The sequence below is a fragment of the Pinus tabuliformis genome, chromosome 6 (genome assembly GCF_031772625.1).
Source record: "Pinus tabuliformis cultivar Carrire ecotype Pingquan chromosome 6, CPIR1, whole genome shotgun sequence".
Taxonomy (NCBI): domain Eukaryota; kingdom Viridiplantae; phylum Streptophyta; class Pinopsida; order Pinales; family Pinaceae; genus Pinus; species Pinus tabuliformis.
Window position 1 is genome coordinate 550,576,085 of NC_142292.1, and position 144,179 is coordinate 550,720,263.

At 39.5% G+C, this 144,179-nt stretch overlaps 2 protein-coding genes across 4 annotated transcripts; both read left to right on the forward strand.

Moving 5' to 3' along the window:
- Positions 1-8,347: 8,347 nt before the first annotated feature.
- Positions 8,348-117,999, forward strand: AGB1 (GTP binding protein beta 1). 3 transcript variants are annotated; one of them, XM_089418985.1, is made up of 7 exons: positions 8,349-8,787; positions 8,925-9,019; positions 52,575-52,999; positions 53,569-53,926; positions 117,113-117,226; positions 117,505-117,543; positions 117,663-117,999. In XM_089418985.1, exons 1-6 carry the CDS (start codon positions 8,490-8,492, stop codon positions 117,538-117,540), a joined length of 1,326 nt encoding a protein of 441 aa, XP_089275111.1. In that variant the 5' UTR covers positions 8,349-8,489; the 3' UTR covers positions 117,541-117,543; positions 117,663-117,999. The 3 variants fall into 3 exon arrangements, with proteins under 3 accessions (XP_089275112.1, XP_089275111.1, XP_089275107.1); XM_089418986.1 differs by lacking the exon at positions 117,505-117,543 and having other exon boundaries at positions 8,348-8,787; XM_089418981.1 differs by having other exon boundaries at positions 117,505-117,999.
- Positions 106,692-108,791, forward strand: LOC149259702 (uncharacterized). The gene is made up of 2 exons (XM_089376816.1): positions 106,692-108,289; positions 108,411-108,791. Exons 1-2 carry the CDS (start codon positions 106,754-106,756, stop codon positions 108,612-108,614), a joined length of 1,740 nt encoding a protein of 579 aa, XP_089232942.1. The 5' UTR covers positions 106,692-106,753; the 3' UTR covers positions 108,615-108,791.
- Positions 118,000-144,179: the final 26,180 nt, after the last annotated feature.

Genomic DNA, 144,179 nt, shown 5'->3' on the forward strand with positions numbered 1-144,179 from the left:
CCCTTTTTTCGGATGAATGGAGAATGAGATTGAGGTCCCCGGCTATAATAATATTCTCCATGTTTGTCAAATCTGCTTGTTGTCTTATGGAGTCCCAACAGTTCTTTTTTTCCCCAACATTGACTGGAGAGTAAACATTAAAAAGACAAAAAATTTCCTTGGTGTCTAGGTTCTGCATTTTCAGCAGCAACCAGTGGGTATTTCTAGCCTCAAATAGGACTGCAAATTTGCTCATGTTCCATAAAGTGTCGATTCCTCCCGAGGCTCCCCGGGCAGAGATTGCTCTTGCTTCACTTTTGTACCAGAGTTTCTTGCTTGTTTGGAGGAAGACTATGTCTTCCAGCTTTGTCTCCTGGACGAGAAGTATGTCTGGGGTCTCTGTTCTGATTAAGTTTCTGATGGCTTCTTCCTTAGCTTTACTCCCCATACCTCTACAGTTCCAGGAGATGATCTTCATTATTTGTGTTTCTGGTGGGCTCCCTTGGAGCCTTGGATCTAGCTTTTCAACATCTTTGACTTTGCAGCTAGCAGTTTTTCCAATGTTGGTTGGCTGCCCTGGAGTTTTTCTTTGTAGGTCTCCTACTCTCTTTTTTCTCTGTCCGTTTTCCGGCCTCTTGTAGATCTTCTTACTGAGGTTTGGGACTCTCCTATTTCCCCTTCCTCTTCTGATTCTTCAGATTCCTGTTCTTCTTCCTCCTCTTCTAAAATCTTATCTTTGGGATCTTTAGTGTTGGCTCCTTTTGGGGAGGCCGAGGGGGTACCTTTTCCTGAAGGAGCTGTTTTATGGACCTCGGTCTCCTGAGTCATTTCTATCTCCTTTTGTAGCTCGATCTCCTGGGTGCCCTCTGTTTGCGAGCTCAGAGGGTCAAACTTGTTTTCTGGCGCAGTCTTGGTCGGGATCTGGTGAGCAGTAGTCTGGTGAGGCCCTTTGCCGGTAGGGCCTCCCGGTTTCTGATTCTTAGGATGAGATTTGGATCTCTTGACTTGGTTCCATCCGTCCTCCTTCCCTTGCGCAGGCTCATTGTTGGTCGGGCAATCTCTGGCGAAATGTCCATAAACATGACATTTCCGGCATTTGAAGGGCAGCTGTTCATAGTCAAGTTTCTGTAGATGCGTCCAACTTCCGACCTTTATTGTGATGGCCTCTGGTAATCCCACCTCCAGATCAACCTCTACGCAGATCCTGGCACAGTCATATTGATCTTTGTTATTTGCTCGGTCTATGAATTTCCCCAGGGCATTTCCAATATGTCTCAGTGAGTCCCAATTCCAACAGTGCACTGGAAGATTTGGAAGTTTGACCCATATCGGGACTGCTTTGGGAACATCAACTATCGGATCAAAGTCCGGGGTCCAGTTGTTTAGATATAAACCCTGAGGGCCCATGAAGTAGGGGCCGTTTTGGAAGATCAGGTCCTTGTCTTCCTTTGATGTGAATTCGAAGAGGAAGAATCCTCTCCCCAGAAAATATGAGGTGACATTTTCTTTGATTAGCGGCGCCCAGTTTCTGTTGACCCAGCTCTCGGTGGATTTTGGAGACGACCATAGTCCTGTGAACTGGCCGATGAGAGCCCGTTCAGCTAACGACAGAGCAACTTGGATCGGGGTTTCTGGAGGAAGAGAGATCACCGGAATATCATCTAGTTTTTTAACAAACTTCGTTGCTTCTGCTGTTTTCTTCTTTGGGAGACCAGCCAAGAGCTGGGAGAAGGCCTCAGCAGGCGATCTCGGCGGGGGAGGCGGGGGAACCGCCTGAGGAGAGCCCAACCCCTCCATAGATTCAATCCCCAGGAGCGGGAGGGTCAAAATCCGGCAGATCGGTCCATGAAGCGGCCCAACCACTGCATGCAGAAGACCGCAGGGTTCAGAAAGGCCGAGAGCGGGCAAGATCGCAGCTTGCAGGACGCGCTGCGTGTGGGCCTCAGGGTTCAGCTGCAGAACGCGCGCGCAGAGCTCAGTCTTCTATTATTATTGTTATTATTTTAAATATCCACCAAATATTATAATAAATTATTTTAAACCACTTTCAAAAATTAATATTTACGTCAGTGCAATAACATTTTATATATTTCAAAAATTAAAATTTGAACATTACTAAAATAACATTTTATATACAATATTTTATAAGTTTTACTTTATAAATTAATAAAATTTAAAAAATTAATAAAATTTAAAAAATTAATAAGATTTTTAATATTAAAGATAAATATGGATCTTTGAGATGGGATAGATATAGATTGTTAAGATTTAATAAGATTTTTAATACTAAAGACAAACATGAATTTTTAAAATTTACTTATATTGAAAGTTTGCTATACTGTTTTATATTTTATATTTAAATCGTAAGAAATAATTAAAACTAATAAATGGAGTTGTCTATAATGCGACTTTTTGAAGATTCGGTGACGGAATAATTGAGGCCAAATCTTGATTTCTTGCAGTTAAAATGGTTTTTTAACTGCATATTTGGATTCAGCACCCTTGAAAAACCCCTGGGATGCTTTCACTGTGCAAAAACTAGCTATCAAACTTGCGATTCCAATAATTCCTGCCGGATTTCGACCGGAAAAATCCGCCGGAAAGGCTTTCAAAAAGTCGCGTTATAGACAACTGCCTAATAAATTAGTTGATTAATTAAATAATTATTTTACTTTTGACAAAAACATCTATAAAAGCAATACCTCCTTATCTCTATGATAATTAAATCATTATCAAATTATATTAATAATTTAATCATTACAAAATTTATATACTACTTTGTTGGGATTCTTTTTCTTTTCTTAGATTACTGTAAATGGTAAATTTGTCTTTTTTTTTTAAACAACAATATGTAATGTTATATAACAATTTTCAAAAATAAAATCTCTTTTCACAATTTGTTACAATATTTTCTTCTCATTTTTTTGCACAATTTGTTACAATATTCTCTTCTAGTTTATCTTAAAAACATATTTTACATTTTCTTACAATATTCTCTTCTCATTTATCTTTAAAGTTTGCGACAATATTCTCTTTTCATTTATCTTCAAAGCTAGTAGCATATTTGGTAAAGGAAGAATTTCAAATTAATAAACATCTTTTTTTCACTACAAAAGGTTACTTTTTTGTTATTCCATACAAAAAATAAATAAATAAATAAAATAAAATAAAAAATATATTTCTTCCAGATCAATAAACAATTTTTTTCACTACAAAAGGTTACTTTTTTGTTATACCATACAATAAAAAAAATACATTTCCTTGCAGAGTGTAACTTTTCAGTGATCCACAAAAAGGTTGCAATTGTAAATATCACATAAACTAAGATTTCAAGACTATCTAAGTATAACTTTTCAACTATTCACAAAACAGTTGCAATTGTAAACATCACATAAATTAAATTTCAGCATTGTCTGAGTAATACATTAAATTACATCTACCCTTAGAAGCTAAATGATCAAAGTATATAATTTGTATGCACTGAAATGATGGCTAGATACATATAGTATGTTCCAAAACATATGTAATAGTTTGAAAACTTAGAGAAACTGGGACCTGTTACATTGAACATGTAGAGCTACTTTTTCTAAATTGTTGACAGGTATAACTGCCACAAAGATTGTTGGAAAGAAATTTAATTAATGTAGGCTATATGAATGGATTGAATATCTTGGACTTTGTTGTTGATGAGATCTTCATATAAAATGAAGCCAGGGTCCAAAGTCAATGCAATAGTTTGTATGTTGTACTCTCTATATATATGTTGGAATCTAATGTCCTAAAAGTGTAGTTTTGTTTCCTCAATTCTATGCTTCCATGCTGCTAGGTTCAGGACCTCTAAGTGAGCATAACTCGACAACTAATCAATGACACATTTAGAGTCACTAAGAATTAGAATGTTTTTTAAGTTTTTCAATTTAGCTAGTGTCATGAGGGCCTATACGACAATCAATTCAACTTTAGTGTTTGTCCCAGGACCAATTCCAATTTTGAAAAGGATTGATATGTTTCCAGGCATCTTTATCAGTCACCTTCCCCTACAAACATTCTCTTGGGCTGCTCCATCAAAGAAACCAACATGAAGCTTATGAGGGATAATAGGATATTGGACTCTTCTATGAATTTTTATCTCTGCAGAGGAGATATTCCTTGTAGAGGGACATGATATTTGTGGATTGGAGAAGGATACACTTCCTTTCATTTTTTAATATTACATTATTCCTTAGGAGCCATATGCCCTACTCCACAAAGATATGTAGGGCATAAATTTGTTTATATTTCTTCGCCCAGAAGTATAGCAATTCTTCAAACGAGTTCCGACCCAAGTCTTCTCTAATGCCTAAAATTTGTAGAAAAATAGACCAAATATTATAGATAGAAAGGGATTTTACTAATAGATGGTCGACAGATTCTTCACTCTGTCTACATAAACCACATCCACTTGGTCCCATAAAGCCTCTTTTCTGACTTTTTTGTTACTCCATACAATTAAAAAAACATACATTTCTTCCAAATTAATAAACCACTACAAAAGGTTACTTTTTTGTTATACCATACAATAAAAAAATACATTTCCTTGCAGAGTGTAACTTTTCAGTTATCCACAAAAATGTTGCAATTGTAAATATCACATAAACTAAGATTTCAAGACTATCTAAGTATAACTTTTCAACTATTCACAAAATAGTTGCAATTGTAAACATCACATAAATTAAATTTCAGGATTGTCTGAGTAATACATTAAACTACATCTACCCTTAGAAGCTAAATGATCAAAGCATATAATTTGTATGCACTAAAATGATGGCTAGATACATATAGTATGTTCCAAAACATATTTAATAGTTTGAAAACTTAGAGAAACTGGGACCTGTCACATTGAACATGTAGAACTGCTTTTTCTAAATTGTTGACAGGTATAACTGCCACAAAGATTGCTAGAAATAAATTTAATTAATGTAGGCTATATGGATGGATTGAATATCTTGGACTTTGTTGTTGATGAGATCTTCATATAAAATGAAGCCAGGGTCCAAAGTCAATGCAATAGTTTGTATGTTGTACTCTCTATATATGTGTTGGAATCTAATGTCCTAAAAGTGTAGTTTTGTTTCCTCAATTCTATGCTTCCATGCTGCCAGGTTCAGGACCTCTAAGTGAGCATAACTCGACAACTAATCAATGACACATTTAGAGTCACTGAGAATTAGAATGTTTTTTAAGTTTTTTAATTTAACTAGTGTCATGAGGGCCTATACGACAATCAATTCAACTTTAGTGTTTGTCTTGGGACCAATTCCAATTTTGAAAAGGATTGATATGTTTCCGGGCATCTTTATCAGTCACCCTCCCTCGCAAACATTCTCTTGGGCTGCTCCATCAAAGAAACCAACATGAAGCTTATGAGGGATAATAGGATATTGGACTCTTCTATGAATTTTTATCTCTGCAGAGGAGATATTCCTTGTAGAGGGAAATGATCTTTGTGGATTGGAGAAGGATACACTTCCTTTCATTTTTTAATATTACATTATTCCTTAGGAGCCATATGCCCTACTCCACAAAGATATGCAGGGCATAAATTTGTTTATTTTTCTTCGTCCAGAAGTATAGCAATTCTTCAAACGAGTTCCGACCCAAGTCTTCTCTAATGCCTAAAATTTGTAGAAAAATAGACCCAATATTATAGGTAGAAAGGGATTTTACTAATAGATGGTCAACAGATTCTTCACGCTGTCTATATAAACCACATCCACTTGGTCCCATAAAGCCTCTTTTTCTGAAGGTTATCCCACGTCAAAATTTCGTTGTGGAGGACCAACGAAGCGAAGCATTTTAACTTATCGGGAATGCACCATTTCCAGATAAGTTTATTCCACCATCTGTCATTTGTTACTACCTCAGTATGTGTTATCGCTTCATAGGCAAAGTGGGATTTAATCTTTCCAGATGAGAAGTCCCAACTCCAGACCAGAGTATCCCTGGAATTGATAAGTCTCACCCCATTGAGGTTTATCCCTTTAATGAATAAATTCCATTCCATGGCAAGTGAACCAGCCAGTCCTAACTCGATGGAGGTCAACTAATAGTTTAAGGAGGGTTAAGTACACCACCTTTTATTTATTTATTGTGTAGGTAATAAAGTCCCTTGGAATATAAGCATTGTCTTAATTTAGAGGACAACTTGGAGACACTGGCACCACCTATGAAGGGGTCCTTACCAAGGATGAATTGCTTTCCATCCCCAACTTTCTAGACTAACTAGTTGAAAAGGCAAAGGAAGGAGGCCATGAGCACTTTCCAGAATATGGAGCCTCTTTTGGTTTATTGACTTGTCCTCTAATCTAGTCTACCATTGTTAGTCTCCTTAAATATTTCTCCTTTATAATTTGGCTCCAAATGCCCTCACCAAATAGAATTTTGCACATGTTTTTCAACAACAAAGCTTTTGCAAACCAGGTCAGATTTTTAAATCCTCAACCTCCTAAACTTTTTGGGATAGATAGTGAGGACCAGTTGGAAAGATGTACACCTTCTTTACTATTTTTTCTAGCTCACAAAAAGTTGAATATCAACTGTCCGATGGAGTTGAGGATAACAATGGGAATTTTAGCCAATGACAACTAATAATTAGGGATGTTTTCCAAAACATATTTTGCCAAAATCATTCTACCCCCTTGTGACAACAAATTGTAACACTGCAAATTTATTTTTTGCTCTACCCTTCTGATCATTCACATCCAATCATCTTTATGATAGTCATTTGGTTTAAGAAAGAAACCTAGATACTTTATACCATTTTCCAATGAGACAGTTTGCAAAGGCATGGAAGACTGAATCTCTGGGAGTATGTCGATGCTGACAACAAATTGATGGAAGGAGGATTTGTTAAGATTTATCTCAATTCCAGTAGCATTGCAGAAAAGGTTTACGATTTTGTGGAAAGCCCACCATTCAACTACAATGCCTAAGCCCAGGGGCAAAACATCTTCCATAAATAACAAGTGGGTGATGCTTTGTTTTTTGGATATTTTTAATGCCTTTTATATTGCCTTCCTATTTTTCCTGCAGCAAGAGACGACTTAGTCCTTCCATCACTAGCAAAAACAAAAGAGGTGACATGGACATAGGTCACTAATGAGATCTAATGATAAGCATCGAGTAATTTTTATACACCTCCAATGTAACAATCAAGATATATGGAGGTAGGGTGAGTTAACATGCAATGACATTTTTATGCACTATTACAAATTTAAACTCAAAACCATTTAATCTTTCACAATAAAAATAAATAAATAAAATCAATAAAATGAAATAAATTTGAATAATTTTAAAGATTTTATTCATTTTTTATCATGGTGAATAGATAATTTTTTTGGGTAATTTGAAGGAGGCTCAAGATCAAATCTAGCGTTCCCACTATAACATCAAGAGTATATCTAACAACACATAAATCAAATATACCACTAATTTATGACTCAACACAAATATCACCCATGAAATTTGAAACCATATAGAAAAAATAACATCACATTATGCCAACTACTCAAGCATCCCACGAAAAAACCACAATCAAAATTTCATTACCATAAACTTTCTTTCCTACATTAATATAACCATTAAAAAAACCGTAAAATAAAGATTAAAACTTATGATACACATTCAATATCGGAGTTGTCTTTAATGCGACTTTTTGAAAGTTTTTTCGATGGGTTTTCCCGGTTTAATTTCTCTAAAATCCGGCAAGAATTTTTTGAAATCACAAGTTTGATGGGTAACTCTTGCACAATCCAAGTGCCCTAGGGGTTTTTCATGGTGCCGAATCCATATATACAGTAAAAAAACCAGTTTAAATAACACAAATCAAGATTTCACCTCAATTTTTTCCACCAAATTCCGACACCAAAAAGTCTAAAAAATCACACTAAAAACAACTCCTTCAATATCTACATACATAAATAATAAACATTGAAATCAAACCAACCCTCATTTCTTCATAAAGGCCCTCATACATTTTGCCTACGAGAACAATGTGTAACCAGATTTCTCTTATAATACCATTAAAAAAACCTTAAAATAAAGATTAAAACTTATGATACACATTCAATATCTTCCTGCATAAATTATGAACCTCGAAATCAAACCAACCCTCATTTTCTTCCTAAAGGCCCTCATACATTTTGTCTACAAGACTTGGAACAATGTGTAACCGGATTTCTCTTATAATGCACTGTTTTACCATGTGACATAATTCTAAACGTATGCCACACTCCAACAAAAAAACAATGAATTAATTATTAAAAGATGATGTTTGTTAATATATAGTTATTTATATAAATTCCGGGAAAAATGCAATATATAATATTTTTTCCTCGGCTGTCCTAATGACCGATACTGGTTTCTGGTTTACCGTCATGTTTCCCGGACCGAAGCCGCCGGTTTTCAGAACGGCTGATACTTTCTGAACCCACAACCGAGAGAGCGAGACCAGGGTCTTTGGATTTCGATCCATGGTCGAGTCCTTCCCTTATGCGAAGTTTATGTTCCCTAAATCTGCCAAAAAAATAATTATTTGGCATACGACGTGGAGCTCTTTACTGATTTGCATACCGAACATCTCTGGTTTTGCTTATTGTGCTGGTTCAAATCAGGGTTTCGATGCATTCTCCATTAACACTCCTGCTCCTGTAAATTATCGAGCTATGTCGGTGGCAGAGCTTAGGGAACGTCATGCAGCGGCAACGGCAAAGGTTAACGCTCTCAGAGAACGGATAAAGGCTAAGCGCCTCCAGCTGTTGGATACAGACGGTCTGTACTGCTGGGAATCGAATTTTCTTTTGCCTCTTTCGTATTGAATTAGGGCTGTTTTAGTGAGATTTGGCTTAATGCAACGAGCTGCGCGCACTGATCAATAGGCTTTTTATGTCTTTTTCCACATCTTGCAGTTGCAACGTATGCCAGCAGTAATGGAAGGACCCCAATCAGCTTCAGCTTCACGGATCTGGTTTGCTGTAGAACACTTCAAGGTCACACAGGAAAAGTAGGTGTGCAGAGACTTCTGAGAAGCCGTATTTCGCTATTCTTTATTTGTTTTCGATGTGCATTACTATTGCCGTTAACTTAAAATAAGTTCTTGCTCAACCCCGACATGTGTCAACATAAATTTAGGCTCTCAAAAAAAAAGGCAAATGTCATTTCTTGTTCCAGAGAAATATGGTCAGGATCGCTATAAATTAAACCTCGAGAAAATGAATTTTAACAAAATTTCAACTTCTGTAGGTCACACAAGAACTTAGTTTGTAATCGTTAAACATTGTGGAGGTCAATTTATGCCTCTGCTGGTCTGGTCGCTTTTAATTTGTTCAGTTTCATGTCAAAGTTTCAGTATTCTCATATTATATCCCCGAAGGACTTTGCGGTAGACATCTTATCTGAGTTTTTAGGTTATCGTATGTGATAGGGATGGTTATATTTAAATCATTGTAGGCTATATTTGGAAGAAGAGAATGCGCCACATTATCTTATGTATTATCAAGGATTTAAATAGGATTTCTATTTTATTTTTTAGCAATTTCAGAGATTGGCAAGAGGTCCTCTGAATCTGATGTTGAAGCAAGTGTCATCCTTATAGTGGTATTGGTCATGATATTTTGTTGATCACGAAATGTCAATGACAGTAAAGCTAGTAATCGACATCATAGTTTGAAGAAAGCTGAAATGTATTCAAATAAGAAGTTATTTTCTAAAAATGTGAGAGGAGCGAGGAAAAATAATATTTTTTTTGCCAATTTTTTCCAACTTTCTCAGTTTTTCGATTTTTTGAGTGTTACTTGGCGATTTTTCGCCGGTTTTATTTTTCTTCCTTTAATCCCTATTTTTGTTTGCCAGACATTGGTCGAGTTGTAGATGATTTTTCCAATATTTGATGGGTCACTCAATTTTACAGACATTGATCCTCACGTTAACTTAATATATCGACCTGTACAAAGAGTCCGGTCCTAAATGTGGTTTAGTGTTATTTTTTAGATAGACTATGCTGAGCTTTTGAGTCAGGGTTCTCCTAGGGTTTACTTAGATTTTGAGAAAAGAAGCTTAAGATTTGTAAATAAAACAAAATATTAAGTCTGTATCGGGTATTTGCTTCTAACATTCGATGTTATACAATTGCCTTTGTTTTCATTCACATATCTCAATGTGCATGTGAAGATTATGTTCTACAAGGTGTCTGTAGACCATTAAGTTGGGAGGATTCCATTAATTTGTTCGCGGGTCAAGGAAGCACTTTCTGCAGGTATGCTGCATTTTTTGTAGGTAAGAAATTAAATGCTTGGGGAGGAAATTCCTTCTGCATTCCTTCATTTCACTTACAATCTCATACAAAACCTGTTTCTGTTTAAAGCCAAAGGCCAGACCTTTCAAACTAGTCATGAAAATGTATAGAAAGTAACAGGAGCATTTATGACATTGCTAATATTATTTATGCTCTGAATGAGTTGCGTTAGTCTTGATCCCTGTGTTTCACATGATCCCTTATTAGATTACAATCTGTGGATGATCTCAAGTCAGTCCCAGTAGAGATTCAAGCCTTTGCTAACACATATGCAATGATGTCTACTGTAACTATGGACAAAGTATATTTCACAATTGCTTTGCAGTTTTGTATTAGATTACAATCTGTTAATGATCTCAAGTCAGGCCCAGTGGAGATTCAAGCCTTTTCTAGCGCATATGCAATGATGTCTATTGTAAGTATGTACAACGTATGTTTTGCAGTTGCTTTGTAGTATTGTACGTTCTAAGTCTAGGGAAATTCTCCTGTAAATAGTGCCTCTATTCAAAACGATGGAATTCCAGTGATGCAAGAAAAGAATAACTTACAATGACATTAGAATCAGTTCCCAATCTTGGTGATTACGGTTCTGATACAGCTTGGAATCAGAGAGAAGTGAGCACTGAGAACCGATGTATAGTGGAATTGCCATATGATGATTATTCCAGAATCCAGATTCCCGGAAATTCCTCTCTGACAGCAACTGCCTGGTCAGTGAAGCTAGTTGCATCAGACATGAATCACTTTGGAACCATTTCAAGTGACTTGAGGTGATCCCGTTTATAGGAGGGTTACTCCCCGTCAAAGTTATTGAAAAAAAACCTAGAATAAGAAAAGCCTGTAAAATAACACAAACAGTCGAAATAGTGAATTTGACTATATTGAACTGAATTTTATAGTCTTAATTAGCTCAGGCCAATCCTTGAGAAACATGATGCTTAGCATAGCCTACTATATTTTATCTTTGCAGATACTTAGTGCTTTTTGCAGACATATCAACAACTGTGAAGTGGCTTTTAGTCGAGTTAAATTGTGTAAACTGAAGGCCATGTTTTATTATTTAATTTTTAAATCAAATTTTTAGGGAAGACAAAATTAATGGACAAATTTGCTATATGGGATTGAGTTTTGGGAAAATTGAAATGAATTTCATGTTCATCCATTCTTGAAAGATAAAATACAAAAGGATCCTTTAAAAAAGTGCAAGGGCTTACTTCATATAATGTTCAGACCATGAAGAAAATATAAGCTATTATACATGGATATATCGACATTATTTCTCAATCTCATTACTGAAATCTAAGATTTTGTATTTTGCTGGAATTTATTAACTAAATCAAGGGAACTGAAATTCTTAATAAGGATGATAATTCAATATTTTGCAAATTTATGTATATACTCTTGATTCTTGAACACTGAACATGGAGCACTGATGCATGTATTTTGAACTAGGCTGAGCCTAGGCCGAGGCCAGCCCCAATGATCTGTCCACCAGTGGGATGCTATCACCAAGATTGTGTGAAGCTCAGTTGAGCTTGGATGCTCCTTAAGATAGTTTAATTCCCCCAAATGTGGTTCCCATCCTCAACCCTTTCCCATGAGATTTGAACCTATGACCTGGTGGGGACAAAACATTAACTATGTCTATATGGATAAAACTGAAAGAAATTATCTAGAAAATAGCCACACTTCAAAGGCATAAATTGACAAAAAGCATTTGAAATTGGCTTCTATTCATTTATGACTATAAAATTGCATTATGGGGCTACCCGGTTGAGATCAGGGTGTTCAGGCTGGTCTGGCTTGACAGAGTTGATGAATGTAGTTTTCTTCCCTGCATCATGAGTTTCTCCTTTCTTTGTCTTCATAATTGCCTGTAGCTGACCGTGTAGGCATTGAAGGTCAAGTTTGAAATGATATAGCTGCTTTTGTATGAAGAGAGAATGTCTATTAATGTGCTTGTATGGACTGTGAGCTTGTCCACCTTCTTGTTTGTCAAGGCAATCTCCAGTCTGTTTGCCTCCTGAATTCTTTGAGCCTTTGAAATTCCACACCGTTTCTTCCCTTTGTTACCCATTCCCCCCAGTGAACTAGAGCTTTCTACTCATTGGATTCGTCTGCTTTTTCGATAGGTGTATCGCAGGTCTTCGCCCACAAAAACATAGGCAAGTCTTGATCATAATTCATTGCCTTCGCTGCTCCCATTATGGTCTTTTTCTTCCTTTCGTTAACCCCATTCTGCTGAGGGTTGTAAGGTACTGTGAGTTCCTTCTTGATTCATGCCTCCCTGCAAAAATCCTGAAACTCATTAGAGGTACACTTGTCCCCACTATCATATCTTAGTACCTCCGAATCTGGTTCTCTACAAGAATTTCGAACTCTTGAAACCAACCGAAGACGTCACCCTTCGTCTAGGAAGTAGATTCAAGTCTTCCTGGAATAGTCATCTAATAATGTCGCAAAGTAGCTAGACCCTATGATTGATTCTGTTGACACCTAATCCTCTGCGGTTGGGTGAATCTGGAATGTGAACAGTGATCAGAAGATGAACTGAGCAGTCACATTCTTGTATATAACAATAGCTACCTAATGTAATAAATCGAATCATCTTTTCTGCCTAACGGAGTTACTGCCTGGTCTGACATGGTATTAGAGCCAGTTCTAAAAATAGTTGATAGTTGTAACTCCCTTCATTTTTGCTACTGTGGGCTGTACACAGGCCTGAGATTCTATTGACATAGGACCACATATATCTGAATGCACCAAGTCCAATATCTCTTAGACCTAGTCTCACTGTGAGAAAACACTACCCTGGCATGCTTGCCAAGGGAACACCCTTTGTACAATCCCTCTTGCTCCACCCTATTCTTTGGAAAACCTGTAACCATCCTCTGTAACATAGGAAGAGCCTTGTGGTGTAGGTGTCCCATCCTCCCATGCCAAAGCTCACTTTGGTTATCACTCTCATGTACAAGAGCCTTCACCGGCTTTCTTCTCAACAAATATAGGTTGTTCTCCCCGCTCCCAAGTACTCGCCTCTTGCTGGAATCGACTCCTTTCAGTGTAACAACTACTTCACCCCTCGTGAATATGAACTTTCGTCCTCTATCCTCCATGGCCGAACTAAAAGGAGATTCTTCTCCAATCCTGATACAAACATCATTTGGTTCACCTCCATGATACTCCTTGAGTCCATCTAAAACTCAATGTTGCCAATGCCCTCTACTGAATACTTGGTGTTGTCTCCAAGCTCAACATGTAGTGCTCTAGGCTCTTTCGTTATGTTGGTGAAAATATCTCGAAATATCGTCATGTGATGAGATGCTCCACTCTCCACATACCACACGCCTTGTAATAGTGCCAGAAAGTCATGAAACCAAGGCAAAGTTCGTCTCAAACTTCTTGGCCAACTCATCCATCTGTGCTTTGGCTGCGGCATATGTCTTTCCCTTGCCCTTCTTCCTATTTAGACATTGTCCGACAAAGTGACTGAACTTGCAACATGAAAAGAATTTTACTTTGCTCGTGTCCTCCTTTTTACTTTGTGAAGATCCTCCTCCACCTTGGTTCTGCTTGGCCTTCTGTTAAAATTGGCAACTAGGGCCAAACTCCATGTGGGTCTACTTATTCATGGCAGCTGATATTTTTCTTGGATTCCTCTCGTCGCGAGATGTAGGATTGATCTAAAGATCATTTGATTCTGACAAGTATTCATGGAGATATGAATTTATTTGTGTTATGTGACAATTCGTCAAGGTCGGCCAACAACCAAATTACCCCCACTTGTCCTCCACCTTTTAGTATAAATAGAGGTGCCTTGCAAGTCATTTTAGACTCACCTCTTGTGATCTCTTCTCTCCACTGTTTTGGGTTTTAGTGGAAGGGGAAGCCCCCAAGAGGATACGTTGTCCTAAGAAGAGATTTGCCATGCCCTAAACTGCAAATTTGAAAGGGACTAGGACGCAGTCAAACAAGGGACTAGGATGCAATCAAACGAGGGACTAGAATGCAATAAAACAAGGACTTATATGCTTGTTGTAATAGCCCTAAATGTGGAGGAAAAAGGGTCCTCTTAAAGATCCTACAACAAGCCCTAATCGCAGTCATGATGGAGAATCCTTAACGCTGTTATAAAGACTTTAGTGTAGTCTTGGAATCACAACTAGGAGAAGCTAAACGCAGAGCCTAAGACGTTGTCCTCAACAGGCCCTAACGCTGTCCTAGAAGAGACATTTAGATGCTGAGTTAGGAGGGTCATATTATGCCCTAGCCACAAAGAATAGGAGGGCTAATCACAGTATAAAGGAGGCCTAAAGACAGGCCCTAATGCTGTCATAGAAGAGAACTTAACGCTGTCTTAAAGAAGCTCTACGCTGCCCTAATGTGGAGAAGCTTAACGTTGTCCTAAAGAAGCTCTATGCTGCCCTAATGTGGAGAAGCCTAACACTATCATGGAGAAGCTCTACGCTGCCTAAATATGTAGAAGCCTAACGATGTCATAGGAGATGACCTTAAGCATAAAGAAGGTCCTCTAGTACCCTAAACAATGTGTCATGAAGCCCTGTTGAAGGAGACTGTAGCTATAGCCTAGCTGCTCTGCGAGGCTGCAAGCCATACCAGGCAGCTAAGGCTAGTATGCATTTGCAGCATAAGTATTACAACAACTTGGATGTATTATAACACAATGATGATGATGAGTGCAACATAGTGTAATGAAGTGCAACATGACAGTGGTGCAGCACAGTGATGATGATGAGTGCAACATAGTGTAATGAAGTGCAACATGCTGGGTGCAACACAGTGATGATTGTATGAAGTATGATGAGTGCAGCATAGTGTAATGAAGTGCAGCATGATGGGTGCAACACAATGATGATTGTATGCAGTATGATGAGTGCAGCATAGTGTAACGAAGTGCAGTACAGTGATGAGTGCAACATTGTGACAGGTGTAGCATGGTGATGGAATCACCTTGGAGAATCAGTTGAAGTAGTATGCCTTCAACTGAGTTCAGATCAACTACCTCATGTGTTATCTTCTTAGTGAAGATCTCTGCTCTTATATTGTCAAGTTAAAATGTTGACTTCTGATGTATATGTACTATTTCTCTGTGTGCTGAACTATTGAAGAACATAAGAAGAATTGATCAAGGGTTTCCCCACATTGGGGTTTGTCCCTGGGTGGCGCCACATCTTGTGTCCTCTTATCTTGGCTTGTTTTCTGCGATTTATGTTTATGTTCTATCTGCATTTTACCATCATGCTAAATGTGATTGCTAATCTGGAATTGATATTGAGCTAATATGGAAAATTGAAGTAAATTTGCTCTCAACATAGAACATACCTAAAATTAACACCTTCCCCTTGCAGAACATGAGGAAGTTCGTCATCCCCACCACCACTCTTATAATGTTCGCTAGTTGTTGAACTCTCCTAGCGTTCTTTTTGGATGAAGTCACCCCACAATTTGCTCCAATCAGGAAGACGTTGTCCATCTAGAATCCCCTCCATAAAGGTGGTCCATTGCTTAACGCATCCCTTTAGAGCTACCTTAGTTCCAAATCACTCACAACTTCTCCCACAACTGATAGCTCATGGTGAGAAATGAGGTTATGGTCTATGGTTTGTTCATCCAGATGCTGATCAACTTCTCTTGCAACACCATTATCCTATTCTCATTTTTACTCTGATAAAGACTGGTTAAGGTTGCCCACATCTTATGTGTTGTGTTGTTCCCTGTTATGTGAGGAATTATATGATCCCTCACACCATCGAAGATAATACCCATCGCTTTCACATCCTTCAAGTTGTGCTTGACCGCTTGGGCAGGGTTAAAAGGAACCTGGATCTTTGTTTTTGCAAATTCCCACAAACTATTCATTTTTAGAGCAATAATGATCCGCTCCTTCCATGGACCAAATTTAGCGGCCCCATCCAACTTGTCTTCGTATCTCAAGCTTATTGATGCCATTTCACAAATCCACCTTGGCCACAAAACCCAAGTTGCAAAATAAAAATTTTGCTGCCAAAAAAAAACTTGCTGCTGTAAAACCTTTGTGATATCTCTCCCTCAGAGTTTCTAGTGCTTTGATACCATGTTGAATTTCCAATACCATCCCAGATTTATTTATACCTCAATAATTTTTATTCCCATAAAATTCTAAATTGCTAGAAAATAAAATCATTGGTATTTAACTTATGAAAAAGTTAATTTGCATCAGAAAAATAAAAATCGAGAGATTAATCACATCACAACAATAAGTATACACCCATAACAATTTTCCTTCATTAAAATTCTAGGGAAAATATGGGCCTAGACCCACAGAGAAAATGCACTGTTGGAACTTGTAACTCGGCCCCTCTGGGAAATCAACCCACCAAAAAATCAACCTCTTGAAGAATTCGACCCTATAGAAACTTGGCCTTCGGCACTAGTAAATCGACCCTCTCTTTTCCTCCTCATATGACCCTTGTGCACTTAAGGAAATTGATCCACTTGATAAATCAACCTCCTTCGTGCTTCAACTACTCGGCCTCTTGGAAATGCTCTTGAAATTTTCGTGCACTCTTTCTCCCTTCTCTTCAGTTTAGCTGGGCCTCTTGCTCTGGAGAAAATTGTTAGTTTTTGTAGCATCAGACAGGTGTTCTAGCCTTGATTTGTGTCTAAGAGACTAAGGAACACAAGATCTCTAAAACCCATAAAAGGTTTCAGGAAAAAACACTTAGAGACAACTCAATTAAGTTAATTGATCAATAATTAAAAAATTCCCAAGTCTAGCTTAGCAAAATTGATTAATTAACAACAATTAATTGAGAAAGATCGAGAAAGATCTAGAGACTCACACAGATAGAGTCTAAGATGATCTTTAGCTGTTGATGACGATTTCATCATGGCCGTTTGTGCTCCAACGAGATATTTTAAGTGTAGGTCGATGGGGATGGAGATAGACACATCGAATGAGATGGAGAGCGAGTTCCTTGGGTCGATCGAGCTATCCAGTTGTAGAGATTCAAAGGAGAGAGTTTGAGCCAGAGCACAGTTGTTGAGGGAGCAACAACAGAAATTTCCGGTGGTGTTCTAGTGCTGGAAAGACAACAGAAGGGAGGTTGCATATTTCCACAGAGAGGCTACGTAGGGACTGCGTAGAACCTCCATTGAGGTAGTTCAATTCAGCCAAGTAGGAGGTCGATTTAGTCGCTGAGTGCTGGGAATTTCTTTTAGAGGGCCAGTAAATTCATCTTAGTGGCAGAGAGAGCGGGATTGAGGCACATCAAAGTAGTTTCAGGGAGTGTGAGTTACAGGCTGCACAAAGGTAGCGCAGAAGTTTGCACAGGGGTGTTTCAAGTGGCCAAGTAGAGGTTGGATTACTTATGGAGAAGGGAAATTTTCCCTCAGATTTGTACTCAAAGATTTTGCTGGAAGATTGCTAGTTTGGCATCCACATTATTGTACTTAGATTTTGCTGCTGCATATTAATAAAAATAAACCCTCATTTGTTGCACTGGTTTTTCCTCTCGGGTTTTTCTGGTGGCGTTAGTCCAAAAATATTGGTGCCATTTTTATTTTGTGTGCGCATCTATTTTCTTAGTTCTAGTTTATTTTTCGTTGCGTAATTTTATTGTGAAGAATTGTAGTGTGATTTATTTGTTATTTGCTGTAATAATTAAACTGCATAATTAATTAGTTAGAAGAATAAATTCTAGTTGCTGCATTTAAGGAAATTTTAACATGGTATCAGAGCCAGGTTTGAAGATAGATTAGAAGCTCTGTAGCGAAGGAGAATTTTGCAACTTTAGAGGGATTTTCTGGGCAAAATTTCTCTGACCTGCACAAAGGCTAGCCCGTAGTGCGAATTGTAGAGGTGGGGGTTTGATTTTCAATAACAGCTAGCAGAAAACTTTGATTAGCCTCAGAAGTAGAGATTTGTAGGCAATGGATTTGTCAGGAAGCAGTTCTAGTGAGCAGATAAATGAGTTCGTTGAGCAAATCTGGGCGTAATGATTTTGTAGGAGCAGATCAACGACAGGTGGACAAAAGCACATGAAATTATACTCAGGATGTCTTCAGTAGATTTCTCAGATTTCTCCAGTATGGCTGCAGACAGATTCAACATTTAGGAGGCTACAAGTTTGTCTTCCAGATTGGAGGACAGATTTGCTCAGTCGCTTGCCTATCTAGCTCAGCTTCACAGGGAGGTTGGTATATAGACAATGGAGCGTCAACCCACATGACAAGAGTTAGAGAATACTTCTCTAGCTAAATGAGGAGGAGATGGACTTCCAGGTTACAATGGGAAACATGACCAATTGTACTCCAGTATGGAGAGGTACCATTGGCATTCAGAGGGAGTCATGAGCAAGCACAGATGTATTGCATGTGTTGGGACTAGGTATGAACCTAATTTTAGTACCCAGTTACAGTATAAGGGATATGATGTCTACTTTGTAGGGAAAAAGATGTGCATCAAACACCAGAATTGGAAGAAGGTGAAACAAATTGGGGTATGAAGCAACAAATTGTATAGGTTGCAATTCGACTATCCAATGGCAACTAGTTAGCAGTAACAATAATGGTAATAGCAGTGTGAGAGACCTGAATGAGTGATGGCGTAGGAGGATGGGACATTTACACCATGGCGCACTTAAGATGCTTAAGCAGACAGTAACAGGTGTGCCAAAATTAAGCACGTAACACGATGATGTGTGCAGATGTTGCGTGCTTGGGAAATATGTTAAGGCAACATTCTCAAGATGTGGCAGTAGATTAGGTGGAGTGCTACAACTTATACAATCAGATATTTGTGGCCCTATGTCCACTAAATCTCTCAGGGGGCACAGGTATTTTGTCAACTTCATTGATGACTATTCCAGGAAAACCTAGATCTACTTCTTGAAGACCAAGAATGAGTCAAACACCAGAATTGGAAGAAGGTGAAACAAATTGGGGTATGAAGCAACAAATTGTATAGGTTGTAGTTCGACTCTCCCATGGCACTAGTTAGCAGTAACAATAATGGAAATAACAGTGCGAGAGACCTGAATGAGTTATGGCATAGGAGGATGGGACATTTACACCATGGAGCACTTAGGATGCTTAAGGAGACAGTAACAGGTGTGCCAGAATTGAGTACGTAACACGATGATGTGTGCAGATGGTGCGTGCTTGGGAAATATGCTAAGGCAAGATTCTCAAGATGTGACAATAGATCAGGTGGAGTGCTACAACTTATACACTCAGATATTTGTGGCCTTATGTCCATTAGATTTCTCAGGGGGCACGAGTATTTTGTCAACTTCATTGATGACTATTCCAGGAAAACCTAGATCTACTTCTTGAAGACCAAGAATGAGGTCTTCAGTCGCTTTAGGGAGTTTAAAGCTCTAGTAGAGAATGCAACAGGGAAGAAGATCAAGGTGCTTCGCTCGGATAACGGAGGAGAGTACACAGATAGTGACTTCACAAGTTTCTGTGCGAAGGAAGGAATCGGGAGGGAATGGACAACTTCATAAAATCCACGACAAAATGGGGTGGCAGAGTAGAAGAATAGGTCTATAGTTGGGGTTGCAAAGGTGATGTTATATGACTAGGATTTGCCCAAGTTTCTATGGGCAGAGGCATGTAACATGACTGTGTATATATAGAACAAAGTTCCTCATAGGGCATTGGAGAAGATGACCCCTGAAGAAGTCTTCTTAGGGAAGAAGTAGAAGTAAGTCACTTCAAGATCTTTGGCAACATAAACTATTGCCATGTTCCAAACAAGAAGCGCACTAAGTTGGATCATATTGCAGAAAGGGGTTCTTCATTGGGTATAATGAGACCTCAAAGGCATTTAGGATCTACATTCCTATCAGTAGGAAGATTATCGTGAGATGGGACGTAAAGTTCATGGAGGACATAGCCTTCAAGAAGTTTCGCGAGATGCTAGCAGGTGATCGGAGTGAGCCAACAAAAACTCCATTGGTTCAGCAATAGGGGCAACCACGGGGACAACAACATGGGCAGTCACAGGGATCTAGTATAGTCACCAGTACGAGCATGACCTCAAGTGCAGGAGACCTTGTGAGTTCGCTACAAACGGAGCAACAAAAGCAGGATGAGGAGTTGGTCGATCCTCCCACTACTAGTGGTCGAACCAACAGGGAATTTCGTTAGACATTGAGAGATGCAGAGGAGTTCGTAGGAGCTCCTAAGACGAACAAGAGAGAACATAGACAACTAGATAGGTACCAAGCATTGGTGGCACAGGTTGTTGAACTTTCCAACTATCAGGAGGTTGCACAACATTAGGTGTGGGTAGGATGCCATGGTAGAAGAGTATAGCTCAATCATGACGAACAATGTTTGAGAGGTAGTGCTGAGGCATGTGGATAGGTTATTGTGGGCTCTTAGTGGATCTATAAGATCAAACACGTTGCAGATGGCAATGTGGAGAAGTACAAGGCTAGGTTCGTGGCAAAGGGGTATGCGCATAAGGAAGGCATAGATTATGAGGAGACCTTTGCCCCAGTTGTTAGATACACTTCCATCCGGTTCGTTATATCCCTAACAACCCAAATGGGATGGGCGAATCACTTGATGGACGTCAACATTCTTGAATGGGGAGATAGAGGGGGAGGTATATATCGAACAACCAAAGGGCTTCGAGACACATGAGTGGGGCACACATGTGTGCAGGCTGAAGAGAGCTCTATACGTGCTCAAATAGGCTCCCAGGGCATCATATGGTCAGATTGATAGCTACTTGCAAAAGATAGGATTCGTTAAGAGTGATGCAAATCTCAACCTTTACTATATGATGGTAGAGAGTGAACCACTTATTTTAGTGTTGTATGTGGATGACCTCTTTCCAATAGGGTCATCAGGGCTCATAGAAGACTGCAAGTGAAACATGGCAACAAAGTTTGACATGAAGGACTTGGGATTGATGCATTACTTCATAGGCCTGGAAGTATGGCAGAAGGATGGGGAGATCTTCTTTGGTTAAGGGAGATACACTTCAAAAATTCTGAAGAGGTTCATAATGCAGCACTGTAAGCCTATGTCTACGCCTATGATTACAAACTGGAGGAAGATAGATGCATCAGAGGACGAGGACGTTGACCCAACCTTGTATAGACAACTCATCGGTTCCTCATGTATCTGGTCAACACTAGGCCAGATATCTACTTCACAATCAAACTCTTAGTTAGTTTATGGTGGGACCTAAGAGAGTGCATTGGACAACAACGAGGCACATTCTGAGGTATTTGCGTTGCATGGTCGAGTATGGATTGAGGTATACTCGAGGTGATGGCATCAGGTTATGTGGTTTCACAAATGTAGATTGGGCACTGTGGATCAGAAGAGCACATTTCCGTGTTGCTTCATCGTTGGATCAGGGGTCGTATCTTGGTGCAGTATGAAGCAGAAGTCCGTGGCATTGAGCTTTGTAGAAGCAGACTACATGGCTACTAGCATGGCCACATGTGAAGCAATATGGCTTTGGAAGCTGCTAGTAAGTTTGTTCAGTCAGAGGATGGAGGCGACTAGTATCTACTGTGATAATCAGAGTTGCTTCAAGCTCTCTGAAAATCCAGTTTTTCATGAGAGGTCGAAACATATAAACATATGATATCACTTCATCAGAGATTGTGTGCAGCGTGGAGCAGTCTAGCTACTGCATGTTCCCACAGATGAGCAGGTTGCAGATATACTCAGAAAACCTCTAGGGAAAGTTAAGTTCGTCCATTTCAGAGAACAAATGGTTATAGTGGAGAACCCATTTCAGTAGCAAATTCAACAGGCGCAGTCAAATTCAGATGGATAGTTGTAGAACTAGTAGCAGTCAGTTACTGAGGGGTGCAGAGACAGTTGGGCACAGATAGTTACGTAGTAGATAGAGCATAGCTAGTTGCAGCCAGAGACTCAGTGGACAGTTGTAAAGCCAATTGCTGGGATATGGTTCTCAGTTGCAGTAGTTGCAGCATCATGGATGTTGATGTGGCAATATGAACACCACCTTCTACGCAAATTGATGTAGCTACACCCACCAGTTGACGTTAGATGGATGACGTAGGACTTCTAATGGAAAACAAGGCATGGCCTTTTCCCATAAAAGGCGGAGAAGGATTTAATGTTAGATAGCTAGTTGATAGATTTGTCATTATAGATGACTCATGATGATAAGATACATTTGTATATTTGATGTAATTTTTTATTCATTGTGTGGGGGGCAGAGGAGGAGTTTGATCTCGTGGAGAGTGATATGGCAACATCAATACTACCTTCTACACAAATTGATATAGCTACACCCACCAATTGGTGATAGATAGATGATGTAGGACCCTCTATTGGCAAACAAGCTATAATCTTTTCCCATAAAAGGAGGAGAGGGATTTGATGCATGATAGTTAGCTAGATTTGTCATTGTAGATGACTCATGATGATAAAGCACATTTGTATATTTGATGTCATTTTGTATTGGTTGTCCACTTTTGAATCCTTGATGGGATAGGTATGAAAGTTTTGGATCCAATATCATGTTTGATGTATCATTTTTGATTTGGCATCCTCCACATCCTAAGTTATTGAAAATGGCCCTCCCAACCCCCCAAAACGCTGTTCAACATTTCAGAAATAGAAATGGGTATGAAGCGACACGGAAATGACACTGAAATGTTTCCGTTTTCTTGGAAACGCAGGATCCTATTTCCGAAACGTTTCGGTTTTTTTGGAAATGCAGGATCCTATTTCTGAAACATTTTAGGCATTTTTAAGGGTAATGGATATGTTGCTAGAGTTTCTAGACTTGAATATGATGTTGAATGCCATGTCTTATACGACTTTGTTTGATGAAGAGGCACAACCTTTAGGCTATCAGACGATCTTCTGGCTTCATGACACGACCTTGATATCTTCTCCCTTTGGGATGCTAAGGCACGGGATCATGGCCAACTTGGAAGGTGAGGCTCAAAGACAGAATTCAGCTTGCTGAAAAATGGCAAGGTTTCATGGGAAAGTTATGCTATAATCATATCAAATTGGTTGAAGAAGACAAGGACTCCTTATGCTGGTCAAAAAACTTTCGGAAAGGTGATTACACAGTCAAACTGGAATATAAAGCGCAAGCAAAGTTCAGTGGTACTACCACATGGCGGTGGGATCGTTTGTGGAAATTATTTGGAGCACTGTATAGGACGAAATTATTTCGTATCCATTCCCATATTTTTCCCATATTTATGTGCTAATGTGTTTGTTTGGTGTTGTTGGTTTATATGTTTAAAAATTTGGAAAAAACTGAATCTATTTTGTATTTTTAATGCTTGTTGCAGTTTGTTAATTTTTGTTGTTATTTTTCATGGATGTTGTTGAGAAGTTGTATTCTAGATGCTCAACGATTTTTTTCCAATGATGGTTTTCTCAACAATGGAACTTTTGATTTCATTGAAGAGCCTTCTGCCCCCTTTTGAAATTTTTGTTGGAACCATGATTGTCACTTAAGAGTCAATTGACATATTTTTGAGAGTTTTTGTAGTAGATTATTGTAGGACAATAAAAAAAAAGTAAATGCAGAGGCAACAATGGAGCATCCAAGCGTGCCTTTGTATCATTTATTAAAGACAAAGCGAGGTACATTCAAGAGGGAACTAATAGTGACAACAACATACCTTCTAGATTAGGTAAATCAGCTAAGGATGGGAAGTACTATCGCTGTGAAAAGTTGCCCATATTAGAAAAGATTGTAGGAAAACTTTGAGGGATGAGTAGTACAACCATGAGTAATGGGAATGAAGGAGGTGAATGTTGCAGAACATAAAGATGAATTATTTAATGCTTTTGGTAGAGTAGGTGGGAGGTAAGTCCACAACTTGGTTTTTTGATTTTAGGGCTTGAAAGCATATGGATAATAAGAGTAAATGGTATGTGGAAGACAAAAACCAAGTCAAAAATAATCATTATGGGTGATGGGACAGATCACATTATACAACGTTAGGGTAATGCCCAGGTGAAGATGAGAGGTAAGACCCTCATGTTTAAGATTGCAATTTTACAATCTTGGTTTGAGTAAATTTGTGTTCATTTAGTAAGATCACAAAGCATTATCCATATATTGATGTGATATTTTGGGAAGAAAGTCGTTGTACATTGATAAAGGGAGCAATAAGTGTTAGTTTTTGTAGCATCAGAGGTGTTCTAGTCCCAAAACTTTGTGGAGAGGCTAAAGCACATGAGTTCTCCAAAACTCAAAAATCTTTTTTTCGAAATTCCACCTAGAAGTGTCTCAGTTAGATCATTAACCAATTTTTAAATATTTCCCAAGTCTAAACTTAGGAAAACCGGTTAATTAATCCATATTAATTGAGAAAGGTGAGAATTCTCTAGAAACTCACATGGAACAACTAGGAAATAATCTCAGCCATTGATTAAGTTTTAATCTTGGCTGTTGGAGTCCCAAAGTGAGATTATGAGAAAAAGTTGATGGGTAGATGGAGGAACACACTTGAGATCGATTTCCTTGGGCATTTCGATTTTTCCAGAGAGCAACAGTAGTCGCTGGAAGAGTTCGAGCTAGTGAAGGGAAGCAGAGACATAAAGGGGCAGAGACAGTTAGTTCGGAGGAAGTTTTCCAGTTCCAGAGAGTTAGCTATAGGAGGGTTGAGTTTCCTTAGTGAGGTTGCGCAGTGTTGGCACGAAAGCTTCAGAGGTAAAGTTCGGTTTGGTCACACAGAGGGTCGATTCAGTTGCTAGAGGCTAGGATAATTTCCGGAAGGGGCCAACGAGTCATTCTTAGAGGCTGGATTGGGTAGATGACTTGATCAGTCGCAGTTTTAGGCCGAGTGTACAAGTGCCTGCATAGATTTGATGTAGAGGTTGACGTAGGGGTTTTGTAGAGCCCATTTGGAGCCAATTTTGGAGTTGAATCAATGCCGAGATAGACAAAATTTGTCTCACTAATTTTTTGTGGCCAGTTTCTTCTGTAGATGATTGCCAGTTTGGGCATCCAGTTGTACTCAATTTTCTCCATGCTGCTTAGTAATAAAACCCTCAATCGCTGCACCAGTTTTCCCGCATTGTGTTTTTCTTGGGACTTTTGTTAAAAAATAACGGTGTTAAATTTTTGTGTGTGCCAGTATTTTGTCAGTGTCTAGTTTATCTTCCTCAGTATTTTGTTTGTGAAGATTGCAGTGTGATTAATTCATTGCTGCTGTAGCAATAAGCAATAAATTAATTAACAGTTAGAGAATTAATTCCGGTTGCTACAATAGAATTTTGATGGTGAAAATTTCACATGGTATCAGAGCGATTTTGATTAGATATGGAAGCTTAGAAGCGGAATAAGAAGTTCATCGTTTAGAGGGAGTAGGACAAATTTTCAAGGGCTGCGCAATGCCTAAGCCAGGCAGTAAAAATTGCTAGGTAGTTCGATTTTTTCAGCGCAGGTTGCAGCACAATTTGGCTTGCCAGATTGAGTAATTCCAGCAGGCAGAGTGTTAATTTTAGGCAACAATGGTATGTTCTATGCTTTAGAGCAATTTTACTTCAATTTCTTTATTAGCCCAATGTCATTATTCAGATTAGCAATCACATCAACATGATAGTAAAATGCAGATAGAACATAAACATAAACAGTAGAAGACAAGCCAAGATAAGAGGACACAAGATTTGGCACCAGCGAGGGACAAACCCCAATGTGGGGAAACCTTTGATCAAATCTTCTTTTAGTCTTCAATAGTTCGACAAAGAGAGTACAATTTACAAATCTAATAATTTATAACAGCAACAAAAGAGCCCTAACCAAAAAAGTCAATGCTGGTCAACAGGGTAGATTTGACCCTCGACAAATCGGTCAACTTTAGTCAACTTCAACCTCCAAACAACAAGATAAAACAACCCTCAAAACAGTGAAATTCAACCTAGTCAAAGTTTGGTCAAACAACCCACTTGTGGTCAGCCCTAGCTGCAGTCAACGCTGGTCAACAATCAATGTTTAGCCTCGATTTCTGTGCCCAGAAATGCGGCCTGCCCAAATAGAGATAGTCCTCACAAAAAGCACAGTCAAAGGAGGTCAATGCATGTTGGTCAACGCTTGGTCAAACTATCCAGAAATTCGGTCTTCTGAAATTGCGGCCTCTTGAAATTTCGCGCTCTTAAAATTTCCGCCCCTTGAAATTTCGCTTTCCTGAAATTTCGGCCTCTTGAAATTTTGCTCTCCTGAAATTTCGGATGTGTGGAGAGAGAGAGGCCCAGAAATCCGTACCCAATCAATGAGGAGAGAGAGAGAGAAGTGTGAAGATGAGTGTGTCCAAATGAGGCTAAGTCACCTTCTATTTATATGCAACGTTGAGGATGAATAGACGTGACTGTTGGGCTTCTGAGCCTACATAAGTTTGTTGGCCGACCTTGACAATTTGACCATAATCAAAATAAATTCATAACTTCATTTGTACATGTCAGAATCGGATGATCTTTAGATCAATCCTACACCTCTCGGAGAGAGAAATCCAAGAAAAATATCAGTTGTCATAAATAAGATGACCCACGTGGATTTTGGCCCTAGTTGCCAATTTTAAAACGCCCTCTCAACTAGGGAGAACTCCATTTGCTAATCCATCTGCCAATTTGTACTATCTCTGCCATCAATGCACTGCTCTGCTTTGCTGAACTATGAAGAAGAAGAAGTGATTGAGAATGTATCATACCATTCTCTACTGACTCGAAGTCAGTCCCAATCAAAGGAGAGTGTGTTATACCACTCTTACTGACCCAAAGTCGGTCCCAATCAAAAGAGAGTGTCTCATACCAATCTTATTGACCTGAAGTCAATTCCAATTGATCCTAGATCAACATCGGTCATCCTAGCATAGGGAGTACAGTAGTACACGATGCGTCCATCGGTAGTACTATGGTCCCTATCCTCATTTCCCTACTCATTTTCCAGATGAGAGGTACTTCCCATGAGTTTTAGACTGCATGGGTAGGATGTCTTAGCAGGAGAAGGATGAACAACTCATCCTGACTACACGTCGCCAAGGGGTATCGCAGGGGAAGGCTGAACCACTCACCCTGTACACAACAAACCGCTAGGGGAAGGCTGAACCACTCACCCTATGGTTGCTCATCGCTCCAAGAAGTACCCCAAGCCCCTCTGAGCTCCCAAATCTCAATGTCCATCTCATACAAGACCCTCATAAGAGGGTCTCCTCACGACTCCAAGTCCTTCTCAGAAGGCCAAGAACTTGGCCTTCCCTAGGGGCTTTGTCAGAATATCAGCGACCTGCTTATCAGTCCCAATGTGATGGAGCCTTATTGCTCCTCGTTGTACCATATCTCGAATAAAGTGGTAGCTAATATCTATATGCTTGGAGCGATCATGAAGCACGAGATTCTCTGATAATCAGATCCCACTATGGTTGTCGCGGAGGATCACAGTGGTATCCAACACATATCCAAACAACTCACTGAAGAGCTTCCTCAACCAGACAACTTCACAGGAGGCCATACTAGCAGCTATGTATTCGGCCTCGATGGTGCTCAAGGCAACCGATTTCTGCTTCCTGCTCATCCAGGATATCGAAGCAGAACCTAAAGAAAAACAACATCCAGAAGTGCTCTTGCGATCCACCGCACTGCCAACTCAATCGACATCAGAATAACCATGCAACCTCACATTTTCGGCAGTGTATCTCAGTCCATGAGTGATTGTGCCCCAAAGATATCTCAGAAGATTCTTGGCACCAATCCAATGTATATGATGTGGCTCAATCATATATTGGCTCAATGTGTTAATTGCAAAACATATGTCCGAACGGGAGTTCACCAAGAACATCAATGCTCCTATGAGTTGATGATACTCAGAAGCATTTCCCAATTCAGGTCCAGTAGCACTACCACAAAACTTCTTAAAATGAAGTTCCATCGGAGTAGTCACAGGCTTGCAGTTCACCATCCCAAATCTTTCCAATATCTTCACAACATATTTTCCTTGAGAGAGGAAAATTTCACCTGGCTTTTGCCAGACCTCCAACCCTAGGAAATAGTGCATCGATCTTAGGTCCTTCATTTCAAATTCAGAAGCCAACTCCCTCTTACATTTGTGAAATGAGAGGGTCTGCACTTCCATTAGATCCATGCTTGATTTTGTAGAGCCACTTAGAGGTGACAACCGATTTGACCTTGGTTCTAGGGACCACATCCCATACATCATTCTTCATAATTAACTCGTATTCTTCATTCATAACATCCTTCCATACTTGATGCTTCACGGCTTCTTCAAATGATGAAGGCTCATTTTGAATGATAGTGCTCATGGCGGTCAAATATCCTTGATACTTGTTCGGCTTCTTGCTTTCACGGAAAGTCCCCCTTGGTGCAATGTGTCTCTCGGCATCTTCGAGAGTCTCCCTAAGCCATGAGGGTCTCCTTTTGGAGGAGGGCTCATGAGGAGGAGGATTAATAGGATCCATAGGTTTATCAACATCAGGCATGGTTTTGTCTTCTTTTGCACCCTGATTTTCGATGTCAGCTTCTTTGTCCTTAGGATAGGAAGGTTGTTGATCTTCCTGAGGGTCATATCTTCGTCGAAGGTGACATCATGACTTATCTCAACTTCCTTTTGACCAGCCACATAAATTCTATATCCCTTAAAATTTTCACTATAGCCCACAAAGATTCCTTTCTTCCTAGATGCATCCAATTTGCTTCTTTTCTCTTTTGGCACATGAAAATATCCGAGACTTCCAAAAATTCTAAAATGAGAGACATCGGGTTTTTTACTAGTGAACATTTCTTCGGGACTCTTGAAGTCCAATGCTTGATGAGGGCATCGGTTTTGAACATACGCGGTGGTATTTGCAGCTTCAGCCCATAGGATCTTCGGAAAGCCTTGATCATGAAGCATGGCACAAACTGCTTCTACAATAGAGAGATTCTTCCTTTCAGCCATACCATGTGGAAATTTCTAAATCTGACACATCAGAAATCCCTACTGCATTATCTGGTTTATTATCTCCTACTTGTTCTTTACATCAACAAGTTATTTATTAATATAAACATCGAAATAAACACAAATGCAACCTTCACACATATACAGATCAACAACTGAAATAACTAAGACAACACAAGGGACACCGTTATTTTTGGACAATTGTCCATGAAAAAACCCAATGTGGGAAAACCGGTGCAACAGATGAGTGTTTTATTATTATGCAGTTTTCTGAATATAACTAAGGCGCCAGAAATGGCTCACCCAACAGAGAATGCCCTCGGCAGTAGTACCTCTCTTCGGAGACAGATATTTTGGCTGATCAACAATCGGATGATGAGCCCCACAGTGACTTTGACTGTTCCTCAGCTGGACAACGAAAGCTGCTCCAAGCTCCTCTATGGGACTACATCACCCTCTATGGCTCTACATCTACCTCTCAGCTCTCAGTTTGCCCCACAGAAACACCACAAGGCAACTCCTTCTGCCCAGCGTCAGCTCTGCTAGCCTCTGCGTGAGCTTCTTGGCCTCTTGCGTCCTCAACGCTGGCCCTCCAAGCATCTGTGTTAGCTCTGGCTGCCTCTGCGTCATCCGAGGCTGCCTCTGCGTCATCCAAGGTTGCCTCTGTGTCATCCCAGGCTGCCTCTGCGCTGTCTCTCTAGCACTCTCTGCCTCTCTGCTATGTATTCTCGGCTTTCTGCTGAACTGCCCCTCCCTGCAACAGATCACTAACTCGATTTCTCAGCAAACCCCACCCCAGAAAATCGAATTGACTGATCAACTTGGTGTATCTCCAACTGACCCTCAAGCCTCCTCTTATACTTTTTTTGTTGACGATTCAACGGTTGAGATTAAGTCCCTAATCAACGACTAAGATTAGATTTGGCTTGATCCTCGTCTTTTAGAACTTTCTCACCCATTTTATATTAATACACATTAATATTTTAATTTTCGTAAGTTTAGACTTAGGAACCTGTTAATTTTAGGTATGTTCTATGCTTAGAGCAAATTTACTTCAATTTTCCATATAAGCTCAATATCAATTCCAAATTAGCAATCACATTTAGCATGATAGTAAAATGCAGATAGAACATAAACATAAATCGCAGAAAACAAGCCAAGACAAGAGGACACAAGATGTGGCGCCAGCTAGGGACAAACCCCAATGTGGGGAGACCCTTGATCAATTCTTCTTATATTCTTCAATAGTTCAGCAGAGAGAGAGATAGTACATATACATCAAAAGTCAACACTTTGACTTGACAAGAAAAGAGCAAAGATCTTCACCATGAAGATGACACAAAAGTTCTGATGACAAGGGTTGCAGCTTTGAACTCAGGTGAAGGCACACTTAGCAGATCTCGTTCTTCAACGGATTCTCCAAGGTGATTCCATCACCATGCTGCATCCATCATCACTATGCTGCACCCATCAACATTACGCTGCACTTCATCACTATGCTGCACTCATCATCACTATGCTGCACTTCATCACTATGCTGCACCCATCATCACTATGCTGCACTTATCATCACTATGCTGCATCTCATGATGCTGCATCCATCACCATGCTGCATCAATCCACCGATGACAAGTTGCTCCTGCAATTTCGATTAGGGCATAATATGCAACTCTAAACTCCCTTGCTATGTGATATGTAGCTGAACTGATGAGGGCACTGATCTCAATGGATCAGCTCTTAATAAACCCTTTGCTATGATGCTATATGGCCTATGGCCTAGCACATAACAATGCTAAAGTAAATAATCAAACACCAAGGTAGACTTCAACACTTTCCTTTATAGTAAAGTTGTGGCTTATCTAACAGTCCTTAGGGCATGATTATACCAACTCCCTTCATCACATAGTTACCTACAACAAACATTATTAATGCTGTGATAAGATATTTCCTTACAACCACCTTTGCTGTGAACATAGCTGTCAATGAGTTCTTCTTTAGGACTACTTCAAGCCGAGTATAAGGACCTCCATTAACAACATTTTAGGGCTTCGTCTGAACCATGTATAATAGTAGATTAGGATCCTTAATAAATGCGGATTAGTCTTCCTCCTAGATCTTGGTAGAGCTTCCTACATATAGCATAAGAAGCCTTACCTTTACTGTGGCTAGCTGTGAGTATAACCCTTACCTTGACTGCGGCTAGGGATCCTTGATAGCGAATGGAAGGTGATTGATAGACCTGCGTTTAGGGCTTCTTTGGAGCTTGACTTGACAATGGATGAAGGCTCCCATAGACTGCGGATTAGAGAACCCTTTTAGGCTGTGAATTGTAGCTCCCTTAGACTGCATTTAGGGCACATAAGAACCCTCCTTAAACTGCGGCCTAGTCTCTTTAAAGATTGCGGATAGAAGACCTCTCCTTGCGTAGATAAATCCTCCTTGACTGTGTAGAGGTGTCTCCTCATAGGGCCGCGTAAGTCCTTCTTGTGTGACAACATCTAGGGCTGGGGTAGCGTATCCTCTTTAGATCTCTCCCACCATCAAAACCCAAAGACAAGTAGGGAGAGATCACAAGAGATGATTTGTGAAATGACTTGAAGACCTCTTCTATTTATGGTGAAACATTGAGGACAAGTGGGGGTAGTTTGGCTGCTGGCCGACCTTGACGAATTGTCACATAACACAAATAAATTCATATCTCTATGAATTTATGTTGGAATCGGATGATCTTTAGATCAATCCTACACCTCTCGACAAGAGGAATCCAAGAAAAATATCAGCTGCCATAAATAACTAGATCCACATGGAGTTTTGACCTAGTTGCCAGTTTTAACACTCCCTCTCAACTAGGGAGAACTCCATCTGTTAATCCATCTACCAGTCCGTACTATCTCAGCTATCAGTGCCCTGCACTGCTCTGTTATGCTTGGCTCTACTAAACTATGAAGAAGAAGAAGTGATCGAGAATGTATCGTAGCATCCTCCAGTGACCCGAAGTCAGTGTCATATAAAAGAGAGTATCTCATACCACTCTTACTTATCCGAAATCAGTTCCAATAAAGAGAGTGTGTCATGCCACTCTTACTGATCCGAAATCAGTTCCAATAAAGAGAGTGTGTCATACCACTCTTACTGATCCGAAATTAGTTCCAAATAAAGGGAGTGTATCATACCACTCTTACTGATCTGAAATCAGTTCCAAATAAAGAGAGTGTATCATACCACTCTTACTGATCCGAAATCAGTTCCAAATAAAGAGAATGTGTCATACCACTCTTACTGATCCGAAATCAGTTCCAAAAGAGAGTGATTTATATCACTCTTATTGACCCGAAGTCGGTTCCAATTGATCCCAGATCAATATCATCCTAGCATATGGAGTACGGTAGATACACGATGCGTCCATCGGTACTACTATGGTTCCTATCCTCATTTCGCTACTCATTGGCCAGATGAGAGGTGCTTCCCATGAGTCTGAGACTCCATGGGTAGGATGTCTCAGTAGGAGAAAGATGAACCACTCATCCTGCCTACATGTCGCCAGGGGTATCCCAGGGGAAGGTTGAACCACTGACCCTATGGTTGCTCATTGCTCCAAGAAGTACCCCCAAGTCCCCCGGAGCTCCCATAGTTCAATGCCCATATTATATTGGACCTTCAGGAGAGGGTCTCTCCACGACTCCTAGTTGTTCTCAGAAAGTCAAGAATTTGACCTTTCCCAGGGGCTTCGTCAGAATATTGGCGACTTGCACATCAGTCCCAATGTGATGGAGCCTTCTTGCTCCTTGTACCATATCCCAGATAAAGTGGTACTTGATATCTAAATACTTAGAGTGATCATGGAACACAGGATTCCTCAATAATCGAATCCCACTCTGGTTGACACAGAGGATCACGGTGGTATCCAACACGCGTCTAAACAACTCACTAAAGAGCTTCCTTAACTAGACAGCTTCACATGAGGACATACTCACAGCTAGGTATCTGGCCTCATCGGTGCTGAAAACAACCGACTTCTGCTTCCTGCTTATCCAGGATATCGAAACAGAATCAACACCCATAAGTGCTCTTGTGATCCTCCACACTGCCTGCCCAGTCATCATCAAAATAATCACGCAGCTTAACATTTCCGGCAGTGTATCTCAATCCATGAGAGATTGTGCCTTGAAGATATCTCAAATGATTCTTGGCACCAATCCAGTGAGGCTCAACCATATATGAGCTCAACATGCTAACTGCGAAACATATATCCGGACGGGCGTTCACCAAGAACATCAATGCTAGTATGAGTTTATGAAATACAAAGGCATATTCCAAATCAGGTCCGGCATCGCTACCGCATAACTTCTTAAAGTTAGGCTTCATTGAGGTAGTCACGAGCTTGCAGTTCACCATTCCAAATCCGGAATCCAACTCCCTCTTACTTTTGCAAATGAGAGGGTTTGCACCTGCTAGAAAGAGGTCGTCCTTATAAGGTACCAGTGTGAGAGGTTTATCATCCACAACCTTAAAGCAATGGTTTGGATCGACTTCACTCCTAGTGAATCTCAGCTTCATCAGCGAGCTATCAATCCTCTCATACCAAGGTCGAGGTGCTTGCTTCAAACTATAGATATCTTTCTTCAACCCGCATACATGAGATTCCCGATTATGAGTCTCAAACCTCTTGGGTTGATCCACATCTGTGGTCTTGCTATTATATGAGGGGAATGGTCCCCTTGTAAGTTTTCCTTCGGTACATCTCGGACATGTACCTCCATGCTCTTCCTTGAATTTAGGCATCCCTGTCACCATCCGACTCCCATAGGGTAGGGCCTTATAATGAAGATGGGCAAACCTCCGGTGCTATAGAAGAGATGTGTCACATGACATGGTCCCTAATGGGCTTCCTGCAACTTGATACAAAATGGCAACCCTGAACCCATGAGTAAAAGCATCTTGAAAATTCCTTTTTCAAACACGTACCTTTCCATCGATGAATGCCACCTTGAAACCTTTGACTTCCATTGCCGAAATGGACACTAGGTTCTTTTTGAGATCAAGTACATAAAGAACTTCTTGTAAATGAATCGTGCTACCCTTATTCAATTGAAGGGTAGCATTCCCTACATCCTTTCCAGAGTAGGTGGCATCGTCTCCAAGAATAATCTCCACGATTGTTTCTTTCTCTATTAGATTAGAGAGTGCTTCCTTGTATTCGGTAAAGTGCCTTGAAGCACTAGTATCAATAAGCCAGATTCCCAAGGAGTTCAGAGGAGAAGTGGTGGAGAGGGCCAACATAAGTTAATGCTCCTTTTCATACCGGGAGTTCCTTGCTTTCTTGACGAGTCCGCTATTTCCTTGATGGCCTGTGTTCCTTTTTCTTTTGCCATTGAACCTGTCATTCCTCCGATCATTGAAGATGCCCCTGGAATGATTGTTATCATCATCAAGTGATATGTCCCTTCTATTTGAACACTCCTTCGCATAAAGGACAAACTCATTGCAAGCAAGGTATCTGCCTTTCCTTCCACCTTTTGATCTGGACTTCCCATTGAAGTGACCTTTAGGTAGGCCACTAGACGTTTCCGTCGCACCACTCTGATAGTCTTCTTTGCTTCGACTTCACTCTTGGTGAATATGAAGAGGGAAGAGGAACCCATTGAACCTTTTATCCTTTCCAACTGTCTTCGATGATTGCTCTTTCACTCTTGCTTGGGCTTTGTCTTCACCTCAGCTCTGATACCATGTTAATTTTAGGTATGTTCTATGCTTAGAGCTTAGCAATCACATTTAGCATGATAGTAAAATGCAGATAGAACATAAACATAAATTGCAGAAAACAAGCCAAGACAAGAGGACACAAGATGTGGCGCTAGCGAGGAACAAACCCCAATGTGGGGAAACCCTTGATCAATTCTTTTTATATTCTTCAATAGTTCAGTGGAGAGAGAGATAGTACATATACATTAGAAGTCAACACTTTGAATTGACAAGATGACACAATAGTTCTGATGACAAGGACTGCAGATCTGAACTCAGGTGAAGGCACACTTATCAGATCTCCTTCTCCAACGGATTCTCCAAGGTGATTCCATCACCATGCTGCATCCATCATCACTATGCTACACTTCATCACTATGTTGCACTCATCATCACTACGCTGCACTTCATCATTATGTTGCACTCCATCACTATGTTGCACTCATCATCACTATGCTGCACCCATCGTCACTATGCTGCATCCATCATGCTGCATCCAACACCATGCTACATCAATCCACTGATGACAAGCTGCTCCTGCAATTCCTATTAGGGCATAATATGCAACCCTAAACTCCCTTGCTATGTGATATGTAGCTGAACTGATGAGGGCACTGATCTCAATGGATCAACTCTTAATAAACCCTTGCTATGATTCTATGGCCTATGGCCTAGCACATAGCAATGCTAAAGTAAATAATCAAATAGTGCTTAGGGCATGATTATACTAGCTCCCTTCATCACATAGTTACCTACAACAAACATGTATTAATGCTATGATAAGATATTTCCTTACAGCCACCTTTACTGTGAACATAGCTATCAATGAGTGCTTCTTTAGGGCTACTTCAGGCTGAGTATAAGGACCTCCATTAACAACATTTTAGGGCTTCATTTGAACCATGTATAAAAGAAGATTAGGATCCTTAATAAATGCGGATTAGGGCTTCCTCCTAGATCTCAGTAGAGCCTCCTACATACAGCGTAAGAAGCCTTCCCTTTACTGTGCTTAGCTGTGAGCATAAGCCTTACCTTGACTGCGGCTAGGGCTCCTTGACAGTGGATGGAAGGTGATTGATAGACCTGCATGTAGGGCTTCTTTAGAGCTTGACTTGACAGCGGATGAAGGGTCCCATAGACTGCGGATTAGAGAACCCTAATAGGCTGTGAATTGTAGATCCCTTAGACTGTGTTTAGGGCACATAAGAACCCTCCTTAAACTGCGGCCTAGTCTCTTTAAAGATTGCGGATAGAAGACCTCTCCTTGCGTAGATAAATCCTCCTTGACTGTGTAGAGGTGTCTCCTCTTAGGGCTGCGTAAGGCCTTCTTTTGTGACAACATCTAGGGCTAGGGCAGCATATCCTCTTTAGATCTCTCCCACCACGAAAACCCAAAGACAAGTGGAGAGAGATCACAAGAGATGATGTGTGAAATGACTTGAAGACCTCTTCTATTTATAGTGAGACGTTGAGGACAAGTGGGGGTAGTTTGGATGCTAGCCGACCTTGACGAATTGTCACATAACACAAATAAATTCATATCTCTATGAATACATGTCGGAATTGGGTGATCTTTAGATCAATCTTATAACTCTTGACGAGAAGAATCCAAGAAAAATATAAGCTGCCATAAATAAGTAGACCCACATGGAGTTTGGCCCTAGTTGCTAATTTTAACAGAGCCCCATTAATATATTTTATTTTTTTATGTCTTCATCCGGGTGGAATTTCTCCAAACGATTTCTGGGCCTTGGAGATTTCTGCCAAACTGCCCCTCGCTGCAATAGATCACTAACTTGATTTCTCAGCAAACCCTGCCCCAATAAATCAAATTGACTGATCAACTTGGTGTATCTCGAAATGACCCTCAAGCCTCCTCTTATACTTTTCTTGTTGACAATTCAACGACTAAGATTAGATCTGGCTTGATCCTCGTCTCTTAGAACTTCCTCACCCATTTTATATTAATACACATTAATATTTTAATTTTCCCAAGTTTAGACTTAGGAAACCCATTAAAATATTAATTATTTTAATATCTCTTCATCCGGGTGGAATTTCTCCAAACGATTTTTGGGTCTTGGAGATCTCATGTGCCTTAGCCTCTCCACCAATTTTCATGGCTAGAGCACATCTGATGGTACCAAAAATCAACACTCCCTCGTAGTGAGGAATGTGCTTTAGTAATGCATCACCATAGAAGCATCACATTGATCCTCCGCATCAGTACCTGTGCTGATGCTTGGCCTGCTGCCTCACATCCCACTGCACTACTGCTTCTTGTACTGCTGCCCATGTCACTGCCACTACCATTGCTACATTTGTATTGCAGGGCCCTCTCAACAAGTTGCCCATGCTGCCCATAACATTGCCACTGCTAATTGCTGCACTGCAACTCTATTACCGAGAAGTAAGTAACTGATCTCACCCAAACTCTAACATCCTTGTCACTCTGGAAGCTTCGTGATGTTGAAGCTACCTCTACTGCTATCCTGTGCTCCCTTTGCTGCCACTGCGTTGCTGCAACCTTCTCTGTGCCTCTCGCACTGCTGCAACCTCCACTGTGCTGCTATAGACTTCTGCACTCAAGCACTGCCTTGTCGCTCCATCACACCTTGCTCCACCAACACTTGCCATCATGCTACAGTCCTTAAGGGCTCCCATAGCCGGATGTGATCCAAGAGTTTGGGCACCTCAAGGATCGTGCCCCTGCACTATAGTCCTCTCGACTACAGCTATATGTCACCCCACCTCTTCCCTAGAGGCGCATGAGCACTCATGGCACATTCGTCATCATCCTCGACAACCTGCTCCGCCTTTGTTGGAGCTACTTTCGAATCAAAAGCTTCTCCCTTGCCTTTCTTCCTGGGACATTGGGATGCATAATGACCCAACTCCCAACAATGGAAGCACTTGATCTTGGAGATATCCTTCTTCTTCCTCTTCTGTAGCCCTTGCTGTCCCGCAAATGCGAGCGTTGTATCCTCCTTCTCCTCCTTCTTGACTCTGACTCCCTTACCATTACTCCCTGCCTTGGTCAATCTCTTGAGCTCATCCTGTCGAAGAGCTGCCCACATTACCTTCCAATTGGGAAGAGTAGCCCTGCCCAAAATAATTTGGACAAATGTCTCCCACTCCTCCGAGACTGCATTCAGGGCGGTCTTGACCGTGAACTCCAGATCTGGTGTAGACCCCACAGAAGTAAGCTAGTCGCAAATCTCCTGCAACCTGAGAAGGAATGGATCTATCTGTGCTCCCTTATTCATTTGATATGCCCTCAGCTGGTTCTCTAATAGCATCTTCCTCTGCACGGAAGATCCTTGGTATAAGGAGGTCAGGGTGTCCCACATCTCCTTTGCTGTGTTCTTCTCAGCAATATGTGGTATGGCATGATCTTTGACCCCGTCTAGGATCATGCACTTCACCCTTGCCATTGCCTCCTCATACTTCTCATTCTCAGCTGGGTCAACTGGGATAGCCACTACTTTCAAGGCATAGTCCTTGATGCGATGTCGATCCAAGAATGCCAGGATCCTGGCCTTCCATATGACAAAGTTAGAAGTGCTGTCCAACCTGTCCTGATCCCTCAGTTTGTTCATTGCCATTTCAGCTCCTCTTCTGGACTCCCTCTGAATCTCGACTTCCCTCCTTGAAATCTCTCTCTGAGTCTTGATTTCCCTCTTGGAAATCCTCTAACCAACTATCGAATCACTCCTCTCTAATCCTCCTTTTCTTGCTGCAACTCGGATCTGGATTTCTTGGCTAGAAATCTGTCGAGGTAGTAATTCCCACTACCTTAGTTTCGTCTTCTTAGACACTGCTCTGCACCGACAAAAACAACGTCCCACCAACTCCTCAAATCACAATCTGCACACAGATCCCCAAGCCCCGACAACTGAAGAAATTGAGCCTTTCAGGCTCTGCGTAATCTTGACAAACGTTGAATCTGCTCCTTCGGCCAACTGCATCAGTCCTACTTGGATGAGCATGATGATGTGGCTCTTCGTGAGCCTCTTCTGCCTCTCTCTGCCTCTGCGCTGGCTCTTTCCTTAGCTTGATGTGATGACGCAGGTTCTGCATCACTTATTCTCTTGTTGCTTCTGCTCTGGAACAACGCTATCTCTCGGGACAACTGCTTCTGCTGCAAATTTTCAGATTTCTGCTGGTGTCTTCTGTCCTCGTGATCTGCAATCGTTCTGATACCATGTGGAAATTTCTAAATCTGACACATTAAAAATCCCTACTGCATTATCTAGTTTATTATCTCCTACTTGTTCTTTACATCAACAAGTTATTTATTAATATAAATATTTAAATAAACACAAATGCAACCTTCACACATATACAGATGAACAACTGAAAAAACTGAGACAACACAAGGGACACCGTAATTTTTGGACAATCTTCCCCGGAAAAACCCAATGCGGGAAAAACGGTGCAGCAGATGAGGATTTTATTATTATGCAGTTTTCTGAATACAATTAGGGTGCCAGAAATGGCTCACCCAACAGAGAATGCCCTCGGAAGTAGTATCTCTCTTTGGAGACAGATATTTTGGTTGATCAACAACCGGATGATGAGCCCCACAGTGACTTCGACTGTTTCTTAGCTGGAGAGCGAAAGCTGCTCCAAGCTTCTCTCTGGAACTATGTCACCCTCTATGGCTCTATGTCTACCTCTCAGCACTCAGTCTGCCCCACAAAAATACCATAGCACAGCTCCTTCTGCCCAGCGTTAGCTCTGCTAGCCGTTGCGTCTGCCTGCATTAGCTTCTCGGCATCGTACGTCCTCAGCGCTGGCCCTCCAAGCCTCTGCATCAGCTCTCGCTGCCTTTGTAGCAGACTAGGCTGCCTCTGCGTCGACCAGGCTTCCTCTGCGCCAGACCAGGCTACCTCTGCGCTGTCTCTCCAGCACTCCCTCTGCCTCTCTGCTATGTATTCTCGGCCTTCTGCTGAACTGCCCCTCGCTGCAACAGTTCACTAACTCGATTTCTCAGCAAACTCTGCCCCAGAAAATCGAATTGACTGATTAACTTGGTGTATCTCCAACTGATCCTCAAGCCTCCTCTTATACTTTTTCTGTTGACGATTCAATGACAAAAATTAAGTCCCTAATCAACGACTAAGATTAAATCTGGTTTGATCCTTGTCTCTTAGAACTTTCTCACCCATTTTATATTAATACACATTAATTTTTTAATTTTCTTAAGTTTAGACTTAGGAACCCCATTAAAATATTAATTATTTTAATATCTCTTTATCCGGGTGGAATTTCTCCAAACGATTTATGGGCCGTAGAGATCTCATGTGTATTAGCCTCTCTACCAATTTTCATGGCTAGAGTACATTCGATGCTACCAAAAATCAACATACTATTTTGCTCAGGAGTGTATGGTGTTGTAGTGTCCCTCTTAGTGCCAATTTCTCTGCAATAATATTGGAATTCATTGGATTCGTACTCGGTCCCATTATCAATCCTCAATATCTTGATTTCTTTTTGGATTGGTTTTCGATCAAGGCTTTAAAGTGTTGGAACCAGGTGAACACTTCATCATTCTTCTTCAAGAAGTAGATCTAGGTCTTGCGAGAATAATCATTTCTAAAGGTGAGATAATATAAGTATCCTCCCAAAAAGTTTACGGGCATCATACCAGATATGTTGGAGTGGATCAATTGCAATATATCTCTGGTCTTGCTATTATTTGAGGGGAATGGTCCCTTTGTAAGTTTTCCTTCAGCCCATCTCAGACATACACCTTCATGCTCTACTTTGAACTCGGGCATACCTGTCACCATCTATCTCACATCGGGTAGGGCCTTATAATGTAGATGGGCAAACCTCCAGTGCCATAGTTCAGATTGTAGAGATGTGTCCCAAGACATCGCTCCCAATGGACTTCCTCCGACTTGATACAAAGTGTCAAGCTTGAAACCAAGAGTAAAAGCATCTTTAAAATTTCTTTTCCAAACACGTACCTTTCCATCAATAAAAGCCACCTTGAATCCTTTGTCTTCCATTGTTGAAATGAACACCAGGTTCTTCTTGAGATCAGGTACATATAGTACTTTTTGCAAATGAATAATGTTACCTCGATTCAATTCAAGGGTAACATTCCCTACTCCCTTCACGAGATAGGTGGCATCGTCTCCAAGGATGATCTCCAAGTTTTTCTCTTTTTCTATCAGATTAGAGAGGGCTTCCTTGTATTCGGTTAAGTGCCTTGAGGCACCACTATCAATCAGCCAATTTCCCAAAGTGTTCGGACGAGAGGCAGTGGAGAGGGACGATATAAGATAGTACTCTTTTTGCTTATTGTTAACAACATTTGATTCTTCATACCCGGAGCTCCTTGATTTCTTGGAGGGTCGACCATTTCCTTGATGTCCCACATTCCTTTTTCCTTTGCCATTTGACCTGCCATTCCTTTGATTGTTGTTGTTGAAGTTGCCCCTGGAGTTGTTATGATAGTCATCATCTCGAGGTGTATCCCTTCTATTAGGACACTCCCTTGCATAGTGGCCAAACTTATTGCAAACAAAGCATCTTCCCTTCCTTCCATTTTTGAATCCCAGTCTTCCTTGACTTTGCTTCTTTGAACCTGCATTGTTCTTCCTCTTGGCATGAGCAGAGAATGCAGTGGGGTTGCTTCTATTAGAAGGCATTTCTTGCTCCACCATTCTTGTTTCTTCTTGAATGCATCTCGACATCAATTCTTCAAACCCTGGAATTCGATCATTGTTGAGGACAGTGGTTCTAAATACATACCACTCAGGTGGGAGTCCTCCAAGGGTGGTGAGAGTAAGTTCCCTGTCAGGAATGACTTCTCTAATCGAGAGTAGATCATTCTTGATCTCAGTAATCCTCAAGAAATAGGATTGAATATCCTCATCCTTGCCCTTGTTAATATCCTTCAACTAATTCATGAGAAATGGAATTTGATTAGCATTACTAACATTGAACATGTCGACCAACTTGTTGTAGATCTCCTTGGATGTCTTCAATTCAGAGATGTAGGCCACCAGATGCTTGTCAATGGAATCCCTGATAATCTTCTTTGCTTTGACTTCAGCCCTATTGTACTTGGTCTTCGCAGCAGCCGATGCATTTGAAGGAGGTTCAGGGATTTTACCTTGCACATAGTCCATCACTTCTTTTTCTTCCAAGGTCAAATCAAGAGACATCTTCCATCCATGATAGTCAGATTTGTCATGGAGCTTTTCTTCAGTCGGAATGTAGGATGAGGAACCCATTGAACCTTTTGTCCTTGTCCAACTGTCTTTGGTGATTGCTCTTTTACACTTGCTTGGGCTTTGTCTTCACTTCAGCTCTGATACCATGTTAATTTTAGGCAACAATGGTATGTTCTATGCTTTAGAGCAATCTTACTTCAATTTCTTTATTAGCCCAATATCAATATTCAGATTAGCAATCACATCAACATGATAGTAAAGTGCAGATAGAACATAAACATAAACAATAGAAGACAAGAGGACACAAGATGTGGCACCAGCCAGGGACAAACCCCAATGTGAGGAAACTCTTGATCAAATCTTCTTTTAGTCTTCAATAGTTCAACAGAGAGAGATAGTACAATTTACAAATATGATAATTTATAACAACAGCAAAAGAGCCCTAACCAGAAAAGTCAACGCTGGTCAACAGGGCAGATTTGATCCCTAACAAATCGATCAACTTTAGCCTCCAAACAACAAGATAAAACAACCCTCAAAATAGTGAAATTCAACCCAATCAAAGTCTGGTCAAATAACGCACCTGTGGTCAGCCTTAGCTATAGTTAATGCTGGTCAACAATCAATGTTTAGCCTCGATTTCTGTGCCCAGAAATGCGGCTTGCTCAAATAGAGATAGTCCTCACAAAAAACGCAGTCAAAGGAGGTCAACGCATGCTGGTCAATGCTTGGTCAAATTATCCAGAAATTTGGTCTTCTGAAATTTCGGCCTCTTAAAATTTCGCTCTATTGAAATTTCGGCCTCCTGAAATTTATCTCTTCTGAAATTTTGGCCTTCTGAAATTTCGCTCTCTTGAAATTTCGGACGTGTGGAGAGAGAGTGGCCCAGAAATCCGTACCCAATCAACGAGGAGAGAAAGAGAAGTGTGAAGATGAGTGTGTCCAAATGAGGCTAAGTCACCTTCTATCTATATGCAACGTTGAGGATGAATAGACGTGACTGTTGGGATTCTGAGCTTACGTAAGTTTGCTGGCCGACCTTGACAATTTGACCATAATCAAAATAAATTCATAACTTCATTTGTACATGTAAGAATCGGAGGATCTTTAGATCAATCCAACACCTCTCGGAGAGAGGAATCCGAGAAAAATATCAGCTGTCATAAATAAGATGACCAATGTGGAGTTTGGACCTAGTTGCCAATTTTAACACAGAGGGAGCACCAGTAGCTCATATTTTCGCTGAGAAGATTCTTTGTTTGAGCGCAAAAGGGTTTTGCAGCAGTTACTACAACAGAATCAACGTCGGGTGGAAGATAAAGTGCACTCAGAGGGGGAAGTTTCTCTCCGAGGGTTTCTAGCTAGAAATCCAAATTTCTAGCCGCAGTGGGCAGTTGCTGCAAGTAGATTTTCTCACTCCAGAAGGGAGTGCGAATAGCAGTTTCAACAACTAAGCAGGTGAAAGGAGGAGATTTCTGGTTCATTTTCAGAGATGGCCATGTTTGCGCTTAGAGATCATGATAAGTTGGAGGGAGCCTCCAACTATGTCATTGGAAGGCCAAGATGTCCTTCTTGCTAGATGAATTTGGCCTGAAGACCTATGCAGAGAATTTGGCGGTATCCACTGATGCGAATCAGCGGAAGGAATACAGGAAAGAGATGGCAAAGGCAAAGCGGATGATCTTGGATGGAGTCCGGTACCATATAGTCTCAGATATATCAGCCAAGAATACGACCAAAGAGATGGGGGATACTCTCGTTCAACTATATTAGAATCCTTTCGAGCAACGAAAGATGTTACTGCAAGAGAAGCTGAGAAACATCAAGATGCAGAAGGGTGAAAGCATAGATCCCTTCCTCACCAAAATTCACGAAATTTGGGATGAACATTCAGCGGTTGGAAAGGCGCCTCAACCAACAGAGCTTGTTCGTTTGGCCCTGAACAATGTCTAAAAGGAATGGCAAGTCTTTGTCCAAAGCATCTTAGGAGGAGACACATTACCAGGATGAGACATGATGTGGTCTGACCTGTAGCAAGAGGAGATGAGGCAAGCTCTAGTAAAGAACTCCATTAGTGGAGGCAACAATAAGGGTTCAAAGGGTTCGAAGGAAGAGGAGAATGTGGCCCTTGCATCAAAGGGTCTCAATCAGGGACAAGGGGAGAAGAAGAAGGACCTATCTAAGGTCAAGTGCTTCAGGGGTGGCGAGTTTGGCCACTACAGTATTCAGTGTCCTCTCAAGAAGAAGGACAAGCATGAGAAGTTGGACCAGGCGACAGCGTCTGCAGAGATAGACAAATTGCCCTCCAGGTTGGAGGAAGACTTCGCCATGTTTGGAGCTATACCTCTAGGAGTGAGGTGGGGCGATATGGAGATATAGTCCCAGAGCAGTGCAAAGATTGGTCAGGGTCCATTGAGGTGTCTTTGTCGTGGATCATTAGCTTTGCCCACAGTATTCAGTAGTAGGATGGATTAGTGTTAGTTGATGCATTAGATTCCAGAGTGACAATTGCAGAGTAGTCACAGTGAACGGTTGAGGAGCGTATAGCAGTGTTGACAACAGAGAAGGAGGCTCAGTAGTAGAGTCAACAACAACGCAGATTGCTTAGTGGACAGTGTAGAGGCTAGTAGCAGTCAGATGCTTAGGAGATAGATACAACATAAAGACATAGTAGATTCAGTATTTCAGATGCTTCTCAATTGTAGTAGCAACAAGAACAATTGAGGAGTTGCAGTGCAAATGTAGAGTTGGCAGTAGTACAACAATGTCAGCAACAACATAGATGCAACATTAGAGTTGCGCAGTGGTTGATGGGTAGTGGCAGACAGTCACAGTGGCCAGACATCAACATCGTATAGAGGGTGATGCAGAGACATGGCATTGGAGCAATTCAACACTAGAACACCTTCCTTGCTAAGAGGGAGTGTTAATTTTTGTAGCAATAAAGGTGTTCTAGTCTCGAACCTTTGTGGAGAGGATAAAACACAGGGGTTCTCCAAAACCCATAAATCGTTTTTAGAAATTGCACCTAGAAGTGTCTCAATTAGATTATTAACCAATTTTTAAATATTTCCTTATCTAAACTTAGGAAAACTGGTTAATCAATCAATATTAATTGAGAAAGGTGAGAATTCTCTAGAAACTCAGATGGATCGACTAGGAAATAATCTCAACCATTGATTAAGTTTTAATCTTGGCCGTTGGAGTCCCATAGTAAGATTATAAGAAGTCGTCGATGGGTAGATGGAGGAACACACTTGAGATCGATTTCCTTGGGTAGTGTTATTTTTCCAAAGAGCGACAACAATTGCTAGAAGATTTTGAGCCAGAGAAGGGAAGCAAAGATGAAGAGGGGTAGAGACAGTGAGTCCGAAGCAAGTTTTCCAGTTTCGTAGAGTCAGCTACCGGAGGGCCGAGTTTCCTTAGAGAGGTTGCGCAAAAGCTTCAGAGGCAGAGTTCGATTTGGCTAGACAAAGGGTTGATTCAGTTGCTGGAGGCCTGGAGAATTTTCGGAAGGGGTAGCGAGTTATTCTCATAGGTTGGATTGGGTAGATGACTTGACCAATTGCAGTTCTAGGCAGAGCGTACGAATGCCTGCGCAAATTTGACGCATGGGTTTTGTGGAGCCCATTTGGAGCTGGATCAATGTCGGGTGAGGCAAAATTTGTCTTACTAATTTTTTGTGGCTAGTTTCTTCTGTAGAGGATTGCTAGTTTGGGCATCTAGTTGTACTTAGAATTTTCTGACTGCTACTTAATAATAAAAACCCTTAGTTGCTGCACCGATTTTCCAACATTGGGTTTTTTCTAGGGACTTTTGTCCAAAAATAACAGTGTTAAATTTTTGTGTGTGTGTGCCAGTATTTTCTCAGTTTCTAGTTTATCTTCCGCGGTATTTTTATTTGTGAAGATTGCAATGTGATTAATTTGTTGTTGCTGTAGCAATAAACAATAAATTAATTAACAGTCAGAAGAATTAATTCTAGTTGCTACAATAGAATTTCAGTAGTGAAAATTTCACATGGTATCAAAGCGATTTTGATCAGATAGGGAAGCTTAGAAGCGGGAGAAGAAGTTCGTTGTTTAGAGGGAGTAGGAGGACGAATTTCCAGGGCTGTGCAATGCTTAAGCCAGGCAGTATGAATTGCTGGGTAGTTCGACTTTTTCAGTGCAGGTTGCAGAAAAATTCGGCTTGCCAGATTGAATGATTCTAGCAGGCAGAGGCAGCACCAACAGTTGCTAGAGTAGGATCAACGCCGGGTGGAAGAGAAAGTGCACACACAGAGGGAAATTTCTCTTAGAGGGTTTCTAGCCTAGAAATCCAAATTTCCAGTTGGAAGTCGGCAGTTGCTACAAGTCGATTTTCTCATTCCAAAAGAGAGTGTGAATAGCAGGTTCAACAACCGAGCAGGTTAAAGAGGGAGATTTTCGGTTCAGTTTCAGAGATGGTCATGACTGGGATTAGAGATCAGGAATAGGATGGAGGGAGCCTCCAACTATGTCATTTGGAAGGCCAGGATGTCCTTCCTGTTAGATGAATTTGGCCTGAAGACCTATGCAAGGAATGTTGTGGCAGTTCCCATTGATGTGGATCAACTGAAGGAGTACAGGAAAGAGATGGCAAAGGTGAAGCAGATGATCTTGGATGGAGTCTGGGACCATATTGTCTCACATATATCAGCCAAGAATACGACCAAGGAGATGTGGGATGCTCTCGCTCAGCTATATCAGAATCCTTTCGAGCGACAAAAGATGTTCCTGCAAGAGAAGCTGAGAAACATCAGGATGCAGAAGGGTGAAGGCATAGATCCCTTCCTCACCAAAATTTAGGAAACCCGGGATCAACTTTTAGCAATGGGAGAGGAGCCTTAACCAATAGAGCTTGTTCGTTTGGCCCTAAATAACATCTCAAAGCAATGGCAAGTCTTTTTCCAAAGCATCTTGGGAGGAGACACATAACTAGGATGGAACAAGATGTGGTCAAACTTGCAACAAAAGGAGATGAGGCGAGCTCTAGTAAAGAGCTCCATGAGTGGAAGCAGTAGTAAGGGTTTGAAGGGTGAGAAGGAAGAGGAGAATGTGGCCCTTGCATCAAAGTGTCTCAGTCAAGGACAGAGGGAGAAGAAGAAGAAGAAGGACCTATCTAAGGTCAAGTGCTTTAGGTGTGGCGAGTTTGGCCACTACAGTACTTAGTGTCCTCTCAGGAAGAAGGACAAGCAGGAGAAGTAGGGCCAGGCGGCAACATCTGTAGAGATAGACAAATTGTCCTCCAGTCTAGAGGAAGACTTCGCCATGTTTGCAACTATATCTCCAGGAGTGAGGTGGGGTGATATGGAGTTATATTCCTAGAGCAGTGTAGAGATTGGGCAGGGTCCATTGAGGTGTCTAACTCATGGATCATTACCTTGCTACAGGGACCCATCATATTCAATAACAAGATGCATCAGTGTCACTCGATGTAGTCAGATTCCAGAGTGATAGTTGCAGAGTAGTCGCAGTCAGGTGTTGAGGAGCCCAGAGGAGTGTTGACAACAGAGCATAAGGCTCAGTGGCAGAGTCAACAACAACGCAAATTCCTTAGTGGATAGTGCAAAGGCTAGTAGAAGTAGATGCTCAAGAGACAGATGCAACACAGAGACAAAGTAGGTTCAGTATTTCAGATGCTTCTTAGTTGTTGTAGTTGCAGTAGTAGCAACAACAATTAAGAGGGAGTTGCGGTGCAGATGTAGAGTTGACAGCACTGAGCAGTACAACAGTGTCAACAGTGACACAGATGCAACATCAGAGTCGCGCAATGGTTGATGGGCAGTGATAGGCAGTCATAGTGGCCAAGCATCAACAACGTATAGAGGGGGATGCAAAGACAGGGTGTTGGAGTAGTTTAGCACTATAACACCTTACTTGCTATGAGAGTGTTAGTTTTTGAAGCATAGGAATTGTTCTAGTCTCGAAACTTTTTGTATTGGCTAAAACATAGGATTTCTCCAAAACCCAGAAATCGTTGCTGGAAATTCCACCTAGAAGGGTCTCAATTAGATTATTAACCAATTTTTAAATATTTTGCAAGTCGAAACCTAGGAAAACTAGTTAATTAAGCATTATTAATTGAGAAATGTGAGAATTCTCTAGAAACTCACATGGATCGACTAGGAAATAATGTCATCCATTGATTAAGTTTTAATCTTGGTCGTGGGAGTCCCATAGTGAGATTATAAGAAGTCATCGATGGGTAGATGGAGGAACACACTTGAGATCGATTCCCTTTGGCAGTTCAATTTTTCTAGAGAGTAGCAACAGTTGCCGGAAGAGTTCAATCCAGAGAAAGGAAGTAGAGACAGAGAGGGGCAAAGACAGTGAGTCCGGAGGAAGTTTTCCAGTTTCGGAAAGTCAGCTATAGGAGGGCCGTTGCGCAGAAGCTTCAGAGGCAGAGTTCGATTTGGCCAGACAGAGGGTTGATTTAGTTGCTGGAGGCCGGGAGAATTTCAGGAAGGGGCTAGCGAGTCACTCTCAGAGGCTGGATTGGGCAGACAACTTGATCAATTGTAGTTCCATGCTTAGCGTACAAGTGCCTACGCAGTTTGGACGTAGGAGTTTCATGAAGCCCATTTGGAGCTGGATTGATGTTGGGTGAGACAAAATTTGTCTTACTAATTTTTTGTGGCCAAGTTCTTCTTTAGAGGATTTCTAGGATGGGCATCCAACTATACTTGGAATTTTCTCAATGCTGCTTAATAATAAAAACCCCTCAGCTGCTGCACCGGTTTTCCTGCATTGGGTTTTTTGTCCAAAATAGCGGTGTTAAATTTTTGTGTGTGTGCCAGTATTTTCTCAGTTTCCAGTTTATCTTCTGTAGTATTTTTATTCGTGAAGATAGGAGTGTGATTAATTCGGTGTTGTCGTAGCGTTAAACTACTAAACTAATTAACAGTTAGAAGAATTAATTCCAGTTGTTGCAATAGAATTTTAGTAGTGAGAATTTCACAATAAGAAGACTGCATCACGGATAAAGGAGCAAGAATTGTAACAATATTGTGGATAATGATGTGGAATAATCACATGTCTTGGTTACCAAAAATGGAAATACTAGTAACAACAATACTAGTAATCAAAGCTATGGGTATTCGAGTTTTCATTATCTTTCACTGTTGATAAAGGGTAGAAATAAAATGAAATCTATATTAATGTCCACTAGGGACCAAATTTGATTGAAGGGACTAGTAATTACATCCATCATGAGATGCCCATACAAAAACAAGGGATTACAAGGCTACCTATAAGGTGAAAAATGAAATGAAATGAAAGGGAGTATACTGACAACAAAAAATAAAACAACATAACCTAGTCATACAAGTTGGATTCCTGAGAGGGAAATTCCTAGAAAGTTGATGTGAGTATGTGAAGAAAAAGGATTGGATAGAAATAGCTGTAACTAAGAGAAGAGGGAGCAAGCCCTACCCATCCCTTGAATTAGTAACATGGATGTCCATACCTAATGTCTAGCAGATAATGTCCTCAAGGGAGTGGCTCAAATTGAAAAGGCCCTTGGAAGTGATGCCAGGTGGCATGAGTGTACTACTACTCCCCTTTAGGATGGAAGTAGATGGAAAGCCTCCCCTAACAGCCAAGGCTAATGAACTGTCCATAGAAGAAAAGAAACTACTAATGTATTGTCGAGAAGATGGACAACTCTCGGTTCGCTTTGATCCTCATAAAATCCCTTGGATTAATAAAATGAAGAGATTGAGTGGTGTGGTCAAGAGAATGAAGTTGAGCTGTCCAACTAAGTGTCATTATGCTTTGTTCGCCATTTCCCAAGACTTGAGAAAAAAGGAAGTAATCTATGTAATTGTGGTGGATGAGCTGTAAAGTAAATGTTGCATGAGAGAACAAGCTGCCTTAAGTATAAGGCAAAGCACCATTGATCATAATATTTGAAGGTTGATATATGTGAGGAGGAAAAATCGTGTGAAGCGTGCCTGTTAGCAAAACAGGTTGGCCTTTAATAAAGAGAGAGTTTGGAGAGATAGGTTTTTGAAATCTTGCCCATGGTGATATTTGTGGTACTGTGAGGAGTAAATTGTGAATGAAATATTATTAAATATGGTAGTTGGGTTGTATCGGTAGCACAAATATGTAGCAAATGAAATAGAGAGAGTTTAACCCCTTTGTATCAATTTTCAAATGAGACCATTGTAATAAAAACATATATTTTACATGATTCCGTTTCTAATAATGTATGAATCTTTCTTGCGTGCTTAAAAGTTTAACATGAGTAACTAGTTTGCTATCGGGAATATTTTTCGCCTTTGACCTTTGATGGTAGAAGAGCAGGGCTCCCTTGGTTGTTCCATCCCCCATAGCTGGGTCCCCTCAATAATGGCCATTGCTTGAGGGATATCATTTGTCATTGCATTGGCCCCATACAATGATCAATTACTTTGATAGTGAGCCCGCATTGTAGCCCCCTCCCTCACCCTCGACCATCAAGACCAATAGGGTTTGACACCATTATCTCCCTCTCTCTCTCACACACATACAGCTAAGACACATACAGCTAAGAGATCCTCAATCATGGGGGCTTTGATTTTATCATGACATCTACATTATCATTATCATATCATTTTGTTGGATGACTCGTATATTGTTGAAGCTAGTGGTAGCTTCGAAAGGTCTTCTGCATAGGTGTGGTGTCTTGGCATGTAGGAGATGATTTATTGCCTCTCTAGGTATTTATGCCTTCTTTTCTAAGTCTAACATGGGAAAAGTACAATAATTAAAGTCAATTAATTATTGTGGACTATTAAGTCATTTTCTAAGGATAAATGACTTAGAAATAATCTCAACCATTGATCTCTTAGATCTTTTAGAAGAGAGATTAGGGATAGGGATAATGAAGATTATAAATGAAAGCCTTAAGGGAGAGGTGAAAACACAGACAGAAAATAGAGGCAGCTACAATGTTTTTGGGAAAGTGATTTTCTCGAGAAGGAGATTGTGAATTCTTTGGAGCGAGAGGTTCAGTTCGACTGAGGAGAAGGAAGGAGAATACTGGGATAATTTCGTGAGTGTTCCATGAGACTGATTTGTTGGAGATTGGAGATGTCGAATTGCTGAAGCGAGGAGGAGGCACAGTTGTTGGGGAGGCCGATTTACCAGGGCTGATTTGTGAGTGTGCAGATGCTGAGCGAGGGCAAGGCGCAGGGGCTGATTTTCTCCAGGTCAAATTTCTTCAGCAACTAGTTTCCAGTAGGCCGAATTTCCTTGGGTCGAATTATTCCAGTGGGGCCGAATTTCTTTGTAAATTCTTTGTGGGTTGAAACCCTGATTTTTCAGATTAATAGATGAAGGGGAATTGTTGTGGGTGTTTATCTGTTGTGTTTGTGGCAATTATTTTGAATCAATGCATAATTTCATCAACCCTTTTTCCAAAAGATGCATACACTATCCAAGTGGCACTGTTGTGTATTTCAGAGTGATTATGGTAGCAATTACAAATGTGCAGCAACTGAATTTGCTCAGCAAAAAATAATATTGTTTGCATGCTGATCAAAGCTTTTTGAGAACTGTACACAAAATGTTTTTCTGAGCTGCAAAATTGCACCATACATTGTCTTTTCTTTGAGCTCGTTATCTACTTTCTGAAATGGACAATTTAAAAGCTGGACAGATAGCAAGATATATATGATTGAATTTGATTCAACAGAAATGTGGAAATTCCTTAAAATCTCTGGCATAGGATAGGGAATCAGTGTTTCCAAAGGTATTTTTCCTGTCTCCCCTCCAATGTGCGTTGATGCTTAACCATGAATTATGGGGCATGTGGTATTTCGCTACTGTTTTGAACTTATTAGTTGAAATTACCAACTGTTAGGGTACATCTTTAGGATGTAATTACTTAACCTGATAATCTGTGGCAATTGAGTGTAAAGTTTAAACATGAAGAGATTTTTTTTTCCCTTGTACATCCAAAATAGTTCTCTCCTAATTAATGTCAGCACATCTTCATCTAATTGATGTAATGGACAAACTTGTAGCCTGTCAAACATAAACATTTCATCAGGTTGTTACTATTAGATACTTCTAGCAAGTGTTGAAAAGGGCCACAGTTGGACTTTGACTGGCTGTCAATTTAATATCGAATAGAATTTAATAAATCAACTCAAGGTATGAATCTTTATAAGGCAAGGAGAAATATAGAGTTCCTAGTCCTTACAAAATCATGCTGAAAAGGGAGAATGGATACTATTGTTGAATTTCTGAGATAGGTGAATGCATTTGTGTATTGCCATTGGAATTAAGTTTGAAATATCTCATGCTTTTTTCCTGAGAGAGGTGAAATTAAGCACTGTCCAATTGTTTATAAAACAATTCTCTGACCCTTTTTATTTGGATTTTATTCTCATTAACAGGTTTATTCATTGGACTGGACATCTGAGAAAAATCGCATTGTGAGTGCATCTCAAGATGGACGGTTGATAGTTTGGAATGCTTTGACAAGCCAGAAAACACATGCAATTAAACTTCCCTGTGCCTGGGTGATGACATGTGCATTTTCTCCTAGTGGGCAGGCAGTTGCATGTGGTGGGCTTGACAGTGTCTGCTCCATTTTCCAGCTTAACAACCAGTTAGACAGAGATGGACATCTACCTGTTTCTAGAATTCTTAGTGGTCATAGGAGCTATGTCTCTTCTTGTCAATATGTTCCAGATGGGGATACACATGTAATAACTGGCTCTGGTGATCGGACATGCATTCAGTGGGACGTAACAACAGGACAAAGGATTGCAATCTTTGGAGGTGAATTTCCATTGGGTCACACTGCTGATGTTATGAGGTAGGCCATCAATCAGCTGCAAATGGGATCCATCCATTGACCACAAGAGTAAATGTTTAGTGGGTTGGTAGTATATGTTTCATTACATTTTCTGTGTTGTGCTTTACGTGATCACTGTTTAAGCTTGTGTCCATATGTGATGTTGTCTTACGTTCAATGTTTGTGATTTGGTCACTAGTGTCACGTGTGCATATCAAGGTATCTTGGTCGATGCCAAATAGTGTAAACATGAATTAAATTAAATGTGAACGGAGAATTGGTTCATATTTAACTGTCAAAACAAGAATGGCAAAAATAGTATTTGAATGAAGAAAGCTTTTGAGCATCATGGGCTAGGAGAAAGATGAGTGGTTTCAACACTCCTAAAATCAATTTATATTCTAGTATTTGGATAAAAAAATAAATAATTTAGTCACAGCTTCAGAAGGGAAACAAATATATCCTTTATAGAATCCATCATCTTCGTGTGCACAATCCTTTTTTGGTTAGTTTAATTAGAAGTTTTTGTTTTTAAGTTTTGCTGGTGTTTCTGCCTTTGAAGTGTCATTTTAAATTTTAATTGTGTGCAGTGTATCCATCAGTGCAACAAACCCCAAGGAATTTGTTTCAGGCTCTTGTGATACAACAATCCGTTTATGGGATACGCGAATTGCTAGCAGGGCCATGCGAACATTTCATGGACATGAGGCAGATGTGAATACTGTGAAGTTTTTTCCTGATGGACTAAGATTTGGATCTGGCTCAGATGACGGTACCTGTAGGTTATTTGACATACGAACAGGGCACCAACTGCAAGTCTATCGTCAACCTCCCAGGGAAAATCAGTCTCCAACTGTGACTGCAATTGCATTCTCATTTTCTGGTAGGCTTCTATTTGCAGGATATTCCAATGGGGACTGCTTTGTGTGGGACACAATATTGGAAAAGGTATATATGCTTGCTGTTCTCAAAGGAACCTCTTTCTAGAATTTTATAAGTTATTTTTTGCCAATGCTAGGATGACGGACCTGGTTGAAATAATTTTCTCTTGGGAAGTATCTCTAATGATTTCATTATGTGCATTATCTGTCTTTTGTAAATATTGATAAAAGTTTTCCTAGGGATATATTGATCTTTCCCACTTAGGGTACATTTTCTTCGCTGTATTGTAGCCAGCCTCTGGTCGTCTTCATATTCTAATTAAATAAAGTGGTAATAGCTAAGAGACTTGATCAACAAGGGTACAAAAATAAATGCTTAGCACCGTTGTCTACTGAAAAGCATGCAGAATAATATATTTTGTGATTTAACGTGTCTGTTGAGTCTTGATACAGCTAGCTAACAGTCAACTGGTTTCTTCCGCTTGTGGTCAGATGCACTCCCTTCATATGAAAGTATGAGCTTGGAGGTGTAATACAACTGCCTCTATTATGGGGTGAATCGGTTAAGAAGAAAATTATCTTATAGCATGTACGATGCACAGTTTAAGCTGATTAGGGCTGCACTGTATTGTCATATGAGTAAACATTTGCATAGGCCTATAATGGACATATTACATGTACTATCTATAAGTACACCAATAAAAAGGTTCAAACTATGTAGCTACCCAAAGTGCTTGATTATTTTATTCAAATAGTAAATACTACGCACTTGTTTATGTCATATCACTATTAACAAAAGAAGAATAACTTATGTGTCGTGCTGATATTTAAAGCTATGAACTTTGAAGCTTGGAAGATGTGTTAACCCTTAGCTCATCTAATGCACTATTAGCTCTGTCGTTGCTAATGTTTCCTCTCTTTTCTTGTCAAATTTCATGTCATTTTTCAAGTTTCATTTTGTTGACTCATTTCCTATAGATGTCCAGACTCCATCTCATGTTATTAGTCGATATTGATGTTAAAATTGGCAATTAGGACCAAATTCCACTTTAGACAGCTCATTTGAATGAGCTGATGATTGCATTAAATTCCTATTTTTGAGAGGACCAAAATCGACCTAAAGATCATCAAATTTGGACAAGAAGAAACATGTTTTTGAATCTATGCCCACACGTGTAAATTGCTCAGGTTGTCGACATCATCACGTAGGCTCATGAAACCCAATAGTGTTAGCCTCACTCTCATATGTTAAAACAATTTTAAGTCCAAATAATTAAATTAATTAAAATCATGAAAGTTAGGATTTAATCCTACCTTTCTAGATTGAGTTTGTTCCTCATGGGTAGGAGTTAGTTTAGGCCTAGTTGGTTGAGAGATTCTCTCCAACTAGTTAGGCTCCTAGATGAGTGTGTTGTAGGCTCCTAGATGAGTGTGTTGTTGAGATATTTTTTCAACCATAGTGTCCAAGATAGACGTAATATCTTGAAACAAACTTCCTTATGTATTTATTTGTACTATTATCATTCTTTGTAGATTACATTGAGAGTGTGAGGAATATAATACAGTGAGGCTCTAGCCTTTTCCGCCATGTCTAGTTCGGGTATATTTTTGCGATTTATTTTATGAGTGTTTTATTAGTTGATTGAATCTCCTTCATGTGGTATCAGAGCGTTCAATTCTTTGGGCTTGGTAGCACCATGATAGTATTTTTGTCTAGGGAGTATTTGGGATTTGGGAGTAGCATGGATTTTATTTAGCAGAATCTTGGGGTCTTTCGCTCTCTTCTTCCCAAGAGTATTTTGCATCTGTGTTTGCTTTCCAGTTGCACATCTGTATGAATATAATGAGTGATGATTTCTGTATTGTTCCAAGCAGGAGTGACGGATAATCTTTGTGAATCTTGGTGTAACTGATGACGCAAAGTGTGTAATCGAGGAATCAAATGGTGAGCAGAATATAATACAAAATGAATCAAATTCCAAACTGATTGCATGGGCCTTTGTCTTCTGACTTGAGTTCCTTTCTCAATCTCATTCCTTAATCTTTGAGGCGAATGGAGTTCGACGTTTAGAGAAGTCCGTGCCACTGTTTGAAGGATGTCGAGAGAGTGCACCAATATTGTTGCGTGTGGAGAAGTCACCCAGTGCTGCATCTTGGTTCTGTGTATTTGTCATTGTTGAGAGAATCCGTCGTATGCTCTGTCCTGGATTAGAGCCGTGGACCGGAAAGCCCTGTTTTTGAATATTTGAGAGAGTTTGTCAAAACGACGGGCTTGATTCCTTCAGCCTTCACACCAGACATCAAGTTCGAACACGCAACCTACCAGAAGAGGTTCTTCGAACGCTGTTTTGAGGTGGGCATGGCGGAGCAGCATGCTATGACATTTGCAGCAGTGCTTGCCAATGACTGATAGTTGAAGGCATTGCTATTAAAGAATCTGATCCATAACATAGATGTGGCTATGAGCGTGTGGAACCAGCGACAACATCGCACGTTAACAAAATCTTACGGATCAACCAAATAGGCGTCCATTTTGTTGGACACGTTATTTGCTTTCTGCAGCTTTAGCTTCATTTTGTGGATGCTACTAGATTCGATCCCGAGACCATGAGACTGACTCTTAGTTTATAAGTTGACACCTTAGATGAAGATGAGAGGGAAATAATAATCACAGAAGAAGAAGACATGCTCAGATTCAAGTATAAGAGGATGGGTGGCAACACCCAATAGTTGTTGGGGCAGCGATGTTAATAACGGTAGTGAAGCAGCGCGATAATCAATTATCATCGTTCACTGGAGAGCTAGAGGATGCATCAAAGATACTCTTCAAAAGGCGTGGAGGAACCTACATAAAAAACTGTGCGGGAAATGTGTTAATCTCTCCAACGAAATTTTTAAGGTGTGCTTTAAGTCTGAAATGACAATTCCTTTTTTGAAATTGACTTTTCAACGCATCAAATTTAAAGTATATGGCGTAAAGCTTTTAACGTGGAGCCCAAGTTAAAGTATATGGTTTAAAGCTTTTAACGTGGAGCCTTTCTTTACATAGTATAAAACAAAACCATTACTTTAGGTTCACAAAAAGGGAGACATAAGTAAATTGAAAAGTTTCTTTTTAATTATGAGTGTTTTTGGGGAGAGATAAGGAGTGGATAAAATAATTTTTATTTGGGAGTCATAAGGATGAAGATTGAGATTAATTATGTAATAAGGTTGATGTTTTGTGGAATGATAAGGTGAAAGTATTTTGAAATTTGGAGCGATAAGGTGTGATTTATAAATCTTTGGAGTGATAAGGTTGTAACTCGTGGTTTGAAAAGTTCCTTTTAATTTTGAAGACAAGTTGCTTCAAGAATTTGTTAGCTTGGCATTCTCATTGTTTGAGAAATTTCAATCACAATGTTGTGAAGGTTGATGTACTTCAATACTTAATAAAGACATAATTTTTGTGTGGTGTTGAAGTGTCCTAGATCTGCCCGAAATTGAATAAGGGGATCTTAGGTACACTGTGAGAGTGTTTGTGATTGCACATGATTCTTGATATTGTTTTTGTTTTGTGTCTAGTTTTGACACTAACCTTCATGTGGTATCCTTCTAATATGGTACACATGTAGCACACAACAAATTAGCGAATTGCATGCACATAATCATTTTCATTCAAGCTTATGTAATCAAGTGAACTACAAACAATCAAGAAGCAACAATACATAATCAAGTTGTCAAAGACGATTCTACATCAACATCCAATCAAGTTAATGAAGTTGTCATCTACATCAACAACATTTGCATCAATTCAAAAGCAATTTTTTTGAAAATGAACTTGCACCATTTTTTTAATAAGCTCAATACAAAACTGTAATTTGCAAATCATAATTTGTAAGTTGGCTTGTAATCAAAGTCACATTGAGTTGAATTGTAAGGGTGCATTCTCGGTTGAAACCGACACCCAAGCTTTGAATTGATAGGGAGTCAAATAAGTCCAGTGAATCCATTGTTTTCAACTAAGTCAATTCTCCTCAACTGAGTCAATTAAGTGAGTCAATTCTCTTCAACTGAGTCAATATCATTTGAACTTGTCATTGTAAACATTGGGTGCATTTTCGGTGGTATTCGACACCCTCATCCTTGTACAAAATTCAAGCGAGTGTGAAGTTAATTAAAGCAAATCAAGTGAGCGTGAAATTGATTAAAGCAAGTTCAAGTGAGCATGTCAAAGATCAACATGGGTAAAGGAGGAAAACGTCTTCAAAGTGCAGAACTGGAGATTAAATATTTGAAAGATTGCAATCATGAGTTACAGAACACAGTTGAAATACTGGAATGGAAGTTGAAGCAGAATCAAACCTTAATCAATCAAATGACCAGTACATTAGAAGCAACAAAAGATTTTCAAATTGAGCTCGAAGTGAAAGAAAAACTCATTCATGCACTTCAAATTAAGTTAAGTGAAAAGCAAGATTTACTAGATGCACAATGTGTAGAGAAGACAGATGCAAGTTGTGACACAGAAGACCTCATCACAACAACACATGAAAGTTGTGATACAAGTGATCTTATTCAACATAATAATGAAGGTTGCAACACAGATGATCTAATCAATCAAGTTGATATAAGTTGTGACACAAATGAACTAATCAAACAAGCTGATGTCAGTTGCGACACAAGTGATCTTATCCAACCAGTTGTACTACTTAATGATGCAACAAGTAGTACCAAAGATCAAATTGATCAGTTTGATGCAGCATGTCAAACAGATGAACTGTTAATGCTTGATGCCCAATGTGACACAGAAGGTTTAATAAATCAAGGACAGGATGTTAGCAGCAACAACAAGTATGAAGAACAACAACAGGATATTCTTTCCAAGAAGGTGATCAGACCTTGGGAAGAAATCTCCTTCAACAAAGATCGACATGGCCTAGGATACAACAAAGAAAACACTTTGTTTGTTCCAGATTTCTCAAAGCCAGTTCAGTTTGTAAGTGTTGGTTTTCTAGACAGTGATCAGAATATGGTTAAGTGTAACCATTGTAAGCGAAATGGCCATATGGAGAGTAAATGCTTTGACCTCCATCCTTGTCACCATTGTGGCAAGAAAAATCATTCATCCGAAAGATGCTGCAAGCGAAATCAACCACCCAGAGTGAAGATCAATTACTCATGGATTGATCCTTGGAAGTGGTCATCTACATTCAAACAGTTGTCTATGTGTTACCGAAGGATTCAGTCTCACATGAAGACCAATTCTATAGTAAAATGAAGATGGTGAAACTCTCCTACACCTGAAGGGGGGGAGTTCAGAAATCAAGTGAAAATAATTGTCTCTCCTTTCAGCTGACAAAGGGGGGAAATGATAATGGAATTGAAGGTGGTTGTCAGACTGAAAGTCTCGAAAACATTAGAAAAAGCAGCCAGTGGAAAGTTTTCATCAAATAAGCCAGTGGGCATCCTCATCAGCCAGTGGGCATCGAAAAAGCATACAGTGGGCATCATCAACAAATTCGCCAGTGGGTGTTCAACAAAAAAAAGCAGCAGTGAGCAGTTTTCAACAAACAACATTGAGCAGTTTTGACATCAGCAAATTTGCCAATGGGCGTTCTCAATATTTTGTCAGTGGACAAAGCAAATTCGCCAGTGGGCGTCATCAACATTTTGTTAGTGGACAAAGGATGCTGATTGAAAACAAAGGACAGATGGATCATTTTGCAGCTTGGCACATGATGGAGTCATCAAGCAAGATTCGGAGATGAATCAGACTTGCAGCTGATTCATGTTCTCTTCAGATTGAAGGTTTTTTTGGCATCCATCTTTGGCGGTTTTTCAGGCAGTGTTTTTTGAGGATCAACACTTTTAGCATGAGGACTTGGAGATGGTACCAGGTTCTTATTTTGGACTTATCATTGAGGGGGGGAATGTTAGCTTCACTGTCATATGTTATAACAATTCTAAGTCCAAATAATTAAATTAATTAAAATCATGAAAGTTAGGATTTAATCTTGCCTTTCTAGATTGAGTTTGTTTCTCATGGGTAGGAGTCAGTTTAGGCTCCTAGATTAGTGTGTTGTTGAGATATCTTCTCAACCATAGTGTCCAAAATAGACATACTATCTTGAGACAAACTTCCTCATGTATTTATTTGTACTATTATCATTCTTTGTAGATTACATTGAGAGTGTGAGGAATATAATACAGTGAGGCTCTGGCCTTTTCAGCCATGTATCGTTTGGGTACTATTTATTTTATGAGTGTTTTATTAGTTGATTGAATCTCCTTCAAATAGACATGTCTCTTCACCCTCCACAACTTGCATAAATACAAGTGTCGTCACACCGTCACTCACACATTCTTCTCTCTCCTCTCATTGCTTCATACAACTATTGGGCATTCTCTTTCTCTCACACGTGTGGCAAGGAGGATGAATTTCAAGGCCGAAAATTTAAGAATTTTCTGCAGTTTGACCAGGGTTTTACTAGCGTTGACTTTGACTTTATGGGCATCCTTTGACTTTGATTTTCAGGGTGAATTTTTGTCTTAGCAGGCCGCATTTTTGGGCACAGGAACCAAGGAAAAAGGAGGACTTTGACCTGCATTGACTGCAAGCCTATTTGAGTGCAGGGTTGACTTCAGGTTGACTGAGTTTGACCACAGATTTTATGACTTTTTTGGGTTGAATTTGACCGTTGCTGAAGGCCATGTTTGACTGCCTTTGACCGAGCTGCAAAGGAGAAGTTTGACTGCTGCGTTGACCATCTTTGACTTTCTGGTTAGGGCTGAGTTTGACTGCAGATTTGACAGAGCTTTTTTTGACTTTGATTTGGCAAGTCAAATTTGACTTTTTGTACTCTTTTTTTATGTTGAACATTTGATATAATAATAAGAATTGATCAAAGGGTTTTCCCCACATTGGGGTTTTTCCCTTGCAACCGCCAAATCTGGTGTCCTCTTGTGTTGGCTTGTCTTCTGCATTTTATTTTATGTTTTATCTACAATTATTGTCAATGTGATTGCTATTGGAAACTAATTTGGAAATCATTGGGTTGTGTCATGCCCCTTCTCGAAAGCATTTGTAACAGGGCTTGTCTCTACACAATTTTGCCAAGGAAAAGGACCCAAGAAATTTCGACTTAGGGACTTAGGCGAAAATACAGGTAGATTAGTTTGCTAGTGGAAGGTGGGGGCCACCCACGTGGGAATGCATACTGGGCAATTTGAATTGCTTGGAGGGAAATCATATAGCTGTTGGAGGGGCCCACATGAGGCAAAGGGAGGCCCACAAAGTCATAAGGAGGGAGAGCCTCTCACTTGGTCATTCATTCACTCTTGCATATCGAAATTTACTTTACTGTTTTCTTGAGTTGCTTAGCCGAGTCAACTAGCTGTTCAGCCACGAAGCTCTCAAGCGGGAGATTCAACCTTACCTTCAGGGGACTACAAGTGCCACCCTAGGAAGGCAGTTCCATAGCATCTTGAGGAGCACCAGGGAGTATTCTCAGCACATCCATTCAACTATCACCAGGAAGTGCGTATTTCTTGGTCAACAGGTAGAGAACATGTAGTAGAGGGAGGAGCTTCATTGGGCCAGGGCATTAGCCAGGGAAACCATGGAATTCAAAGGACATCAATGGGTCAACACTCAGGAGGAGTTTGAGAGCTAGGGAGTGTAACAAACAAGCAGTTCGAATTCCAGTCTTAGAGGACAGCGTAGTGGGCCAGTCCAGGCAAACACATGGGTCTTGAGGGAAAGAGCTACAACTCGAAGCCTCAATTGGAAAGGAAGGGAATTCATAGGAGGGCTCATCTCAGTGATTTGGGGTAGTTTTTGGGAGGTTTTCCAGCTTCATCCCAGCAGGTCGAGTTTTGCAATTGTAGCTGAGGTTGGCTCCTTGGGGTTCGAATTTGAGAAGTCTGAACCAGGCCAAACCCTTCCTGGGTTTGGCTAAGGATTCGGGAGATGAAATCTCATAATTTTCTAAGCACGAGAAGTAGTGTTTCCATCCCTTTGATTCTAGTAGACAATGCAGTTTCTGGGCAGTGCATATCAGTTTTGGTGCAACAGTTGGGGCAGCCTTCATATCAACATTTGCTCCCCTAGGTTATGTCACGCTTGTCCTTAGAGACAAGCCCAAGCGCACCATTCTATTTTATCATTGTATTTTCCCTTGAAGATTTAATAAAATGGCTCAACAGTTCTCTATTTCTAGTGTTTTCATGGGTGCTTGATGTGTATTTCGTTTTTCTGATTGCTGGACTGTTTGCTTGCTTTGTTTATCACTTAATTTCCTATTTAGGAACATTACAGGTTGCTTAAAGTACATTGAAGTAATTTTGCTAAGCATAGAACATACCATTGTCAACTAAAATTAACATGGTATCAGAGCCCAGGTGAAGACAAAGCCCAAGCAAGAGAGAGAAAAGCAATCACCAAGAAAGATTTATTGGACAAGTTTCAATGGCTTCTTCATCTTACTTCAAGGCTGAGGATAAGCTCAATGGAAAATTTGACTATCATGCATGGAAGATGACTTTTGACCTGACTTTAGAGGAACATGAAGTATTGGACTATGTGCAGGGAAAAGTGGTGGAGCCTCCTTCAAATGCATTGGCTGTTGCTAAGACGAAGTATAGAAAAGGTGAGGTCAAAGCAAAGAAAATCTTGGTTGACTCTATTCAAAAACATTTGGTTGCCTATATTTCTAATTTGGGAACTTCTAGGGAGATACATGATACGTTGGTTGGGATGTTCAAAGTGAACAATGCAAAGCAAATCCTCTTTCTCAAAAACAAGTTGAAGGACATCAAGATGGATAAAGGGGCGTCTATCGAATCCTACTTCATGAGCATCACATAAATCAAGAATGGCCTTCTATCTTTTGGAGAAGTTATTGCTGTAAGGAAGCTCACTCCCATTGCACTTGGGGTCTTTCAAGAACATGGGATGTGTTTAACACCACCATTCTCAACAATGACAGGATTCCTAGTTTCAATGAACTATTGGCTAGATGCACTCACGAGGAGATGAGGATGATGGAGAGAGACAAGCCTTCAAATGGAAATGAACTTACTGCTTTCTCTGCTTATGCTAAGAGGAAAAATAAAGTTGGTCCAAGGAGACAAGGTCAAGGATTCAAGCAAGGATTCAAAGAACGAAGGAAAGGAAGGTGCTACAATTATAACAAGTTTGGCCACTATGTTAGAGAGTGTCATCACAAGAAGAATTCTCCAACAGATGACAACAACAACAACAACGATTTCAAAGGCAATAGCAATCAAAGGAACAACAGGTTCAACAATAAAGGAAAGAGGAATGCTCTCATTGCTCGATTGGGAAATGGTCGACTTCCCGAAAGGATGAGAAACTCCAGGTATGAGGAAAGTAATGTTGTAGAAAAACAAAAATAATTTTATCTTATTTACACTATCTACTGCCTCTCCTTCGGATACTTTGGATCATTGGTTGATTGATAGTGGAGCCTCAAGGCACTTCACTGGGTACAAAGAGGCTCTCTCAAATTTGATTGAAAAGAAGACTAATTTGGAGACCATACTTGGAGATAATGCCACCTAACCTGTGAAAGGGATAGGTATTGTCACCCTTCGCTTAAATCAAGGTCAAGTCATTCATCTACAAGGAGTATTATATGTGCTCGATTTGAAGAGGAACCTAGTGCCTATTTTTGCAATGGAAGATAAAGGCTTTAAGGTAACATTCATTGATGGAAAGGTACGTATTCGGCAAAGAAACCCTAAAGATGCATTCACAGTTGGATTTAGGGTTGATGGTCTCTATCAAGTTGGAGGAAGTCCTTTAGGAGCCTTGATTTGCGATGCCTCACGTCAATTTGAGCTATGGCACCGAAGGTTCGCCCACTTACATTACAAAGCCTTACTTGGGGAAAGGAAGATGGTCACAAATATGCTCGATTTCAACATGAATCATGAAAGAGTTTGTCAGGGTTGTGCAACTGGGAAACTTACAAGGGGACTATTCCCTTCAAGTGAAAACGAAACTACCAATATTCTTCAATTGGTCCATTTTGCCCTATCTAGTATGTTGCTCGTAACATCATTGGGAGGATACTTATACTATGCAATTTTTGTGGATGACTTCTCTCGCATAACATGGATCTATTTCTTGAAGAAGAAGGATGAAGTGTTCAAATGTTTCCGTTCTTTCAAAGCCTTGGTGGAAAATCAAACAGGGAAGAAGATCAAAATATTGAGGACCAACAATGGAACTGAATATGAATCAAATGAATTCAATGACTTTTGCAGAGAGGCTGGTATTAAGAGGGAGACAACCATTCCATACACTCTTGAGCAAAATGGAGTTGCTAAAAGGAACGTCAAACAATTATGGAAGCCACCCGTACCGTGCTCCATGATCAAGGTCTACCGAAGTTCTTATGGGGAGAAGTTGCCAACACTACAATGTATGTTCAAAATAGGAGCCTGCATCAAGCACTGGATTTCAGGACTCTCGAGGAGATCTTCTTTGGTAGGAAATTTGATGTTTCTCATTTTAGAATTTTTGGTTGTCCCATATATTTTCATGTGCCTAAAGAGAAAGGAAACAAGTTGAAAGCATTTGGAATCAGCCATAGTGAAAATTCAAAGGCATATAGAATCTATGTGCTTGGTCAAAGAGACGTGGAAATAAGGCATGATGTCACCTTCGATGAAGACACTGCCCTTGGGAAAGCTAAAGATCTCCCCATTCCAAGGAAGGATAATGATAACGCTGTAGAAAAACAGGATGAACCTCTGACAGATGAGCCTATGCCCGATGTTGAAGGCCCGATGGATCCCATTGATCCACCGCTTGGTGATCCCTCTACCTCAAGGAAAAGACCTTTGTTTCTCAAATATACTCTCGAAGATGCTAAAAGACATATTGCTCCAAGAGGGACATTCCGTGAAAGTACGAAGCCAAATAGGTATCAAGGGTACTTCATTGCTCTGAGTACTATTGTTCAAACTGAGCCATGTACGTTTGAAGAAGCCATAAAGCACCAAGTCTGGAAGGATGTGATGAATGAAGAATATGACTCTATCATGAAAAATGATGTCGGAATGTGGTGCCTAGACCAAAGGACAAGTCCGTAGTCATCTCAAAATGGCTATACAAAATCAAACATGGAGTAGATGGGAGTGCTGAGAAATACAAGGCTAGGTTCGTTGCTCAAGGATTCTCTCAAAAGGAAGGAGTGGACTATGGCGAGATATTTGCATCGAATGCTTGGTATACCACTATCTGATCTATTATTGCTCTTGTTGCTGCTCAATGATGGAGCCTACATCAAATGGATGTTAAGACTGCTTTCTTGCATGGCTCGCTTAAGGAGGAAGTCTACTTGGAACAACCTCAGGGGTTCGAAGTACAAGATCAAAGGACACATGTATGTAGGTTGAAGAAAGCCTTCTATTGGTTGAAGTAAGTCCCTAGGGCTTGGTATGAGAGGATTGATAGCTATCTTATGAAGCTGGGATTTACAAGGAGCGATGCTGATTCTAACCTATACTTCAAGGTTGAAAAGGACAAGCCTCTCATTTTGGTCCTTTATGTAGATGATCTCTTTTTGACAAGTGCAGGCCCTCTCATTTATCAATGCAAGTGGGAGTTGGCTTCCAAGTTCAAGATGAAGGACCTAGGATTGATGCACTACTTCCTAGGTCTAGAGGTCTGGCAAAAACCAGGTGAGATTTTCCTTTCTCAAGGAAAATACATTATGAAGCTGCTTGAGAGATGTGGGATGGTGGATTGCAAATTTGTATCTACTCCGATGCAACTGAACTTCAAGAAGCTATGTGGTAGTGCTGTTGGGCCCAAATTGGCAAACCCCTTTGAATATAGACAACTTGTGGGTGCCCTAATGTTCTTGGTAAACTCCGTCCGGACTTATGCTTTGCTGTGAATACGTTGAGTCAATTTATGGCCGAGCCTCATCACATACATTGGATTGCTGTGAAGAATTTGTTGAAATACCTCTGTGGCACAATCAACTATGAATTGAGATACACTGTTGGGAATTTGAGGCTACATGGATATACTGTAGCTGACTGGGCTGGCAGTGTGGTGGATCGAAAAAGCACGTTTGGATGTTGCTTCTCATTGGGGTCTGTTTCAATTTCTTAGATGAGCAAGAAGTAGAAATCGGTGCTCTAAGCACTGCGGAGGCTGAATACATTGTAGCTAGTATGGCTTGTTGTGAGCCTATTTGGTTAAGGATTCTCTTTTGTGAGCTATTTGAGCACAAGCTGGATACCATTGTGATCTTCTGCGATAATCAGAGTGGGATTTGTCTTTCAAAGAATCTCTTGTTCCATGACCACTCCAAGCACATTGATATCAGGTACCACTTTATCCAGGATATGGTAAAACGGGGAGCAATAAGGCTCCAACACATCAGGACTGATGAGCTGGTCGCAAACATCCTCACGAAGCCCTTAGGGAAGGTCAAATTCTTAGTCTTCCGAGAGAGACTTGGAGTCGTGGAAAGGCCCTCCTATGAGGGTCTCGCTTGAGTTGAATATTGAGCTCTGGGAGCTCCTGGGGGCTTGGGGTACTTCTTGGAGCTATGAGCGACCATAGGGTGAGTGGTTCACCTTCCCCTATTGGTGCGCTGTGTACAAGGTGAGTGGTTCACCTTCCCCTATTGGTGCATTGTGTACAGGGAGAGTGGTTCACCTTCCCTTGTGATACCCTTGATGGTTGACATGTGTGTAAGGTGAGTGGTTCACCTTCGCTTGTTATACCCTTTGATGGTTGACATGCGTGTAAGGTGAGTGGTTCACCTTTTCTTATGATTGGCATATGCATAGGATGAGTGGTTCACCTTCTCCTATGGCATATGAGTAGAATGAGTGGTTCACCTTCTCCTGTTGATGCCCTAGCATACATCCTACCCATGTAGTCCAAGACTCATGGGAAGTACCTCTCATTTGGCCAATGAATTGGGAAAAGTGGATAGGGACCATAGCACTATAGATGGATGCATCGTGTATTGTTGTATTCCCTGTGTCTAGGATGCATGGTGTTCAACAACTTGATCTGGGATCAAGTCTAATTGAGGTTCTACCTCTGGACTGAGTTTTGTCAGTGGAGAGTGGTAAGGTCTTGTGACTCACTCTCAATTGATTTTTCTTCATTATTCATATCAGTGTTCAGTAGAGATGAGATGAGATACAAAGATGGTACATGACAACAGGATGGCATGATGATCGATGATGATGGATAGATTGAACGGTGAAATTCTCCCTAGTTGAGAGGGAGTGTTAAAATTGGCAACTAGGGTCAAATTCCACTTTAGACAACTCATTTGATGGATATGATGATTGCATTAAATTCCTCTTTTTGAGATTACCAAATTCGACCTAAAGATCACTAAATTTGGACAAGCAGAAATGTGTTTTTGAATTTATGCCCACACGTGTAAATTGTTCAGGTCGGCCACATCATCATGTAAGTTCATGAAGCCCAATATACACATCTTCTCACTGTCAACGACTTGTATAAATATAAGTGTCCTCTCACCTCATTTGGCATCATCATCACTCACACATTCTTCTCTCTCCTCTCATTGGTTTGTACAACTATTGGGCATCCTCTTTCTCTCACATGTTGTGGCAAGGAGGACAAATTTCGGGGCTGAAAATTTCAGAGTTTTCTGCAGTTTGACCAGCGTTGACTTTAACTTTCTGGGCATCCTTTGCCTTTGATTTTCAGGGTGAATTTCTGTCTCACCAGGCTGTTTGGGCACAGGAACTGAGGTAAAAGGAGAACTTGGACTTGCATTGACCGAAGGGTTGACTTCAGGTTGACCACGTTTGACTGCAAATTTTATGACTGTTTTGGGCTGACTTTGACCGCTGCTGGAGGCCGAGTTTGACTGCCTTTGACTGAGCTTCAAAGGAGAAGTTTGACTGCTGCATTGACCATCTTTGACTTTCTGGTTAGGGCTGAGTTTGACTGCAGATTTGACAGGGCTGTTTTTGACTTTGATTTTGATTTGGCAAGTCAACTTTGACTTTTTGTAGTGTCTTTCTCTGCTGAACATTTGATATAATAATAGGAAGAATTGATCAAAGGGTTTTCCCCACATTGGGGTTTTGCCTTGGCATCCACCAAATCTGGTGTCCTCTTCTTTTGGCTTGTCTTCTGCATTTTATTTTATGTTCTTTCTACAGTTACTTTGAATGTGATTTATGGTTAATGTGATTGCTATTGGAAATTGATTTGGAAATTGTCATTGGTCTGCTTAAAGTACTTTGAAGTAATTGTGCTAAGCATAGAATATACCATTGTTGACTAAAATTAACAATTGAATTCCAGCAGTTGTCATTTCCGGGAGTCTGGTTCTTGCACTCCCGACTTCCTGTTTTCTGAATCTTAGTACACATTTCTTTCATTTTCTAACCCTCCACTGCATTTTTTTATCATCTTTGTTTCAATCCTTGTTGGAGCTTCTGCTGTATGTTTCCTTTATGTTTCCTTCTCTGCTTGCTTTTATCTTGATGCAGATCTTGCTGTCTAAGTACTATGGTTGTCAAGCTACCATTTTGATGGCTGGGTTCCTGTTTTTTCTTTGTCGGGGGGTGGCTGGCAGAAATGCATCACATATTACTTCATGGAGCTTCTAATTAACCAATATAACAAGAAGATTAGAAGGAAATTCCTATCCTATAAATGCCATAAATCCTCAACATTTGGGCCTGTGCCCCAATAGGTAGGTAGGTATTCAGCATTTGATGGAAAAGACTGAATTTGGCTTTTTCAAAAAAGAAAAAAGTTCTTGCTTCAGAAGCATCAATTCCCCTAAGCTAGGGTAGGATGGCTCCTCATGAAAATTAGCCTTCAACTGGATTGTAAGCAAAAGGTAGGCAAACATATGGGGATAGGCATTATATGTTTAAATAAGAGAGGTCTTTAAAATAATGGACCATATGATAGAGACTAGTTAAAAGCCTATTGAAGGGTCTAGATATTAAGGAGCAAGGTTTATGACATGATTAAGACAATTCCTCTAGAAATGACATATAACCATTGCACATGACAACTTATTCCTTTACTCTGAAATGTTTCAAAGATAATCTTGGAGGGTACTCCCTGGACCCTTATATATGATTTAGAGGTAAGGGAGGATTCGTATAAGATCTCCTATTAATGTGTTAGATATTGTAATGATGATTTCGTTAATGTATTAATTAATTATGTAAGAAAGTGAAAATAAGTGTTATGTGATAAATGACATCTACGTTAAATGTACTTATGAAATTCAGTGAGTGGTTCCTAATGGAAATAACAGAATGCACTAGATATATATATCAATGTTACACTTTGCAATAATATTGGAAGTATTGCAAAAACCACTTGGCTATAATATTGCTGGTATTTGTTGCAATAAATTCACTTTTTGAAATTATTGTGAATCTTTTGTATTTATCATGAGTCAAACAAGATTATCACCTTACTTCATTCTAGCCAATTGAAGTCGTAATTTTCAGTTTTAAAACCTCATTTTTGCAAAATTTGCGAAGGGGGATTGGGCTCTGAGGATATTCTAACATTTTCCCCCAAGCGAACAAGGGTAAATCTATAGTTTTCATTGTCATCAATTAAACATTTGTGGAGTGAGGATTTAATCTACTGTATCCATATTTCCTAGTATGTCAAAAGTATTTATGCCTTCATTTTCTTTGTTTTTCACGATTTGGTACAAGGTTATACCTCTTCTTGCCCTTTTCAAAAGGGGGATCTAACACTTGTGTAGCTATGATATTTTAATTGCAGCATTCTTCAATTTTTTTGTGCATTTCGATTCTAAATTTCCGCCATTGTTTTTGTGCCATAGGTTGACAAATTTAATCAGTGCTCTACTGCTACACATTTCAAAATGCTAAAGCCATTGGACCAAATGTGGGATTATGGTCTACCATATAATGGTCATAATAGAGTGAGGTTGAATTGCTAACTATGTGGTATGAAAATGTTTGGCAGAATTGGCTGCTTCAAATACCATCTTGCCAAAATCCCTGGGAATAAAGTGGGGATTTGCCTAGCATCTACCAAGAAATCGCCCATTTTGCAAATGAATCAATTTTTGATATGTATAGGAAGAGAGATTAGAGAGAAGAAATGAGGCTTCAACTTTGCAATCAAATGTGGGATTATGGTCTACCATATAATGGTCATAATAGAGTGAGGTTTAATTGCTAACTATGTGGTATGAAAATGTTTGGCAGAATTGGCTGCTTCAAATACCACCTTGCCAAAGTCCGTGGGAATAAAGTGGGGATTTGCCTAGCATCTACCAAGAAATTGCCCATTTTGCAAATGAATCAATTTTTGATATGTATAGGAAGAGAGATTAGAGAGAAGAAATTAGGCTTCAACTTGCAAATAAAATTGCAAAGCATCTCAAGGGTTGGGGACATCCAATCCGTGGGCACACATTTCACAATGCCTAGCTCCTCAACGTCCTCACCTTGTTTTGTGCTGAGTTTAGTGCCTAAGGGACAACCTTTTATTTGGTTGATAGTGAAACAAAGGAGGAGGCTGAGAAGATTGTGGCAAGGTGTTTCCTATGTAGTCACATACCATTCAACATTGCTAAGAACAACCTATTCTACCATTTCATGTTTGAAGTCACTGCTATTGTTGGTTTGGGGTACAAGGGCACCCTCCCTATCATTGCTCGAGAGGGCCTCTCCTTCAAGGTGAATAGGTTGATTGGACAATGAGATTGGGTGAGATTAGGTAATCATGGGAGATCATAAGATGCACTGTAATGTTAGATTGTTGGACAAATGGGAAGGGCAACTCCATTCTCAATTTCTTGGTTAATTGACCTAGGGGGACAATGTTTATCAAATATGTTGATGCCTCTGAATATGTTAAAGATGCACAATTACTATGTGAATTGTTGGATAGCGTCATCTAGGAGATAGGTCCATAGTATGTTGTCCAAGTCATTATGGACAATGTTGCTAATTATGTTGTTGTTGGCAAGTTGTTCATGGAGAGGTATTGAACCTTATATAGGTTTCCTTGTGCTTTCCATTGCTAGAGGACATGAGAAAAATTCCTTGGATTAAGGAAATTGTTGAGCTAGCCATGAGTGTTACAACACACACACAAACACAGGTATATGTGTGTGTGTGTTCTTACACTCATGAGATTGTTCACAAGGAACATAAAGTATGTCCATCCAACCATCATGTGCTTGGTCACTAGTTTCATTCCTCACAATTCTATATTGGAGTTGCAGAGGATGTTTATGCTTGATGAGTGGAATGGTTGTTTCTATAGAGCTAAAGTGGATGGGAAATCCATAACACAACTTGTGAGACACAATTGGAGTTTTTGGATGGGAGTGCAGGAGTTGTGTGCCATTAGTGAACCTTTGGTAAAGGTTCTTTGCTTGTAAGATCGTGAGAAGCCCACAACAGGCTACTTGTATGTGGCTATGGAGAGGGCCAAGGAAGCTTTCCATTGGTATTATGAGGACAAGGGGAGGAGGGATTCACTAGACAAGTCGAGATATGGAGTGTGATTGATGAGCGATGGAAGCTATCCATTGGTACTATGAGGACAAGGGGGAAGAGGGATTCTAGACAAGCTGAGATATGGAGTGTGATTGACAAGCAATGGAACAACATTGATTCAAGCAGTAGGGCTCTACCTCAACCTTGCATACTCTTGTGCATGTGGATTTAGGTTTGATGGGAAGTTCATGTATGGATTTTTTTGATGTGTTCCAAACAAATTAAGATATATAAGCTGAGTGGTAGGACATTTGGGTATGGTATGGCTATCCAGTTAGGACCGCTAGGATGCCAGGTAAGCTGCAACTAAAATTTGTTTCAAGCTTTCTAATTTCAATATCTTTCCTTTCTATCTATTTGTTACTCAATGAAAGTATAATTCGTTGTGCTTCCTTTCCATTTATTTGTTGTATATGCTAGATGGGCGAACTATGGCAATAGTCCTAGAGTTGCAAAAACTTGTCATTTGGGTGTTGAGTTAAACTTGTAGCTCTTTAGGGTGTGAGTGCCACTGGAGTGTCTTTCAAAAATACAATCCAAGAAGCACAACAAATTAGAAATGTTCATATTGAAATTTTAGTTTTTTACAATTTCATTAATTTTAATTTATGCTTATGTGACATCATCCTCTAATTACAAAATGGTCCTCATACAAGTTAGATGTCCACTGCCTCAATGACATGGTCTATGCCCACTACCATTTTACATTGTGGATGAGGTTGATAGATGAAGTACGCGACATGGATGCCATTTCATTGGATGTGCTTGACACCATGAATCTTGGAGAGTGGAGATCAAGATACTTGTCACAAAGGAGGCATTTGAGTGGTTGAAGCATGATGTTGATGAGTTGAAGCAGGACAAGGTATTAGAAGATGTTCCATTCCCAGGAGAGACAGATTTGGCACAAGAGGAGGACATTAAGAGTGTTGCAACAAGTGCCACCACCTTTGCAGAGGCTGATAGATGAAGTACGCGACATGGATGCCATTTCGTTGGATGTGCTTGACACCGTGAATCTTGGAGAGTGGAGATCAAGATACTTGTCACAAAGGAGCCATTTGAGTGGTTGGAGCATGATGTTGATGAGTTGAAGGAGGACAAGGTATTAGAAGATGTTTCACTCCTAGGAGAGACAAATTTGGCACAGGAGGAGGACAAGGTATTAGAAGATGTTTCACTCCTAGGAGAGACAAATTTGGCACAGGAGGAGGACATTAAGAGTGTTGCAACAAGTGCCACCACCTTTGCAGAGACATGCAACTAGGGTAAGAGGTGAAATATATCCCATTAAAGCTTCCACCTTATCCCCAAGAGTTGCACCTTCTACCTTAGGCTCAACCTCAACACGACCTCAACACATCCACTTATTGCTTCTAGAGGTAAAGCAATAAAGGTGCAGTAGAAGCCCCTGGCCCTGCACCTAATGTCAAACGATGACTGCTGGGTATGGAACTGTGCTCTCCCATATCTGTAGCAGATGATATTGATGCTTTCCACATTCTCCTCTTGCTCCCCCAAGTCTTCCTCTTGTTGCCCCTGTATTAATGGTTCCTCCTCTAACCATGTAGGTGACTCCTCCATGATGGGAACCTCAAACTCCACCCTCCACTTAGACAATACATCAATATTGTCTAAGGAAATGGCATCCACATCCAATGTTCTCTCTATTTGCTTCACCCGTAGTCGAAGATTGTAATGGACATACACCAAGTCATTGAGGCGTGAGAACTCCAACCTGTAAGAGTGTCATAAAAAATTTAATGAGTCTTGACACTTGAGGGTCAAGACTCATTACATTAAATATAATTACATTAAATATAAATTACATTAAATATAATTGCCCAATTAAAGATTGCAACTCAAAATTATAACTTGTTACAATTATTTGAGTGTTTTTCTCAAATACACTCCAATTGCGCTCCCACTCTGAAGCACTACAGGTCTGACTGAGGATTTTGATGCCCAATTTCTGCAAATTTGGTGCCCTTGCACCATAGCTTCACCACCAAACATCGACAAAAAAATAAAGAAAAGTTAAAAACTTAAAACATAATTAAACTTACAAATAAAACATAATTGAATTTCTAATGAGTCATACCTTGTCACTTACGTGGCATGAAGATGGTCCTTTAACAAATAACACCATCAAAGCCAAATAGTCCAACACCATCCTGATACCTCTGTATCTTGCGATTGTTTTTGTTGCGAAGCTCGAGATCAGGTACCGTCTTATGAATATAGGTATGGAGCCCTTCCATCACCTCGCCATCAAAATCAAAGTAACATTTGTAGGAAAATGTGGGTTTGAGGAAAAGTGCTATTGCATGAATGGGTCGATGAAGCATCCCTGTCCATTGACTATCAATCACATCCTATAACATCGTATGTCTATTAAACCCAATGTAATCCTTTTCTGCATAATAAGCATGAATGGTCTCTTTGGCCCTATCCACAACCTCATACAAATAAGCCATTGCGGGCTTATCCCCATCTACCAATCTTAGAACCTTTACTATAGGTTCACTAACTAAGCACACTTCTTCTACTCCTTGCCAAAAGGTATTTGTGTACACCATTTTTGCAATGGCTCCCCCATCTTGTCTCATGCTGTATCTACAATCACGCCACTTATCAGAAACAAACATTCACTTAAACTCAAACTGACATTGAAGCAAAGACTGAATAGTAATGAAATTGGTGGAAAAACATGTGATTGTAGGATGTCACAACTCCCTGTTTCTGGTGCATCTCCTCATGAGGCTAAGAACAAAAGCATGGTTATATATGAACTTGGGGATGCTCCTAGCCATATCAATCACCTCCTTGATAGAGAGTTTCCCCATATCCTCAAGCATCAAATCAATACAATGTGTTGTGCATGTAGTCTAGAACAATGAGTGGTGCCTGTCCATAAGCATCCTGCTAGTAGCCACATAATTAGCTGCATTATCTATTACGACTTGCACCACATTCTGCACACCAATCTCCTGGATGAACCCATCTAACAACTCACATATCAATGTTGCGTCTTTTATATGTGTTGATGCATCCACTGATTTAATAAACATGGTACCTTTAGGACGATGTACCAAGAAATTTAGAAGGGTCCTACCCTTCCTATCCATCCAACCATCAAACATCATTGTGCATCTAGAGACCTTCCATGACTACTTCAACTCTGCCAATAGAGTTGATGTGCTTCCTTTATGCTTGAAGGATTGACCCTTGCAACTCTTCATATGTCACACTTTTGTACCTTGGGCACATAATAGCAATATCATCACACATTGACTGCCAAAATGGATTGTTTTTGGTGATGCCGAGAGGTAAGTCACTCTTGTAAAGACACCTCCCCATAACTCTGTTTGCTCTTGCTTTTGTTTTTTTAACCATTGACTTTATTGAAGGTTGTGCTCAATGTCCGGTTCATGGAACAAAAAATGACGACCTCGCGGTTCCAGCAACATCAGTAGGTGAAGCTGTGGAGCCCCTCCCACTACCCTCAGGCTCAATCTTGAAAGCAAATAGCCCTGAAGATCTGCCCACACGTTCAACCTTTTTTGCAACTACCTCTTCTTTCTTTCTATTTTTTTCCACATTTGCTTCATATGCAACTCTTACAAGCTCCAGGCTAGAATTCTTACAAAGCCCAACATCATGTCTAGAGAGTCTAGCCATATGGTATTTCAATTGGGTAACCTTTGTTAAAATTTGAAAGTTCTGTGCAGAAATTTAAAATTTATTTGCAGAAACTTGAAAGTTCTATGTAGAAAACTGGATGTACTTTGCAAAAAACTGATGTACTATGCAGAAAACTGAATGTTCTATGCTGTTACAGTTACTTAGTATTAAAATTTGGCAGCTTAGGGATGAATTTCTCCTACAAGAAATCATATTTTTCATTTATGATGATTCTAATATGAATTTCCCAAAATAGTAAGTCACATCTCAATGCGGAAGTGACTTTCCAAAAATAGAAAGTCATGTCTAAATGATCAAGGATGATCTCAACATGGAATCCTCTTGAAAATCAAATCAATCATGATTATACAAGTCAAGAATTATTATTTTTATCCTTACTAGTATTATTATTATTATGATACTATTATTTCGAAAATAGTTTAAATTCATTCATCTTTAATGCATTAATAAAAACTAATTCTCTCATGGAATGAGTAAATTGTTAAATTTAGGTATGTTCTATGCTTAGAGCAATGTACTATAATTTTTCATATTAGCCCAATGTCAATATTCAGATTAGCAATCACATCAGGATGATAGTAAAGTGCAGATAGAACATAAACATAAACAGTAGAAGACAAGCCAAGACAAGAGGACACAAGATGTGGCACCAACTAGGAACAAACCCCAATGTGGGGAAACCCTTGATCAATTCTTCTTATATTCTTCAATAGTTCAGCAGAGAGAGACATAGTACAAATATACAAAAATGATATTAATGACAGCAGTAGAAAAGACTTGACTAGAGAAGACAATGTTGGTCACACAGGACAAAATCTTCTTTTGAAGATCATACATTTGGCCTCAACAGGATGTTCAACAAACTAAGCCAATCATGGTCAGACCTTGACCCAAAACATCTCCCAGAACTCTAATGTCTTCTTGCTACACTAGCTGTCACTGCTTCATGAAATGGGACACAGTCAATAATAGATTGCAACTGTCATCATGATGACTGTTTAGGGCACCAAGCACTATTGTAACAGTCCTCCAACAGTCATCAAAACAGCCTAGGAAAACTCCTGGGATATGCTGCTGATCTGGGCATATAAATAAGCCCTCAAACATTCATAAACAAACCTTAACTATGGTGTTATGGTCTGTGGCCTAACACACAATCTTCCTGTAGCATCCAGGCAACAAAAACATTATACTTGTTCCTTCAACGATACCCCAATAGATCTGATCTAGAGCTACTCTAACTCAACCCTCCTACAAGAAGAAAAAACAGTCAGAAAACGATGCCTAAACTATCCCTTGACCCATGCCTAGGAACATCCTTCTTTCACGCTGATAACAAAATTATTCTTGCTGCATTTAGGGCAGTTTTGCTACGGCCTAGGGTCAGTCAATGGCTGCGTATTATGGCTCCTCAAATCTGTTGCTAAGTCTTCTTCCTTTGCTGTGCATTAGGCCTACATAGACTGGCTTTCGGCCTCAATCACTGCAGATTTAGGGCTCTTTTGACAGTGAATTAGGACTCCTTTATCACTACATATTAGGGCTTCTGGGACAACGGATGAGGGCCTCCCTTTAAGTGTGAATTAAGGTCTGCGGTTAGGGCACTAGGGCACCTTCTAGACTGCGGCTATACCTTCTTTGTGACTGCAGCTAGGGCATGGCTAGATCTCCTTCAACTGCGGCTAGGTGTCTCTCCCTTGAACTGCGTCTAGGGCACCTTGTCTTGTTGTGTCTAGAACCCTTCCTTCATTGCGTCCAGGGCTTCTCCTTCTTGACCTCTCTAACCACCAAACCCAAACAAGTGGAGAGAGATCTTAAGAGAAGTGTGTGTGTCAAAATGACTTGAGACCTCTTCTAGTTATAATGCAACGTTGAGGATAAGTTGGGGTAATTTGCTTGCTAGTTGACCTTGACAAATTTTCAATAATATGAATAAATTCATATCTCCCTAAATACATGTCGGAATCAGATGATCTTTAGATCAATCCTACACCTCTTGAAGAGAGGAATCCAAGAAAAATATCAGTTGCCATAAATAAGGTGACCCACATGTAGTTTTGTCCTAGTTGCCAATTTTAACACTCCCTCTCAATTAGGGAAAACTCCATCTGCTAGTCTGTACTATCTCTACCATCAATGTAGTGCCGTGCACTGCTCTGCTCTACTAAACTATGAAGAAGAAGAAGTGTTCGAGAATGTATCATACCATTCTCTACTGACCCGAAGTCAGTCCCAAATAGAGAGTGTCTCATACCATTCTTACTGATCCGAAATCAGTTCCAAATAAAGAGAGTGTCTCATACCACTCTTACTGAACTGAAATCAGTTCCAAATAAAGAGTGTCTCATACCACTCTTACTGATTCGAAAACAATTCCAAATAAAGAGAGTGTCTCATACCACTCTTACTGATTCGAAATCAGTTCCAAATAAAGAGAGTGTCTCATACCACTCTTACTGACCCGAAGTTAGTTCCAATTGATCCCAGATCAATATCATCCTAGCATAGGGAGTACGGTAGTACATGATGCGTCCATCGGTAGTACTGTGGTCCCTATCCTCATTTCCCTACTCGTTGGCCAGATGAGAGGTACTTCCCATGAGTCCCAGACTACATGGGTAGGATGTCTCAACAGGAGAAGGATGAACCACTCATTCTGCCTACATGTCGCCATGGGGTATCCCAAGGGAAGGATGAACCACTCACCCTGTACACAACAAATCACTAGGGGAACGCTGAACCACTCACCCTATGATCGTGTTTCGGCAGGAGAAGGATGAACCACTCATCCTACCTACATAGCAAACCACTAGGGGAAGGTTGAACCACTCACCCTATGGTTGCTCATTGCTCCAAAAAGTACACAAAGCCCCTCAGAGCTCCCAAAGCTCAATATCTATATCATACAGGGTCCTCAGTAGAGGGTCTCTCCACTACTCCTAGTTGTTCTCGGAAACTCAAGAATTTGACCTTTCCTTGGGGCTTTGTCAGAGTATCGACGACCTGCACATCAATCCCAATGTGATGGAGCCTTATTGCTCCTTATTGTACCATATCCCGGATAAAGTGGTACCTGATGTCTATGTGCTGGGAGCGATCATGAAATACGAGATTCTTTGATAATTGGATCCCATTATGGTTGTTACAGAGGATCACAGTGGTATCCAGCACATGTCTAGACAACTCACTAAAGGGCTTCTCCAACCAGACAACTTCACACGAGGCCATACTCGTAGCTATGTATCTGGTCTCAACGATGCTCAAAGCAACCAACTTCTGCTTCCTGCTCATCCAGGATATCGAAGCAGAACCCAAAGAGAAACAACACTCATAAGTGCTCTTGTGATCCACCATACTGCCTGCCCAAACAACATCAGAGTAACAATGCAGCCTCACATTTCCGACAATGTATCTCAGTCCATGAGTGATTGTGCCCCGAGTATATCTCAGAAGATTCTTGGCACCAATCCAATGTGAGTGATGAGGCTCAACCATATATTGGCTCAACATGCTAACTGCAAAATATATATCCGGACGGGAGTTCACCAAGAACATCAATGCTATTATGAGCAATGTTTTTAAAACCGGAACCGGTGACCGGACCGGTCCACCTAATGAACCGGTTTACCGACCGGAACCGGTCTAACCGGCACTGGTTTGGTCTAAACGAACCGGTTTTAAAAAAATACATTAAATAATTAATTTTTAATGAAACAAAACTATTTTTAAGATGTAAAACCATGATTCCAAGCCAATAGAGACAAAATATGCAAAGTTTGCTCATTTATATACCATGTAAAGGTGAATACATCAAAATGGCACCGAGTGCAATACATATCATCAACAAAATAGCAAAATACATAACAAATGAGGCTCTAAATGGCCTGTAAAGTCCAAAAACATTGCTGCAAGCTATGAGGCCATTGGCCTACTACAAGTCTACAGTATACACATGATCAATCATCAAGTTCATTACCACTACTAGTAGTAGACACAAGATCATCATCAGGAGCTACATAGACATCATCTGGTTCAGAGTCTGAGGATGCCTCAGCCTGATCTGCAACCTCAGTATCAATGCCACCAATGACAATAGAAGTGGACCTAATGGAAGCACGAGTTTGTCGACCTGCATGACTAGTGCCTTCCATTGGTTCCTTGCCTTTCCTTGATGCCGCTATTGATCCTGGTTCTGATGCCACCACATAATCTGCTTCATCCCCCGCCAAAGCCATGTCGATATCAAAATCAGCCTCAAACACAGGTTCTTCAGTCTCCTTCACCCATTCTGATGTTGGATCAATATCGTCCAACACAATGGGATCTAGATCAGGAGTTTTTCTTATCATTTGGAGCTCTAATTGCATTTATTGTTTACCCCCAAACCATGAAATCCTGAAAACCATTAAGTCTGCTGAATTTTGAGTGAAATCTAAAATTCTAGTTTCTCCATATGAAATCCAATGAGGTCGAAACCACTCTCAAACATCCTGAGTCATTTCATGGTAATGTTAAAAATTTAAGTAAAAGGATGAAAATGAAAATTAAAGGAAATGTCACTTTTACTTTAAGAATTTAACATTACCATTAATTGCCAACATTGTTAGGGTTGAAACACCCTAGTCCCCCCCCAAAACCCCTCAAACACAGTCAAAAACATGTTTTTTTAACTTTATGGTGGTTGTGCCTAAAACCGGCCGGTTTAGGACAAAACCGGCCGGTTTTCACCGGTTAGGGCCAAAAATTGGGCAAATGAAGGGTCTGACCGGGTTTTTAGGCCGGTTCGGACCGACCAGCTAGCTAACCGGCCGGTTTGACCGGTTACCGATTTTTCTGAGCGGTTTTTAAAACTATGATTATGAGTTGATGAAACTCAGAGGCATTTCCTAATTCAGGTCTGGCAGCACTACCGTATAACTTCTTAAAGTTAAGCTCCATCAGGGTAGTCATAGGCTTGCAGTCCACCATTCCAAATTCGGAATCCAACTCCCTCTTACGTTTGTAAATGAGAGGGTCTGCACCTGTCAGAAAGAGGTCATCCATATAATGCAACAGTATGAGAGATCTATCATCTTCAACCTTAAAGTAAAGGTTCGGATCGACTTCACTCCAAGTGAATCCCAACTTCATCAGATAGCTATCGATCCTCTCATACCAAGTCTAGGGTGCCTGCTTCAAACTATAGAGAGATTTCTTCAACCTGTAAATACGAGATGCTTGATCATGAACCTCAAACCCCTCAGGTTTTTCCATATCTGTGGTCTCGCTATTACTTGTAAGTTTTCCCTCGATACATCTCAGACATATACCTTCATGCTCTTCTTTGAACTCGGGCATACCTGTCACCATTTGTCTCACATGGGGTAGGGCCTTACAATGAAGATGGGCAGACCCCCGGTGCCATAGTTTAGATTGAAGACATGTGTCACACGACATGGTCCCCAATGGACTTCCTGCAACTAGATACAAAGTGCCAACCCTGAACCCAAAAGTAAAAGCATCTTTAAAACTCCTTTTCCAAACACGTACCTTTCCATCGATGAATGTCACCTTGTAACCTTTGTCTTCCATTGCCGAAATGGACATTAGGTTCTTCTTGAGATCAGGTACATAAAGAACTTCTTGTAAATGAATTGAGTTACCCTGATCTAGTTGAAGAGTAACATTTCCTATACCCTTTATGGGATAGGTGGCATTGTCTCCAAGAATAATCTCCAAGTTTGTTTCCTTCTCTATCATATTAGAGAGAGCTTCCTTGTATCCGGTGAAGTGCCTTGAGGCACCACTATCAATATGCCAATTTCCTAAGGAGTCTGGAGGAGAGGTAGTGGAGAGGGCCGATATAAGATAATACTCCTTTTGCTTATCAGAAACAACATTTGATTCTTCATACCTGAAGTTCTTGGCTTTCTTGGAGGGTTGACCATTTCCTTGATGTCCTGCATTCCTTTTTCCTTTGCCATTGTACCCTTCATTCTTTCGATTGAAGTTGCCCCTGAAATGACTGTGATCATCATCATGTGATGTGTCCCTTCTATTTCGACACTCCCTTGCATAGTGGCCAAACTTATTGCAAGCAAAGCATATGACTTTCCTTCTACCCTTAGATCCGAGCTTTCCATTGAAGTGACCTTTAGACCCTGCATTGTTTCTCCGTTTGGCATGAGCAGAGAAAGCAGTGGGGTTACCTCTATTAGAAGGCATTTCTTGCTCCATTATTGAGAATAGTGGTTCTAAATATATACCACTCGGGTGGGAGTCCTCCAAGGGTAGTGATAATAAGTTCCCTGTCAGATGTGATTTCTCCAATCGATAAAATATCATTCTTGATCTCTGTGATCCTTAAGAGGTAGGATTGAATATCCTCGTCCTTGCCCTTCTTAATATCCTTCAACTTATTTTTGGGGAACAAAATTTGATTTGCACCACTAACCTTGAACATGCTTACCAACCTGTTGTAGATTTCCTTGGAGGTGTTTAGATCGGAGATGTAAGCCACCAGACGCTTGTCAATGGAATCTCTGATAATCTTCTTCTCTTTGACTTCACCCTTGGTGTACTTGTTCTTTGTAGCAGCCGGTGGTTTAGATTGGAGATGTAAGCCACCAGACGCTTGTCAATGGAATCTCTGATAATCTTCTTCCCTTTGACTTCACCCTTGGTGTACTTGTTCTTTGTAGCAGCCGGTGCATTTGATGGAGGCTCAGGTATTTTACCCTTCACATAGTCCAACACTTCTTGTTCTTGTAATGTCAGACCAAGAGACATCTTCCATCCATGATAGTTAGATTTTTCACGAAGCTTATCTTCAGCTGGGAATTGGGATGAGGAACCCATTGAGCCTTTTGTCCTTTCCAACTGTCTTTGGTGATTTCTCTTTCACTCTTGCTTGGGCTTTGTCTTTTCCTCAGGTCTGATACCATGTTAAATTAAGGTATGTTCTATGCTTAGAGCAATTTACTTCAATTTTTCATACTAGCCCAATGTCAATATTCAGATTAGCAATCACATCAACATGAAGTAAAGTGCAGATAGAACATAAACATAAATAGTAGAAGACAAAAGAGGACAAAGATGTGGCACCAGCCAGGGACAAACCCCAATGTGGGGAAACCCTTGATCAATTCTTCTTATATTCTTCAATAGTTCAACAGAGAGAGAGATAGTACAAATATACAAAACTGCTATTAATGACAACAGTAGAAAAGTCTTGACCAAAGAAGACAATGCTGGTCACACATGACAAAATCTTCTTCTAAAGATCATACATCTGGTATCAACAGGATGTTCAACAAACTGAGCCAATCATGGTCAAACCTTGACCCAAAACATCTCCCAAAACTCTGATGGCTTCTTGTTGCACTAGTTGTCACTGCTTCATGAAATGGCACACAATCGATAATAGATTGTAGCTGTCATCATGATGACTGGTTAGGGCACCAAGCACTATTGTAACAGTCCTCCAACAGTCATCAAAATAGCTAAGACAGCTACTGGGATATGCTGCTGATTTGGGCATATAAATAAGCCCTCAAACATTCATAAACAAACCTTGTTGTGGTGTTATGGCCTGCAGCCTAACATAGTCTTCCTGTAGCTTCCAGGCGGCAAAAACATTATACTTTTTCCTTCAACGATACCCCAACAGATTTGGTCTAGAGCTACTCTAACTCAACCCTCCTACAAGAAGAAAACATAGTCACAAAACAATGCCTAAACTGTCCCTTAACCTATGCCTAGGAACGTCCTTCTTTCATGCTGATAACAAAATTATTCTTGCTGCGTTTAGGGCACTTTTGCTGCGGCCTAGGGTTAGTCAATGGCTAGGTATTATGGCTCCTCAAATCTGCTGCTAAGTCCTCTTCCTTTGCTGCGCATTAGGCCTCCATAGACTGTGGCTTTAGACCTCTTTATCACTGCGGATTTAGGGCTCTCTTGACAGTGAATCAGGGCCCGTTTGTCACTGCATATTAGGGCTTCTGGGATAGCAGATGAGGGTCTCCCTTTAAGTGCGGATTAAGGCCTGCGGCTAGGGCACTAGGGCAACGTCCAGACTGTGGCTATGCCTTCTTTGGTACTGCAGCTAGGGCATGGCTAGATCTCCTTCAACTGCGGCTAGGTGTCTCTCCCTTCAACTACGTCTAGGGCACCTTGTCTTGTTGTGTCTAGAACCCTTCCTTCATTGCATCTAGGGTTTCTCCTTCTTGACCTCTCTAACCACCAAACCCGAACGAGTGGAGAGAGATCTTAAGAGAAGTGTTTGTGTCAAAATGACTTGAGACCTGTTCTATTTATAATGCAACATTGAGGATAAGTCTAGGTAATTTGCTTGCTGGCCGCCCTTGATAGAATGTCAATAATATGAATAAATTCATATCTCCATAAATACATGTCGGAATCAGATGATGTTTAGATCAATCCTACACCTCTCGAAGAGAGGAATCCAAGAAAAATATCAGTTGCCATAAATAAGGTGACCCACATGGAGTTTGACACTAGTTGCCAATTTTAACATGAATTAAATTGAGAATCTCTTACTTGGCAAATCGAACATCTCTCTTGGAATAAAATAGTAACTCCACACTTAAGAGAATGTAACTCTTCTTAACTATGTATGGCAAAAGTGTAATTCATTAAATGCACTTGTAACTCTCTCATTCAATTCGATTTGTAACTCTCACCAAATATTCTGTTATGTCTAAGAGTAACTCTCTCTCTTCCTAATTCGAATTGTAACTCCTCAATACAAGTGTACCTCTCTCTCTAGTCCTGGGATGAGTTACACTTCTCCTCAAGTAACTCCTCCCTCATGGAATTTGATTCTCCTATTATTGGCTCAAGGTATGAATTCATTTTGTAACTTCCCTCCTTTCTCATCTATTTAAGCAAGAGCAAGTGAGAGTTGAGAATAACGTGTTCATTGTGAAGAAAGAGAGCAAGTGTTGAGTGTGTGCAAGAGAAATGTGATAATCAGTGAAGAGCAAGAGCAAGGGAAGCGCTGGAGCAAGTGTGAAGGACATGATCTGAAAAAGAGAAGAAGGAGATCTTCAAGCAAAGCGCAAGTGCACTTCAGCTGCAAGTTGATTAGACATTGATGACTATTCATTCTCATTCTCATTCTCTCTCTCTCTCTCTCTCTCTACTTTGCTGAACAATTGAAGAAATCTAATAGAAGAAGAATCATTTGGGTTTTCCCCCTTGAGGGGTTTTGCCCTAGTCATTGGACCAAAATATCAGTGTCTAATATTTGTGCATGGCTGTCTTCATAGGATCTTTAAGTTCATGTTCTATCTACAATTGTTGATTTGAAAAGTTTTGAAGAAGACATCTGCATTCTAAGTAATTTCAATAACATAGAATATTCAGTTTTCTACAAAGTGCATTCAGTTTTCTGCAAAATACATTCAATTTGTTGCAAAGTACATTCAGTTTTCTGCAAAGTACATTCAACTTTTTGCAAAGTACATTCAGTTTTCTGCAAAGCACATTCAACTTTTTGCAAAGTACATTAAGTTCCTTTCAGTTTTCTGCAAAGTGCATTCAGTTTTTTGCATAGAACTTTCAAGTTTCTGCAAAGAATTTTTAAATTTCTGCATAGAACTTTTAGATTTTAACAGGGGTTACCCAATTGAAATACCATATGGCTAGACTCCCTGGACATGATGTTGGGCTTTGTAAGAATTCTAACCCGGAGCTTGTAAGGGCTACATATGAAGCAAATGAGGAAAAAGAACATTCTAAATAATTGCAACAACATAGAACATTTTGTTTTCTGCAAAGTACGTTCAATTTCTTGCAAAGTACATTCAGTTCCATTCAGTTTTCTGCAAAGTACATTCAATTTTCTGCATAGAACTTTCAAATTTCTGCAAAGAATTTTTAAATTTCTGCATAGAACTTTTAAATTTTAACACTTATAATGCAGATTTCTTCTTCAAAACTTTTAAGATCAACAATTGTAGATAGAACATAAACTTAAGGATCATATGAAGACAACCAAACACAAATATGAAACACTGAAATTTTGGTCCAATAACCAAGGCAAAACCCCTCAAGGGGGAAAACCCAAATGATTATTCTTCTATTAGATTTTTTCAATTGTTCAACAGAGTACAAAGAGAGAGAGAGAGAGAGAGAGAGAATAAAGTCACCAATGTCTGATCAACTTGTAGCTGAAGTGCACTTGCTCTTTGCTTGAATATCTTCTCCTCCTTTTGATCAACTCATGTCCTTTACACTTCCTCCAATGCTTTCCTTGCTTTTGCTCTTCACTAGTTCTCACACTTCCCTTGCATACACTCAAGACTTGCTCTCTTTCTTCATAGTGAACATGTTACTCTCAACTCTCACTTGTTCTTGCTTAAATAGATGAGAAAGGAGAGGAGTTACAAAATGAATTCGTGCTTTAAGCCAATAACAAGAGAATTGAATTCCATGAGGGAGGAGTTACTTGAGGAGAATTGTAACTCATCCCAAGAATAGAGAGGGACGTACACTTGTCTTGAAGAGTTACAATTTGAATTAGGGAGAGAGATTGTTACACTTATGCATGAGAGAATATTTGGTGAGAGTTACAAATCAAATTGAATGAGGGAGTTACAAGTGCATTTAATGAAGAGGAGTTACACTTTTGCCATATATTGAATTAGTGAGGGAGAGTTACATTCTCTTAAGTGTGGAGTTACTATTTTATTCCAAGAGAGAGGTTCAATTTGCCAAGTAAGAGATTCTCAATTTAATTTACTTATTCCATGAGAGAATTCATTTTTATTAATCCATTAAAGGTGAATGACTTTAGGCTATTTAATCAATGTGCCACCAAGGTTCCGGGACTAGGGGGCGAGGGAGCGAGGGGGCGCAGGAGTGGCCTATGCAAAATCTCCCCACCATTTTTTAGGAAATGTGGGGGAGCGTCAGGGTCTTAAAAACTTATAAATATAAAATATAATTTATTAATTGAGTCCACTATGACAGTTTGGTTTGAATTGAAAGCCTGCAGAGCATGATCATTCATATGAATATCATTATCTAAATTTCTAATATCATATAAAATAATAAATTTAAAATTCTAATTTATAATCATACATCAATGATCATACATTATAACAAAATACAAAGACAGCAAAACCACCATCTTCAGCATTCTGATAATACACAGCAAACCTCAACAATGTCGTTGTAGAAGATCACTGTAGATCTATTCTTCCTGCATCTCTGTTATCAATAAAAGATCTTAATCTTAGAATCTTAACACTTCTGTCCTCTGCAACTGTAACAATATGTTATCAAGGCAACTCTGTTCAGTTCTAGGCCAAACTGCTATAATCATTGGTGAGTTTTGCCCATCTGTACATAGTATCAATTACAAGGATATATAAAACAACAGTGTTGTGTTATGCTCGTGTAAATTCTATTGTCAATTGTATCCTTGTTGAAGAGTGACTGTTGTGTAGACCCCTGATGGCATAACAAGATGCTAATGCCTCTGTCCACTGATGCACATTTGTGTCTAGAACATTACTCATACTTCTATCATAACTCCAAAAATCTGCAATCTAAACCTGTAGCTTCCATATCTGACAATTTGGCTATATGTATTACAGCTTCTGCTCCTTTACTTTGAAACTCTTGTTTAAATTCAAATTACAATGACCTCAAGGACTATTGTAACTTGATTATACAAATACTTGTAAGACACCAGTTAGGGTTACTTAGAGAATTCAAAAATACTTCAACGTGATCGGTGTGTCTTTTAGAAAGCAAGCACTGCGACACAAAAGTTAAGTTAATTTGATGCTGAACTTCTTTGCCTTCTAATATTTCTTATCGTCACAAACTGAATTCTTCACAAGAGGGAGCCTCTGATGTTGATCATCCATAGTGAAACTTGAAGAGCCGAGCTTTAAGAGAAGCAGAGAAGCATTGATGAGTAACCACTTCAGGGATGATCTCCTCACAGAGTGTGTAGGGTAATATTGAGCAACAACCACAGATAAATGAATTTGTTTGGATCAAACTCAGAATTTGTCTAATCAGAGGGCCGACGGTTCATAGTGATAGAAATCCTCAAGATCTGTCTTCAATTCTGTTTAATATGTGCACTCCAGAATTCTTGCAAATAACCAAATCACATTACCAATGTGATAGCCATATCAAGGGTCCATTCTGCAATCTGCAATGTTCCAACAGATGCCATCGAGGCTCCATGCATGGGAGTGATCAGATCTAGTAATAACAACACACACAACGCGCGAAGGTTGTGTGTGTTGTTATGTGTTCACCTTGCCGTTTTTATAACATGAAACAACTAAATTCCAAAACCCTACGCTTAGTTTAACTGTTAATTAAAGATTAGTTTTAGGGTTAAGTTAATTAAAATCGTTTTTTTTTGCATAAACATGTGCCACGTCCCCCCATGCCCCCTCTCGTCCCCCCTCGCCCCCCCACGTTCCCTCACGTCCTCTTTTTCGGAAACGCCCCCTCAGGAAAGGGAAACGACTCCTTGGCATGCCCCCTTGAGTTTCCTCATTTTTGGGGGTGTGGGGAAACATCCCCTAGTCGTCCCCAAGTCCCCGGAGCGCTGGGGAGCGAGGAAACTAGATCCCTGGTGGGGGGCGAGTCCCCGTGGAACATTGTATTTAATAAATAATAATATCATAATAATAATAAGCAATGGTTTAACCAGACTGCTTTTTTGCCCTGAAAATCATGAAAATTCCGACAATATTTTATAAATTCCGGTAGGGATTTTTGTAAATCTGGGTTACAGCTGTCAAACTTCAAGATGTTGGGTGCCCCTAGAGGGTTTTGATGGTGCTGAATCCATTTCCACCATCAAAAACATGATTTAAACACTACTTTTGCAAGATTTGTTGAAATCTTTTTGCCTAGATTCCACCACTTTTGACCATCCAAGCAAATCCTCTGCCTCGGTAGACGACACCTAATAATAATACTAGTAAGGATAAAAATATTAATTCTTGACTTGTATAATCATCACTGATTTGATTTTAAAGTGGATTCCATATGTCGAGATCATCCTTTATCATTGAGACATGACTTTCTATTTTTGGAAAGTCACTTCCAAATTGAGATGTGACTTACTATTTTTGGAAAGTCATATTAGATTGTCAAAAGGGAAATTTTATTATAGGTGGTTCAATCAACACTGAAAGATATGATTTCTTATAGGAGAAATTCATCCCCGAGTTGCAAAATTTTAATGACCCCTCCTGTCATCTTGTCCCCACACAATTTGCAACTTGGATATTGGTGATTTGTCCTACTATCAGGTTCTCCATATTGCCAAAATGGGTCCAAAGACTTTAGCATATTTGTAGTGGAATTGTTTAATGCACAACTTCAAAATTCATTCCTAGGGCACCAAAAAGACAAAAAAATGGCATGAAACCCCCACTACACAACAAATAACATCCTAAAAAAAGGAAGAATTTTTTACAACATTATTTTCAACGAAAAATGACAATAAGCGGGGTGCATAAGAAAATTGAAAACATAAAATGAAGCTTGCTGTCCAAATATGGAGAAAACCCTTGCACTGGTTCATGGGCATGAAAATTATTGTAAATGAAAAAAAAACAAAGAAGGAAAATGTTGGTAGGCAAAGAGGTAAGCAAACATAAGCCTAAGGCCCTAGTTCTATGGAAAAAATCATTAACATATGGGTTTCTAAGAACATACTTGTGAACGAAAGAAATGTAGTTTGACTGATCTTGAATCTTTGTTCCACAATTTTTGTTTGTTTGGTAATGATAATGGTTGTTTGATACTCAATCCCTCCTAAAAATTGACACAAAGCTCTTCACCTTCCTTCTCCAAGACCAATAAAGCAAAATGACAAATGAAAACCTAAAATCCCTTTTGAGAGGTGCGGACCTGCGCGCTTAATGAAATTTTGTGTCGTTGCGTGATATTTTGCTGAAATTTCATTTGCCCAAAAGTATTGCATTATTTGCGAAATTTCGCCGATGTTTTCAACACTGGTTTTTTTCATAAACCAATTCTTGAGTGCTTCTTTGATAGAGTTCCCCTTCCAAGCATTTTCAAACTAATCAAACGATCAATTTCTTGCTAGACTTCAAAAGTATAGGCATAAGTCATAATAAGGTAAGTGCTTTTTTTCTTCTATTTCGAGTTAATGTTGTAGAGGCAACCAATGGTGATAATATCTATGATATTTCGCGAAATATCACAAATGTCACGACATTTGCAAGGAAATGAAATTTTGGCAGGTAAATATCGTGATATTTTCAAAATCTTGGCTAAATATTGCCAAAGTATCACAAAATGATGGTAAATATCGCTGGGCGTGTAGGGCCGTGGCTACAAAAGTGATTTTCTTGGTTTTATTTGGTCATTTTATTTTGTTGGTATTGGAAAAGGAAGGGGAAGAGCTTTGTGGTGGTTTTCAAGGAGGGATTGAAGATCAAGCATCCATTATCATTACCAACCAAAAACTTCTTGTGGATCAAAGATTCAAGATTGGTGAGATGAACTTCATTTCTTCCATTAAGAGGTATGTTCTTAAAAACCCTTATGTTGTTTTTTTTCGTAGATTTAGGCTTATACTTGCTTGCCTATTTGCCTACCAACATTTTGATTCTTTGTTTTTTTGTCATTTGCTATTACTTTCATGCCCATGAACCAATGCAAGGGTTTTCTCCATATTTGGACAACAAGCTTCATTTTTTTTAAAACTTTCTTATACCTCCTCTTTTTGCCATTTTTCATTGCGAATAATGTAGTAAAAAATTGATTTTTTAAAATTAGGCGGCTATTATTTTTTGTGTATGGGGGTTTGATGCTATTTTTTGTCTTTTTGGTGCCCTAGGTTTGAATTTTGAGTCTTGACACTGCCCATTAATCCACTACAAATATGCCAAAGCCCTTGGACCCATTTTGACAGTATGGTGTTCTTGATGGTGGGACAAAGTAGACATATCTCAAATGCAAATTGTGTGGGGACACGATGACAAGAGGGGTTACGCGATTGAAATACCATCTGGCTAGACTCCTTAGACATGATGTTGGGCTTTGTAAGGAGTCTAGCACTGACCTTATAAGAGTTGCACTTGAAGCAATTGAGGAAAAAGACAGAAATAAAGAAGAGGCAGCTATGAACAACACCGAACATGCAGGCAAATATTCATGGATATGGATATCTACTTCTGATATTGAACTTGAGGGTAGTGGGAGGGGCTCCACGACGTCACCTGCTGATATTACTGGGAGCAGGATGTCATCATTTTTTGTTCCACAAACTGGACATGGAGCACAACCTTACATAAAGAAAGTTGTTAAAAAAAGGAGAAGAAAGAAGTAGATAGAGTTATGGGGAGGTGTCTTTTCTGGAGTGACTTACCTCTCAACATCACCAAAAAAATCCTTTTGGTAGCCGATGTGTGATGCTATTACTATTGTGGGCCCAGGGTACACAAATGCTACATATGAGGAGTTGCGGGGGCCAATCCTTTAAGTGGAAAAGCAAGACATCAACTCTAGATTGGTGGGGTTGAAGCATACACGGGAGGTGTCTGGATGCATAATGATGTTTGATTGCTGGACAGATAAGAAGGGTAGGACCCTTTTAAATTTCTTGGTACATTGTCCTAAAGGTACCATGTTTATTAAATCAATGGATGCATTAACACATAAAAGATGCAACATTGATATGTGAGTTGTTAGATGGGTTCATCTAGGAGATTGGTGTGCAGAATGTGGTGCAAGTCATAACATATAATGCAACTAATTATGTGGCTATTAGCAGGATGCTTATAGACAGACACCACTCATTGTTCTAGACTCCATGGACAACACATTGTATCGATTTGATGCTTGAGGATACGGGGAAACTCTCGTTCATCAAGGAGGTGATTGATATAGCTAGGAGCATCCCCAGGTTTATATATAACCATGCCTTTGTTCTTAGCCTCATGAGGAGATACACCAGAAATGGGGAGTTGCGGTGTCCTGCAAGTTTTTTCACCAACTTTATTACACTTTATTCTTTGCTTCAATGTCAACTTGAGTTGAAGCAAATGTTTGTTTATGATGAGTGGCGTGATTATACAGCGTGAGTGGGCCTAATGGTTAAGAGCATGTGTTTCCTCTTAAGAGGTCACAGGTTCAAAACCAGACGGGGTTAGAGTATGTATGCCTTCGTACACTTAGCAGTCAAATCGCTGCGCGGAGGTGGGTCCCTTGTCCCACAAACAAGGGGGTCTCATACACCAATTTGGTGTCTGGCTTGCCTGTGACCTTAAAAATGGATATTATTATTATTATTATTATATACAATAGGAGAAAGGATGGGAGAGCCATAGCAAAAATGGTGTACACTGACACATTTTCGCAAGGAGAAGAAGTGCGCTCAGTTAGTGAACCTATAGTAAAGGTTCTGAGATTGGTAGATGGGGATAAGCCTGTAATGGCTTATTTGTATGACGCCATGGATAGGGTCAAGGAGACCATTTGTGCTTATTATGCAAACAAGGGGTCCACTGGGTTTAATAGACAAATGATGTTATGGGATGCGATTGATAGTCAGTGGACAGGGATGATTCATTGACCAATTCATGCAACAACACTTTTCCTCAACCTCGCATTTTCATCCAAATGCAGCTTTGGTTTTGATGGTGGGGTCATGGGAGGGCTCCATGGCTGTATTCATAGGATGGTACTTGATCTCGAGCTTTGCAACAAAATCAATCCTGAGATATAGTTGTATTAGGATGGTGTTGGCCTATTTGGCTTCGATGATGCTATTCACGAAAGGACCCTCTTCATGTCGCGTAAGTGACAAGTCACAACTCATTAGAATTTTCAATTTACTAATTTATAATTCTTGTTTTTTTAAATTCAATTATGTTTTATTTGAAAGTTTAATTATGTTTTAAGTTTTTAATTTTTTTCTTTATTTTGTTGTAGATGTTTGGTGGAAAAGCTATGGTGCAAGGGCACCAAAATTGCAAAAATTGGCCATTAGAATCCTGAGTCAAACTTGTAGCTCTTTAGGTTGTAAGCACAATTGGAGTGTATTCGAGAAAATACACTCAAAGAAATGCAACAGATATAACTTTGAGCTTCATCCTTTAATTGAGCAATTACATTTATTGTAATTTATGACCCTGAAGTGTCAAGACTCATTAATGTTTTTAAAACTCATGCAGGTTGGAGTTCTCATGTCTCAATGATTTGGTGTATGTGCATTACAATCTCCGATTACAAGTGAAGCAAATAGAGAAACCATTGGATGTGGATGCTATTTCCTTAGACTATTGATGTATTGTCTAAGTGAAGGGTGGAGTTTGAGGTTCCCCTCATGGAGGAGTCACCTTCACGGTTAGAGGATGAACCATTAGTAGAAGGGAAACAAGGGGTATAACTTTGAGCTTCAACCTTCAATTGAGCAATTACATTTATTGTAATCTATGACCCTCTAGTGTAAACTCATTAATTTTTTTGACACTCTTACAGGTTGGAGTTCTCACGCCTCAATGATTTGGTGTATGTGCATTACAATCTCTGATTACGAGTGAAGCAAATAGAGAAGCCATTGGATGTGGATGCCACTTTCTTACACAGTATTGATGTATTGTCTAAGTGGAGGGTGGAGTCCAAGGTTCCCCTCATGGAGGAGTCACCACATGGTTAGAGGAGGAACCTTTAGTATAGGGGAAGCAAGAGGAATTAGGGGAGGAGGAGGAGGAGGAGGAGATTATGGGAGCATCATCGACAACATCTTCTGCTACAGATATGGGAGAGCATAACTCTATACCCAATAGTTATCATTTGACATTAGGTGCAGGGCCAGGGCCTTCTACTGCTAGGGGCAGGCCTGGAAAACAACCCATCATGTTTTCCCGTAAGAGGGGGAGAGGGAATTGATCTTAGATAGCTAGCTGTTAGTTTTGTTTGTTTTGCTACGTATAACTCATGATGATGAGATGCTTTTATATATGTGATATTATTTTGTATTGGTTCTCCACATTTGAGTCCCTGATTGGACAATTATCAGGGATCAACAAGATTTGGTATGGCCTTTAGTGTATCCTTTTTATTTGACATCCACTACATCTCATATATATCAGTGCTTTCTTCATATTTATGTGCCAATATGTTAATTTCATGTTGTTGCTGCTTTATATGTTTAAAAATATGAAAAAAATGAATATATCATGCATTTTTTATGTTTGCTGATATCGCTGAAAAGATGTTTTCAGGATACTCGCAGATGTGTTGCTAATGTAGATATTGTCAACATTGGAGGCAACATCAACTCGATCCCTTAGTTTCTCTTTTGAAGGATGCCCTATGTTAAGGTTTTGTTGTTTAACAATAGTCATATCAAGAGTTTTGATTTGGATGGGCAATTGAATTTCCATAGAAATCTTTACCACCGGGGTTTGGTAGTCATTACTCTCAAGCTAGGGCCTTGTATCCTAGTCTAGGCTTGTAGTTACCTAAAGGATTCAAAGACCAAATGAGTTGATTTTCTTGATCATTCAAATTTATGAATCAACTTCATAACTTTTAAGTATAGTGTTCCTATATCTCTTCATTTTCCTTTTGCAATCCAATCTCTTCCCAAGAAAGCCAATATTGTTGTTAGTTTTTGTAGCATCAGATTGGTGTTCTAGTCTTGTCTTTGGTCAGAGAGGCTAAGAAACACAAGATCTCCAAAACCCAGAAAAAGATGGTTCAATTAAGTTAATTAATCAATAATTAAATATTTCCCTAGTCTAACTTAGGAAAAATGATTAATTAACAATGATTAATATAGAAAGGTGAGAAAGAATGAACATATGGGTGTAGTGGAGAACGCTTTTTGGTAGTAGGGACAGGAGTTTTGGTTCTCAGTTGCAGTAGTAGCAACAACATGAGATCAGTTGTAGTGCAGAGCAGAGTTGGTAGCACTGCAGAAGGCACAATGCAGTGTTAGCAGTAGCGCAGATGCAGGGTAGTTCAACTATAGGAATGGCAGATGAATCAGAGTATGCGCAATGGCTTGGTGGGTAGTGGCAGGTTGTAATATTCCTAGTGGGAAATATTAAGTGATAGCAACAAATAAAGCATAAATGTGTAACCGTAAAACTAATACACCAACATAATGACAAATTGCACCAAAAATTGTACCAAGAGCTGAGCCATTTTATTAACTGAGAAAACAAGGTACATAAAAATGAAGAAGAGGAACTTGGGCTTGCTACAACAAGCTAGTCAAGTCCCAGGTGGAAATGGAGTTGCCCAAGTGCTGGGAATTGCTCTCCCAAGTCTCTGCGCTGGCCCAGTAAATTCTGCTATTGCTGGTTGGAAAGGAATTGGTGTCTCGAGCCTCTAAACTACTTAGAAAATTCTAGGAAATTAACAGGAGCCTCCTCATAAGGAACCCATAATAACCCGGAAAATCTCATGGACCCAAGTGGTGGAAATGGTCCCTGAATAAATTGCGTCCTCCAACAATTTCTGCTGCTGACTGTTGAGTGGTACAAGGAATTCTACCCTTAGGATTGCTCATAAAATTTTGCAAAATTAATCCTAGCCTCCTGTCGTAAAACCCACAAAAACCCAGAAACAGTTTGGGCTGAGTCCAACATGCCCCGGTGACCCCAATATGTGCGTGGATCTCTAACTGGCTGTAGATGAAATATGCTACAAAATGCTCCAAATCTCTCTTAGAAAATCACCTTCCCATTGGGTTACTTCCTCTCAAATTTTCCCTTATTCCTCTGTAGCCACACCATAGATTCTCCTTGCCCAAGTGATTGTGCAACAATGCCCAGTGAGCCCCTGCGCAGGCCCAGAACTGGAGCAACTTAGCTCTCCCAAATGCCTCACCAACAGACTTGCAAATTGACAAGAAACTCCAGCCCTCTTTGTGGAATGATTCTTTTCTTATTGGCTGGCCCAAATTGCCCTCTTTGCTGGCCCTCCCAAGAGCCACAAATTTCTCTCCTGTGTCCAAGGAAACTTGCTCTAGCTGAAGGAAATGACTGTAAATGTGCCCAATGAAAACTTTGAACTGAGCTGCCCAATTGCCTCACTAGGGAGACACTCGAAGTTCTCCAAAATGAGGGTGGAATTCCCACTTGGGAATTTCTTGTGCTGAACAACATGGTTGTCTTGGCTAAGTAGCTCAAGAGAACTAATGTTAAATTGTCAAATGATCAAAAGTACCAAATGGAGGCCTCCAAGCTCTATTTATAATTGTTGGCCCTCTTTCCCTTGGTGGTCCTCACCTTCTACTAATTCACACCCCTTCCTTTCTCTCTCTCTTCTTACTAGTGGATCGAATTTCCTTCTCTTGCGGCCCCCACATTCCACTAGTGCCATACTTTTGTATTCCTTCTAAGTCCCATACGCCAAAAATGTCTCCAATGCCCAAATTACAAAATTGTGCTATGCTTAGCACCTCCCTAATAAACTCCATTAATCCCCTCAAATGAAAAATCAAAATTTGGGATATTACATAAGTTGTCACAGTTGTCAGACATCAACAACATATGGGGAGATGTTAGGAGATAGTAGAACACCTTCCTCGCTAAGACAGAGTGTTAGTTTTTGTAGCATCAGAGAGGTGTTTTAGTCTCGACTTTCGTCAGAGAAGCTAAGAAACACAAGATCTCCAAAACTCAAAAAACATTCTATGAGAAAACACTAGAGATAGCTCAATTAATTTAATTGATCAATAAATAAATATTTCCTAAGTTTAACTTAGGAAAAATGATTAGTTAACAACAATTAATTGAGAAAGGTGAGAATGCTCTAGAAACTCACATGGGTTGAGTTTGAGATGATCTTTGCCATTGATGGATTTCTAATCATGGCCATTGGTTCGCCAACGAGAGATTATAAGAGCAGGACGTTGGGGATGGAGAATATACACTTGCGAGGTCGAGTTCCCTGGCAGATCGATCTATCCAACTACAAAGATCAAGTGGGGAAGAAAAGTTCGAGCCAGAAGGGACTTAGAGACGGAGAGGGAGTAGAGATAGTTATTCTGGAGGAGTTTCTAGTTCTAGAGAGGCAACAACAAAGAGGTCGAGTTATTCCACTAGAGGTTGCCTAGGGACTATGCAGGCAATTTTAGTGAGGCAATTTGATTTGTCCGAGCAGGATGTTGATTAAGTTGTTAGAGGCCGATATAATTTTACAGAGGGCCAGAGAATCATTTTTAGAGGTAGCAGTAGGCAAGACGACTTGATCAAAGGCAAATTCAGGTTGTGCGTGTGAAGGTTTGCGCAAGGGTTCTTGGAGGGCTAGTTTTCTGAAGTAGGTTGTGTCGAGATTGCTTGTGGAGAAGGGAAATTTCCCTTAATAATTTGTGTCTAGATTATTTGCTGAGGATTGCCAGTGTGGCATCCAGATTTGTACTTCAGAAATTTCACTGTTGCATAGTAATAATAAAACCTCAATCTGCTCCACCGATTTTCCCATTGTTGCACACATTTTTGTCAAAGTCCATGGAAGCGGAAGTACCAATTTGTTTCGATAGAATCGGATCGTCTATCAGCAGTTCATGTCATTAAACTCATTCTGTAAGTTATGTAATGTAAATGATGTTAGTAAGACCGTGAATGTATGCGACAACCTAGGTAAGCCTATTTTTTTGGCGAGAGTTTCATTCTAGGAGGTTTTTTGTCTCACTGATTCATTTGTCTTTCTAAACATGGATGGTCAGCAGAGTTTTTCCCTCCAGCGTCACCCCAAAGCTAGGGTGGAGTTCTTCGTCAAAGTCTTAGTGAGTACTAGCGTCTTATTGGAGTCTTATGTAAAAGTGATTTGAGAATAATTTAAGCTAATTGGCTAAATTATTTTATTACAAATTACTTGGTCTACTAGATCATATTGTGTCTCAAATTGGGCATGTTTTTGAGGTTTAAGACGAACAAGTATTCTCCCTTTGAGGGTTGAAATTGTAAATCTTATGTAAAATAATATTTTAATGCATGGTCCCTCATACTTAGACACCATGGTTAAAATATTAGAGGGTGGAAAACAATAAATATCCATCGTGTGTCAATTAATTAAATTTTATGGCAAAATTAAATTAAAATCCGAAGCCACAAATTTAACTAATTAGAGTCAAAATTAAAATGTCTTAGGAAAATTAAATTCTCCAAGTGAAAAATTCGTGGGTCATAAAAGAAGTAATTTTTGGAGGTCCTCCACCAAGGAATTATTGGATATTTCAAGAAAAATGGACCTTTGGGCCTTGGTGGTTAAGTCAAAGTCAAATTTTTGAGGAAATTATCTCAAAATAATTAATTTTGAGCTAATTAAAATGGAATTAATTGATAAATTCGAAAATTCCTCAAAAATAAAAATCCAATGGCTAAGTTTAAAATATGATAAAGTATTTTTCAATGGCCAAGATTATTTTGACAAGGATCAAGGAGACTAGTTGTTATTTTTCATTTGGAGGATTTATTTATAAATTAGAGTCATTTGAGTCTCTAGCCATCTGATTTCTGGCTAAGAAAATGCTGCTGAAGCATTTGTGTAAACTATTGTCCCGCTGATAACTATTTCTTCTATCATAATAAAGACTTTGGGGTGCAACTCGAGGTGTATTTGTTCATTGATTTGTGGTATGTACTGATTACGGGCTTCCTATGTTGTGCTAATATATGATTATTTTGAGATAAATACAGTGTTTTTAGGTTTTGATCTCTAAACCCCCACTTTGCCTCTGTTTTATTACAACAGTAATAACAATGATATAATAACCTAAAATCACATTTGAATTGGTCAAAATCACTTAAAATTGCAAATTTTAAATTTTCCTAAATTTTGGCCACTTGGGCATCTTAGATCTAGCCTAGATCTAAAAATTTGCTTGTTGGAATTTACTGCGTAAATTACTGAATCAAGTCTGCAATTTTCTGAATCACACATCTAAAGAGGGCTCAAAATGTTGTTTTTTTAGTTTCGGTAAATTTTTCCTATTTTTGGGCATATTGGGCATTGGTTTTAGCATCATTAGCTTGTTGATCTGTTGGTTTGTTTACTGCTGTAATAAGTTGTTTCAGATCTGATATATTACTGAATACATCATCATAAAGTGGGCTAAATACATAAATTTACATTTGCTAGCCATTGGAAAATTTTATGCTTTATATGTTGGGTAAATGCTATGATCTAAAGTGACTTCCTTGCTGCTGTCATAAGTCTAATAAAGTGCTGAAATTTTCTGAAGTATTACTGCTGATTTGATTTTGGGATCTAACACTTGCTTGTCTCATTCTAAGTTTACAATTTTTTTTGAATTTTGCACTAAAAACACTCGTACACTTAAGCTCTAAATCTCTAATCTTGTGATTGCTATAAGCTGCTTTAACACTTGAGATCTAATCGACATCATTGTGTTTGACATCTAATTGAGGCATTGTTAAAAAATCATTGGATAATTGCTCTAAGTTAGAGATCATAATCTTAAGAGGCTTTAATATCTTGGTTGTCTATCTTAAGCACTTGGCATCTTAAGTTTCATTGGTTAAACACTTTGTGGAATATTGTTGAACATTGACACTTCTGTCTTTAAGCACCTATATTGTCTTAAGATTGTTATCTAATCATTGTTAAGTACTCTTTCTATAAGGTAATTTACACTAAGTACTTAAATAAGATAAACAATCTTAATTCAAGAAGACTTCACTCAATCTATCTTGCATAAGCATCCTAAGACTTAATTTGCATTAATAATTTACTTCCAAGCATAAGCTTGGTTTATAGACTCCTAGGGCAACCCTTTTCCAATTATCTTTAGGGATTCAACTCTTCTTAGTGGTTAACACAGTGACATTGCAGTCGTGACTCGTCAGGGCCACAATCTTTGTAGCGCCGGAGGTAGTGGGTGGGTGTAACACAGGGGGAGTTATTGTTAATCAGGGCACTGCCTGCTTCCCATTGGCGTCCATTTCACAACCTACTTTGAAGATTGTTTCTCAAAACAATTAAGGGAGAGGTTCAACTTAGATAGGCATTTAAGCTAAAAATAACCAACGCCCTTGCTCACACATAACTCTTAGGAATTGCATATCATATAGGTTAGTCTATCATATTAAGCAACGGGTGTCCTTCCAATTACTTGGTCTAAATCTATAATAAGCAAGATTTGCGACTACATAAGGCACTAGTCTTATACTGAAAATCTAATCTAATAATTAATCTTGTTAAATTTTACTGAGTAGCTAGGCCACTTCTTCGTGTCTCCCAAACAAGTTGGTGCATGACTTGCTTTCCTTCACCTCATTTCCATAGGGACTACCTCCCATAGCCTGTTGTTGGGAGACAACTAGAACGAAGTGGGTGGGGATCAGAGTGACAACCCTCGCCCTGAGTGGTTGTTGCGGTGCCTATACAATCTGGGCGACAACACCCAAATTAGGTTTCTTGGGGACATTTGTCCAAAAATAAGTGTCAATTTTATTTTGTGTGTGCTATCATTTTCTCAGTTTCTAGTTTATTTTCCACAACGTTTTTATTGTGAACAAATTGCAGTGTGATTTATTAGTTATTTTGTCGTAACAAAATAAACTGCATAATCAATTAGCTAGAAGAATAAATTTCAGTTGCTGCATTTCAAGGAGTTTTCACATTTGTGACGCGTATAAATGTTTTGACTCCTCGAGAAACATATCTTAGAGTATGGTATTCCCGACTTTTTAGATCCATAACTAGATGGTGTGGGAACCTATATGTGTCATTGTTGCCTATCTAGGGGTCTGAGCAAATTTGGACGTTGTTTCGTTTGCCAATTTTCCAAACAACCAATTTCCTATCAAGGGGAAGGTCATAACCACTACTTTCCATATTATTGATGCATTTTGAAAGTGTCAAATTGGCTTCTTGACCCATTCTTCTATAGATTTAGGAAAATTGTACTTATCTTTGATTACCTATGCTCAAAGTCTAGAGCCTTGTATCAGTCTCATAGATTTTTGGCTACAAGGGACTTTGACAAAAGGAATATGTTCTTAAGGCCTTATTTGTTGGAAATTGGGTAGCCTGGAAGGTATTTCTGAGTGGTGAAAACACACCAAAAGTTTGTTGGTTGGGAAAAGTACCCAAGTGTTTGGGGTTTTGACCGAAAGTTGTGGTCTTGAGAGAGTGGTAAAATAGGGCTTTCTTGATGGACAAGGAAAACCCCCAAGATCACTCACACAAAAGTATAAATAAGAGGCCAAAGGAGAGGCCTAGACGCACAAGTGGAGGACTTTCACTTGTGGAGAGAGGGAGGCTAAAGGACCTAGCCACAGATCTGCTTTAGGGTGAAGCCACAACTGTCCAAGAAGGCCAAGTATTGAGGTCAGATCTACAAGAAGATAGTCAAATATGAGTGCTAGAAGGTTAGATCTACAAGAAGAAAGTCAAATCTGATTGCTGGGAGGTCAAATTTGCAAGAAGAAAGTCAGATTTGAGATTTGAAGAAGTAGATCTAGCAGTTTGAGAAGCTGTAGTGTGATTGTAGAGGGATTGTTGCCAAGGACAACAACAATACAAGGACCTTGAGCTGAAGGCACTGGCTTAGGTATGCATTTGATTTATTGGATAGATTGAAGATCTAAAGGATCAGATCTCAAGCCCTAAACTAGTGAAAATACAAACTATGTATTTTACTGTATATTATGTATGCTAATTTGTATCAGGGTTTATGAAGGGCCATGATCCTTGGTACGAGAGCCCTAGTTTTTTCTTATTGATGGACTAATGAGAGACGAGATTTGGGCTCATATATTCTTGTGCACTATTGTTGATTTCAATGTTGTTATTTTTCTGTCGTATAAAGGTCTTTTAGTGTTGTGTATCTTCAATGTGTTTAGGATCAAGTCTAGACATAGACTAGATCTGGGGTACAAGGGAAATTTCAACATTATCCACCTTGAGATTTGAGTATTGCAAGTTTTTATAAAGAGGTTAGAACTATCCCTTTCTTTCCTACCTCCCCAAGGTAGATGAACTTGAAGCCTACTTGTTTGATCTTTTTCCAAGACTCCAATTAGAGTCGATGCTAGGGACATCCAATAGACAGGGATGGCTTCTAGGATTGATTTGACAAGAATCAATAAGCCTCCTGTAGAGAGGCATCTATTGCACCATGTGTTGAGTTTTTTGCTACCTTGGCTATTAGTCACTGAAAACAACCTTTTTGATACTAATTTTCTTGCAAATGAAAGATTGAGTATTGCAACCCCTCCTCTGTTGCCAGTGCTTGAAAAGGAAAGACTTGGGAAAACAAACCTTTTTCATTCTCTGAGAGGCCATAGTAGGAGATTGTTGACTTGTTAATGTTAAACTTCATATTTATTGCTTCACAAAAGAGATTGATAATCTCTCTAAGATTTTCTACCATCCTTTTGCTTCCTTCATAGAGGATTAAAATGTCATCAATGAAGAGTAAATGGGTGATATATAAGTACCAACATTTATAATGTTTCTAGATCTAGTGGCCTTCTTAATATATCTACTTAGACCTTTTGCAATAGTGATGAACAACAGGGGGAGGAGAGGACAACATTGTTTGATCCCTCTTTTAGACTTAAAAGATGGAGACACAACACCATTGATTAGGATTGCAGGAGAAAGTAAGCTAGTGCAGCTCTTTACCCATGTAAATAAGCCATGACAGAAACCAAGATGAATAAGGATGAGTCTGATGTAAAGCCAACTCACCCTATCAAATGCGTTAAGGTCCACCTTTAGGGATAGGGCTTTTAGGTTCCTAGGCTTGATTGAGTGGAGACTCTTCTATGCTACCCTCACTACCTCGTGAAGTTTCCTCCCTTCTAGAAATCCAAACTACTTTGGAGAGATTTGGTGAGAGAAAATTCCTATCCTCCTCTTGGCTATTATTTTGGAGATAATTCTGTAAATGCCTTTATAGAGAGAAATTGGCCTAAACTTAACTCAAAGTGACTGGGATTATTTATCTTCGGGATCAAAGACTAAGAAAGAAGTGTTAAAAGCTGCTAATTCATTCCCTAAGGTCCTAGAGACTGATTACTTGTCGAAGGTTGTCTACAATGAAATCAAAACAATTCTATTTAGAGATTGTCCAACCTCGGGTTTTTGTTTTTTGGTAGCTATGGAGAGTTCATAGAAGTTCCTTTTTCTCGACTTAAACCATTAGTTATTATTATCTTCAATGTTAGTAAAGCTTGTAAAGAAGTTGGTCGGTTTGATCATTGTTGCTATGGTTGATAACCAGAAATAATTTACTCGTTTAGTAGGCATTTTAAAGAAGTTTGTGGCCATGGAGCCATCCTCTCTCTCTATCTTCCATATAGAATTAATGTTTTTCCTATTATTTGCGTACTCGTGGAAAAATTTAGTATTTTTGTCTCCTGACTACAATCAAATAGCTTTGCTCTTAATTTTCCATTCTTTTTTCCTATCAAGATTTTCCCTTTTTTATCTTCTAGGAATTTGATTTTTTCCTTTTGATTTTCTCCGAGGAAATCAAAGCCTTATTCGTTATAGTAGTATAGGATCTTATTATCCTTCTTTTTTTTCTCAATAAACCAATGAATTGCTATCCTCTAACCTTTTTTAGGTTTTGGAGAAATTCAATGAAGGTTGATTAATCAAGAGATTCATCAAAAGGCTTCCATGTATCTTTTAGTTTATTCAGGAATCTTCATCCTTTAACCATTCAGGATTTAGTTTGAAGGAATTCAAATTTTTTTCTAGAACCACCTCCAAGAACACAGGATTGTGGTTAGAGTCACCTCTCGAGGAAACCCATTTACATCATATTAGAGCTTTTTTTTAACAGGGGCTGGAAAGTTATATTATCAAAATGGCTATAGTAGAACTAACGTCACTGAAAATACATATAAAGTCTGCATGATTCACACTAAACATGTCTATATAAAGAATTATAGATAGTTTGCTAATGTCTTTTGAAAACATTTCAAAATATATCAAATGCTATAAATCCTGTAAAAAGCTCCTAATATACTGATTGTTTTAAAAAACATAGCCTAAAGGGAGTGATGACTCACTGCTTCAGCCGGTCCATTGCACGTTGGTCCTTGTTCTGCAATATCTAGTGCTTTGATCAGTTGGATTGCTGTGTTCTCATCCCCACTGTTTCATTTTTTTGAGGTCCACTAATTGGAAGCCATTGAAAGAGCATCCTTGTTCATAGCTTCTACGATACTCTTAAGAAGATTGCTCTTTGCCTCTAGGATTGCTCACTATTTTTTGACCCGCAAGAGGGTTCATGATTTCTGTAAAGTGTGCCATGTATTGTTGCTCAAATTGCTTAAATTTGGAAATGGGGAGTAGATGGAACCAATGTTCCACGACTCGTACTCGTATAAGACTCGTCACAACGTTGACTCATCGACTCGTAGAAGACTCGGGAACGACCTTTATAAGACTTGTACAAGACTCGTCAAAATACAAAAAATGTTAAAATATGGTAAATTTTAAGCACAAAAAAAGAAACTAATGACAATTCCAATCTTTATAAGTTATAAAAACCACAATATATGCAATAGTTCATAACACCATCTCATATCTATAAAAGTACAACATAACATATTCGATTTTTGTTGAGCAAAACATTTAGATACTGAATAAGAAAAGGACTCGTGATTCCATAGTTAAAATAAAAAATGTCAGCAAATTCAAAATTCATATACATATGTCATAAATGATAAATGATTGTCTCATAAGTTCATAACAATCTTGAGTCTCATTACTCATGGACGACTACACCTACAATAAACCCTCCTGGAGCTAGTGCTAACATCAGAAGGATGAAGCAACTGTGAGGCAGGTGTATTTGGAGTCTCCATTTGAGATGGAAAACTAGAGAGATCCTCTGTCATCAAGCCAACTCAAATTAGGGGACTCCTCCTCCACAACCCACTCATACTCTAAATCAATAGTATCCAATAAAATTGAATCTGTATCCTTTGGTTGCACTTGTTTTGTGAGCATTTGAAGGTTGTAGTGGATGAAAACCAACATCTCCAACTTGTTACTCTTTTTGCTGTGGATGTGCTCAAACACTGACCAATTGTGCTCACAAAAAGAAGCATTGTAGGGTTGACTCATAACTCTGATGGTGAATTCTTGTAATTGTGGTGTCTCAGTGCCACAATCTATCCACCAATGAGCTATAAAAAAATAACAACAAAGATTATTAGTTTGCAAGGGCAAGCATATAAAAGAGAACTAACAAAATTACAAGCTAAGTTCTAACAATTTGCACTTACAAGGCATTTTCATGTCCTTGAGATGTTGGCTTGAGTTGAATCCAAACATGCCAGATGCTTCCTTGTACATATCTCGTTGTATGTTGATTTTCTCCTGAATATCTTGATTCAAGAACATCTTCTCAATGCATATCATGACACCTCTCATCACCTCAGGATCTCTTTGAATGTTAGACCCCTCACTATAGAATAAGCTTAGATTGAGATATGCTTCTGCTGCATGCAATGGTGAATGTAGTTGCCTGTCTCACTTGGAATCAATAATTTTCCATATAGGGATATATTTAGATTCATTTCTTTTATAGAAAGTCTTGATGACCTCTTTGGTCTTGTCCATGCCTCATAAATATATCCCATTGCAGGTTTCTCTCCATTCATCAATCTCAAGACTTTCACAAGGAGCCAGTGAAGCTGATAATCGCAGTGACTTTGTCCCACAACTATCACCAGAGACGGATGCTTTCACAAACAATGCTTCTGGTTTTGTGCTATCTTTCCAAAATACCCATCGCTGGCTACAAAACATTCTTCTTAAAGCTTGCTACTCATACAAAAGGCTTTGGAGGGAAAGATAGTTTGTAGTAGACTGTGTGACAGCTGGGTGACTAAGCTCACCCTGTGTGAATTACCTCATAAGGTTCAACACCCAAGCATGATTATAAATATAATTGGTAATTTTCTTGCATTCTTGTATACCATATTGCACCCACTCCAACTTCCTAATGTCCTCTAGCATCAAGTCTATGTAATGGGTAGCACATGGAGTCCAAAAAATGGTGGGATATTTGGCACAAAGCAACCTTCCAGTTGCCACATAATTTGCTGCATTATCTGTGATTACTTGGACAACATTTGTAACCCCAACTTCCTCCACCACGTCAGCCAACAATGTAAAAATTAAATGTGCATCTTTTACATTTGCAGATGCATCAATGGATTTTAGGAACACGGTTCCTTTAGGGCAAGCTACAACAAAATTTATTATTGTTCTACCCTTTTGATCTGTCCACCCCAGTGTTGCACGAAGCGCCCCCCCCCCCCCCGCTCCGAAGCTCCGAAGCGCGCCCCGTACGGAAGTGCCGTACGAAGCGCCTTCCGAAGCGCGCTTCGGAAATGCGGAAGCGCGATTCGTAAATTTTTTTGCGCTTCCTGGAATTTCCGAAGCGCGCTTCGTACGGCGCTTCGGGCCGCCGAAGCGTGGCGCTTCGGAGCAGGAAGCGTGCGCTTCACGCACGCTTCCGTACGCTTCGGCGGAAAGGGGCGCGCCCAAGGGAGAAAAACAATTTTTTTTTTAATTTTTTTTTAAAGTTAAGTTAACTCAACCTTAAGGGGGTGGGTTAGGGTGAGGTTAAGGTGAGGAATGAAAAGAATAAAGCCCCCATTCATTCCTCATTTTCTCACTTTGAGTTTATGAGAGTTGGAGAAGAGAAGAGAGGAGAGGAGAAGAGAAGAGAAGAGAGGAGAAGAGAAGAGAGGAAAGGAGAGGAGAAGAGAGGAGAGCTTGGAGGAGTGAAGAAGGAGGAGCTAGGAGAAGGAGGAGGAGCTTGGAGCAAGAGCTTGGAGGACTTCATCTACAAGAGCTAAAGAGGTAAGTTCAAACCCCAAACTCCCTTGTTTTTTTGAATTTTTTTTTGTATTTTTCTCCTCCCTCTCCTACTCTTTCCCCTTGTTTCTACTTGCTCCTTTATTTACAGGTTGCCGTTGTCCACCACCTATATCCATATTCCAAGATGGTGTTCTTTTGGCTTCTATGTATCATTCCACTCTTGGTTTTAATGATGGCAAGGGTGAGGAATAGAAGGGAAGAAACAGAAGAGGACATTGGTGATGGTCCTAATAGTAGTGACCCAATGTATGATGAGGAGGAAGGGTTTGAAGAGGAAGGGGATGAACTTGAAGGGGACACTGAAACACAAGATGGGAAAGCTACATCAACACCCTTGTGGAACTATGTGACCAAACTTGATGGGGGAAAGGGTGGTGGATCTTACAAATTTGTGTGCTCTCATGGTTGTCATGGAGGAAAACCATATTGTGGTTCATATACCCGTCTGAGGAGGCATCTTTGTGGGGTGCTGGACAGTGATGAAAAAAAGGGTTCTGTGGGGGTACAAATTTGCCCAAACATTTCAACTGAAGAAAGAAGAAAATACATCCAAATAGAGATGGCTGCACAACAAAAAAACAAGAAACAAAAAACTCATTCTGAATCAAGTGCAACCTCTAAATTTGGTAGTTGCTCATCTCCTCATGGTACTTCTGCAAGCTCTGGAGGTAGAAGAACAATAGGGGATTTCCTTAATGTTGCTGGGAGGGATGATGTGGATGGAAAGATAGTCCGTTTTCTTTGTGCTTGCGGTGTACCATTCAATGTGCTTCGCTCTCCCTATTGGCATGAAATGGTAAAGGCCATCAATGAAGCCCCAAAAGGATACAAGGCCCCCAACTATGAGAAAGCTAGAACAGTGTTATTAGAAAGAGAAAAAGCTAAGGTTCAAAGAGCTTTGACACGTTTTACAAATGAGTGGGTAGATTCTGGGGTATCCATTGTATCAGATGGGTGGACAAATATTAGAAACCAACATTTGATAAATGTTCTTGGTGTTTCTTCTAGTGGTGCAGTATTTATTGCATGTCATGACTCCTCCTCCATCACTGCATCTGCACAAAACATTGCAGATCTCCTATTGAAATCAATCAAAGATGTTGGTCCGAATAATGTGGTTCAAGTGATCACAGATAATGCAGCAAATTGTAAGGCAGCAGGAAAAATTATTGAGCGTACTCATCCACACATCTTTTGGTCTGGGTGCCTGGTTCACACATTGAACCTTTTGATGCATGATATTGTGAAACACAAAGAATGTGGGTGGATTGCTGAGGTTTACAGGAAAGGGAAGCAGCTCATTAAATTCATCACAAGGCATACAAGGGTAAACTACTTCTATGGCACTTACTCCAAGTTGCAATTGCTTAAAATTGCAAAGACAAGATTTGCTAGTTATTACCTCACCTTTAGGCGGCTAGTGAAGGTGAGACAAGCTTTAACTAATCTGGTGTGTGCTGAAACATGGGATGAAATTAACACTGACACAGATGGTGCTAATGCAGTCAAGGACACTGTTCTTGACAGTTACTTTTGGTCACAGGTTAAATATGTTTTGCAATTCACCAAACCAATTTATTACATGATCAAGTTTGCAGATTCAGATCGACCAGTAATTGGGGAGGTGTATGAGCAAATGGATAGCATGTTGGGGCAGATTAAAGACATTGTTGAGCCTAGAGATACCACCTTGTACAATTATATTCGTGTAGAGGTGCAAAACCGATGGGAAATGCTAAATATTCCATTGCATGCATTAGCATATGTTTTGACACCTAAATACTATCATACATCATGGCTTTCAACACCAGCACCTGGGGGGGGAAGCAGGAGAAAACCACACCAAGATCAAGAGGTTCACCAAAAATATATGGCTGCATTGAGTAAATTAATCCCTGATGAGGAGGACGCTGCATTGGTACGGAGACAGGTGAGCAACTATACGCTCAACACTGGTCCATTTGGGAGCATGCATGCAATTAAAGATCGAGAGACTTTTTCTGCTCTTGAGTGGTGGAACATGCATGGAGGGGGTACTCCACTTCTACAGAGTTTGGCATTGCGGGTGCTATCACAGGTGGTAAACACTTCTTCTGCAGAGAGGTGTTGGAGCTCTTATTCTTTCATCCACAGTGTTAAAAGGAACAGGTTGAGTTTAGACCGGGCAGAGAGCTTGGTTTATGTTCATTACAACTTGCGATTGTTGTCCCATTACTGTGAAGATGCAAAGTCTAATAAAGACTTGTTGATTTGGGACAAGAATCCAGAGGAGCCCAATTTGGAGGATGGAGTGTTGCGACTAGAGCAATTAGAGGATGCTCTTATCCAGGTATGTCCATTGTGGTATGAATTTTCCAATTTTCCCTTATAAAGCATTTCTCTAATTCATGTTTTTAATTTTTTTGTTAACTAGTTTTTTTTTTTTGCATGAATTTTTTGAGCGATTCTAGGATGATGATGACCGTGTTGATATGCCACCACCCCCACCCCCATCTGGTCCCTTGGTTCCTAGGTTCCATGGTTCAACACCAACAACAGGGGGTTCTTCTTCATCAGTTTCAGTGCCACGACTTACACAGGCACCATCTTCTTCATTGCCACCACGTGGAGGCCCGCCACCACGTTCTATTCGTGGTGGAAGGAGGAGAGATTAGTAGATATATTCACAATCTACTACTTTTTGTCATAGATTACTCATTAGACTTGTAGACTTGTGAATTTGAATTTTGAACCTTTTTGGCTTGGCGGTGACCAAGTGACATATTTTGTAAACATTATTATTTGAATTTTGGACATGACAAATGTTGACAGTTGCTCACTTGCTAGATAAATCATAATATGCTCTATGTTTTGTGTTTTATAATATGCTTAAATGTTTTATGTTTTATAATATGCTTAAAAATTTGATGTATGTTTGTAATAGCTAGAATATAGATGATTGTTGTACATACTAGTAACTACAATGGAATCATGGATGCCATATCTATCTTGATTTATGCAAAAATATGCATGTTTTCATGTCTTCTACAATTAATTTGGTATTTGGGATGTTTGTTTTGAGTATAAATGCAAAAAAATATAAATATATATATATATAGCAGACGCTTCCGCGGACGCTTCGCTTCCTAGATTTTTGGAAAATGACGCTTCCGTGCTTCCGCTTCCGCTTCCGCTTCGCTCCGCGCTTTCCGCTTCCGCTTCGTGCAACATTGGTCCACCCATCAGACATAATTGTACAACCTGTAAATTTCCATGAGCTTTTAATGCTTTCCAATTGTTCCTTGACACACTCAAGCTCCTCATCTAGCTCTTTCCCCCTAAGTGCATTATAAGATGGGACTTTGTGTCCAGGGCCAACACTTGCAATGGCATCCACCATGGGTTGATAAAAATAAGACTTTGCATAGTTGAATGAAAGACTATTATGGTACCAAAACCTCCTCACTGCCATATCTGCCTCCTTCCTCTTCTTTTCATTAAAACTATCCAAGTTTGGTTGAGACCCTGGAGTTGTACGAGGACTGAAGAAAGAAGAGGTTATACTCTTGTTTTCCACAACACTTGAAGAGGAGTTACCAATACTTGGACTTTGAATCTGTGTTTCACTCTGAGATGAAGATCTACCTATCCCAACAATTTCATCCTTCCTTCTTGCCCTCTTAGAACTTTTTTCTTTAATGGATTCCAAAGCAGCTGCCATTTCAGTGGTGACTTCATCAGGGCAATTTGACAACATCCCACACCATTCCAGGAATTCTTGCTAGGTGGTATTTTAGCTTGTTTATGCCTGCATGCATTGTGGCATTGCAATAATTGCACTTGACATGGTGGTCATTACCGACAATGATTCGTTGACCATGTGCCCATGCCGGATCACGAGACTTTCTAGAACCCTTTGGTGGCATGGTGACAAAATTTGGAAGATCTATTTTTATTTTTATTTTTTATTTTTTATTTTGGTTTTGATTTTTATTTTTTTTAATTTACAATTTTTTTGGGCCTTGTGGCTGAGTTTCTGAGCCACACAATGGCCTCAGTTTGCAGGCCCTGTGGCTGAGTTCGTGGCTGAGTTTCTTAGCCACACAACGGCCTCCTCCTCAACCCGTAGGTCCTCTGAGAAACTCAGCCACATAGTGAGGCCGCCACACAACGGCCCTGTGTGGCTGAGAAACTCAGCCACATGCCCAAACATATAAAAAAAAATAAAAAAAAATAAATAAAAAAATAATTTGAATACAAAAAAACTACATGGGAAACATTCAAACAAGGTTCATGAAGCCTACCTAAAGCTGGGTCTGATCCGATGAAGCCTCCTTTAGCCTCCTCCAAGAGCTCCTTCACTGTGCAATGGAGTCACTCAACACTCATACAAATTAGCCAAACACTCAAATGACAAGTGAATGACAACTGGAAGGGAGAGAGGTGCTTATAAAGCATTTTCTTCCCTCCAATTTCCATTCCCTCCACCTCATTTCCGAAAAGAAAAAAGAAAAAAATCAAACAAAATGTGCCTTTTGAGGCTCGACGGGTTCTATAGCATACCCACGGCTCTTATACAGGTAGCCGGGTATAATAAAATACCCGCCGAGTCGGGTCTTAAGTGTGGGTTCTATGCGAGTGACCCGGCTCGGTATAGAACCCGCCAAGACCCGCAGGTCTAATATGGGTCATGCTTCATTGGATGGAACCTTTATTTCGCTAGACCATATCGTCGTGGGTCCTGAAGTTTATTCTTAATTCCATTAAATTTCAAGGCTCCATAATGAAAAGGCAAACTAAAAACAGGTGACAAACCTCCAATTTATGCTCAATGAAATCCAAGATGCCCAAGCACCAAGAAGACAATAGTTGCTCGAATGTTAAACAACTCTTTGGAGTTGTGTAGACGTGAAATATTCTTGCCTTTTTCTCAGAAAGGGAAACTCTGCCCCAAATATGTATGCAAACTGTAGGGGTCAGAGATTTAAAGCCAAAAGGAGAAAGACATTGAACAGAATTATAACCAAATAACTGAATCAAGCCTGCAAATGAAAAGTGCTGCAAAAGTAACTAAGAACCCCATACTGAGATGCTGGAACCAATGACAAGGTTCACGATGATTTGGGAGATCAAGGACTTAGAGAATAACTTATACCCAACTATAACAGAGGGAGATTCACGATGATTTTGGAGATCAAGGACGTAGAGCATAACTTAAACCCAACTATAACAGAGCGAGATGCAGTACCGACAAATATAAAGCTGTTCCTGCAGAAGATAGTCTAAAAGTAAGCCAAAGAGAATAATGATAAACCAAAGGTCAGCATGGAGAGGAGCAAGTGAGAAATATGAATACCTTCCCACCTGAGTGGAATTCAACTGAGTTCTATCCCACCTACATCGAGATAGAATAAATCTGTGGCTTTAAAATCAAATGCTTTCATAGCTTGAGGCATCTGTGAAAGGTTGGGAGGTTGTTTCATGTTAAATGCTTTGCCTTAATGGGAATTCCTAAGCGTGAGTGACATCTATTGATTAATGACGTTGGTGCTTGTCATTAAAATAAAGGATTAAATTATGCAATGGGTAGATTGGATGTCATTTACCCATAACACCCTCATTTTGAACCTAATAGCCATGTTAGCCATTGTGTCAACTTCTTGTTTCTTGTTTCAGAGGACTTGATAATAGGCTATTTCCCAAATCTTCGAAGCTTCATGTTGCACTCTAACGATGGTTGAGTCTAGCCTATGATATGCTTGTTGTTTCTTGATTATAACCCTAATGGCTGTGGCAGAATCTCCAACTACAATTAATTGAGGGATACTCTTTTTTGTTGCTAATCTTAACCCCTGAAGTAATGAATAAGCTTCCACTTGGTCATTAGAGGGAGTTCCTAACCTCAAGGCATGTGACAGATCCGCTCTTCCTTTGGGATAATAAAAGATTACCCCTTTTCCTACCACCTTTGATGTAGTCTTACAGCTTCATATAGAAAAGCTTATGAGATTAAGAACTGGTCCAATTTTTTTGCTATTTGGACTTTCCCTGTCTTCTTGTTTCTCTAAATTGGGGTTAATTTAGCAGACTCCATGTCAATGGGCGCTTCTAGTTCCAATTTATTTATGAAGAATTTTGAGAGGTTATCCACTTGAGTTGCTGGTCCATAGACCTCAGAAACTCCTAGGCAGAAATTTAGGTCTCCACCAATGTTCACTAGACATTTTATAGTGCAATGTCTGCTCAAAAAAAGTTTCCCGATATTCCAACCTGTCAGAAAAGGCCCATGAACGTTTATACAAGTGATTGCTTTTCCCATGTCCATGGAGAAAGGGTAATTCTCAGTCCTGATATAAAGTCCGATAGTTAATTGGAGTGCATGATCCTTTTTACCATCCTGTGATTTCTTCCCTAGATCTTTCTAAAACATCAATAAAGCAGAAATCCTAACCCTTCAAAATTCTTGGCAAGTTATTAATAACCTTCTCCCCATATGTCATAATCTCTTGCAAGAAGATGATAGATGGGTTGTGAACTTCAATTGACCTCTCAAGGGCTTATTTCTTTTGAGGAGTTGGCTAGTTCTCTGCACTACACAGTTAGAAGAATCACTTGTTATCGTCCATAGGGGCATTTGCGCAAGAGTTTTGTGGTGGCCATGATTCTCCATATTATTTTTCGGATAACATCATTGATCATTTGAGTGTCGATGTTTCAAACTATACATATCTCGGTTCATCTTTAGGAAGATTTGTTGATCTTTGTAAACCACTAACTAAACCTATTAATATCTGTGTTCACCAAGAAAAGAAGAAAATGAATGGATCACACCATCATTATGAGATGCTAGATCTCATACTGTGATGTTTTCTGCTGCTGGATCAGAGGAATCCAAATCTTAGTATTGTGCAATCCTCCCTCCTCCTTCAAGTTATCAAGATGTATCTCATCATCATAAGTCATGCACAATGATTAATCTAGCAACTAGCTATTGATTCTCTTTACTGCTTTTACAGGAAAAAGTAATGGCTTATTCTCTTGTAGAAGAAGCCCTGTGGATGGTAACAATGGGCCATTGGTGAGTGTCTCACTCTGTGTAGAAGATAGTGTTGACACTTGCAAATCAGCCTTCTCTCTCCTAATGTCCTCCCTCCTCAATAGTTGTGGGCATTCTCCCTTGCCTCTTGCACCCCCTCATGTAACCACTCCAGTGTCTCCTTCATAACTAGTCTCTTGGTCTGCACCCTGTCCACCTTGTGAATTTTAATAAAAATAAATAAATACTCATGCACATGAATGTAAATCCAAGCCATTAGACAACAAATATGCAAAAGTTGGTTCGTATCTATACTATATAGCATGTGAGGGTGAATACAGCAAAATGGCACAAAGTGTGTTACATATTTGAAACAAAGTACATCATCATCAAGGCTTTAAATGGCCTCCAAAGTCCAAAAACATCATGCCACATCAAATAACTACATATCATAAAAATCGTTCCCTATACTGGGATGATCTTCATCATCAGTTGCATTCTGTGCTTCCTCTAGTCTTCACCCCAATCCTATAGGAACATTGGTACTAGTGCTTTGTGCTATATGTGGATCCATGTCCATCCATCTTCTTGTTGCTCAACTCAACATTCCCAATTTTGATGAATATGGATAATCAACGTATTAAAATATTCAGAAAGCATTAACATGCTTGGTTACTGGTTTTGGCTTGAGTGTGACCAGTACACTTTAGTAAGGTAATGATAGATGAGTTCAAAAGTCAACACCACCAACATCAGGGTACATAGAGGGGTTGGCACTTTCAATTAAATGCCAATCCCATATCCTCATACTTGATAGAATCTAGTCACGAGACACTACAGTGTCACCAGTGCCCAATGCTGAATCTTGAAAACTGTTTAGTCTGCTAAATTCTGAATGGGATATGAAATTATTCTTTCTTTATATGAATTCCTACAAGGTTGGAACTACTCTCAAACATCCTTGAAATCTTATAGGGTGATGTTAAAAATTTAAGTAAACTGATAGAAAAGGAAGATCAGGGAAAACTTCAACTTTTACTTTAAGAATTTAATATTTTGTTAATGATGGCTTTCACTAGAAAATAAAGTCATAAAATAGAGTGATGTTTAGAAAAGTTTGCAGTGTCATGATTTTTTTTTTCAAAAAAAGTTATTTTTCAAAGTAATTTTTCGTTTTGTGTTTGATGGCATAATTTATTGCAATTTTGGCAGGAAATTGCTGATATTTTCATTTAATATTTTCAATTGCTTCTCTGAAGTGATGCTTCGAGTAATACTAATGATCAATCTTTGCGATCACCTAGGTGCTCTCAAGAGTCAAGACAATTGTGGTGATTTGTCTTCTTAGATTGTTTTGCTAACACCAAGATAGGAGCTCTATATTAGTAGATGCCAACTTATTGTTCCTCTATCCTTAGTTCAATGGACCATCCCATTTCTTTGATATATTGTTTGCCACAAAGAACATGCTATTTTGAAAATGCTTTTATGATGACGTGGATCTGTCAGATCTTGAACAGATTTCATCGTATGCCTAATGGTGTTAGGAGGCTCGAAGGAGGATTTTAGCTATCCTATCAGTGACACCTTGAATGTAGAGCAGAAAAGCCTTAGCAAACATAGATTGCATACTTTGTTCTCTATTCTAACCATTCAACCAACTCTTTGACAAGTCTTCTTGACAAACTAAGTCACATGACACAATGATATGGAGTACATCGAAATAGGAGTGTCCAACATGAGACACGGCGACACAGGACTCGGAGGACACATTTTATATATAATTAAAAATGTAATAAATTAATGAATTACACATTCAAAAAGAAATTTAGACAAAGATTCAATTTTTTAAGAATTTAGAAACTAAAACATTCACAATTTTACATGATGAAACAAATTCAGTCATCCAACTTTTTCTCCTGAGCCTGTTGTCTTGCTAAAACAATGTTTTTTTCCAGCCTCTGAAGCTGTTGTTGCAACCCCTCTTCCAGCAGATAGAGGACTACCAGACCCTGAAAAAAGTGGAGTGGGGACAACATCATTGGAGGCATTCCTCTCATTCCTTTAACCTTTTGCAGCCGCCCTTGATGATAGAGCCATGATTTTTGTGAAATGAGAAAGACAATGGACTGATGTAGGAAAAACAATGAAACAGGAATCGGCGATTCTGCCGATTAATCGCGATTCCTAATCGGCTCGGCCACGAAACGAGTAGAGTCGAATCTTCCGGAGTCAAATCGCGTTGACCGAGTTTGACTCGTGGTCAACGCGATTTGAGGCCGAGCCGTTTAGGAATCGCGATTAATCAGCAGAATCGCCGATTCTTGTTTCATTTCTGTGGAGAGGAATTATGGAAAATAAGGAGTCTGATCGAGGTTTCATCTCCGGATTTCTTTGCGTGGGCATACACAGGACAATCCATCACATAATTCAGCACATCCACATCGCCCATCGCTGCAAGAATGAGTTCGCAGATTTGAAAGAACTGGTAATGAGCATCGAGCTGACCATTGTGACAAGATTCCCGGAAAACCCTTGCGAAAGTTTTAGTCATTGGGCTTGAACTTGGGTTGCTTGAAAACAACATACGCAGGGATGCTGTGAAATGGAGAGATTTCGACAATGCGTTCCTTTTTGGCGTCACCCATAGCTGTTGTAAGGATTCGATCATTAGCGGACGCTCACTCTCTACACACATATTTTATAATACAAACTAAACTATTATCTTAGGTTTGATCATATAATATTATTTCATAAAAGTGATTTATTTATAATAGAAATTATCGATTATATTTTTAAGTTGAAAGATTGAAAATATTTGTAACTTTAAAGATTGAAAATATTTTTAATAAAATATTGGGAATTATATAGTGGAAATTTACAAAATATTTAATTAAAATTAAATATAAAAAATGTAGGCTTTTATAGTCCATAATTATAGTAGTGTTTTTTCTTGAGATCCTCACTATGTCGTTGGTGTGAGGAGTGTAAAATAAATCCTCCGCAATACATATTGGCCATCTCCAAAAACAACAATAATAAAAATCAGATATTTTTATTAATGATTTATTTTTTTAATAATGGTAAAATTTAATAAAAGTTATGATGGGTTATAAATTTATGAAAATTTAATTATTATTGATCATTGTTTACAATGTATATTGACTTATTATTATTATTTAAAGAAATTTATAACATTTAAATATTTTCATTCTTATTAAATATATTTTGAACCAATTTAAAATAGTTTTAAGTTTTATTTGAGTACTAAAAGATAGCTTAATCTGTAATATTTATAAAAAAGAGGTGGATAAGCCTTAACATTCTAAGTTATGTATAATTTTTGGTAATTATCATTTATATATAATTGTTGTTAGAATAATGGAGAAATTTCTAGATTATATCATTTTGAGCATTTTTTTTTTTGTGTTTCATAGAGACTTTTTTGTGTCTCATTAAGATTGTGTAGATTTTACTATTATGCATTGTTTGGACATACCTTTACCCAATATTAATGAAAAATGGTTTTTTTAATTCAATATATGTGTATATTTTTATTTAATGAAATTGCCGATTTTTTCCCGATTTTTTCCCGATCCGATTAAAACTTTCGCTCTTTTGCCTAGCCGATTTATTGCCGATTCCGTGTCTGGTAACATTGAGGAAAAACTTGAATATTGGTGGATAAAACCACTTGTCTATCACTTGGAATCCCTTACATTGCACAACAATCCTCAACTGCACTCCAAAATGTCTCACGCCTTCAACTTGTTGAGTGAAATGAGCTCAAGTGAAGGGGAAAACATGTTTTTACGGGACACGGGTCTCTTTTACGGGGGACAGGCTTAGGGAGTGTGTTCCACACATGTCCTCATGTATCGGTGTCTGACATGTAGGATACAGGACACTGGCCCTGTTTGGACGTGTCCTGTTACTTTGTTATCTGTTATTGTGGCTATTTTATAACAGTTCCTTTTTCATTAAGACTGCGGTTTGGTTTAGATTGTAAGCATATTGCAGAAATGTAGATTGTAAGTATCATCCACTGTTTCAGACACCATTTTTCTCTCCCTTTTCCTACTACTATGTTGTTTTGTTTGATATGATTGCTTTATCTTCGTTGTTGATGCTTTGCAGGTAGTTCTAAACTTGGGAGAGTTACAAAATACACATAATGGCCGGATAAGCTGTCTTGGATTGTCAGCCGATGGGAGTGCTTTATGTACGGGGAGCTGGGACAAGAATCTAAAGGTATCTGATGATCTTGTTAAAACTGGTATAGAAATAGCTAGTATATTTGATAGTTTCTTTGCTGGAATTCCAGGCAGGAGCTTGTGCTTCTCTTGGACTTAGGGATGTCTTGTATACAAAGTCATGCATACTTATCTCTTGATTAATTCTCATATTGGAGGAAAGCTATCTTTGAGTTCTGTTTTTTTCATTAAAATTTCCTCATGGAAGCTGTCAGTAATGAGAGTAAAAGAGTATTAAATATCTGGGAAATTTATTGTACGCATTTATGTTTGCAGATTTGGGCATTTGGAGGCCACCGAAAAATAGTTTGATTGGTGAGAGATTATAAAAACGAAATTCACTTGAATGATTAGCCTTGAGAAAATGCACTCTTTATAAAGTGGGATGGGGTATGTGTTTTCTTCCTATTGGCTAACCTGAATTCCTCCTGCAGCTCCAATTATTAAATGCTATCCTGCAACAGTCATGATTCGATGGGCCTAAGCTGTTTTGATATTCTCTTGATCATTGGAGAAGGCAGATCATTTGTAACTTTGTAATATGTATTGATATTTTATTTGTGTTTTCTCATTGCATTTGAGCTGTGCTACACAAAAATGATCCTTGGCTCTATGATTCCCAAGTCTCAGTTCAAGTACATGTGAAGGATCTGGAGTTTACAGTCACATTTCCATGTTCAATAATATATGAAGGCTTGTGGATTTGAATGAAAAACAATGTAATTGTTTTAGTGTGTTACAAGTTTATGATTACAAGGTTTAAATCTGCCAGATCTTACTTTTGTGTTCTTTATTTTGAATCTCCAAAGATTATGCAGAACTGACCTGATTGTGAGTCAAAGTTTTACATTCCCAAAAGCCTCAATTCAAGTTCAAGTGAAGGATCTGGAACTTGCAGATGCATTTCCATGTTCAATTATATGTGAAGGCTTGTGTGTTTGAATGAAAACCAATGTAATTGCTTTTAATGTGTTACAAGTTTAGGGGTACAGGGTCTAAATCTGCAGATCTTATTTTTGTGTTGTTTATTTTGAATCTCTGAAGATACACACAGCTGACCTTATTATGAAGGAAATCAAAATCTGATTGCGAGCCAACGTTTTTACATTCCAATTCTTATTGAAACGTAATGTTTTTTGAACCCACTACAATGAAGTCGAGTGTGTTTAATGGATATTGTATCTATGTTTCAGTAGAAAAGATTCCTTGATAATGGGTTTTTTGAGCAAGATCTATGAGAGGTCCAAGTACAGAATATAGAAAACCGACAATTTTAGTAATCACTTGACATGCACTGAAAGATAAATGGTTTGAGTGCATATATTCGAAATCTCAAAGGATTTTGAAAGTGTGGTTGAATTAACATTTTGTTATCTAAGTTTTGTTGATGGTTTAGAAATTTAACATTGACTAGCAAGTGACCATGAAATGTGCTTTGCATTGAAGCCCCTACAATGATATCTTGTGATTTTTGTATTATTCCATAGCTGTAAATCTCTAAGAAATTTAGGGTGTGGGTTATCACATTTCACTGAGATTCTTTCTGCCCACAATGGATTGCTAAAATAACGTTTGAGCATACTATCATTAGGATTTGTAAGTTTGTTTTGAGAATTGATATTTGCACATGTGAAACAAATTCAATTATTCTTGCTTGCCATATGGTGGTGACATATGCCAATTTACATATGCCAATTTATTCAACTTATTCTTAACCACTTGCAGCTGAAAAACTGAATAAATACAATCCAAGAGCCTCAAGTTTGGGGACTTCCAAGTTTGAATGAAGGAATATTTGACTATGTTCAAGTGTTTGAGTTTCACAATGTCAAACGTCTAAAGGTTTTGCCGAATTCACGTTTCTTATACTCTATGCAGTTATGCATTATATCTCTTCTGCCAGATTACAATGTGTTGGAATGGCTTCACATGCAAGAATTGGATGGGAAATTATGTAGTTATATTGGTGTTTGTGTTGAACATTTCCGGGTAGCGTTTGTCTGAATTAGCTTGTACGCTAACATGGAATTAAAATATGGGAAACTGTTTGGACATCTTTCCAGGTCCATTTTTCATTGAAAAGGAAGGGAACTAAATCAAAGCCTCCTTTGGGGCAAATGGAGAAGCCTACTTAAACTCGAGGTCGCTTATGCTAAATTAAGTTTTACCGTGCTAATCTCTAGAGGTTTTGGTTCAGTCTTAAATTTTTTGCGATATTTTCTAGTGCATCATATAGCGGAAATTCCCAAATCAAATATTTTTTTAATGCCCATATGAGTAATGTTGATCGTCGAAGGATGAGGTTGAGTAACATCGACATTTACGGGGAGGTGTTCCTTGGGGATCGTGGTCAATTTGGAATACACTAGAAGATTCCGCATATTGGTCTAACAGGTCACCAGAGCATGGCGTAATAACATCACAATTTATAGCTTCTTTCAGGTATCTCTAGTGGTACTTTGACTGCTTGCATATAATCACTAGTTTTATCTTCTGCCTGTTGCATTCATCCATATATTTTGTTAAGAATAGTGGTTGCCAGTTGCGAATTCTTTGATACTTCGAGGAGAAATTTTATCTGGGCGACCATTTGTATGGACTTCTGAAATTGGATTCGTTCAAACAGGTCTACGTGCCCTGAATCCGGCGAATTAGACACGATTCGTGCCAATTCGTGTCCAGAAATCGGGAGACGTCGTGTCCGATTGGGACACGATCGAATCTAGATCGTGTCCCAATCAGAGACATAGTGTCCTGAATTCTGGACAGGTCCAGAGAAAAGGGACCCGCGCGGCCATAAAAAGGCCCCTGTTCTTTTTATCATTTTCACTCATCTCTTTGGCAACAGGGTCACTGTGACTTTGTTGTGAGAAGTTTGGAGCAAGGAGCAAAAGGTGTGGGAGCATTTCAAGGAGATTCAAGCAATAGATAAGTGCATTTCCTCTTTATTTTTTTGCATTTGTATTACAACAATTTTCATATGCATTTGTTTTACAAATTTTTTGTTTTGTTTTTTTTGTTTTACAGTATTTAGGGCTCAATCAAGGGCAACATGTAAGGGGTAAAGGAAGGGGAAGATGTCCCCATTGGAGATGCCCCTCCTCCCCCAATTTCATTAGAGTTTGCTAAAATTATTCCCTCTATTGCAAGTAATGTTGAGGGAAGACTTCCTTCTAAAGGTAACATTGAGAAATATCCCTTGTGGAAATATGTCACAAGAGAGCAAGGGCCAAGCAACAAGGTGAAGGGAGGAGGCAATGTGAATTGGAGATGCAACTTTTGCCACAATACTTTCACGAGCACATATTTCCATGTGAAAGGCCATTTGTTGGCTTTACCAGGTTGTGGAGTTGGAGCTTGTACAAAAGTTCATTTACAAAGGAGGAAATAAATGGAAAGAGAGTTCAATGTTGGTATGGCAAATGTGGCTGCAAAATAAAAAAAAGCCAAGAATGATGACCCCCTTCCATTTTTGAAGAAAGGCAACAACAAATTCCCATTTGAGAGTTCTAGTGGGGGACAAGTAGCAAAAATAAAGGCAATTTCACTTGGTCTGATGGACAAGATTTTTCAAAAGGAGAAACGGGAAGAGCTTGATCTCACCATTTTTTGTTGTTGTTGTTGTTTCCTATAAAAACTTCATATCCTTTAATGTTGCACGCTCACCTCTATTTATTGAGATGCGCTGAGCTCTAACTCAAAGGGCTCTATCATGGTATGTGCCTCCTGGTTCAGAGAAGCTTAGAACCACATTGTTGACGAAGGCAAAAAAAGAGGTGCAAAAAATGCTTGAGCCTATTAAAGCATCATGACCAACATCTAGGGTTAGCATTGTTTCTGATGGATGAACAGATCCAACACGACACCCACTCATCAACTTCATGGTGTTTTCCTTGAATGGTCTAGTTTTCTTGAAAGCAGTGGATACACTTGGAGAGTACAAGGATGCACAATATATCAGTGAGTTGTTTATTAAAGTTATTGAAGATGCAGGTGTTGATTCTTGTGTGAAAATCATTATAGATAATGCACCCGATTGCAAGGCTGCTGACATGATTGTGGAAGCTAAATATCCATAAGTGTTTTGGACACCTTGCATTGTCCATTCATTGAACTTAGTGCTGAAATCCATTGCTTCTGATGTGCTTTGGATTGGTAACATTATTGAAGATGCATGACATACCCGTAAATTTGTACAACATCATACAAATTCCCTCACCATCTACAAGGAGTTCAAATCTATCATTGTTGAAGATTGCATATACACAGTTTGCCTTTTCATTCATCATGTTGAAGAGGTTGAGGGAGGTCAAGACCGCTCTTGGGGCCATGGTTATTTCAGAGTTTTGGTCTTTTTGGAGAAATAAAGATCAAGTAACCTCTAAAAGAGTGAAGGACACACTGCTAGAAGATGCTTGGTGGGATAGGGTAGATCTACTTATTGAGATCATGGACCCTATCATTTATTTGCTATGATTTGCAGATACAGACCAACCCATCCTAGGAGAGGTTTATGAGGGATGGGATTCCATGATTGACTTTGTGAGGAGCTTTATTTTACAGAGTGAGTGCCCTGAGTATGAGACATCACAAGAGGCCTTTTGTAATACTATATAGGATATTCTTGTCAGTAGATGGGACAAGAATTGCACACCTTTACCTTGTTTGGCTCACTCATTGAACCCAAAATACTACAACCATGAGCGGCTGAATGGTGGACCTTCCTACAGATTCCTTTCTCACATGGATGGTGAAATCTCACAGGGGAGGAAAGATGCATTTACGCTGGTTTTTTAGGATAGAGCATTGCTTGATGACGTGGAGGATGCCTTTGCAAAGTTTTCCACTGGCACTGGTCGATTTGCAGGATATGATGTGATTAGAGACAGGGTGGCTAAGAAGCCCTATTCTTGGTGGGAAAATCATGGGGCAACAAACCCTCCTATACAACAGTTAGCCATGAGGCTCCTCTCTTAGGTGACTTCATCCTCTTGTTGCGAGAGGAATTGGAGTACATATGGGAATTTGTATAGTGTTAAGAAGAGTAGGCTTGAGCAGTCCAGGGCAGAGACAATGGTGTATGTGCACACCAACCTTCATCTTATTTATAGGTAGAGGGAAGAGTGGTTGAAGGGAAAGACAAAGATGTGGGATGTTTTTCCTAATGATATTGGTCTGGACAACAGTGTTGAGTTGGCATTGGCCAACATGGATCTCAATGATCCAGTGCTAGAGCCTGTTAGATTTAATGATGGTGATACTGTAGAGGGGTCATCCTCCACACTAGCAGATGCAGAGACGACTTTGGATACAGGGGAGGAGGATGCAACAAAGGAGAGCAATGGTGACCATGATGATGAGGACATTGACGCTAATTTTGATGATGACTATGAAGATTGATGACTCATGAGTCATGAGCTACCTATTGCCTTGAGGCTTGTATACTTGTAGTCGTTTGTATTTTCTATTTCTATTTTCCATTGGCATTGCACTACTTATGTAACACATTTTGATTTTGATGATCTAATGAGAAAACTACCACTGTCAGCGTCTTTATCTTACTATCTTGTCTTTCTCCTATTGGATCATTGATGAATTGAATATGTATTATGATTTATCATTTATCTGACATGTCACAAATTACAATTGTATTTGAATTTTGTATGTACTATGCATGCTATAATGTTACTAACTTACTTTGTAAATAATAAAATTTACATCTAAATGAAGATCTATGTTTGAAATCAATGAATTTGTACCATGAATGAGAATTTGTATAAGAAATATATATATATATAAAACATATCTGAACGTGTCCTGTTTCGGGGTCAACGTGTCCAAATCTGACTATATATATATATAAAACGTATCTGAACGTGCCCTGTTTCGGGGTCAACGTGTCCAAATCTGACACTCAAATCCCTGTATCTGACGAATCCTGAATCCACGTGTCAGGTTACTTAGGTATGAACCTTTTTTGTATAGTGAGCTTTGAGTAGTAGTGACTATAGTTGCGGAGGAGTACATGACATGGTTCTCTGAGTGTTCCTTGGGGATAGTGGTAATTTGGAATACACTAGAAGATTTCACATCTGGGTGGATTCCTAGAATTGGTTTGTAACTGGACTGGAATCGATGCCTTATTAGGGTGGTGGTTTATGTTATTATTTGTGACTGGCATTGTGGACATTTATTGGTTTCTGGGGCTTGGTTTTTTTACTCATACACTTGGGATGTTAAATTACCCTTTACTGGAGATTATTCAGATTGGACTACTTCTGTTTGCAGCGCTTTATATTCTCTATCTAATTGTCATTGAGCACTCTGGTTCTCGGCGTCGGAGACCACATGTCTGTTTGGAAACATATTCTAAACGCAATTAAACCAGAGGACAACATTGAGATTGGGATCCCTCCGAACCAGTCGAAGCTCATTTATCTCTGGAGGAAATGGATTGATTCTTTTTACATCTCACGTCCATGCAAACATCTTGGCTTGAGATGCTGCCATAAATGGTGGAAGTGTTGGGGATGCTGGTGGTGGTGGTGGTGCTAACAGGATTACATCCAGCCTATTTTGTTGTTTACGATTCATTTCGTCTGGTGCAGTGCTTGCGATTGAGCTGCTCTCAGAGGCGGGGGGTGGTGGAGTTCAGATTCCGACCGACTCATCGGGTTTCTACTATTTTCCAGGGAAATTTGAAGCATTTCCTGTGTTGTGGCTTTTTCTAGCACCCAGAACACAAGTGCTTTGGGAGACATAAAAAGCTTCCTAGAGACGACCTCTCGGTTGATTGTAGACCAGTGCATAGGACATCTTAAAGAGAGGAGTCCATGGAAGACTATCTAAGAGGGGTTTTTTGAAGCACTCCAATTGTCACGTAATTAAAAGAGAATAAAGGGGGCTTGGTTCAATAGTCTGTCATAGAGGGAAACTCAAGTCGATGTAAAAAGTACAAAACCAGGCACCAACCTTAGAGAAATCTCTGGCTCTGGTGGCCAACACACGACAACAGACAAATTTATATTGAAGTTGTAGTAAAGTGAAGAGGAAAGGAAGGAGGGAATTCGATGCATAGGGTTGTCAACATGATAGAATCCTAAGCAACAATGTTTTGGCAGGAGGGTGGAATTCGGGGCATAGGGTTGTAAACAACACATAATCCTAAGGAACGATTTTCCAATAGAAATATGGAAGAGGGAGGAGATGAAAGAGTGGAAAGAGTGGAGTGTTTACTGAGGTTTCATACCAGATATAACATGGGTACCATTATCACCAAACAACAAGAGTAAATTTGGGCTCACACAAGTACCGCAGGTTAATCAAATAACACAAATAAATCTGTCTTGTACATAGGTATTGTAGGTTATAGACTAACACAAGTAAATCTGTCTTATACACAGGTATTGTTCGCTGTTTACTAGCATAGATAAATCCATGAATCAAAGAGAAACCGACAGATTCATCACACTATTTTAGAGGAAGAAAAACATATATGGAATGAGATTACAGAGGGAAAAACATACTGCGTATTGATATGCTTGGAATCACTAGGGAGTTTCATTAATACTTGAAGGGTCCAAATACCAGTCCATTACATTCAGCATGCGTCACTCTGATCCCTCATGAACATGCCATTTAGAACCAAGAATGGCATCTCATTATTTAGACCCCCGCGGTTGCGAAATTTCGAAACCTTTTTAAGTGTTTCTCCCCCTTATTTATACAGAGAAGGGGTGATTTGAGTCACATATACAAAATATATCCACTTGAGCTCCAGCAGTCTTAGCGTGCAAGGCTCTGCTGCCCCAAATGATTACAATCGGGTTTTGATTTCTTTCTTGGAAATATGGAAATTACAGAAATCATAAGAAAGGGAAAATTGGAAGATGATGGAGGAAAAGGTCCTTCTTCTGTTCATGTGAAAGCCTCAGGTCAGGGTACATCTTTGTCATCATGCATCCATCTAGCTGCTCAGCTGGTTTCTGTTGATTTCGCCTTAACTGCCTGAGTAGCTCATTCTCTGACATTGGGAGTGGGTCAGCTGTGAATGCCTGTCGTGGACTGGAAATGGAGCATGTCATGGCAGTGCTTTGCTGTGTATCGGAGTGGAGCCCCATGCTTTCATTTACTGTCTGAAGTCGTGTGGCGAAGCAGTCGAATTTATTTCAGTGGCCCGTGTAGTCCTTAGTTTCTAGTTGTAGGGGCTTCTACAGGACTGACCCATATCAATTTCCCACTGCCCCGTGCCTTTATTCATTGCCTCAGCTGTCGACTCATACACCTTCAATGCCTTGTACCATACTCTCGAGGCCTCGCTGTATTGGGGTTTTTAATTTTGAAACATTATGAAACCGCGAGCTACGGTGCACCTTAGCCCCCTTTGGTTTAGCCCCTTTCTGCATTTCTTCATCATAGGACCTCGTGTTGTGACCTGGGGCTCAACCTCTGTATCAGAGCCCCCTTATCGACGATTTTAATATTATTGGCATTCGACGGTTCATGACACTGCCTTTGTTTGCTCCCTTTGGCCCTTATGATCGCTGATATGCGGGGTTGCTTGTTCGGCTCAACTCTTGGTTCTTCGTTCTTTCCATGACCATCAGGTAGCCCCCCTTATCGGAGCCCCTTTCCAATCTGCAAATTCCTTATGATGCCCAATGTGTTGATACTTTTGATCACCGATATGTGGGATTGATGACGTCATCAATGCCACGTGGCACTTCTTGAGTGGTGACACGTGTCACTCGAAAATTCCCCCATAGTATCCCTGAAAATGCCAGATCAACATGCTGCGTGTCCTCCTCACTGCAACATCATGATGATGTCAATTGCCATGTGTCTTTATCGGGACCAATCCTGCTCTGCCACATGCCCCCCCTGGAGGAGAGAGAAAGGGTCTACTTGCCCTTGGTTTTTCACTGATTTTCTTTGTTAATAATTTTTCGGCCCTCTTGGCGCTTTACACTATCTATCACAACAGTGCGATATCGCACTGTTTTAACCCCGGTGTCACACCGATTCGCCGATGTGTGATACCTTGGACTTGTCGATCGCCGATAAGCCTAAACCTTGAAATCGCTGATCGCCGATATGCTTGGTCCTTGAAACCCCCGAGCTCTGATTGCGATTTGCGATGCGCTCTTGGAGTGCGATATCGGTGATCAGTGACCACAAGTTGATCTGTCCTTTTCCCTGCCGCTGCTCTTAGGGAACTGCGATTGCAATTAGCCTTCCCTTGGTCCTTTCCTCTTTGTTTTTTAGCTTTCAAAGGACAACTTCAATCTGCTCTAACTTCTGAGCCATAAGTCTACCTTTGGACTTCCATATACCGTTGGAAATCTTATCACGAGCGCTATGCAATGGAGAGGGTCCGACTTAGCTTGGAGAGATTCTGTGGCTTGGGAGATGGCTTCAAGCTTTACTACTCTTTCTCACCCTTTTCACAACTAAGAACACATCTAGCAATGAGTGACAACATTGGCTCCAACTGGGGACAGTGCCTTGCGGGCAAGGCGCTGAGAACCTGCAGACCAGTGTCCTTCACCATTGGGCATGGAGTCAGAAATATAATGAATTTATACAACCATAAAATCTCCATGGGACTTCATTTGCTAGGAGTACTTTCCTCATCAAATTAAAATGCAGAAAAATAAATTCTACCAATTGGAAAGTAAATGCTCAGTGAGTGAGCTTATTTTTATACAATTCCTACCTATGTACAGGGCTCAATTCACCTAAGTGAGTTCAACCCTCCAATGGAGCCAGGCCAACATTTGGGTGTTGGACCTAATGCCTCCCTGTTGTTGAAATTCAAAAATTAAATTAAGCATGCACCATGGAAAATCTTTAAACAAAGAACTTGATGCATACTCTAGAAATACCCTGTGATGCCGACTTAAGAATGTCGTCTTGTAGTTAGCTACAGGGTCATAGAACTGACAAGGAAAGGTTGTAGTTGCCTCTTTTTCACAAACAATGTGCGGACGAATGTCTTCTTGGTCAGGGCAACCACAAACACTATTTAGCTCCTTAGCCTTAGATTTTTCAAGAAAAACTTGTCGCTGATCATTTGCTACCCATTTGTCAACAGGGCAACCCTCTTGGGAATCTGCAATGGAATCTTCAGTTTCTGAATTGTAAGAGTCATAGACTGGAGGGCCTACTGAGAATTCTCGGCAGGGACCTTTCTGCAATAGGTAATCACATACACTGCTTCGTCCTTCAGCATTGGGCTCTTCTTGAAAAATTTGTTGCTGGAAGCCTACTCCCCACTTGCTGGTAAACAACTCCTTTTGAACCTTTGCGGCAGTCTCATCCTCTGAATAATATGAATCGTAAATCGAAGGAGGTTCTTGATCTTGTTCTCCAAGTGAAGGGTGTGCGTTGTAAATTGGAGCCTCTTTATTAACCTCCTGGTAGGCCTCATCTTCTTGTGCAACTTGCCATCACTGGGATTGTGGTGGCTCTACATCACTTGACTCTCCATCAAAGTCATATACATCATAAGGAGGAGGAGCATCAGATTCAACTGAATAAGATCTCTGAGAGTTTATTTGCAGCTCGATGATGTTTCCTTCTTCTCTTTTTTACTCATTGGGTGATGCTTCTTGATGCAAGCAGATGTTTTCTTGGAGTGGAGCTCCACAAACATCTTCAACAGGGTCATCAACCTCGGGAATGTCTTCACGATTAAAGTGTGCACAACAATATTCAAACAGAGCATTCGGTGGATATAGTCTTTTGCAATAGTGATTGCATGCTATATGAAAACTTTTTAAGGAAGATATGTTGCCACGAGGTATTGTTTTGTACCAAACTCTAGCATCCTTGTCTAAAGAATACTTGAACAATTTCATTTGTACATCTTCAAGAAAAATACCTTCTTGTTCTATGCATTCATGAATTCTTTGAGGTGCTGGTTAGGCCTTCTCTTTGTGTTCCCACTGAATATAGGCAAATAATAATCCATTCATGAAACGAAGGGACCTGATTAGGGTAACCACTAATAGAAGAAAAATCTTGTGGTGCAAATTCGCTGGCCAAGAATGCAGGAATGGCCATCTCGAAAACCTCCCTAGATGAGTGATTGCATGTTTAAAGGTAGGGAAAGTTTTCAGTTGCTTTAGCATCAGAGCGAGTATGACGTAGATTGAAAACTAGGATGATCAAATAGAGATATGGACCGTAGAGTCGCCAGGATGTTTACCATAAAATTGAAATAGTGGGGTCGTCAAGGTGAGAGATCTTCATCCCACACTTCCCCTGCTCACCTAACAAAGGGAATGTAAAAATTTGTCGTACCCAGTGAAAAATATTCTAATCCGTTCCCCAGTAAAGACGCCAGAAAGATGTTGTGGCTTTTCTAGCACTCGGAGCACAAGTGCTTCGAAAGACATAGAAAGCTTCCTAGAGACAACCTTTGGGTTGATTGTAGACTAGTGCCTAGGACATCTTAAAGAGAGGAGTGCATGTAAGATTATTTGAGAGGGGTTTTTGAAACACTCCAATTGTCATGTAATTAAAAGAGAATAAAGGGGGGTTGGTTCAATAGTCTGTCATCCAGGTAAACTCAAGCCGATACATGGATCCAAATGCTCAGGGGGTAAATCGGGCCAACCTCAAAGAGAAATGTCTGGTTCTGGTGGCCGACACACAACAACAAGCAACTTTATATTGAAGTTGTAGTAAAGTGAAGAGGAGGAAAGGAAGGAGGGAATTCGATGCATAGGGCTGTAAACATGACATAATCCTAAGCAGCAATGTTCCAAGAAGAGGGTGGAATTCGATGCATAGCGCTGTAAACAACACATAATCCTAAGCAACAATTTTCCGATAGAAATATGGAAGAGGAAGGAGGTGAAAGAGAGGAAAGAGTGGAGTGTTTATTGAGGTTTCCTACCAGAGATAAAATGGGTACCATTATTGCAAAACAACAAGAGTAAATCTAGGCTCACACAGGTACCGCAGGTTAATCAAATAACACAAGTAAATTTGTCTTGTACACAGGTACTGTAAGTTATAGAATGATACAAGTCTGTCTTATACAAAGGCACTGTTCGCTGTTTAACAACCTAGATAAATCCATGAATCAAAGGGAAATTGATAGATTCATCACATTATTTTAGAGGAAGAAAAACATATGTTGAATGAGATTACAGAGGGGAAAACATACTGTGCATTGATTTGCTTGGAATCACCAGGGAGGTTCATTAATACTTGAAGGGTCCAAATACCTGTCCATTACATTCAACATGCGTTGCTCTGATCCCTCATGAACAAGCCATTTAGAACTAAGAATGGCATCTCAGAATTCAGACCCCCGCGGGTGCGAAATTTCAGAACCTTTTTCAAGTGTTTCTCCCCCTCATATATACAAAGAAGGGGGGCTTTGAGTCACATTTACAAAATATCTCCACTTGATCTCCAGCGGTCGCATAGACTAGCTGTCTTGGTGTGCAAGGCTCCGCTACCCCAAAGGATTACAACCAGGACTTAATCCCTTTCTTGGGAATATGGAAATTACAAAAATCATAAGAAAAGGAAAACTAGAGGATGATGGAGGAAAAGGCCCTTTTGTTGTTCCTGTGAAAACCCCTAGTTAGGCTACGTCTCTGTCATCGTGCATCCCTCTAGCTGCTCAGTTGGTCTGTCGCTTTCGCCCTAACTGCTTGAGTAGCTCGTTCTCCGGTGTTGGGAGTGGGTCAACTGTGAATGCCTGTCGTAGAGTGGAAATGGAGCATGTTCCAACAGTCCTTTGTTGTGTATCGGAGTGGAGCCCCATGCCTCCATTTACTGTCTGAAGTTGTGTGGTGAAGTAGTGAATTATTTCAGCGGCCCGTGTAGTCCTTAGTTTCTAGTTGCAGGGGCTTGTACAGGACCGACCCATATCAATTTACCATCGCCCTGTGCCTTTATTCATTTCCTCAGCCGCTGACCCATATGTCTTCAATGCTCTATACCATACTCTCAGGGCCTCGCTGTATTGGGGTTTTTACTTTTGAAACATTACGAAACCGCGAGCTATGATGCCCCTTAGCCCCTTTTTGCATTTCTTCATCAGAGGACTGCAGGATGTGACCTAGGGCTCAACCTCTGTATCGGAGCCCCCTTATCAAAGATTTTTAATATTATCGGCATTTGGGGGTTTTGTGATGCTGCCTTTGTTTGTTCCCTTTGGCCCTTGCGATCGCCGATATGCAGGGTCGCTTGTCCTGCTCAGCTCTTGGTTCTTCGCTCCTTCCGTGACCATCGACTTGCCCCCCTTATCGGAGCCCCTTTCCAATCAACGAATTCTTTATGATGGCCAATGCACTGATACCTATGATCACTAATTTGCAGGAATGATGATGTTATTAGTGCCACATGGAACTTCCTGAGTGGTGACATGTGTCACCCAGAAATGCCTCCATAAGACCCTTGAAGATGATAGATTAGCATGCCACGTGTCCTTTGTACCGCCACATCATGACGACGTCAGTTGCCATGTGTTTTTATCGGGTCCATTCTTGCTCTGCCACGTGCCCCCCCGGAGGAGAGAGAAAAGGGTCCGCCTGCCCTTGGTTTTTCACTGATTTTCTTTGTTAATTGTTTTTCGGCCCTCTCGGTGCTTTACATTATCATATCGCAACATCGCGATATCACACTGTTTTGGAGTTGTAACCCCGCCGTCACACCGATTCGCCGATTCGCCAATGTGTGATGATGCCTTGGACTCGCCGATTGTCGATAACCCTGAACCTTGAAATCGCCGATCGCCGATATGCCTGGACCCAGAAACACTCGAGCGCTGATTGTGATTTGCGATGTGCTCTTGGAGTGCGATATCGGTGATCGTTGTGTTACCCTGTTGATATGTCTTGATCACTGGGACCTCTGATTGTCGATTGCGATTTACGATGAGCCTGGGACCTCTGACGTTTGCGATCACCGATATCGACGATCGTTGATCACAATTTTCTCTATCCCTTCCCTTGTTGTTGCTCTTAGGAAACTGCGATTGCGGTTAACCTTCCCTTGGTCTTTTCCTCTTAAATGTTTTCTAGCTTTCAAAGGGCAACTTCAATCTGGTTTAACTTCTGATCCATAGGTCTACTTTTGGACTTCCATATACCGTTGGAAAGCTTATCACGAGCGCTATGAAATGGAGAGGGCCTGACTTAGCTTGGAGAGATTTTGTGGCTTGGGATATGGATTCAAGCTTCACTGCGCTTTCTCACCCTTTTCACAGCTGAGAACACATTTAGCAGTGAGTGACAACATCCTAGTTGTGCAACCCCATTCATGCATTGTCCTCACCTGCAACACATGATCTTGGTAGATTTGATATTACTACTTATCGGGGGTGGTGCATTCATCAACTTATAAGTGTCATAAATTCGGGTTGGTGGTATAATCACTGCATGATTGGAACGTTGGAATATTATATTCATAGTCTTCGGGTTGGTGGTATCTGTGATCAGTGCCCTCTATTGGATTTCAGAATATTACGATGCGACATTCAATCTGATTGACAATATTCCTTCATTCCCTTCGTCCATTTCGGGAAACGATGATGATTACCTCTAAATTTTATTTCGGTGGGGAGTTGCGCATTTATAATTTTGGCAGGCCCTCTCCTCGAGAGACTTGTGATTGGACTATTTCTCAGGCCAGTACCCAGACTTCTCTCGTGGTGTTATTATCCCCGACTTCCCACCTTCTCAAGTCACTGACGCTGTCCCAGATCACCTTACATCCACTATCCATTACGAGATCTCCACCCCCTATTTTGGTATTACACCTTTATTCTCTTTGTTCTCATGGAACACCTCGCTGATTTCATCGCCTCCCTCGACGCTGATGTGTCGGCCATAAAGCATTTATCCATACCACCCTTGCCGCTGAAAATACATGCCCTCCATATCATCCCTCGGGGTCCCGCCACTCCCATGTAGACCATACGAGCCTCCCAACTTCTGGTGCATGCCATACAGGTGGAACACATGCGGCTACTGGGAAATATGTTCAATCATCTCTACAGGGAGGTCATCGGGCTCATGGAAAACCCATTAACCCTTCTACTATGACAAAACTCCTCAGTTCTGGCTACGATGTTATGTGGGATCGAGTGGTAGGCCTGTAGAAGCGAGCACAAGTAGGCAGGTGGTACTTCGTTGATTTGAAGGAACAAGATATGCAGAAGTGGGTGAATACTAAATGGACTCCTATTCTCGACTATCCGTCGAAGGTGAGTAGACTCATGAACGACTAGTTCAGTTTTCACTTTCTGCATTAGGAAGACCCAACGAATTAGACAAATTCCTCGGGTTTCGGGGCACAGTTTATTACTTCATAACTAGTATGTGGGGTTTAATCCATTACGGGACACTCCGAAGAATAACTTCATCTGGGTGAAACTCCCAGGTCTTCCTTTGGAATTATGGACCCGTAGGATATTTGCTGAGATCGGCAACTCCATTGGTCATTTCATTTATGTTGACCCAAAATGTATGGGGGCCAGTGACAAACGAGTGGCCTGGATCCTAGTGGAACTGGGGTTCTCCGGGGGCCTTCTGGGGTAGATTGATTTGTCTTGGGATTGCATTGTTCATCTACGATGTTTGGAATATTGGTGCATTCCATTTCAATGCTTGCTTTGCCACCATACGGGACACTTGCTGGAAAATTTCCCAAGAAGATTATCACATATTGGCTTCCAGCAGCGACAAAAAGGAGGATGATGGAAGCACAAGACGGGCGGTGTACAAGACCCGTGGCAACACACAGGTGGGATGGCCGCTCTTTGGGACCCAAATGGGCCATCATCACTTCTTATAATTTTTTCGGGGGTATACTTCTGTCTGGCTATATTCAGCGTCATCCATCAAGACTTCACTTTATCAACTTATATGCTCCATACAGTGGCAAACATACATTTTGGAAGTGCATGGATGACTGTGATATACTCAAAATAGGGTCTTTAATCATGAGAGGAGATTTTAATGCTACAGTTCCCAAGGAGGAATGCTGGGGAGTTCGATGTTGGGTGGATCCTCTCACTGACCACTTATGCCAACTATTTGACTCCAACCATCTTTGGGATGTTCAGCCTCATACATTGACTCCTACCTAGCATAATGGAAGAGTAGGAGATGAGCACATCGACAAAAGATTGGATCGATTCATAATTCATGAAAACCTTCTAGAGTGACTTGGGTGTATGCGATCCTGCTTGGACAAATCTATGATTTCAGGGCATATGCCCATTGTACTTCAATGGTGGCTGGAACATCCTTGTTTGGGTATACCATTTAAATTCAATAGAACTTGGTTGGAGGATGTAGAGTTCAATACTCTGGTCATCAATTATTGGAGGGCACATACCTGGGAGGTGGGTCACTCCCCGATGCAACATCTTTCAGGATTACTACAATCTTTAAAAAGTTGAGTAAGGATTTGGGAAAGGGAGAAAAAAAAGGCTATGTCCATTGAATTGAAGTCTGTCATGGTGGAGATTGAAAAACTTTGCAATATGGTGGATCGAGATGCTCCATCTGCAATTATTTGGGACAAGCTAAAATCGTTGGAGAGCAGAAAGTGATAGATCCTACTCATCCAAGAATCGACCTGGAGATTAAAGAGTAGAGCCCTATGGTTACGGGAAGGTGATAGAAACACAAATTATTTTCATAAATATGCAAATCAAAGGAAAAATGGAAATACTATTTGGAAAATTCGGAGTCATGGTGGGGATTTAGTATATACCACTGAGGAAATTCAAAGGGAAGTTGTTCATTATTTTCAGTCCTTCTTTCAGAGGCGTTATGGGAACTTCATAGAAGATCAGTTATGGGGTACATCCGACTACCCACTTATGTTCAATGAGGAGTTGAATGAGGAAATGTTTAGGCCAGTCACATCAGAAGAAATCCTCCAGGTGTTGAGATCATTTACTAAAGATAAAATTCCGGGCCTGGATGGTTGGATGATGGAATTCTTTCTCCATTTCTATGATCTGGTGGGGGCGGACCTGTTAAATATGGTGGAAGAGTCCCGATCCCTGGGTCGTGTTTCTGGATCTATCAACTCTACTTTTATTGCCATGATTCCTAAAGCATTAGTCACATCCTCTTTTCTTGACTATCAGCCCATTTCACTCTGCAACATCACTTACAAACTTATTTCAAAAATTATTGTAGAGCGCATCAAAGGAACCCTCTCGCTTCACATATTGAGGGAACAATCGGGTTTCCTACACAACACGTTGATACACGATGCAGTGGCCACTGCTCAGGAGATTATTCATTCCATCCATACTAGAAAGACTAAGGCTTTAGTGATGAAAGTGGATCTTTGGAAAGCTTATGATTGTGTTGACTAGGCATTCTTGTGCCTCATTCTATCAAAGATTGGCCTATCTACACCAATCATTGAGTGGATCATGGCTTGTGTTTCTAGTGCACATTTTGTTGTTCTGATCAATGGATACCCTTCAAATTTCTTTAGTGCTGGCAGGGGGCTTTGACAGGGTTGTTCACTTTCTCCTTTGTTATTCATTTTGATAATGGATTGCCTTAGCCTCAAGATTAAATTGGCTATTTCAGGAGGTCAATTCAATATTTTAAGTCTGTTTTCACATATTAAGGTCTGACATAATTTCTTCGTGGACAACACAAGAGACGTGGGAATGGTGTCAAGAACACAATGGAGGGTGTTCTATGATATTTTGCAGCGATTTGGAGCTGCATCTGGTATGTTGGAAAATGAAGGTAAATCTTATATACTATACTCATCGAGAGATTCAAGGGAGATTAATGAGATTGTTAGATTATTCAACTTCCAATCTCAGCGATTAAGTGATGACCCCACATACCTGGGTTTTAGAATCAAGCCTAATAACTACAAAATTGCAGATTGGCTTTGGATAATTGACAAATATAGGGGCCGACTAAATGGATGGACTCATAAATGGTTGTCTTTGGGGGGCCGATACTTATTTGTACAAGTTGTTCTTCAACAACTAACTGTTTATTGGGCGAATTTATACATCCTCCCCACAACCATCATTAACAAAATCAAACAAATCATGGCTCATTTTATCTGGGCGGGAAGGGAAGAATTTCAAATATCATCTCACAAAATGGGAAAGTATTACTATTCCAAAGGACCATGGTGGCAGGGTTATTTTAGATATAAAAATATTTGGAAGGGCTCTTATTATGAAATCCATGTGGTGAGGACTATTCAAAGAAGGAATTTGGAGGGACATCATCTCCACAAAATACTTGCAAAGGAAAAGGGTAGAAGACAAGATCAGATCGGGTCTACTTGGGAGCAACTCTGGATCCTATATCTGGAGAAGTTTCCAAAAAGTGAGGGATTTGTTTTTGCAGAGAATATGTTGGACATTTGGCAGGGGGAATCAAATAATTATTGGGATCGATAGCATCAAGGAGGTGGTTGTTGCACAGGATTTGACTGGGGATATGATACGATGTCTACACACACGAGGTATATTCCTGTTGGAGGATGCAATCGCTAGATGGAACATAAGTTTCCTATTTGAAAACATATGGGGGAGTTGGGCTTGACAGACACATATGCAGTAGAATGGGAAGTTTATATTTAGTCTCTTAGACTTGTAGGGCTATGCAGAACTAAGGAGGGGGACATCGTCACCTGGGCCTGGAAGCTGTGATCTAATCTGGTGGAAGTGGCAGAAAATTACAAGCATCTCATTCTCACCACCCATGCTCTACATCATACTAGTTGGTTCTATATGGTCTGGAAACTTGACATCCCTATCAAGATCATTCTATTCAACTGGATGGTTTGGAGAAACAAGAACCTCACCTGGGAGAATCTATGTAAGAGGGGATTCAATGGGCCAGGGAGATGCCCTGTAGGAACTCTTCCGAAAACAATACTCACCTGTTCTTCGAATGCTCGACCGCTATCATAGTCTGGAATGACATTTTCTCTTCTTTAAATCTTCCTTGCAGAAGTTTTGGAAACATAGATGATTGTCTTAAATGGTGGTTGAAGCGGGGAGGTAAGGTTAAGGCGGCTCCTTTTCTCACTATTTGGGAATTATGGCGTGCCAGAAATGGTCACATATTTGAGGGACATCTGATCATCTCTCACCACATCATCCAAAAGATTTTACTTTAGCTGGAAAATGTAAGAACTCCCATCCAAGCAATTCGGGATCGATCTCACAAAACTCTTTCTCATCCCTTGCACTTCTCGACGAGGTTCTTTGATGGTGCTACATTGCGATCTCTATGCTACTATGGTGTATGGCTTCGAGTGAACCAAGATTGTCAATACATGATTCATTGGAATGGCGGACCAGGAACAAACATGAGGGTTGAAATCTTGGCTCTCTGGGGACTTCTGTGGTTTTCCAGACAACTGTACATTGACACCCTATTTGTATATGGGGACTCGCAGGTACTTATTGAAGGTTTTTTTGTCAAATTCTGAGTTCTCCCCCCCCATCTTATTGCTTGGATCTCCCAGATAAACATCCTCAGAGGGACTTTCTCTTCAATCTCTCTCCAACACATTCCGTGAGAAAAATGGGGTTGCAGACTCGCTGTCAAAGAAGGGGATCTCTGATAATTTTGGATATATGCATTACACACTTCTGGAGGTTGATTCCATCAGTGCCGAGGGCACTATTCCCCTCCCATAGCAATACTTTCTTCTTCACATATTTTGATTTGGGATTGTTTCAATGGTTATGCTCCTTTTTATGTCTGGCCTTTTGATTGGAAATATATTTTCTTCCCTTGTTTTATACTATTAGCATTGGTATATCATTCTAAAAACAATGGCAGATATGTCTCTTTTTCTTACTTCTTTGCCTATTGGAAGACCTATGCAAGTTTTTTGTACAAAAGACACATTTTGAACTTATGCATTGGTACATAATATAAATCAACGTTTTTTTTTTTCATCTGGAAAAAAAATGTTGATCGTCAAATCCTTTTATTTGCATATGACATCAAAAGAACTTAAGATTTATATTGGGCATTCTATGAAGTATATTTTATAATTTAGGTGAAATACAATCTGGGGTTATTGGTTTCTTTGTTGGTATGGATAGCTGAAACCCGAATGGCAACAACTTTGCTTGTATGCCTTTTGAGGGATGATGTTAGAGAAGTTCCATTTAGTCTTCTAGTAGTTTTGAAAATATTGCAATATACTCATTTGTGACATTGCCCAACTGTAGTAGCATGTATTTAGTGATTAAATGAAGAATAAGGTTTTTCCATGAAATGTAATTGCATTGATAACTTGAGTTCAAATTCATAAATATTTGCTTCATTTCTTATGGTATGAGGGCTAGATCATGTTGACTTGAGAGTTCTTGGCAGTATAATCTTGTACGCAAGAGTTCATTTGCAAGAGTCCATTAAGTTGTGTTAGCAGTAACATGTGGAGTCATACCATGTTCAGTTTCATGTATGGAATATTGATGAGAATTTGTTTCAAACTTGTGCTAATATCAATATGAATGGCACAACATTGTATTTTGGAAAATATTATAGGAAACTGCTCATTTTCCTGAAGTGATTGCTAATAAATATTACAGGAAACTGCTTATTTTGCTGAAGTGATTGCCAATGGTAGAAAATTTTGGCCCAAGCCAACAACAAAGGGGAAAAAATTGCATTATTTCATTTTTTTTTTCGAGGTGAATGAAATGGAATTCTAGTTAGTGAATTATTGTTGAATTTTTTCTTGTGGAAAACTATTTGTACCAGGGATATCCACTTGAAAGGATCACTTTTTGTCGACTCAACCACGAAACTCAATCCTGAGAGTGTCGAGAGAGTTGAACCCATGACCTCTCAATAGCCAAGGTGCTTTAACGACAGGGACTCAAACAATTGAACTAACTGTGGAGGTTGATAGCCCTGTCTATTTTGGAATAGGGTGAAGCAACAAAACTTATAGCTTGTTGACTTAAACATAAAATACACAAAGGTATTTGTAATAATAATTTATTAAATATATAAAATGTACAAGTGATGGACCAATATTACAATGAAGGCTTGCTTTATATACCTAAGCATGTGCCTCTTTATGAACGGTCATGTCCTTTGGGGATGCACATCTTCACTAAACTAATCACTACTTAATCATTGTTTTTGATGTAGTGTTATTATCTATATTTACATTATTTTACATCTATTTTTGATTCGTAACATTGCCCCTTTCTTCGAAAATATTTGTCCTCAAAGCTTAATCGCTAATAATTTCTTCACTTGACTACGACATTTTAGCATTTGTAATTGTTGACAATAACACCTTCGAATTAGGGTTGTCATTATATATATATATATATATGTTTTTTTTTTTGTTTTTAAGAAAACGTGGTTGAATGGGTTACCGGTTTCGTGCTGTTTATAGCGTATGAGCATGGTAGACAGAAGTGATGGGTGGTCACCCCGTTTGACAAAACACGAGTAAACGTGGAGGGTGGCCAGCGGACATGAGCAGGTGCAGGTGGCTAGCAGACATGAGCAGGGGTTTCACAGGAACAATGGATACGTGGGTGTTTCACGGGAATTGTCCCGAGAGAGGGTGTCACAACGACGTGGGAAGCAGATAGGGCGTCGATCGCAGGGACTATCATCGCAGAGGCATGGTCAGGGCCATGGTAAGAATCCAAGGAGCCAACAGATATCGTGGTAGAAGGCCGATGGATATTCGAGGACGAAGCTCTAGAGCCCCTGTGACGCAGAAAAATGGGCAATGCAATCTCATAATCACCCTTGTTATGATAAGACCATGCAATATTATAACATGAATGAGATTTCATCAAAGCATGATCCGTTGAAGAAAGAACAATCTTGGTTAACTGTTCTACAAGAAAATGCCGCAATTATTCTCTCCATTTTTCTTGTGTTTCTAAAATGTAGATAAATGCTGCCTCGAGAGTGGCATTGTCTGCATCTAGAAATTCAAATTTTACTCGTTCTGTAACTTGGAACATTGGGCACTGAGACGACTTTTGTAGGCGACTCTCTTGAAGCTGCTGCTTCATTGTGGCAATCTCAGTGGCATGTCTTCGCTTCAATTTTTGCATGTCCCGACGCAGTGCTTCGACATCTTGATCAACATGGAAAGCAACATATTGAACCATTGATACAACTTCTTCTACCTCTTTGAACTGGACACCAGCTCTCCAGTTGCTTGAACTACTTTTACAGTGTCCCTTAATTGGTCTTGTAACCCATTTATCTCATCTTTCTGGGCTTTACATTCTTGTTCATTATCAAGCTTCATGTCTGCTAGTTATGCTTCATGTCTGCTAGTTATGCTGCCTGAGATTCAATTAAGGACAATGTAGCACCCCTAATTCCAACCAATATAACAACCTGTCTGGCATTCACTACATCTTCTCTACTCTTTCGATGCTTGGCACACAAGATCATGTATTTTTCTTGAAGCTCTGCGTATTAATCTAAAATGCATGCATGACCCTCCATAGCCATATGGAGTGCTTCTTTCAGCTCTTTAGAACATATTTGCTTATTTTCCACTTCTTGATTTCTTTTCTCTGCTAAGCAATTGATAGAATTAAGCTCTGCTCTCAAGTCATCAACCAAAGAGATCCATTCATTTTTCGTCTCTGTCCATTGCCAATTCTCCTCCTACCATTTCTTGTCTGACAAAGTGTCTTTGGTTTCATCAGGTGCTGCAACAAGCAACTCATAAATGGTACAGAGACCCAAGTAAAGAACAAATTTGTTAAATTCAGGCCTCTGTGTAGATTGGTTGACAACAGATAGATGCAACTTATTGGCAGATACAAAATTATTCAAATCTAAACAATATTGCAACTAAGTTCAAAAATTCTTTATCTCTTTTGTTAATGCATCCCTTTCCCCTAATTCACAAAAGCTACAATACTTCTCTAGTTTCTTTGTTCCTCAATCATTGCTCGTGTCACTTCTGGATGATTCTGGAATTTGTCTTCCAATATCTTGTGTTCAAAAACCAATAATTTCGGTTCATCTTTGAAAATATTGGTGTAAGCATTGTAATCAAGATATTCCTTTACAAAATTTCAATCCTTCAAATAAAGCAATGATGAGTAATTATTATTATTATTATTTTTTTGACCAGAGGTTTTGTCCTCAGCAGAGATTTAGAATACCGTTGGAATCAATATCAAAGCGCACGTTGATATGGGGAACTCCCCTGGGTGCAGGGGGTATACTAGAAAGCTCGAATTTACCCAATAAGTTATTGTCCCTAGTTCGAGCTCTCTCACCCTTATAAACTTGAATCAACACACTAAGCTGGTTGTCTGAGTAAGTTGAAAATACGTTCTCCTTCTTGGTGGGGATGGTAATGTTCCTCGAGATGAGAAAAATCATAATCCCACCTACAGTTTCAAGCCCTAATGAAAGGGAAGAAACCTCCAAAAGCAACATGTTTTGCAGTTCTTCATTGCCCTTGCCTCTCAAAATAGAAACTTGCACCGCAGCTCCATTTCTTGCTTGCTTATCATCACAGGTCTGTGAAAGACTCTCAGGTGATGCCTCAATGAAATGTTTCCCTCCACCATGTTCATTACCTTCCTCCAATGAGGAATCTGGAATTCCTTGCTTTTCTTCTAACACAATGTTCTTGCAATAAACATTTTCAACATGCTTCTTATTTTTTTTTACTCTGAAATGGATCTGGCATATCAACCTTCATCGAAGTGTCTGCAATGTTTTCTTTAACAATTTATCCCAAGCTTGGAATGCCATCTTTATCATTTCCATTTGGATCATCATCTTGATCTATATCATTCTCATCCACATCAAGACTAGCTTCATCTAAATTCTCATCTTGATCTATATCAGCGTCATCAGAATCATCATCTAGATCATTTTTTTGTGACATCTTCATCTTCAACATTATAATCAAAATCTTCTTCTCCTGCTTCAACTTGTTCTGTTTCTTTATTGTCGCTATCATCTTCCTTATTATCGATTTCCTTTAGACATGCTTTAACTTATGCATATGGTTTTTCTAAACATTGACATGCTTCTTGAATTTTACTAAACTACTCAACGCAATTAGGACATAAACGTAATGGCATATTGTGCATTGAAAAATGTTCAAAGACTCGCATGGTTATATTGTGTGGCATGGCTTTGATACCACTGAAGCAACAAAACTTATAACTTGTTGACTTAAACGTAAAAATACACAAAGATATTTGTAATAATAATTTATTATATATATAAAATGTACAAGTGATGGATCAATGTTACAATGAAGGCCTGCTTTATATACCTAAGCAAATGTCTCTTTATGAACGGTCATGTCCTTTGGGGACACACCTCTTCATTAAACTAATCACTAATTACTCATTGTTTTTGATGTAATGTTATTATCTATATTTACATTATTTTATATCTATTTTTGATTCATAACATATGGCTTCATAATTTTAATTTAATTATCAATAATTATTACTTAGATGGTGGGAATTTAACCTCCATAGAATATTTTGAAATATTCTTAGTATACACAAATCTAAAGCTGAAATCTATTTTCAAAATATGTCTTTTTTGTCCTTTTAATTAAATTTCATTAATTATAAAAATGTCATTTGAATAAGTGCTATATGAAATGAGTTATTTTGGACATGTGGTATTGATAAGCCATGGTATTGTAGCAAAACATATTTACAAATTGTGAATATCCATGATAAAATGAGGTGAATCTTCATGGTTAAGGATCTTGTTACATATTTTTTTTAAATGTATATATGTTTAATTTATATATTAATTTTTTTGTTATCAATAATAATAATAATAATAATTTTAAATAAAATTATAATTTAGTTAATTTTTTTTGAATTTTTTAATTTTAGCAACTTGAGATATATGATGAAGTAAGTGTTTTGATGCTTATTATGGATTGATGCCTATCAACATTTATCGGCCATTTAATTTATATGACTTTGCTAGTATTATGATTCTAACAATGTGGCATACTCATTTCAAGAATTCATCATAGATGTTAGAATCGTTAAAGATTCGATTGATTATGAATATTAAGATTTGTAAAGGCTCAAAGCAGCAAGGAAACAACACTAATGAATTACAACCTTGAAGAAGTTGATTATTATCGCAAAATGGGGCAAATTTTTGGATGGAGTTGATGAAAGCAAGTGATTTTGGGATGTAGTTTGATGAATGCTTTTTGTCTTTATCTTCTCGTGGGGGGCAATTCGATCCAATGAAAATTACAATCAAATGAAAAATATGATAATATGAACACAAGGACGCTGGTTAATGAGGTAAAATTTTATTTTTATTTTATTTTAAAAATGTAAAGAAAGGCTAATTTTCAAATATCAATAAATTTGTGTTTATTTTGGAAGGATTTTTAGAATTTTAATCTAATTATCAGTAATTAATAGGTGGATGGTTGATATTTAACCTCCATGGAATCTTTACTTAATTTTTTAGTAGTTGTTATGACAGAGGGTAGAGATTATTTGAAAAGTAGTTGTCCTTTTTTCTTTTCAATATAATTAAAAAAAATGTTTGTACACAAGTGTCATTGAATTCTTATTGTTTATTGTTGTTCTTTTAGATTCATATATGTTTAATTTATAATAATAATAATAAAGTTATAATTTAGTTTATTTTAATGATTTTTTTTTAATATTGACAATGTGAGATTGATCATGAGGTAAATGTCTACGATGGATTGATGCTTATCGATATTTATTAGCCATTTAATTTATATGGTTACACTAGTAAAGTTTATATCATCTTCTTTTGTTAAATTGCTTGCATGCTTAATTGTTGTAAGGGTTATTTGGCAATGATAACATTTAATGATTGGCTCATGGATGTAGTAGGAGACCAAAATTTTCGTAGTGATTTAATCAAATACTTCGTAGATACATGTAATGGTTAAAATTGATGGGAAAATTCACTCAACAATTAAACTATATAACAATGTATAATTTAGTTATGATAGTTAATAAATTGTAAAGGGAGCATTTATATTAAATAAATGTTGTAACAAAGCTCGTAGCAAAGAGTATGATAAAAAAAAGTTCTAATACTTTGTTTACATACTAAAAAATGAAATGCGATTTAGTAAAACACATAGGCTTGAAATTTCTTACAAAACAACATGAGATTTTCAAACTTAAGTGTGTAGTCCATAGAAGATACCTAGCAACTTAACTAGTTTGAAAAATATAATTGAAAATAACTAGGGCATAAAATCACTATTAAAATTTATCATGATGTACTTGCTTTCTTTGTTGTAGTTGGATTCATAGTGGCTTATTAAGCTAGAACTTTTCCTCCAAGACATCCATGCTTTGTAGTTGAGTAAGGAGCAAGAATACCAAGTCCGTTTTGCTATTGCTTGATAAGAATACTACTATTTGTTGTAGTTTAGCAAGCTTGAATTGAAGGGTTGAGAAAAGATTTGTCTAGATTAGCATAATCCCCATAAGAATCTCCACTCTAAGCTTTGAATCGAGCCTTGTTCCCCCAATTTGCCTTCAAATGTTTCAATTGAACTATTTTGTCTTTCCAAGGCCTTAGAATACTGCTTAAGAGCCTTTCTAGTTTCTTTGAGCTCTATCTAATTTATTTCCCTTAATTTTGAGTCAAAATTTGGGAAGAAGAGAAATTACAAATGAGCCTCTGAAGTTGAGGGAGGAGAGAGAAATGAATGGGCCTAGCCCCCAACCAAAGCACAAAGAAACTGCATGAATCCAAGAACGTACAAATCAAAACCTATAAAGAAAAGTCTAGAATGAAAACAAAGATAAGCCAAGATTGAAAACCAGGAGACAACCAAAGATCTGGAATTAATCAAGGAACCAAACTTCAAATGAAGTGGAAGTGATAGGGAGAAATGTCGAAGATGCCATCCAGGGGACCAATCAAGGAGAAAGAACATGCCCTCGAAGAAAC

Bases quoted from the DNA above. Each gene is read 5' to 3' on its own strand.
- AGB1 (XM_089418986.1), top strand. From the start codon at position 8,490: ATGGTCGAGTCCTTCCCTTATGCGAAGTTTATGTTCCCTAAATCTGCC. The intron at 53,000-53,568 runs GTAGGCCATCAA...AATTGTGTGCAG, and splicing joins CACACTGCTGATGTTATGAG to TGTATCCATCAGTGCAACAA. The intron at 117,227-117,662 runs GTATCTGATGAT...TTCCTCCTGCAG, and splicing joins GCTGGGACAAGAATCTAAAG to CTCCAATTATTAAATGCTAT.
- LOC149259702 (XM_089376816.1), top strand. From the start codon at position 106,754: ATGGTAAAGGCCATCAATGAAGCCCCAAAAGGATACAAGGCCCCCAAC. The intron at 108,290-108,410 runs GTATGTCCATTG...GAGCGATTCTAG, and splicing joins TAGAGGATGCTCTTATCCAG to GATGATGATGACCGTGTTGA.